At 44.0% G+C, this 140,150-nt stretch overlaps 5 protein-coding genes, 1 non-coding gene and 1 pseudogene across 14 annotated transcripts; 3 read left to right on the top strand and 4 right to left on the bottom strand.

Annotated features, from left to right (window-relative positions):
* The first annotated feature begins 3,037 nt into the window (after window positions 1-3,037).
* On the top strand, window positions 3,038-7,599 carry LOC121548887 (UI). The gene is made up of 2 exons (XM_041860525.2): window positions 3,038-3,911; window positions 4,369-7,599. Exon 2 carries the CDS (start codon window positions 4,398-4,400, stop codon window positions 4,893-4,895), a length of 498 nt encoding a protein of 165 aa, XP_041716459.1. The 5' UTR covers window positions 3,038-3,911; window positions 4,369-4,397; the 3' UTR covers window positions 4,896-7,599.
* Window positions 7,600-8,126: 527 nt separating this feature from the next.
* On the bottom strand, window positions 8,127-18,216 carry LOC121548888 (tripartite motif-containing protein 54). The gene is made up of 8 exons (XM_041860526.1): window positions 17,998-18,216; window positions 15,688-15,863; window positions 13,768-13,945; window positions 11,757-11,852; window positions 11,077-11,310; window positions 9,558-9,580; window positions 9,058-9,182; window positions 8,127-8,778 (listed from the first exon to the last, which is right to left on the bottom strand). Exons 1-8 carry the CDS (start codon window positions 18,166-18,168, stop codon window positions 8,675-8,677), a joined length of 1,107 nt encoding a protein of 368 aa, XP_041716460.1. The 5' UTR covers window positions 18,169-18,216; the 3' UTR covers window positions 8,127-8,674.
* Window positions 18,217-24,410: 6,194 nt separating this feature from the next.
* On the bottom strand, window positions 24,411-58,704 carry LOC121548886 (dnaJ homolog subfamily C member 5). Of its 5 annotated transcripts, XM_041860521.2 has the most exons (7): window positions 58,330-58,702; window positions 34,161-34,315; window positions 33,691-33,904; window positions 32,172-32,328; window positions 30,614-30,783; window positions 28,737-28,776; window positions 27,113-27,196 (listed from the first exon to the last, which is right to left on the bottom strand). In XM_041860521.2, exons 2-5 carry the CDS (start codon window positions 34,304-34,306, stop codon window positions 30,617-30,619), a joined length of 684 nt encoding a protein of 227 aa, XP_041716455.1. In that variant the 5' UTR covers window positions 34,307-34,315; window positions 58,330-58,702; the 3' UTR covers window positions 27,113-27,196; window positions 28,737-28,776; window positions 30,614-30,616. The 5 variants fall into 5 exon arrangements, with proteins under 5 accessions (XP_041716457.1, XP_041716454.1, XP_041716455.1 ...); XM_041860520.2 differs by lacking the exon at window positions 28,737-28,776 and having other exon boundaries at window positions 27,111-27,196; XM_041860524.2 differs by lacking the exon at window positions 30,614-30,783 and having other exon boundaries at window positions 58,330-58,700.
* Window positions 58,705-64,509: 5,805 nt separating this feature from the next.
* On the bottom strand, window positions 64,510-84,357 carry cad (carbamoyl-phosphate synthetase 2, aspartate transcarbamylase, and dihydroorotase). Of its 5 annotated transcripts, none has more exons than XM_041860514.2 (43): window positions 83,933-84,357; window positions 83,154-83,293; window positions 82,892-83,021; window positions 82,615-82,757; window positions 82,246-82,387; window positions 81,851-82,022; window positions 81,118-81,303; window positions 80,560-80,669; window positions 80,337-80,479; window positions 80,093-80,224; window positions 79,655-79,888; window positions 79,254-79,475; window positions 78,373-78,561; window positions 77,539-77,663; window positions 77,298-77,431; window positions 77,014-77,126; window positions 76,687-76,937; window positions 76,119-76,365; window positions 75,916-76,014; window positions 75,466-75,690; window positions 74,224-74,406; window positions 73,859-74,077; window positions 73,515-73,682; window positions 73,228-73,410; window positions 73,026-73,130; window positions 72,631-72,876; window positions 72,430-72,511; window positions 72,077-72,243; window positions 71,751-71,915; window positions 71,525-71,656; window positions 71,021-71,222; window positions 69,960-70,150; window positions 69,559-69,795; window positions 69,290-69,470; window positions 68,456-68,503; window positions 67,824-67,999; window positions 67,474-67,548; window positions 66,198-66,410; window positions 65,874-65,999; window positions 65,457-65,612; window positions 65,197-65,298; window positions 65,009-65,103; window positions 64,510-64,867 (listed from the first exon to the last, which is right to left on the bottom strand). In XM_041860514.2, the coding sequence occupies exons 1-43, from the start codon at window positions 84,012-84,014 to the stop codon at window positions 64,768-64,770; spliced, it is 6,771 nt and encodes a 2,256-aa protein (XP_041716448.2). In that variant the 5' UTR covers window positions 84,015-84,357; the 3' UTR covers window positions 64,510-64,767. The 5 variants fall into 5 exon arrangements, with proteins under 5 accessions (XP_041716448.2, XP_041716449.2, XP_041716450.2 ...); XM_041860515.2 differs by having other exon boundaries at window positions 68,456-68,500; XM_041860516.2 differs by having other exon boundaries at window positions 69,290-69,428.
* Window positions 76,447-76,576, bottom strand: LOC121549374 (annotated as a pseudogene).
* A 15,843-nt stretch (window positions 84,358-100,200) lies between the features above and the next one.
* Window positions 100,201-100,272, top strand: trnaa-ugc. Its single transcript has one exon. It is a non-coding gene; the product is annotated as a tRNA-Ala (tRNA).
* Window positions 100,273-100,476: 204 nt separating this feature from the next.
* ift172 (intraflagellar transport 172) lies at window positions 100,477-135,063 on the top strand. The gene is made up of 47 exons (XM_041860513.2): window positions 100,477-100,662; window positions 101,068-101,211; window positions 101,399-101,511; window positions 101,619-101,658; window positions 101,784-101,849; window positions 101,969-102,048; window positions 102,143-102,230; window positions 102,392-102,606; window positions 102,731-102,854; window positions 103,023-103,118; window positions 103,328-103,489; window positions 103,943-103,996; window positions 104,206-104,309; window positions 104,711-104,796; window positions 106,158-106,270; window positions 106,622-106,789; window positions 107,138-107,274; window positions 111,822-111,929; window positions 112,803-112,887; window positions 113,425-113,517; window positions 113,658-113,735; window positions 113,885-114,133; window positions 114,731-114,809; window positions 116,600-116,720; window positions 117,343-117,487; window positions 117,787-117,876; window positions 118,111-118,208; window positions 119,219-119,354; window positions 119,509-119,625; window positions 120,795-120,937; window positions 121,334-121,427; window positions 121,676-121,740; window positions 122,312-122,492; window positions 126,497-126,606; window positions 127,979-128,108; window positions 128,312-128,410; window positions 128,894-129,003; window positions 129,707-129,770; window positions 130,186-130,272; window positions 130,384-130,611; window positions 130,747-130,863; window positions 130,967-131,062; window positions 131,431-131,490; window positions 131,744-131,842; window positions 132,100-132,253; window positions 133,685-133,776; window positions 134,254-135,063. The coding sequence occupies exons 1-47, from the start codon at window positions 100,624-100,626 to the stop codon at window positions 134,341-134,343; spliced, it is 5,247 nt and encodes a 1,748-aa protein (XP_041716447.1). The 5' UTR covers window positions 100,477-100,623; the 3' UTR covers window positions 134,344-135,063.
* The last annotated feature ends 5,087 nt before the right edge of the window (window positions 135,064-140,150 follow it).

The following is a 140,150-nucleotide window of genomic DNA, read 5'->3' as shown; positions in this document are numbered from 1 at the left end:
TATATATATATATATAGAATTCTTGTAAAATTAACTCTGTCCATAAGGTGTAGATAGTAAGTATAGACCGGAAGTAGAGGCCTGGGCGTTGTTGTTCACTAATTTACTCAAAGTAGGGAAAGGATGGTGGGGTTGAAAAGTAATAAAGGGGAATATATACAGTGGGGAAAAAAGTATTTAGTCAGCCACCAATGTTGAACAAGTTCTCCCACTTAAAAAAGATGAGAGAGGCCTGTAATTTTCATCATAGGTACACGTCAACTATGACAGACAAATTGAGAAAAAAAATCCAGAAAATCCCATTGTAGGATTTTTAATGAATTTATTTGCAAATTATGGTGGAAAATAAGTATTTGGTCACCTACAAACAAGCAAGATTTCTGGTCTCACAGACCTGTAACTTCTTCTTTAAGAGGCTCCTCTGTCCTCCACTCGTTACCTGTATTAATGGCACCTGTTTGAACTTGTTATCAGTATAAAAGACACCTGTCCTACACGTCAAACAGTCACACTCCAAATTTCACAATGGCCAAGACCAAAGAGCTGTCAAAGGACACCAGAAACTAAATTGTAGACCTGCACCAGGCTGGGAAGACTGAATCTGCAATAGGTAAGCAGCTTGGTTTGAAGAAATCAACTGTGGGAGCAATTATTAGGAAATGGAAGACATACAAGACCACTGATAATCTCCCTCGATCTGGGGCTCCACGCAAGATCTCACCCCGTGGGGTCAAAATGATCACAAGAACGGTGAGCAAAAATCCCAGAACCACACGGGGGACCTAGTGAATGACCTGCAGAGAGCTGGGACCAAAGTAACAAAGCCAACCATCAGTAACACACTACGCCGCCAGGGACTCAAATCCTGCAATGCGAGACGTGTCCCCCCTGCTTAAGCCAGTACATGTCCAGGCCCGTCTGAAGTGCATTTGGATGATCCAGAAGAGGATTGGGAGAATGTCATATGGTCAGATGAAACCAAAATATAACTTTTTGGTAAAAACTCAACTCGTCATGTTTGGAGGACAAAGAATGCTGAGTTGCATCCAAAGAACACCATACCTACTGTGAAGCATAGGGTTGGAAACATCATGCTTTGGGGCTGTTTTTTCTGCAAAGGGACCAGGACGACTGATCCGTGTAAAGGAAAGAATGAATGGGGCCATGTATCGTGAGATTTTGAGTGAAACCCTCCTTCCATCAGCAAGGGCATTGAAGATGAAACGTGGCTGGGTCTTTCAGCATGACAATGATCCCAAACACACCGCCCGGCAACTAAGGAGTGGCTTCGTAAGAAGCATTTCAAGGTCCTGGAGTGGCCTAGCCAGTCTCCAGATCTCAACCCCATAGAAAATCTTTGGAGGGAGTTGAAAGTCTGTGTTGCTTAGCGACAGCCCCAAAACATCACTGCTCCAGAGGAGATCTGCATGGAGGAATGGGCCAAAATACCAGCAACGGTGTGTGAAAACCTTGTGAAGACTTACAGAAAACGTTTGACCTGTGTCATTGCCAACAAACGGTATATAACAAAGTATTGAGAAACTTTTGTTATTGACCAAATACTTATTTTCCACCATCATATGCCAATAAATTCATAAAAATCCTACAATGTGATTTTCTGGGAAAAAAATTCTCATTTTGTCTGTCATAGTTGACGCGGTACCTATGATGAAAATGACAGGCCTCTCTCATCTTTTTAAGTGGGAGAACTTGCACAATTGGTGGCTGACTAAATACTTTTTTTCCCCACTGTATATAAAATAAAAATAAACATGGGGGATTGGAAGTGATGCAGACAATTACATTGATAGAAGATACAATCTATCTGCAATATTAAGCTGATCCATTCCCCCCAAGAAAAAAATATATATATAAAAAAATAAAATAATGCAGTTGTCACACAACACAATGCCACAGATGTCTCAAGTTTTGAGGGAGTGTGCAATTGGCATGCTGACTGCAAGGATGTCCACCAGAGCTGTTGCCAAATAATTGAATGTTAATTTCTCTACCATAAGCCGCCTCCAACTTCGTTTTAGAGAATTTGGCAGTACGTCAAACCGGCCTCACAACCGCAGACCATGTGTATGGTGTTGTGTGGGCGAGCCGTTTTCTGGTGTCAACGTTGTGAACAGAGTGCCCCATGGTGGCGGTGGGGTTATGATATGGGCATGCATAAGCTACGGACAATGAACACAATTGCATTTTATCGATGGCAATTTGAATGCACAGAGATACCGTGACGGGTTCCTGAGGCCCATTGTTGTGCCATTCATCCGCCACCATCACCTCATGTTTCAGTATGATAATGCACAGCCCCATGTCACAAGGATCTGTACACAATTCCTGGATGCTGAAAATGTCCCAGTTCTTCCATGGCCTTCTTCCTCACCAGACATGTCACCCATTGAGCATGTTCGGGATGCTCTGGAACGACGTGTACGACAGCGTGTTTCCAGTTCCCGCCATTATCCAGCAACTTCGCACAGCCATTGAAGAGGAGTGGGACAACATTCCACAGGCCACAATCAACAGCCTGATCAACTCTATGCGAATCCATGAGGCAAATGGTGGTCACACCAGACACTGACTGGTTTTCTGATGCACGCCCCTACCTTGTTTTATAAGGTATCTGTGACCAACCGATGCTTATCTTTATTCCAGGTCATGTGAAATCCATAGAATAGGGCCTATTGAATTTATTTCAATTGACTGATTTCGTCTGTAACTCAGTAAAAACTTTGAAATTGTTGCATGTTGCGTTTATATTTTTGTTCAGTATACATACAATGACTTAGTCTGCTGTTAAACAATTTGTGACATTACCAGTAGTATTAAACATAAAATGTTACTATTTTGTATTAATCTTAAATTGTATACATTGTACTTTTAAAATGTACAAGGAATTGTAATATTAAAGCCATGTTTGCCATTTCTTTCATATCTAATTATTTCGTTAACTTCTGTTTAAAAGGAGACATCATGGGTGGCTTTGACCCAACTTTGCACCATTGTTGAATGTGCCACACTTCTCCAAGCGAAAAAAATGTGTTAGAAAAATAGCTGGGGGACCAAACAGACAAATCCATTAGCCTGGCTATTTCTGTAAAGATACATTTAGTTCGTTATAGAAAATATTTATCTGACAGAAATACATGGGGGTGGCACATTGGGGTGGTTTAAATTAGTTTTCAATGCATTAATAAGCCTACAGTCATAATATTAAGTGTAATCTGTACAGCTCTCGGATTGTATCAGATAAATATAACATATTCCAATATTTTGTGTAGTTTTAATTTAGAATCCACTTGCATCACGCGCATAAACCTTTTCAGTACCATGGACAAGTCCCTCTGCGCCCTCTGCACGTTTCCCGTCTGCTCTGCCTCGCTAAGATGTTAAACCATGCATAAAGGCATCACGACAACGGTTCATCATTTCTAGACTAGTTTATTCAGAGTACAGATTCATGGTACATGGAGCAGCTTTACACCTTGACGAATCACTTAGTTATAACTTCCATAATTGGTTGTTTTTAGTAAGTAAATGTGTTGGTTTTTTGCGGTGCGTTCTGTTGTTTTAGTTTCACTGGAGGCATACCAACACCGTGTGAAACTAACTGCTTTTGCCTTGCGGACTTAATTAAGGATAATGTGACAGGTTGAGGTAGGCTAACTTAAGCATAATAAGCTGTCCCTCAAAACACTAGCCTTTACATCAAACGGAGTCGCCTCATTTACAAGCAGTTTATGCACTTGCACTGACGTCAATGGAATGGTCTTGGATGTATATAACCCTTAAGAAAGAGGCGTTCTCCAATCGCCATTTATCGGGGCTTTTCGGACCGGGGTCTCAATTGACACTTTTCTAGCCGGTGTGCAACTTTTTCGGCATCAGGAGACAAAGTACCGGTAAGTGGTTTATTTAGCTTTCTTTTGTTTCACCTTTTTAGTTTGTGATGCTGAATTCAGAATATCAAGGACACACAGCAATTCGTTGGGTCATTTTTGTATCATCAAAACAATTATTTATGTTTAATTTACATATTTACAAAGCTGAAGAAGCATGTGCATGCTTGTTTCAGTAACTCAACGATGTATGTATCCATTGTGTGCCAATTAACCACGCCTATAAATAGCCTGCTCATATGCATATGTTTTTAATGTAAAGAGAAACATAATATTTTGTTACGTTTGTTGTTTATTACTGTGTACGTTAAGCTTGCCTTTAGACTAATTTTAGTAAGAATGTGATAGCCTATTTGTTTTTGCTTTGAACACAATTGTTAAATACGTGCAATTCAAAGTTTTAGTGTACTTTGAGTTCTAGTGCTTTTTCCTAATATTTGTACACATCTCTCCGTAACAGGGCACCGTTTTGTTCGTCTGTCCAGCACTATGAAGCCTGTTCCCCTGATCCTGCTCCTTGCCACTGTTCTCCTCAGCTCTCACATCCCCCACAGTGTCTGTAGACCACGGGACCTGGCAATGTTCGACGGCCATGGCTACAAGAGTCAGCTGGACGAGGTGTTGCTGAAGGCAGGCGATAACGCAGTTTCCTACCTTATAGGTGAAAAGATACTGAGGTATTTGCAAAGAAATCCCCGGTTGCAGGCAGGTCTCCATCCACAGTTTCCCTTTGAGGTGACGCCCCTGGGCTCGAGGGGTCTTGGTCACCTGGCGCGCAGTTTGCCGCCCTTGGAGGAGCAGCGCGCACTTGAGGAGGGCAACAGCCTGGAAGACCTCGTAGAGATGACCAAGAGAAACAATGACCCCCCAATCTCCATCGACCTCACTTTCCACCTTCTGAGAAATATGATCGAAATGGCGAGGATCGAGAGTCAGAAGGAGCAAGCGGAGTTAAACCGCAAGTATCTAGATGAAGTTGGAAAGTGATACAGCAAGTGTCGTCAACAAGGGAGAAAACATCAAGATAAAACAACTCACAGAAAACAACAAAGCCCCTGGCACTCTCAGACCTACGAATTAGTTTAGCTTTTTCTTTGTATTTAACCGTTGGTTTCTCTGCCATTCGTCATCATAAGACACTACCTGTGCATAAAAATAACTTCCCCCACCTGTCCAAAAAGCCTTTAAAAATCAACGGCTATAAATGATTGACTGCCAAGACCCCATCTACAAGGGAATCATAATGTGGCGCCTTGACAACTATTCCCAGAGATATGGCATAGTGTGAATACTCCGGATCTCACACCTCTGTTGTGTATTCTCACCTTTGGATGTCCGGAGCATTGTAGTTGGCCTACAACAATAATATTGCCAGAATCAAATTGGGTTACAAGTTGCCCTCATGTGGAATAAGTGCAACATGTTTTGTTAGTTGTAGCCTAAATGGTTCGTACTAGCTAAATAACAAAGACAGGTAGGCTAATCATTGTTTCCAGCAATAAATGTTATAGGCCTTTTATAACACATTGGAGGAAAATAATGCTGTGTAAATTGATATTGGCTACCAATATGTGATCTTTCAATGGTCAGTTGTGTGACTCATTTTGTTGATGACTTTAAGGGACAACGATCGTCAATATAGGTACATTGAGTCCTTTTCCTGAGATTTATTTTTGTTCAATAACTGAAAAAGATGGAATAACATTGAACACCGGCATAGATTAAAACTAATCAGGTAAAGCACTCAAGTAATATTGTCATTTCATTACTGTATTTACTGTATGCCAATTGTTTAATTTATGGTGATTATCGATTTGCCCTTGGTTTGTTAGCTCACTTGGCAGGCAGCCATCTAGCCAGCAGAAGAAGCCTTTTCACATTGTTTCAGGTATGTGGTCTGGCATTGCCCGAAGGTTTCTGTGATACAACTAATCTCCATTCTAATCTGAGACAAAGTGAACATATCCTACACTTAACACCACTTCCACTCTCTGTATTATCTTTCCATCCAAGCAAGTACACTATCCTCTATACTGTACCTAGCATGCTGACGTTAAACAAACAACTAAGAAAAAAATGTAAGGGTTCATTTTATGTTCACTGTTTTGTCAAAGCCCTAATCATGGACATATTGTATGATCACATGGTTTAGCAGTAAAGAAAAGCTTTTTTGCCCTTTATATTTTTTAATAAAAAAGTTCTGAAAAATGTCAGTTGAGTGTGTCATAGTCTCTTACAGTAGTGAATGTAATAAAGGAAACTATTCTGCTGAATAAACTACCAAAATAATTTATTCCTACATCTGTAAACAGATGCTGCTGAAGATCCTCTTCCCTATTGAAATTCAAATAAACTCCTTGCATAGTTACTTAAACTCTCGCTAAACACTCATTGCAAAACCCCTATGGCCAAATATCTAACCTCCATGGCCAAACACTCATTGCAGTTATCGCCTTTAACTCTCATTAAATTGAACTTTACAGCAGTTGCCTCTCTTCTTTTTAAAAGCATAACGTGTGGAAGCCAACATAATGGTGTGATGGTTGGTGAGAGTCTCTGCGAACTTGTGCGAGCTCATCAAAATGCCACCCAGCCTGGTGTTTCTATGACTCAGACAGTCAGTATGGTGGTGGATCTGCTGCCTTGTTCCTCTCTTTGTTAACACCATAGATACATTCAATGACTAATTCTTAACACCACCTCAAATCCCACTGGAGATCAAAGCAGCAGCTGTAGCTCAAGATCAGGGTTGGTAACACAAACATTTGCTCAAAAAAGGAGAGGGGGTATATCATAATGAGATTTTTATATATATATATATATATATATATATATACCATTTTGTAAGCTGAGGCTAAAATGTGCATATACTATACAGTCAGATCATTAAATTTTGTCATCATACACTTTCATGATTAGTCTTTAAGCTGCTTCGGTCTCTACAATATTATTCATACTTGTGGAACTTGTTAAGGTTGTTGTAAGATGAAGAGGTAGTCAACATGTCCTGTTTCACACATGTACAAGGGAATTAGATGTTTTGTTGTTGTTGCATATCCCACTCCCCCTGAGAACCTGGGAGAGTGGGTCACAGCCAGAGATCAGCCATTATTGACAGCGACGTGGAGCTATTAGGGTTATGTCTTGCTCAAGGGCAGATAGACAGATTTCACCTAGTTGGCTCAGGGATTCGAACATGCAACCTTTCGGTTAAAGCTCTAGTAGGAGTGTGAGGTGAGATAAAAACATGACACAACAATGTATTCGTCCTACTTTACAACATGCACAATTCAAACCAACAGTGGTATACATTTAATTTGATTATTCTTAGTTTATCATATTTACACACAATACACAGGTTTTTCTACATAGAGTATATCTGGTGGGTGGAAAGGGAGGCCTTCCACAGTGTGGTGTTTGATCTTTATGCTCTGTTGCAGATCTGTAATTCACACAATGTAAATCCTGTGGACAGCAAAACCAGTTGACAGCAGAATGGTAAAGGCAAACTTCAATACTCTGGATGGATGTGTGCAGGGGATTACCATAAACCCACTATAAGTAGTCCTTTCTTGACTGGAAGAACCCTGATTAAAAGAAAAGATCAGTTTGTGTCATTCTTTTGTCTTTTATATTATGTTTGTTGTGTAGAAAATATTTCACCTTTTATTTTCATTGTTTTTTTGTTTGTTTTTCCTGTAAAGCACATTACGTTGCATTCCATGTCTGAAATGTGCTGTATAAATAAAGCTTGATTTGATTAATGTACATGTCACGGATCATGGAATTGGCCATTCTGTTCTGTCTTATCCTTCTTGTAGTGTGAAGAGTTGATGTTGGAACAGCTTGTTGCCAGAAAACGACATGCGTCAACCTCTGATCCATGTCTGACGGCCTCCAGTGTTCTGTCTCCATTCATAGTCAGGAAACTCTCACTGTGGTGTTCACACACACATACACACATCTTCATCATCCCACCAGAATTCTCAATAAATTACTCCCTGTCCCGGCTCTGTTATCCCCCCTTCCTTCAATCAATCAATCAATCAGGGGTCGACAGCCCCAGTGACAAGGTCAGCTCCTTTGAGCACTCTGGGTCAGGTCCATTTATCTACAACAACCCAAAAATACCCAGCACATGCAAGGTGGGGCAATAGTTATTTATAACTATGTTATTTCTAACTATGTATTATAAGTAATGAAACAGGTTACAAAAGCATGGCTCAGATGTATGTGTGTGTGTATGTGTGTCCCTGGAGATGCAGGAAAGGTCTATTCTTCACTACCTATCAAGCTGAGGTCCCAAGGCACCAGGAGGCAGAGCTTTTGGCCTTTTTAACAGCGCTGGAATATCTGACCGTGGCCATTCATGAAATGTGTGCTTCCAGTTTATTCATCTCTGGCATGTTACAGTGACGCTGTGAGGCTGAAGGGTCTCTTTGGTTTTAAGATGGATCGTTGTACATTTGGAGGTAGCTAGGGGAATATGGAATTGATTGATCACAGAGGAAAAATAATGCATCGTCTTTCCATTTGAAATGAGTATGCTGTGAGGTAAACAAGACAAGTGATCCATATTCTGGACAAGAAACACTTGATTTCAGCCTTTAGGGCAATGTTTAAGACTGATGTCATAAGAAACTATATATAAAAGCCTTTGGGTTTGTAGCCTAAATGTTGTAAATGTGGGTACAGGAATAAAGCAGAGGAGCAGCATACTATATGCTGGTTTGTTTTTTGATATTAACCTGAGGGATCCTTTTCAACTACTGGTATCTCCCATAGTCTACGTCCACCGCTGCCAGTGATGCCAGGTCCTGACCCCCCTCATCCAGATCATAACCATCCTCTCCATCCTCTCCCTGGGAACCTGCGACCACATACAGCGCACCACATTAAGACAGACCAACAAAAACAAGGGAAATGGTCTTGAACGTGCGATTTCAGGGGTAATGTTTGGAGCTAATGATGTGTCACTGACGTCACTTACCTGAGGCTAAAGTCAAATATAGAGAAACCTTACATTTTAGTCATTTAGCAGACGCTCTTATCCAGAGCGACTTACAGTTAGTGAGTGCATACATTTTTTCATACTTAATGGCCAAACTCTCCATATATGGTCGTATTGTACAGATACCTGAGGCCCTACCTGTGTTGAAGTCAATGGTCCTTAGCATGTCTGCCACATCCTCTGTGTTGACGACAAAATGGGCCATGCTCTCATAACCCGGCTCTGGACGCTCCATGTTGGACGCCTTGGCAGTGGCAGAGATCCTGACAAGGACGCAGTGGGGAGGTCACAACTCAGAGACAAACAAATAGGTGACGACAGCAATGGATGGCAGCGTCCCCCGTCCCCCGTCCCCTGTGGCTGGTAGTGACGCAGGCTGGGTAGGTCTGCTCGATAACTCTACAGGTGGATAGCTTCATTATGATGCATTAGCTATCAGCAGGCAGCAATCACACATAACTGCAAACCACACACATCTCTCATGCAGTTACTTTCAGTTTACAGTCACTGCAATTGGTGTGTTAGTTTATTTTAGTGCTTGTGTTAGTGAATGTAATGCAATTTGTGACTTTCCAGCTAAACACCCCATAAGAAGCAGAATGGAACACTAAACAGATGAAAATAAGAATTTTACTTACTGTTTAAATATATCTTTGATGCTCTGTGGAGAAAATAAATGATCAGTAGGCTATTGCGTGTAGTTTCAATTCCTGCACTTCAATTTCTGAGGTAAATTAGTGCTATATATACTCTAGAATAAGTTTGTAGAGTTTTATATTATTTTTATTCATTTACAATTCATTTAATTTCTATAGCATCCTCTTCTCTCGATCTTCTGAATCACTCGCTCAGTTTGAGTCATTCATAAAACGTGCACCTGCCACGGTCCTGACACTGACACTCACGCTAGCGCTAACAGTTAGGGCTCTATTCAATCCGCATCGCGGAAGTTCAGATTTACAGCGTGATTGAAATTTAAAGGCAATGTTTCCGCTTTAGCGGAGACTGCATTCACAGTAAACGCTGCATATGTCGGCTCAATCGGAAATTACTTTGACATTTCTATTGTGGGATCTGTATCACTCAGGTTTACAGATTGAATAGAGCCCTAAATCGGTTGACAAAACAAAGTGCTTGTAGCATGGACAATGAAGGAGTTGAATAAAGAGACACTTAGATTGTGAGCCTTCACTCAATCTGTAGCTTTTTATAAAGCAAGGGACCTGCATGGAGGAGAGGAGTGTTGGATGAATGGCATGAATGGCACCATCTATCTCTCGCCTGGCGGGGGTTTAAACTACCTGCGGTCTGCAGCAGGGGCACGTCGTCCCACCTTGCTCTATTACATTGTATTGAAGGCCAGTAGGCCAGCAGTCAAAGAATGAGGCAGGAGTCCCCCGCAGGGGAGGTAGGTGTGTGTGTGTGTGTGTGTAGGTTTGTCACCAGTTGATCAATGCCTGACCCCTGGGGCTGGAACTCCAGAGGATGCTTCCAGTGTATTGATGGAGAGCGGTGTCAATCACCTCCACAGGGTTACAGTGTGCGTGATCAGAGAATCACAGGACCAGAGTTCCTAGGGGTGTTTTTAAAAGCAGTGTCCCCGCCGACTCCCCTGCTGGGCTTTCTACTCATCACTCCTCCCCTGCTCGATACGGCGAAGCCAGAGAGGGCGAAGCACTGCATGACACCCCATTGATCATCGATAGTGGTTTCTCTAAACCTGAGTTAAAGGATGAAAGGATCCTTTACTGCATCTTTGGGCATATCAATGACCCCGGTCCCAGCATGTACAGGATGTAGACTGTCATTTGTTCAGGTCAGGGGTGAGAGGGGGGGACTATAGTCTCTATGGTGTCTGTGACTCATCATCACTGTTATTACTTTATGCCTTATCATGTCTCATGTGGATTGGGCAGAGCTATTGATCAAACAACTGATCATATTACAGTCAACTCTGATTCTAGTGCAGTTTCCGAGGGGCTGAAACAGGCAAATTTTCTGCTCAAGAAGGTATATCTTAACATATACCGGTAATCGTGCTGGAATGACCATCATTCCATTCCATTCAAAGACATACCGGTACACACCCCAGGTCGAGTTACTGAGGCCAGACAGTGCACCCAGGTTCAGGGCTAGTGTTCCATCCATAGTGCCTACCTGTAGGAACACGGCCATCTGTGGCTCCTCCATGGACTGGATGGCTGTCCCCACCAGCTTGACGGAACCCTCCAGGTGGTCTCCGTGGCGACGCATGAGGGAGTGGACGTAACCCAGCTTGTCATCCTGCTGGTGGCTGATCATCCCCACCAACTCCTCCTTCCTCTCCTCCAGGATGGCATAGAGCCCGTCAAACTTATCACACAGACTCTGCTTCTGACGACGCCCGTTCTCCTGCACACAGACACCCATTGAACACTTTATAATAACTTTCATGAATAAGCCTTTATAAATGCTTATACATTTGTACAGCTTCTTGATATGCCACACCTGTCAGGTGGATGGATAATCTTGGCAAAGTAGAAATGCTCACTAACAGGGATGTAAGCAAATTTGTGCCAAACATTTGAGAGAAATACGATTTTTGTGCATATGGAAAATGTCTGGGATCTTTTATTTCAGCTCATGAAACATGGGACCAACACTTTACATGTAACGCTTATATTTTTGTTCAGCGTATCAATAGTTTATAAATCATGTATTACTATTTATTCATGCTAGTTATTACAATACAACATGTTCTTCACAGTGATGTGAGTAGTGTGTGTGGTGACCCCACAGTGAGTGATTGTGACTGTGAGGTGAGAAGTGTGAGTGGTTGTAGTGGGTGACATTCTCACCTGGATTGTCCTGCAGATCTCCTCCATTTTAGAGAGGAGGGCCTGGATACGGTCGTTCCCCGCCACCAAGATGGTGATGCTGTCGCTCAGCTCCGTCTATAGCCAATCACAACAGAGCATGATGAGTCAATGTCTCAAATGTACTCACTACACCAGTGGTCATCAACCCTGGTCCTGCTGGAGGACTAAAGGATAAGAAGGCTTTTGTTCCAACCCTGCACTAACACATTAGGTCAGGGTTTCCCAACCCTCTCCTCGGGCCCCCCCCAGACGTTTCACATTTTAGTTTTAACCCTAAACTGGCACACCGGATTCAATTTCTCAAAGGCTTGATGATTAGTTTACTATTTTAATGGGGGGGTTAGGGTTAGGGTGCGAGTAGAGGCTTGGGAAACCCTGCATTAGGTGGTAGTTCATACAATTGTGAAAATTGAAATATTTAAAGTGTTGTTTTTTAACAATGCATAAAACATTGAGTGAGCAATGAGTGCAAAGAAAAATGTCACCAAAGCCATCTGCTCAATAACATGTCTGTTGCTATGGTCCATTCATACTGTTTTAGCTTATGTAAGTAGATATAGTACATATGTAAACTTTCAACTGTATGTATCATGTTTGTGTGGGTGGCGTTCGTCTTTAGTATTACGCAACAGCCAGACACATTGTCCATCCTTAACAAGTGACCTTCAGTTGAGTCCCACCATATGGTGTCCTCCAGGCTGGTATAGACGGACTCTCACTTTGATATTAGTCAACGTTCACCTTAATGCTGGAGAGAAGAGCTAGTTAGCGGGCAGCCAGCAGCAAGGGAGGAGCTGAGCCTCTGACTTGAGCTCAGAGGAGAATGACTCAAGTCCCAGTGCTGTGGATGGATGAGTCACTCAGAGAGAGAGAGAGAGAGAGTGCCAGGGAGAACTATAGGAGCTAATGTTCAGGCATGCCTCTCTCTGCTTGGGCCGACAGTACACAGCATGGCCAGAGGTGGAGGAGATTTGAGAGAGAGGGGAGTGAGATGACCAGTTTGGCATGAGAGTTTATAGTGAGTGAGTTAGAGGGAGAAAGGTTGGGAGTAGAAATTAGTGGCAGCAGACCAGGGCACCGCTGTGTATGTGTGTTTGTCCACATGAAGGACAGACAGACACGAATGCTGCACACGACTCAGGGGTGTGATATACAACATTAGCTGTTGTCGTGCCACCAGGCTGACAGGGCCATTGCGCGTGTGTGTGCATGCATGTGAGGTGAGACCCGGCCCGCACAGTGTGAGAACCCCCGCAGGACAGCCACAACTCAATACATCTGTCTGCTGTCACTACACTCAGCACACACACACACACACACACACACACACACACACACACACACACACACACACACACACACACACACACACACACACACACACACACACACACACACACACACACACACACACACACACACACACACACACACACACACACACACACACACACACACACACACACACCACTTTAAATAACATTCAAATCTCTCTCTGGGGGACATGATGAATAGAGAGTGACAAAGTAAGTAAGCTGTTATATGGGATAATTCATTTTCATTGTAAGGACGATCTAACAGACAGGAAGACAGACAGCCTACATTTTAGTCATTTAGCAGACGCTCGTATCCAGAGCGACTTACAGTTAGTTAGTGAGTGCATACATTATTTTTCTATTTACTTTTATTTTTCATACTGGCCCCCCGTGGGAATCGAACCCACAACCCTGGCGTTGCAAACGCCATGCTCTACCAACTGAGCTACATCCCTGCCGGCCATTCCCTCCCCTACCCTGGACGACGCTGGGCCAATTGTGCGCCGCCCCATGGGTCTCCCGGTCGCAGCCGGCTATGACAGAGCCTGGATTCGAACCAGGATCTCTAGTGGCACAGCTAGCACTGCGATGCAGTGCCTTAGACCACTGCGCCACTCGGATATAGAGTGACATCACAATCAGACCCTTGGCCCTGAGTCAGGGTGTTTCCTTACCTTCTGTCTCTTGTAGACGTTCTGCAAGGGGGCCACCTCACAGTCCTTGTGCTGGCCAAACACTTTGCACATGGAGCAGGTGGGCGTCTCACAGCTCAGGCAGTAGATGTTGATCTTCTCCTCATCATGCTCCTGACACATCAGCTGCTGCTGCTCCAGCTTGGTGGGGTTCAGGGGCCTGCAGGGACACAGAAGTAAAGGAATTACCTGTTATAGAGACACTCAATCACACACACACACACACACATACACACACACACACACACACACACACACACACACACACAGATGCCTCTGTCTTATGAGACTCATCACTTCTGTCCATGACAGAGGAAATATCCTTATGGGAACAGCCCTTACAAGGAATTAGGGGATTTCACCAACAGTTTACCTCATATGTAATTTACAGCTATTGACCACCATTCTCCAGGGGAAAAGTCCACTCTTCGTTTCACAGTCACTGGAACAGCTGATGATGAACTAGCTTTGGTAATGTTTCATTTCTCTCCGTTGCTCTGCTGGGTTGAGATGCTATAATATAACTGCAAGCCAATTTACAAAGTCGATAAATGTAATTGAGGAATATAATTTCGAGTGTAATTAGATAGATTGTTCATATAGCTCAAATCTGTGTTACAGACCAAAAGTACTTCCCTTGATGTAATTATATTATATTTTATATTTATCGTGTCAAGTGACAAGGCATGAAAAAGCTGTAATATTGCTACAGGTTTCCAAACGATATATATATTGGAAAAGACTGCCACCCAGTGGCCTTCTATACAAAGTGAGACTGTGTACTCAGAGATGGGTCCTATTTCTGTCGTTGAACGAATATATACCACATACTACACATTCAGCGATGGAATATAAATTGTTCGTTTGTTTACAGCCAAAAATACCAAGGGCTTTTAAATAGGGCCGTAATGCGCTTTTACAACACCCAGTAGTAATAAATTACAGTACTGCTCTCTACTGGTAAACAGACATTACTGCCCGATGGTATCCTATTTCGAACAGCTCCATACACTTCCTCCAGATTCTTGACCTCACCCCCACCCCCACCGCTTGAGGTTACTGCTATAGGATCACCTATTCACCTGGAAATGTTAGGCTATTGTCTGTTTTACGGCATTGAAGTAACTTCGTGGTATATACCTTTTTTGTTTCTTTTTTTAAATATGTAACTTAATGTCTTTATTTTTTTTGATGTGTTTGAAGGCACTCGGTTTTCTGGAATAAGTTGAAAGCCAGACGGAGCCGACATCCAGCACCATACAGGTCCAAAGAGTGGTAGGATTAGGATAGAAAGTAGGATAAAAGTACTAACCCTAACCCTAGAATGGTAATACAATGCACCTACAGTAATTGCAGCACTTCCCAAATATAAAATCTATGGTACTTAACCCCCAGAATCACACGTCTGTAGCTGTGTCAATGCCACAAGAGGACATATGGTTCTCATGTTTACCACTCCATCGAGGCAGCGATAAAGTGTGCTTGTTATAACACCAACATTGAGGACTGCCAGGGACTGAGGTTTCCATATTCCTGGTATGTTAAAATGACACAGCTGATGAACACACACAGAAGCTCTAGTGACACCATTAGAATAAAAACAGATGCCTAGGTCTGTTGCATGAGCGGTGAATATTTTGGAAGCAATATTTCATGGCTGAGTTCACCTAAGGTTGTAGTAGTAGCACATGCCTTGTGCTCATGGCTACTGTTGACATGGCTATTGTTGACATGACAAGTCAACAGAGGTCAGCAGAAGTGTGAAGGCACGTTGTATGGATGATGTTGACATTTGGTGAGCATTCTGGTTCAGGTGGATACTTACAGAAAGCAGTCACGTACCCCTTACACACACAGACACAGACACACACACACACGCACACACACACACACACACCTGACCTGCTGGACTCTTCTTGTTTGTAGATGTCTATGATGTTCTCTACTAGCAGGTTCCTCTGTAGGCCATACACACCATGACGGTCCAACACCACTTCGTGACGACATGACGGGCAGCGGAACCGCCCCCCCGTGGACATAGACCTGGACCCTCGAGACTGCCACAGGGGGTTGGCAGCCTGGGTGGGGAGGGTCAGAGGGGGGTAGTGGAGTCAAAGGGTAAAGCATCACTCTAACTGGGGGTATTGAGGAGTTAAGGGAGGATATGGACAACAGCTGTTTGACACAGATACTGTATGTTGTGTACTCAAGAGGAAACCAAAACATGATTCTGCACTGAGCAGTGCTTAACACTGGGTACAAAGTGACCTACCACTGAGTTACACACCTCTTTAAGGCCTCAAAGGTGATATGATATCAAGAAGACTGACATTGCTAGACAGCTTAGCCAGGATAGACCCACAACCCATGATCATGTCAGTCAGTGTGAGGGACCTTTCACACAGAAACTAACGTTAATCTACGGAGCCACTGATCCATCCACCTGCCACTAAATATTGGTTTGTCTTGTTGCCTGGCAACAAACTTCTCAGAGCTTCTCCTTGCACACCAGCAGATATGATCCTCTACAGTCGATACTTCATGACAAAGACCTCAACCAAAAGTGATTAAGGCTGTGGACACCGTAGACATGTTTATATTGAATAAGGCTAAATAGTTCCGACTATGTGGAGTAGTTAGTAATTACTATAAATAAGTGAAATGTATCCTGTCTTGGTCTGTGATGAGTAGACCACTTTCCACCAGAGAAGGCTGGTGGAAGGAGCTATAGGAGGACAGGCTCATTGTAATGGCTGGAATGGAATCAATGGAACGGAGTCAAATATGTGGTTTCCATATGTTTGATACCATTTCATATTTCCATTCCAGCCATTACAATGACCCCGTCCCCATATAGCTCCTCCCACCAGTCTCTGTTGCTTTCCACTAAAGGCCACGACCTGAGAGGCAGAGCTTGTTGCATCCTCTCTCTCCCCCAGGACTGAGGCAGCTGTTGGAGTCTCTCATATCTGAATGGCTCCTTGAGTTCGAACAGTCAATTGAAGGGTTCAACAGGACCAAAGATATACACTGAGTGTAAAAAAACATTAGGTACACCTTCCTAATATTGAGTTGCATCCCCTTTTGCCCTCAGAAGAGCCTCAGTTAGTCGGGGCATGGACTCTACAAGGTGTTGAAAGCGTTCCACAGGGCTGCTGGCCCATGTTGACTCCAATGCTTCCCACAGTTGTGTCAAGTTGGCTGTATGTCCTTTGGGTGGTGGACCATTCTTGATCCACACGGGAAACTCTTGAGCGTGAAAAACCCAGCAGCTTTGCAGTTCTTAGTACACTCAAACTGGTGAGGGAGTGGGAATCTGAACACACTATTGCAGTAATGTCTGTTTTGTATATACACTGAGTGTACAAAACATTAGGAACACGACATAGACTGACCAGGTGAATGCTATGATCCCTTGTTGATTTCACCTGTTAAATCCACTTCAATCAGTGTAGAGGAGACAGGTTAAAGAAGGATTTTTAAGCCATGAGACAATTGAGACATGGATTGTGTATGTTTGCCATTCAGAGGGTGAATGGGCAAGACAAAATATTTAAGTGCCTTTGAACAAGGTATGGTAGTAGGTGCCAGGCGCACCGGTTTGAGTGTGTCAAGAACTGCAACGCTGCTGGGTTTTTTGCACTCAACAGTTTCCTGTGTGTATCAAGAATGGTCCACCACCCAAAGGACATCCATTGAACTTGACACAACTGTAGGAAACATTGGAGTCAACATGGGCCAACAACCCTGTGGAATGTTTTCGACATCTTGTAGAGTCCATGCCCCGACGGATCGAGGCTGTTCTGAGGGCAAAAGGGGGTGAAACTCAATATTTTTCTAATGTTTTGTACATTCAGTGTATGGTATGAGTCCCCCTTCATGGTCTTTGAGAGTAACTGATATGATTGTACAAAGAATGGCTCTCCAAGGCCCGGTTTATGCCATGATAAATAGAGATCATGTTCTGCTCTAACACTGTGATCCCCCTTAGAGCCATAACACCTCACTGTGTATTTTTTACTTTCACAAGTAACTATGGGTGTCATGGGCAGTCGAAGCTAAACAGCACTACTCATAAGACATGTACTCTGCTCAGCACCTGGAAACAGTGGAATCATGGCTCCAAAATCACAGACCACTGCTGGACCACTAATGGACTACACATGGCCTCAGAACAGGAGAGTGATGCAAAAAAACGTCCTCCCCTCTTACCTGGAAGACGTCGTTGACACACTTCCTGCAGAGGTTGTGTTGGCAGGGCAGTATAACCACAGGCTTGGTGAACATCTCCAGGCAGATGGGGCAGATGAGCTGCTTCTCCAGGTTTTCCATGGTGCTCGAATCCTCCAGCTGCACAGGTTTGTAGCCCAGCGCAAAGTTCATCCCAAACACTGGACTGTGTGAAGCTCTGAGTCTTTCTGAAGCTCTGAATCTGTGAAGCTCTCAAGAAGAAAGAACTGGGGAGCTTCCTGTGCCTCTCCTCTTTCTCTATCACTCTATCCCTCGATCTCACTGCCTGTCTCTCCAACAGCTTAGAGACCCTCCTTGACAGGGAGATATATTTAGCCGCTGTTTGTTCTCGGTTACTGTCCAACTGCATGCCACTCTGGCCCACTGGGATTCCTAACCCCAGATCCAAAACACAAACCAGGAGCGTGGTAGAAGACAGCAGGGAGAGATTCCTCTGTCCATTTTTATTTTTTGCGGTAAACTGATAGGGTAACAGACAGGAAGGCCTGTGCGGGCACACACTGGAATATTCAGTGGGGTAGGGGTGTATTGGAGGCTCCTGAGTCACTGGGCCTAAGAGAGATAGATGGCGCCGATGACATGAGGCACTAAAATATTTAACACCACGTCAGTAACACAGCATCAATCTAAAGCCTGCTGAACACAGGCCAGACTGGAGGCAGTCACTCACTGCTGTTGGCATCACAACAAACAAATGACTCCACTCCACACTACATGTTGTTGTGCTACTAGTCAATTACTCAAAACCATTACTTGAGCAATGGGCAGCAATTATATGGCGTCCTACCGGTATGTTATCAGTTGATACTTTCGGGGAATAGCAGGCTCATATAATGCTCATCTGAATATTTTCTACATCAACGTTTCAACTTTCAATGTGCCTTCTATGAAAAATACACTGAACAAAAATATAAACGCAACATGCAACAATTTCAAAGATTTTACTGAGTTACAGTTCATATAAGGAATCAGTCAATTGAAATAAATAAATTAGGCCCTAATCTATGGATTTCACATGACTGGGAATACAGATATGCATCTGTTGGTTACAGATACCTTAAAAAAAAAAAAGTAGGGGTGTGGATCAGAAAACCAGTCAGTATCTGGTGTGACCACCATTTGCCTCATGCAGCGTGACACATCTCCTTCACGTAAAGTTGATGAGGCTGTTGATTGTGGCCTGTGGAATGTTGTCCCGCTCCTCTTCAATGGCTGTGTGAAGTTGCTGGATATTGGCGGGAACTGGAACACGCTGTCGTACACGTCAATCCAGAGCATCCAAAACATGCTCAGTGGGTGACATGTCTGGTGAGTATGCAGGCCATGGAAGAACTGAGACATTTTCAGTGTACAGATCCTTGCGACATGGGGCAGTGCATTATCATGCTGAAACATGAGGTGATGGCGGCGGATGAATGGCATGACAATGGGCCTCAGGGTCTCATCACAGTATCTCTGTGCATTCAAATTGCCAACGATAAAATGCAGTTGTGTTTGTTGTGCGTAGATTATGCCTGCCCATACCATAATCCAACCGCCACCATGGGGCACTCTACTCACAATGTTGACATCAGCAAACCGCTCGCACACACTACGCCATATGCGCTGTCTGCCATCTGCCCGGTACAGTTGAAACTGGGATTCATCCATGAAGAGCACACTTCTCCAGCATGCCAGCGGCCATCGAAGGTGAGCATTTGCCCACTGAAGTCAGGTATGACTCCGAACTGCAGTCAGGTAAAGACCCTGGTGTCACGCCCTGACTCTGGGGACTCTTATTTGTTGAGTCAGGGTGTGTATTTTCTATGTGGTGTAGGTCTATGTTGTAAGTCTAGTATGTCTAGATCTATGTTGGCCGGTGTGGTTCCCAATCAGAGGCAGCTGTCGCTCGTTGTCTCTGATTGGGGCCAATACCTATTGGCACTAGTGGGTTGTGGGATCTTGTTCTGTATAAGGTTTGTTGTGTTACCTTAGGACTTTACGTGTCGTTTATTGTTTTGTTGTGTGTTTATTCGTGTAATAAACATGTTTGCATATCACGCTGCGCCTTGGTCTGACCCGTCAATCAACGAACGTGACACCTGGTGAGGACGACGAGCACGCAGATGAGCTTCCCTGAGACGGTGGACATTCCTGCAGTCAGCATTGACAATTGCACGCTCCCTCAAAACTTGAGACATCTGTGGCATTGTGTTGTGTGACAAAACTGCACATTTTAGAGTGGCCTATTATTGTCCCCAGCACAAGGTGCACCTGTGTAATGATCATGCTGTTTAATCAGCTTCTTGGATGGAATATCTTGGCGAAGGAGAAATGCTCACTAACAGGGATGTAAACACATTTGTGCAAAAAAATTGAGAAGAAAAAATATTTTTGTGCGTATGGAACATTTCTGGGATCTTTTATTTCAGCTCATGAAACATGGGACCAACACTTTAAATGTTGCGTTTATATTTTTGTTAAGCATAATTATCAGTGATAAAATATCCAAAGTATTCAAAAGATCCAAGCTGGAATGTGAGCCTATAAGAAAATGCCTCAGCTGATTAACTGACCCGGAAAGACTTTATCTGAAACACACCCTCTGACCAGTGGCCCATAACCCTCCACTTCCTGGTTACTAAACAGATGAGGTAATTGCTGAGGTAAGGCTAAGCTGCTAATAAGTTTACAGGGACTTTTATAGGACATGGAGGCTTTGTGCAGAGTAAGCCAAACACACACCCAACTGTACTTCACTCTATCTCCCTGTTGCCTATCTTTTACTGGAGTAGCCTACAAGCAGGCACCCTCTAAATATGTAGCTAGTTTCATAAATGTGGCTCGTGGCAACAATTTAGCTTGATGCTTTGTTGCCATTGTGAAATGTTGGCAGACTTGGATAACATCTTCAAATATTGTAACAGTAGAAAACGTTGCTATTCCTGATAAAGATAAGTGTGTTTAGTATTTGGTCTTATGGCAGCCAATTTTATGTTCACCAATGATTGCAGTGTTCTTTTGGTCGGAGAGAACAGAAAGAAAAGATAGCATTCTTCTGTGAACAGATATACTTTGTTTGGTTCATGGAGAGCCATTCCATATATACAGTGGGGAGAAGTATTTGATACACTGCCGATTTTGCAGGTTTTCCTACTTACAAAGCATGTAGAGGTCTGTAATTTTTATCATAGGTCCACTTCAACTGTGAGAGAAATCCAGAAAATCACATTGTATGATTTTTAAGTAATTAATTTGCATTTTATTGCATGACATAAGTATTTGATACATCAGAAAAGCAGAACTTAATATTTGGTACAGAAACCTTTGTTTGCAATTACAGAAATCATACATTTCCTGTAGGTCTTGACCAGGTTTGCACACACTGCAGTAGGGATTTTGGCCCACTCCTCCATACAGACCTTCTCCAGATCCTTCAGGTTTCGGGGCTGTCGCTGGGCAATACAGACTTTCAGCTCCCTCCAAAGATTTTCTATTGGGTTCAGGTCTGGAGACTGGCTAGGCCACTCCAGGACCTTGAGATGCTTCTTACGGAGCCACTCCTTAGTTGCCCTGGCTGTGTGTTTCGGGTCGTTGTCATGCTGGAAGACCCAGCCACGACCCATCTTCAATGCTCTTACTGAGGGAAGGAGGTTGTTGGCCAAGATCTCGCGATACATGGCCCCATCCATCCTCCCCTCAATACGGTGCAGTCGTCCTGTCCCCTTTGCAGAAAAGCATCCCCAAAGAATGATGTTTCCACCTCCATGCTTCGCGGTTGGGATGGTGTTCTTGGGGTTGTACTCATCCTTCTTCTTACTCCAAACACAGCGAGTGGAGTTTAGACCAAAAAGCTCTATTTTTGTCTCATCAGACCACATGACCTTCTCCCATTCCTCCTCTGGATCATCCAGATGGTCATTGGCAAACTTCAGACGGGCCTGGACATGCGCTGGCTTGAGCAGGGGTACCTTGCGTGCGCTGCAGGATTTTAGACTGTGGTCCCAGCTCTCTTCAGGTCATTGACCAGGTCCTTCCGTATAGTTCTGGGCTGATCCCTCACCTTCCTCATGATCATTGATGCCCCACGAGGTGAGATCTTGCATGGAGCCCCAGACCGAGGGTGATTGACCGTCATCTTGAACTTCTTCCATTTTCTAATAATTGCGCCAACAGTTGTTGCCTTCTCACCAAGCTGCTTGCCTATTGTCCTGTAGCCCATCCCAGCCTTGTGCAGGTCTACAATTTTATCCCTGATGTCCTTACACAGCTCTCAGGTCTTGGCCATTGTGGAGAGGTTGTAGTCTGTTTGATTGAGTGTGTGGACAGGTGTCTTTTATACAGGTAACGAGTTCAAACAGGTGCAGTTAATACAGGTAATGAGTGGAGAACAGGAGGGCATCTTAAAGAAAAACTAACAGGTCTGTGAGAGCCGGAATTCTTACTGGTTGGTAGGTGATCAAATACTTATGTCATGCAATAAAATGCAAATTAATTACTTAAAAATCATACGTGATTTTCTGGATTTTTGTTTTAGATTCCGTCTCTCACAGTTGAAGTGTACCTATGATAAAACATTACAGACCTCTACATGCTTTGTAAGTAGAAAAACCTGCAAAATCGGCAGTGTATCAAATACTTGTTCTCCCCACTGTATATATATATATATATATATATATATATATACAGTGCCTTCAGAAAGTATTCAGACCCCTTGACTTTTCCCACATTTTGTTACGTTACAGCCTTATTCTAAAATGGATTAAATATTACTTTTTTCTCAGCAATCTACACACACTACCCCATAATGACAGTGAAAAAAGTTTTTGAAATCTTTGCAAATGTATATAAAAAAAAAAACATAAATACCTTATTTACATAAGTATTCAGACCCTTTGCTATGAGACTCGAAACTGAGCTCAGGTGCATCCTGTTTCCATTGATCATCATTTAGATGTTTCTACAACTTGATTGGAGTCCACCTGTGGTAAATTCAATTGATTGGGCATGATTTGGAAAGGCACACACCTGTTTATATAAGGTCCCACAGTTGACAGTGCATGTCATAGCAAAAACCAAGCTATGAGGTCAAAGAAATTGTCCATAGAGATCCGAGACAGGATTATGTCGAGGCACAGATCTGGGGAAGGGTACCAAAACATGTCTGCAGCATTGAAGGTCCCCAAGAACACAATGGCCTCCATACGTTTGGAATCATCAAGACTCCTCCTAGAGCTGGCCGCCTGGCCAAACTGAGCAATCCGGGGAGAAGGGCCTTGGTCAGGGAGGTGACCAAGAACCCTATGGTCACTCCGACAGAGCTCTAGAGTTCCTCTGTGGAAATGGGAGAACCTTCCAGAAGGACAACCATCTCTGCAGCACTCCACCAATCAGGCCTTTATGGTAGAGTGGCCAGACAGAATCCACTGCTCAGTAAAAGGCACATGACAGCCCGCTTGGAGTTTGCCAAAAGGCACCTAAAGACTCTCAGACCATGAGAAACAAGATTCTCTGCTCTGATGAAACCAAGATTGAACTCTTTGGCCTGAATGCCAAGCGTCACGTCTGGAGGAAACCTGGCACCATCCCTACGGTGAAGCATTGTGGTGGCAGCACCATGCTGTGGGAATATTTTTCAACGGCAGGGACTGTGAGACTAGTCAGAATCGAGGCAAAGATGAACGGAGCAAAGTACAGAGAGATCCTTGATGAAAACCTGCTCCAGAGCGCTCAGGACCTCAGACTGGGGCGAAGGTTCACCTTTCAACAGGACAACGACCCTAAGCACACAGCCAAGACAACGCAGGAGTGGCTTCGGAACAAATCTCTGAATGTCCTTGAGTGGCCCTGCCAGAGCCCGGACTTGAACCCGATTGAACATCTCTGGAGAGACCTGAAAATAGCTGTGCAGCAACGCTCCCCATCCAACCTGACAAAGCTTGAGAGGATCTGCAGAGAATGGGAGAAACTCCCCAAATACAGGTGTGCCAAGCTTGTAGCGTCATACCCAAGAAGACTCGATGCTGTAATCGCTGCCAAAGGTGCTTCAACAAAGTACTGAGTAAAGTGTCTGAGTACTTATGTAAATGTGTTATTTCAACAATGTATAAAAACCTGTTTTTGCTTTGTCATTATGGGGTATTGTGTGTAGATTGCTGAGAAAAAAGTAATATTTAATCAATTTTAGAATAAGGCTGTAACGTAACAAAATGTGGAAAAAGTCAAGGGGTCTGAATACTTTCCGAAGGCACTGTATCACACTCCAGGAACCCCAGGTAGAGTAGCTGCTGCTTTCCCAACAGCTAATGGGGATCCTAATAAAATACCAACCATTCTCAGTGTTGAGGATTCAGAGTCCACAATAACTACACAATGACGCACACAGAAGGCATTGTACAAATCCCCCTTCTTTTAATTGTTTCGATTTCATTATATAAATACACATTTACAGATAATTTCTGTCCATGAGACATCATGGTGAACAATGAATGACAATGAAAGCATCGACAAAACTACAATCAATCATTTCCGAGTTCTCATATTCCCGTGTCCTATAAGAGAGTGATGAGATGGAGACAGCCTTGCCCCCTACACTCAGAGCAGATAGATGCACACTGCCTGTCTGTCTGCTACTGTAGCCCAGAGCCATCATGGCCTAGCCAGTTAGGACATTGCCTGCCCACCTCTGTCAACCAGTTGCCCAGCCCATTTGGAGGACCACTTTGGCTAGTCTAGGGTCCTCTCTTCCAAACTGTCAACATGTTTTTTTTTAAACAGCTCTTTCGGTTTGACATAAATACAAAATAGACAATGTACACTATTTAAATGGGGTTGATTCTTAAAACATTTTCCATTCAACAAAGATTCTCAAACAACGTTATTACAATGTTATTTGCATGTGACACACATACTGTGATTATTATTATTTACAGCAGATAAGGATCACCAGAATAAATAAAAGGTCTTTCTCCTCTCTGAGCCCTGGGGCCAGATACTGCACATTTATGTTGAAATGCATCAGATTTACTATGGTTTGTGAAAACGCATAACCAATAGACTGAAAAATCAGGAGGGTTTTGGCTATTAACTTAGTGAAATGAAGAGGTGAGAAAAGGTGCTATAAATTCCAGTAAGAAATTGAAGCTACTGGTAGATCATTTCTATGGAAACACTCATGAGAAAAAACATCCAAAGCTACAAAATATAAAATGGCTGCTTGACATCATTTGATGACATGACTTTAGTTTAGCCTAACTTTCGGGTTGTTCTTCGGCCAAGACACAAGGTGGTTAACACCATGTACTAGCCCCTCTTTAGGAAACACAGAATGCCCTTTTCAAATGACAAGGGGATGACTGACTGACCACAGCACTAGATGAACAAACCAACAACGACTTTGTACAATGCTCTACACACACACCCCCACCCACCACTGGGACGGACTGACTCGCAATAACAATGTGGCATCCATTTACTTCACTGTTTTCACTATTCTGATTACACAACATTTGAGAAACCGCTGACTCTGCACCCCCAGGGTCATAAAGAGAGCTGAACTGAAGTACAAACTGCTGGTTGGGTGATCTGTACAGATCCTAACCCCGCTGTGTGACATTGTATCAACTAATCACTGAGAGAAAGTACTGTAGAAAGGAGTGAGCAGGAGGACTAATGCCTAGTTGGAAATAGTAGTCATGTGCCTCTTTAGCCCAGAAAATACTCAACATGGCTCAGTCCACCAAAACCCCATGGAAAACACCCTGGTGTGTTATTTCTTAAAAATCTCAAATCATTGGTGATAGGTTCTCTCTGTAGGCAGTTCAGAGAACATAGTGGTCATCTAGGATGTGGCATAGCGTGCACTTAGTGGCTGGGTCAAACACAGACCCCAACAGCACATACCACCTGTTTCTCCATGTTACAACATCAGACTATGACAATGCAAAGCAAAACCACCATTTGAGATGGGAGACGTTTGATAAGTAGTTGGGTTGCAGTCAGCTAGCTGTTGCTATTTGTCAGTTCCACCGAATACAGAGAGAAGTGTGCTGACTGTTTCAGTAAGCAGTGCTGGTTGGCTGGAACCATATGTTAGCTGACAGCCCATCAGAAATGATCATTTACCCACTTCACAGGTTTCAAAAGTGCATAGTAGACCCAAATGCATACACCTCAAAGGAACAATCCTCTCAGGTTAGCTCTAGTGTCACGAGGAGAAACTGGTGGCTGCTGAACGCATGGAGTTAGCGCCATCTAGTTTGGCTTTGGTCTAACTAACATAATTGTGACATCAATTAGCAATAAAATAAAACAGTCAACACATTTTCCTGTTAAAAATGCTTAATTCTTTCACTGCACATTTTCACTGTTCTTGAATGTCTGCCCCACTCTTTGGTCTCATTCAGGTGGAGGTGGATGGGGAGAACCCTGGTTGTGTAGCATACTGTAAGTGCACCCGGCTGGAGCTGGGGGTATCGCTGACAGGGGTAAGGTGGTGGTGGTGGTGTCTGTAGTAGAGGGGTGTGGGTGTGTGGGGTATGTATGTGCCAGTGTTGTACAGTAGGGACATGCAGATCAAACATAACACATGCACATCCTCTGATCCATGCTTTAGTCTTCGGGAGGTGGAAGGTTTGAATCAGGCTATTTAAAACCCAAAACTCAGACTGAACTTGAAATTAGTCTCCAATCCCAGAGCTCTGACAGAGACGAGAATCCAAGAGGGAGACAGAGAGCGGGGGGGAGGATTGAAACAGAGGGACAAAATGAAGGAGTGATCGGAGAGAGTTTGTTCTAATCCTCAGTTTGGTGGATAGATATAGATATATATCATGTCTATCAAGTCATAAGGAGTCCTGGTCTCTTGGCAGCGTGCCACCCGTGTCCATTTGGTTGGACCTTTGCCACAGTATGGGGGGTTGACTGGCTGGCTGGTTGACTGGCACTGGTGAGTCCTGGCTCTGGTGACAGCTGGCCTGGCTGGCTGCTGGGGGCTCCAGGGTGGGGCCCTCAGGGGGCCTGGCCGTGCCCACCTGAGGGGAGGGCTCCAGCGGGTAGACAGGGCTGGGAGGGGAGGGTCACTGCTGGGGCTTGGAGGTGGGCTGGCTGGCTGCAGGCTGGGAGGTCTCTGGAACCTCGACGGTGATGGAATGCGGCTGGATCACGATAGGGGCACGCGGACCTGCAGGAAGACATGGGACTGGGTCAGATTAACTACCAAAAAATAACCCTCAATAGAGAAAAGGACAGTTGATACAGTGCCTTCAGAACGTATTCATAACCCTTGACTTACTCCACATTGTTATTTTACAGCCTGAATTCAAAATTGATTAAATTATTGTTTTTTTCTCACCCATCTACACACAAAGTGAAGACATGTTTAGACATTTTAGCAATTGTATTGAAAATGAAATACAGAAATATCTCATTTACGTAAGTATTCACACCCCTAAGTCAATACCTTGTAGAAGCACATTTGGCAGCGATTACAGCTGTGAGTCTTTCTGGGTAAGTCTTTAAGAGCTTTCCACACCTGGATTGTGCAACATTTACCCATTATTATTTTTAAAATTCTTCAAGCTCATACCCATAACATGATGGAGCCACCACTATGCTTGCAAATATGGAGAGTGGTACTCAGTAATGTGTTGTATTGGATTTGCCCCAAACATAACACCTTGTATTCAGGACAAAAAGTTAATTGCTTTGCCACATTTTTTGCAGTATTACTTTAGTGCCTTGTTGCAAACAGGATGCATGTTTTTGAATATTATTATTCCGTACAGGCTTCTTTTTCCCTCTGTCAATTAGGTTAGTATTGTGGAGTAACTACAATATAACAGTTTTAAAGTCACCATTGGCCTCATGGTGAAATCTCTGAGCGGTTTCCTTCCTCTCCAGCAACTGAGTTAGGAACAGTCATGTACAGACAGGTAACACCAATGATCACAATGACTTTCATACGTCAATGACAATGACTTTGTAAACATCAAATGACATATCAGGGTTCTGTAGATATAGGCTAATGATGACATGATGCCAATGAGGAATTAAAACAGGAATATCAGTACAGGTTGAGGTTCATGCAGACTGTATAAGCCAAAGGTCTGTGACTACAATAAAACTTCCTCACAAAGGATAAAGCCGCTAGGCTGAGGCCATGAGGGCAAAGTCTTGGCTGCCAGGTACACACAGAGTATTTACTGGCTGGATGATTGATAGGAAGCTTACAATCCTCATCTAGCTTTGCTGCATTAAATCCTGTTATCAAAAAATAAGTGACCTCTTCTGAAATACAGAGTTCCAAATCCAGCAAGTCATGTTTTATGATTTTTGTTTTGTTAATGCACCGTCTTATAAGTTATCATCTTATACCAGTTTGTCATGATTTAGGCTACTTGCTGAGTGAAAATGTTAAATAAAAAGTTCACAATTTTAGCAATAGCCTGTTGTATCTCAAATAGATACAATTCACAAGGGAATGTATTATTAGTAGGAGGCATGACCTCAAGTTGGGCCCTTGTTTAACTGTCCTCAGGTGTAACCTGTCCTGAAGTGTTGAAACTCCACGAGGGTCATGTTCAGTAGGTGGGAAAAGTTTTGAAACAAGGAAGTGCTACCTGAGTGTGTCCAGTGAGGACACATAATTTGGTTTTCTGTTGCAAAACGTTTTGCTACGGTGTGCCCTACTGAACATGACCAAGTGTGTATCAGGAACCTACCTGCCCTCCCCTGGCGAGGCTCATCCACACTGTCACTGTCCTTATAGAGGACACATCCAAAACGCAGCAGAGGGAGAGCACAGAGCACTGCTTTGAAAGCACTTCTACTATTAGTGTTAGACTACTACCCCTACTATATCAGATTACAATGTAATGCAATGATAGTAATGATTCACTACTATCCCAACATCATTATATAGCCATTGTCTCTCGAATCTTCAAGCTATCACTCTGGTATTGCTAAAGAGAGAATAATAGACTGACACGTCAACAGGCGTCATGGTGTTGAACAAACAGACCACTAACAGAGCGAGGACAGTGCTGAGGAAGTAGGTGTGAGGTGAGATGACAATGGCTGGATGTGACAGGACAGCGGTGGTCCATCTAGGGGGTATTGGTCTCAACACTGCACTGTACACACACCTGTCCCTAGTCCCTACCACAGGTGACAGTGGAACCCCACGAACAAACTCTCAAAATACATCCTAATAGTACTCTGTGGGTATCATGGAATATTCCAGACTATTCGAGTATTAGTATATTCCAGACTATCTAGGAACTCTATGCCCGGTCTTTAATGGAAACACTACTAATGCTCCTAACCTAAAGTGGTTGGCACCTGACTGACATACTAGAATGTTCTGTAATTCCCTGGGAGTTAGCCTACAGTATGTGTAGGTTAATGAAGGCATATCCTGTGAGGTTACTGTTTCAACCCTGCTTCAGAGTGACAACCCCCTCCCCCCTTCTTTTCTCACAGCTATGATTAGTCTATCACCTCCACCACTATGAAGGGAGAGCATGAATCATAGAAATAGAATGAATCAATATAGTTCTATAGTATGAATACTGTGCGAACACTGTAGTTGCTGGACCCACACTGGACTGGCTCAGCCAAGCGGTCAGCTACCTCTACGTCAGGCCCCAGTGGGATCATAGGGTTTTGTTAGCTTATGACAAAAAGGGACTGTGCTTTTAGCACATTGCTCTCTGTCCTGCACATACCCACAGGCTAGGTTTTCAACTAACCAGCCTGACATTTCATTGATGTTTCATATAAATAGACTGCTACGGTTTATTGAAGGCAGCTAATGTGTTGTGGGTTGAGTGAGTACTTGGCTGCTGTGGGGCCCTGTGTTGCCTAAGGGCTGGATTCAATCCGTATCGCGGAAGTTACGCGTTAAAATGTAAAGGTAATTTCCGACTGAGCCGACATATGTAGCGTTTAAAGTGAATGCAGTCTCCTCGCGGAAGATGTGTGTTATAGCACGATTGAAATTTAAAGGCAATGTTCCCGCAGAGACTGCATTCACGTTAAACGTCGGCTCAATCACAAATGACCTTTACATTTTAACGCGGATCCCCGATACGGACTGAATCCAGCCCTAAGTGTCCCTGTGGTCTTGCTGGTAAGGTAATGGGATACTGGGCAGAGATTAGGCTATATCTAATTACCATTTACCAGGCCTAATTAATAAAGAGATGACATCCACTTTATAACCAAGGCAGCAAATAGTTACTGCAGATATATTCATGATGGACCAAACACAATCAAAATACTTAGCAATCAATTAACTGAAATGATTGTTATGGAACGATTGCAAGAGACATTATATACAAGGCAAGCTCATGTGGCCATGCTCAAAGCATTTTGAAGTAACAGCCATGACGTCATGCAACACTGACAGGCAAACAGAATGGATGGATAGTGAGCCAGTCGAACTACCAAACAGCTGAACATGGTACAAAGGCACCATGTGTCACTACGAACAAATACAGCACGGTGAAACAGGGGTTGGTCTGGGGCGTGACGGATGGACAACACGATGCAGATGGGATAAGTACAACCAGTACATCAGGTAGACGGGGGGGCTTACGAGTCATTTAGACTCTGGCAGCGTTTCGCCTGGGTTCTCAGCAGCCACTGGACTGGTCGGGTTGTCACCCACTGGACTGGCAGGGCCTAGGTTGATGCTCTCAGCCACAGGGCTCGATACAGCGATAGGTACGGCTACAGGTATGGGTTGGACAATGATTACTGTGTCACCTGGTGGATCAAAACACACAAACGTACAGAAACACCTCTCTGTCAGAACGAGATGAACCTGTCCTGCTCATTGGGCCAGAGTATACTGATGTGTTATCCCCATTCCCATACTGCCCTGGGGCTGATAGCTTGTCATGTCCTGTTTAGCTTTCAGGTACTGTAGATGAAGCACAGTTCCTGTTTTTGTGTGAGATTATTCATGTCACCTAGGTATTCGCCTAAACATGTGAATATCTCTGAAACCAACAGCAAATCAAATTGCATCATCATTTCATAACTTCTTATACTGAAATTCCTACTGGTGTGACAGCAATTTGGGCTTAGGGTCATGACTATAGGGTCACCATGGTCGCTGATCACTCCGACCTCAGAACAAAAACAAGGCAATTCGGAGTCTAGTCCTTGGGACTGTCTGCTATTGAGTGATCTGAGCTCTCCTGCTGCCGTGTTAACAGGCAACATGAGTCGAGGAGCTGTGAGTCCTGTCCTCAGACCAACCAGTCAAGGACACGACACAGAAGTCTGAGGAAGAGAGAGCATCCTCAGATCTGACAGGACTGTATTATTAATCGCCCTCATCTTGCTTCTGTCTCAGCCCTTTTCCTGGCCTGTTCTGACCTGCACTGAGGACCACTGATAGTAGAGGATAAAACAAAGCTTCTTGTTGGGTTTGAAATGTTGTTAATGTGTACATGTTATTGCACACTACATCCATAGCTTTGACATAGAAAGATGACATGCAGAAATACCAAACAACAACATTTCATTACCGTTTTATCATTTCAACATGTAGAAAAAAGATTCAAATAAATGTCAGAGCTTGGGCTATAACTTGGATAATATCCTCCTCTGTGATATGAACCAGCAGTGTGTGTGAGCTATAAATACATGCACTTTTAGCTGTTCTGCTTCATTAAGGTAATCTATGGGCTAGCCTTCAGCCTCAACCCCTTGAGCAGGATCAGGTGCTGTAGAACGGGAGTTCTGCCTAGCAGAGCTAGACACTGGCGCTTCTCCCCTCCTCCTCTCCCTCCATTCCCCCATCCCTGTTTGGCTGCTCTGGCCCCATCTGTGCTCTGCGGTTTCCCTGCCTCTCCTCCCTCTACTCTCCGGCGCCTATGCTCTGAAAGGAAGTGACAGCGTTAAGTCAGGCTGAAAAACCGACATCTGCGAGGCGGCCTGCCGCTGAGGTATCGTGAAGAGCGCCAGGACTCAGGAAAAGGGCCAACCCAGAAGGACAGGGATGAGGGGCATACTGTATTTATCCTGCTACCCTCCTCATGACCTCTAGCCCAACTATAGTATAGAGTATATACTATGCATGTGCAGTACCACGCTCTCAGTTTTATATCCAATGCCAAACAGTCTCCTTCCCAGCTTGCTCTCACCTCCGTCCGTCTCAGCTTTGATCTGAGCCTCCAGGTCCTCTGGGTCCACGTACTGGTAGTGATCATCCTCCTCTGGCGGCTTGCACTTCCCGCAGCAGAAACAGCAGCAGCAGCAGCAACAGCAGCAGGAGAAGACGGTGCAGCACACAGCCATGGTCTGCAGCACAAGGGCATAACACAAACACACAGCATAGTCAGTCAGGACAGCCACACGCCGTCATCCTGTCCCATGAAAACCTCTACATATCTGGCCTCAGATCTACAGGGTGACCCAGTGAGAGAACCTAGTGGATGTTTTGGGTTTTTTGGAGGTAGATCAGCTTAATATTGCAGATAGATTGTAACTTCCATCAATGTAATTGTCTGCATCACTTCCAATCCCCCATGTTTTTTATATATATACTCCCCTTTATTACTTTTCAACCCCACCATCCTTTCCCTACTTGGGGTAAATTAGTGAACAACAATGCTTGGGCCTCTACTTCCAGCTTATACTTACTATCTACATTTTATGGACAGTCAATTTTTACAATAATTCTATTTTATTTGTTTTTGCTCCTGAACTTCTTCTACTCTCAACCTCTCCGATCATTTTCATGATGTCCATCCGGTTTGCTTCTATATGCCATATCTTTCTAACTGTGCTCTTTCCCAAAAGCTCCCAACATACAACCTATATACTTATTAGAACCTAGTGGATGTTAGCAGCAGAGACCTCCTGGTTCGGACAGTGGCTTTGCCCTCAGTGCTCTCTGCTTTTCAATCCTACATATCCAATGTAATACATGTGATGCTCTCAATAATCCTACTGCACTGTGCTTTCTAGGGTATATGAAAAATGTATGCACTCACTAACTAAGTCGCTCTGGATAAGAGAGTCTGCTAAATGACTAAAATGTAAATGTATAAATAAGTGGAGCGGTTTTGTTCCTCCCTGCAATTTTCCTGTGCTTTGTATTTTTCTTTGTAGATGAAAGCAGAGTGAGGTTTGTGAGACAGTCACTGGATCGTCCTCTCTGCATCTCGACCACTCTTCATACTGTACTGTACTCAGCATCAAAGGCCTCACATCTCAGTGACTGAGCACAACTACACAGAACACAGTTCTAAATAAAGACTGCTTTGCTCTGACACTTTTCAAAGCAATAACACACAGATACTTTCACTAATAGACTGTCAATGCACTCCCACCACAAGATAGAAGGGTGTCTAATGCATGGAGTAGACATAGTACTAAACAGTGAAGTCTAGCCATAGTAATGTCTAATACAATGTGATGAGTGTGTGAGTGACGTGGCTGTAAAAGCAGTCCAGTCAGTATGTCATCACAGACAGAGAGAGTAGGCTGGGAATCAGGATGGGTTAATCACCCCACTGTTGGAGGCTCCTGCAGTACTGACAACACCAAGGATAACCTGTCCACAGAGGGTCATGGTCACCTGAGTACTCATTCTATTAGCCTGTTAGACTAAAGGTGTTTTTTAAAGGGGTTATGAGGTACTCTCTCTCGCTCTCTCACCTTAAACCACCACTTGGACATGAGGAAGTAGTATTTGACGCTCTCCTCTCCAAACTGCTCGGACACGTAGAGGCCCATGGAGCCGTATTCTTCGTAGATCCTCCTCTTGCCATCATCGTTCAGGATTGAGTTGGCGTTGTTGATCTCTTTAAACGTATCCGCAGCCTCCGGGTTGTCTGGGTTCTTGTCTGGGTGGTACTTCAACGCTAGTTTCCTGTAAATGGATGTATGAATTAACAAATGGATGGATGGATGGATGAATGTATAAATTCATTAATCTCAGTCCACACCATCACATACAAATTCTGCAAAACTCTAAATAAGAGCTTATAACTCATTAAAAGTCCATACTCCTGTGTCTGATGGACCAATTCATGAATAAAGCTGATCATTAACTTTCTCCAGGAAATGGAGAAACAGGCTTACCGGTTATGTGGCTATAACAACCAGAGACAGGCTAAGTGTGTTACCTGTAGGCCCTCTTAATGTCATCAGCGGAAGCTCCTTTCTCCAGGCCTAGCACCTTGTACAGGCTTTCCCCTGTGGTGGACATCTTCCTCTGGGGGCCTGGCCGATTTGGCTCTGCTGAGCCTGGTCCTGTGCCTGCCGTGGCCATGGCTGAAGTCTGCCAAGATACACACACACAGTAACACAGGATTCTATGAGATTAAAATTCTATAAGAGGAACAGGAGCTCAAGCAGTAGAAAATTTGAGGTGCCGGTACTCAGCTCCGGCGAGCTCCTGCCCAAGTCAAGCACTGCTTCTTATCCCTTGCGCAAATAGCCTACAGCTGTGTTTGTCCCGAGCTGGAAACTGAGGGCCAATAATATTTTATACAATGTTGCAAGTTCACTAGTGCAAGCTTCAGGCTGAACCCAATTTAATAGTTGATACAATGTTTCAAGTTCATTGCAAACAGGCCATGCATAGCCAATGTGCATTTTTGGATTTTGTAATTGTTTTTATTAGGATATTTTCTATCTGCAGGCTGCAATGTTTTAATTTGTTGGCTTTATGTAGGCTATTTTTACATAGTTGGCAATGGCAATAGAAGTTACTTTTTAGGTTTGTCTCATTTTCATTTAGATTTGGATAGAATTTTGATTAACCATTGATTGAGATATGAAGACGTTATTATAAGTTAAATGAAACTGTTCCACAAAAATGTGCATATGAAAACCATGACTGGCACGCATATCAGTATAAATGGTAAGATAAATTGGCATTTCACATGAGAAAGGTTGCCGACTCCACGTGTAGCCTATTACCAGCAACTTCAGGAGAATAAGGCAAAATCTGCAAAAGCCAGCAGGAGTGGGAGGAGAATGGTTGGGTCAGGTTAAGGTTTTTTTCTTCCTCTAGATCTCTGGCTCCCTCTTGAGTCATTTGTGTCTTATTTCATCAAACACTAAGCTTAAAGCATCAGACAAGCTCAATACATATAGTTGATTTGATTAAAACACATATACAGTGCCTTCGGAAAGTCTTCAGACCACTTGTCTGCGACCGGGAGACTCATGGGCGGCGCACAATTGGCCCAGCGTCGTCCAGGGTAGGGGAGGGAATGGCCGGCAGGGATGTAGCTCAGTTGATAGAGCATGGCGTTTGCAATGCCAGGGTTGTGGGTTCGATTCCCACGGGGGGCCAGTATAAAAAAAAATATGTATTCACTAACTGTAAGTCGCTCTGGATAAGAGCGTCTGCTAAATGACGTAAATGTAAATGTAAAATGTTGTCTTTTTCCACATTTTGTTACGTTACAGCCTTATTCTAAAATTGATTAAATATTATTTATCATCAATCTACACACAATGCCCATAATGACAAAGCAAACACTTATTTTTTTGTGCTCATTTATTATAAATAAAATCTGAAATATCACATTTACATAAGTATTCAGACCCTTTACTTAGTTGAAGCACCTTTGGCAGCGATTACAGCATCGAGTCTTCATGGGTATGACGCTACAAACTTGGCACACCTGTATTTGGGGAGTTTCTCCCATTTTTCTCTGCAGATCCTCTCAAGCACTGTCAGGTTGGATGGGGAGCGTTGCTGCACAGCTATTTTCAGGTCTCTCCAGAGATGTTCGATCGGGTTCAAGTCCGGGCTCTGGCTGGGCCACTCATGGACATTCAGAGATTTGTCCCGAAGCCACTCCTGCTCCTCCTCTTGGCTGTGTGCTTAGGGTCATTGTCCTGTTGGAAGGTGAACCTTCACCCCAGTCTGAGGTCTGGAGCAGGTTTTCATCAAGGATTTCTGTACTTTTCTCCGTTCATCTTTGCCTCGATCCTGACTAGTCTCACAGTCCCTGCCGCTGAAAAACAACCCCACAGCATGGTGCTGCCACCATGCTTCACAGTAGGGATGGTGCCAGGTTTCCTCCAGACGTGACGCTTGGCATTCAGGCCAAAGAGTTCAATCATGGTTTCATCAGACCACAGAATCTTGTTTCTCATGGTCTGAGAGTCTCTAGGTGCCTTTTGGCAAACTCCAAGTGGGCTGTCATGTGCCTTTTACTGAGGAACGGCTTCCATCTGGCCACTCTACCCTAAAGGCCTGATTGGTGGAGTGCTGCAGAGATGGTTGTCCTTCTGGAAGGTTCTCCCATCTCCACAGAGGAACTCTAGAGCTCTGTCAGTGACCATCGGGTTCTTGGTCACCACCCTGACCAAGGCCCTTCTTCCCCGATTGCTCAGTTTGACCGGGCGGCCAGCTCTAGGAAGAGTCTTGGTGGTTCCAAACTTCTTCCATTTAAGAATGATGGAAGCCACTGGGTTATTGGGGAACATCAATGCTGCAGAAAGTTTTTGTACCCTTCCCCAGATCCGTGTCTCGACACAATCCTGTCTCGGAGCTCTACGGACAATTCCTTCGACCTCATATGGCTTGGTTTTTGCTCTGACATGCACTGTCAACTGTGGGACCTTATATAGACAGGTGTGTGCCTTTCCAAACCATGTCCAATCAATTGAATTTACCACAGGTGGACTCCAATCAAGTTGTAGAAACATCAAGGATGATCAATGGAAACATGATGCACCTGAGCTCAATTTCGAGTCTCATAGCAAAGGGTCTGAATACTTATGTAACTAAGGCATTTCTTATTCTTTTTTTAACCTGTTTTCACTGCCATTATGGCCTACTGTGTGTAGATTGATGAGACATTGTTTTTATTTAATCAATTTTAGAATTAGGCTGTAACATGATAAAATGTGGAAAAAGGGGTTTGAATACTTTCCGAATGCACTGTATGTAAAGGTTGGGCCTATCCAAAACCCTTACAGATCATTTACAACCACAATACACTATTGACAAGTACGCCTAGCACAGATTAATTTGGGATTAAGCTCCAAGACTGTGAGTAGTGAAGTGCAGCATGTCAAACATGAATAATGAAATACATGACAACTATGGAGCCTCAATCTAAAATCCCTGTGATTAAAACAAAGCCTAACAGAAGGCAGCAGTGAAACTCCAACACCCCACAGAACACCACATTCTGCTGAGCAGGACATTAGTCCTGCTGTGGCTCACACACAATGCTCAGCCACGCACAATGTGACTACTAGTGACTAGTAATGCCCCGGGGAGGCTTGAGATAAAGGCGATTACATTTAGCTGATCTCACAGAGGTCAACATGGGGCAATCTTAGACTGGCCCTGGCCTGGCGAGACTTCCCTGAACAGCCAGCACAGAGACAGGCAGGGAGAGGCTTAGGAGGTGGCTTGGGCTGGTGAGGAACCTTTTTCTATAGGTTGTTGTGAGGTGAAACAGTAAATGGTGGCACAAGGCTACAAGCAATAGCAGACTAGCAGTAAACTAAGCTTACCCCATTTCCCATTGTTTCCCTTAAAGCTGGTGGTGCCCTAACACTGAAAAGGAGGTCTGTTTGTAATCACCTTTGTCCTACATTGGAACTGGTCAGTCGCCAAGTCAAGGGTTTCCAACTGCTTAACAACAACCACACTTCACTTACACACTTCCAAAGCTTGGATAACCAGAGCCATTTAGCTAGCAAAGCTTGTTTTCCATGAATTACCTCTGCTATTTGGCCCATCTGTCGGCCATTCACTAAAGCTCCAGTTACAATGTTCCACTGGCTCAGGCCCAGTCTCAACTCAAATCAGTTCAAATAAAATAACTTGTGAACAGTCTGTCCATTTCTGTAGAGAAAAAGGAATTCACAATTACTGGGCTAAATGGGGTAACGCGACTGCATGAGGCATCCATCATGTCAGATAGGACTTACTGAGGCCCAGTGTTTCCCCTAGGATTTTTTTTCAGCAGCGGTAGCAGACTTAGTGGGGGGGGGCTTCCTGCAGGGGGGGGCGGATGGTGTCTTCCTGGGGCATACATTTATACATCTACAGTGGCGGTCACGATTTAAATGCATATGGGGGAAACACTGGAGGCCTAAGCTAATGGTCTCCTGTGCATTGCAGTAGGGTTGGGCGGTATCCAGACTTTCATATCGTCATACCATCCTTCTCTCATCCCGGGATTTACGGTATTACCGGCTTAGTAAACAAGGGGGCGCCAAATACAAGCCCATGGGTGTCTATTACTACAATGCTAACAAGATTAGCACAAGTAACAGCACATTTCAATGGAGGCTTCTAGCTAAATATGCTAATGAGCACAAACGAAAATAAACAAAATGCAAAGACAGGCAATCCAGCTCATAAAGTTATAGATGGGTAGGAGCTACCGAATGTCATTTTTAGCGAGTTTGGACATTTACAAGCGAATGTGAACTAGAGACATTGTGCAAATGAACAAGGCTTTGACGCATTCTTGTCTGGAGGAAGAACAGTACTGCCTCTGGAGCAGCATGCGTACACGCTGTGTCTGTGTTGAGTCTGGAGTCGCTAGGGCAACGGGCCTGCCTGGACAAGAGGGGGGAGGAACATACGGGCCGAGAACGGAGAGGAGGAAAAAAACGCAAGGAAATCCAGATAGCAGTGGCAGCTGTACAGATAACTCATCCAAAGGGCTTTGACTTCTCAAACACGGCAGAAAGGTAACACTATATGATGTCCCGTCTCCTTATTAATTCAGCCACTTAGATAACTAGCAAGTTACACATAGTTTTGATGTCTTCACTATTATTCTACAATGTATAAAATAGTAAAAATAAAGAAAAACCCTTGAATGAGTAGGTGTTCTAAAACTTTTGACCGGTAGTGAGTAAAGTGAGTAGTGAGGTAGTGAGTAAATACACACACTCACTACCGGTCAAAAGTTTTAGAACACCTACTCATTCAAGGATTTTTCTTTATTTTTACTATTTTCTACATTGTAGAATAATAGTGAAGACATCAAAACTATTAAATATGGAATCATGTAGTAACCAAAAAAAGTGATAAACAAATCAAAATATATTTTATATTTGAGATTCTTCAAAAGAAGCCACCATTTGCCTTGATGACAGCTTTGCACACTCTTGGCATTCTCTCAACCAGCTTCATGAGGTAGTCACCTGGAATGCATTTCAATTAACAGGTGTGCCTTGTTAAAAGTTAATTTGTGGAATTTCTTTCCTTCTTAATGCGTTTCAGCCAATCAGCTGTGTTGTGACAAGGTGGGGGGGGTATACAGAAGATAGCCCTATTATGGCAAGAACAGCTCAAATAAGCAAAGAGAAACAACACTCCATCATCACTTTAAGACATGAAGGTCAGTCAATACGGAAAATGTCATGAACTTTGAAAGTTTCTTCAAGCGCAGTCGCAAAAACCATCAAGTGCTATGATGAAACTGGCTCTCATGAGGACCGCCACAGGAATGGAAGACCCAGAGTTACCTCTGCTGCAAAGGATAAGTTCATTAGTTACCAGCCTCAGAAATTGCAGCCCGAATAAATGCTTCAGAGAGTTCAAGTAACAGACACATCTCAACATCAACTGTTCAGAGGAGACTGTGTGAATCAGGCCTTCATGGTCGGATTGCTGCAAAGAAACCACTACTAAAGGACACCAATAATAAGAAGACACTTGCTTGGGCCAAGAAACACAAGCAATGGACATTAGACCGGTGGAAATGTGTCATTTGGTCTGGAGTCCAAATTGGAGATTTTTGGTTCCAACCGCCGTGTCGGTGAACGGATGATCTCCGCATGTGTGGTTCCCATCGTAAAGCATGGAGGAGGAGGTGTTATGGTGTGGGGGTGCTTTGCTGGTGACACTGTCTGTCATTTATTTAGAATTCAAGGCACACTTAACCAGCATGGCTACCACAGCATTCTGCAGTGATATGTCATCCCATCTGGTTTGGGCTTAGTGGGACTATCATTTGTTTTTCAACAGGACAATGACCCAACACACCTCCAGGCTGTGTAAGGGCTATTTTACCAAGAAGGAGAGCAATGGAGTGCTGCATCAGATGACCTGGCCTCAACAATCCCCCGACCTCAACTAAATTGAGATGGTTTGGGATGAGTCGGAGCACAGAGTGAAGGAAATGCAGCCAACAAGTGGTCAGCATACGTGGGAACTCCTTCAAGACTGTTGGAAAAGCATTCCAGGTGAAGCTGGTTGAGAGAATGCTAAGACTGTGCTACGCTTTCATCAAGGCAAAGGGTGGCTATTTGAAGAATTGCAAATATAAAATATATTTGGATTTGTTTAACAGTGTTACTATTTTTTGGGGGGAAATCAAGACCTAAGAGCACTTCTAGCTGGGGAGTCGTTCTATTTCATTTCAGCAAGCCATGACACCCACCATCTCAGACTTTGTTGAAATATAATTTTTATTTATAGGATTCATATAATATCCAATAAATATAGTACCGAATATCTGATTTGGACCAAACTTTTTTCTAACAATGAGTAAGACATGAGGAATACAAAGAATTGGCAAAAGCCACCCACGGACCCACCATGCCAAGCAGTTTACGTACAGGGTATGACAGCAAACCATGTTAACCTGGCCACTGTGGTATGCAGATTGTCATATTGACGTTGTGCCATCCCAGGATATTCTGCAATACCTGCACCGAACACAAGGGGCACTGTTTTCAAACCCCACTGAGCCTCTGTAATCCGAAGGTTAGCAATGTTAACAAGTACATGTAAAATCCCATAGAGAACACTAACGAGCACATAGCAAACTTTTTCTCCACAATTTCGTGATATCCAAATTGGTAGTTACAGTCTTGTCCCATAGCTGGAACTCCCCTACGGACTCGATAGAGGCGAAGGTCAAGAGCCAAGCGTCCTCCGAAACACGACCCTGCCAAACCGCACTGCTTTTTGACACACTGCACGCTTAACCCGGAAGCCACCCGCACCAATGTGTCGGAGGAAACACCGTCCAGCTGGCGACCGAAGTCAGCTTGCAGGCGCCCAGCCCGCCACAATGAGTCGCTAGAGCGCGATGGGGACAAGGAAATCTTAGGCTACCCTGATCACATTCAACACACATTTTATTGTAGGCTAAGAATATATTGAAATGATAACAAAATACAAATCATATTTTACCCACACAACTAGCTTCATGGCAACTTGTGGAACCACTATCATAAAAAAAGTGATATTTTGAAAACAGAGCCCTTGGCAAGCCCATGCTTTTTTTATCCGCATTTCATCTCTTTCCTACCGTCACTCTGCTTTGTTAGGGAGCGGGCGTGGAGTCTTACATTGAGAGTATCTTCATCATGATACCGATAGAAAATAATAGCAATCTATATTTTCAAAAGCATTTGAGTCTTGTGATCATATTTCACAACCTCCAAGGGCTTTTGAAGTTGCCTATGCGCAAGCTCAATAATAAGCCTACACTTGATTTACATTATTGCATGCTAAATATTTCTGATCAGTGACAGATGAGCAAGCGAAGAGATGAGCTATACCACCAACTTATTTGCCGAGCCACAGAATTCATCAAATATAGTTTACAGATGGAGGTTCAGTGAAACAAAATCACATTGATTGATTAAAGACAAGTCTTTTGGTCGGGAGTAGGCCCAGGCTACTAAGCCACTGAAGAGCTAAATAATCCACTTGTTAAACTACATAACATGCTGGCAAAATGTTCTGATCAGGGCTAATAAATGAGCCAACTAGACAAGATGACCATGAGCAGCACTCACCTCAACATAGCTAACACTTCCATAGCCTCATTGTAGCCTAACCAATATCCAAACGGAGATTCAGTGAAAAGAAAAATTGGACATTGGTTGATTTATCAAGAGACGCTTGTCTCAAAGCAGCGCGAAACGGTGCTGAAATAGTTGACCACACGCGTGTAGGCTATTGCTTGAATCAAATGTATTATAACAATTGGATGACTTTTGGAGTTTCATTAAGCAACAATTTGATGCCTTAAATTGCATTAGCCTACTTTATTCCAATATTTTCATCATTAAGTGATATTTATTCCCACAGTAATTCTTTATGGATCTATCCAGTTGTGGTTAAGAAAACATGCATGTGGTGGGAATGGGTGAAGTGACATGCTTTGCAAAGTTTAGAAATATCAGGATGATAGAAGTAACGAGCGATGCCTAGCAACCATCAAGAGCTTAAGAGCGTAGTACGTGCCAATGCCACCTCAGCATTACAGCTACGTTTCATACTAAGCCGTAGGCAGAACTTACCATCAATAAATATCCCTGACGGTCACCACTGATCTTGTACCTTCTCACACTTTCTAATATGCAAAAAGCCCATAGACATCACTTATATGCATAAATAAGGGCAAAGACTGGATTAATGGGAGAAGAGTGCTTTATCTAGGCCAGTGGTCACCAACCTTTTCTGAGTCAAGATCACAGAGCCAAAATGCAAGCAGAGATCTACCGCTCAGATTTCTTTTTAAACATGGCTTAAAAAACATAAGCCTATGCAACATTAACCAATTAAAAACAGTTATGTAGCAATGAGGTTAGTGCAGTAGGCTATAGGCCCAATACATTATCACTGCATATTGGCTATGCTTGAAATACCCTGCCAATGTTGATCTTCTCAAACCATATAGAAATTATATTTCAAAATATAGGTATATGATCACACTGGTAATAGATACAAGTAATACTTTGTTGTGAGGCACGGCTGAGTGAGCATAATAATATATTTTTTAACTGGACTGATGGCATGCATATGATGGTCAGTCTGAGGGGAGTGAGGGAGCAACGGTGAGGCTGCCGCTCTCCCTCCACTGAGAAAAGGGGACACAGTCTTCCAGCTGATGGAGAAACTCAAGTCGCACTCCATTATTTCTGCCTCATGCATCAATTCATGTTGTTACTCCTATGACCAGAGAACGTGAAATATTCCTCGATATTAAAAAAAGACAAGCCGCTAATAATAACAACGCTGTCATGAGCCTCTCACTCCACCGGGTTACCACCTTAATTTTCTTCCACTCTGCTCACCACTCTCTCTACTCAGCCTAACTAGCTCCACCTGTCCCTGCTCTGCTCGGCTCTAATTACTCTGCCAGCTGCGCTGCATTACCCACTAACCTCTCCCAGTATTTATAGCCCTGTCTTTCAGCTCTCCTTGGTCAGATCGTCTGCAAAGCTCACACCCGGAACCTGTTTGCTCGCGCTTCTGGCGCACCCTGGTTTTGTGACCCCGGACCTGCCTGGTTTTTGGATACTCTTCTGCCTCAGGAGATCCAGACCTGCTTCTGCCATTACGACTCCTGACTACTCTTCAATCCCGGTAACTCTGACCAGCCTTCTGCCTTGCTACTACGTATTTTGGATTTCCCTTGAACTGTACTGCTGCCTGGTTTCATTCCGCCCCGTTGTGTCTGTGTTTCCTCCCCCCCCCAGGACTTCTGGACCACCAACCACCGGCGTCATCGGACGCATCGCTGCCACTGGGGGAGGCACAGACCCAGCACATCGGACGGGATAACCCCTGGAGCCTTCACTCACTCCCTACATCCCTTTCCCCCTTAAGTTTAAATAAACTTTCTGGTGTGACGCAATTGTGGTCCTCTTGTCGTCTGTCTGAACCGTGACAGTACGATCTGACCATCATGGACTCAGCGCACACTTCCCCCGACATGGAAACCGAAGAACCTGAGCAACCCACCGCCATGCTACGCCTGGAACACACTGAGAGAGAGCTAGGCCGCATGAGCGGCGACATCACCTCTCTGCTTCAGGTCGGCCACCAACAGCATCAGCAGTTCCAGCAGCACCAGCAGCAGTCCCAGCAGCAGCAACAACAACTCGCCATGATCATTCAACTCCTCACCAACCTGACCCCAGCCAGTCTGCCCACCAGCCCTGCCCCCGAGTTACCTGCCCCGGTCATTGCAGCCGCTGCTCCGGAACCCAAGATTGGAAACCCCGAGCGGTTCAACGGCGATTCAACCCAGGTCCGGCCATTCCTGACTAGCTGCCGACTTCCAGTTCTCCTTGCAGCCAAGGACCTTCGCCACGGAGGGGGCTAAAGTTGGGTATGCCATCACTCACCTGACGGGCCGAGCTCGACTCTGGGGAACAGCAGAGTTCGAACGTCAAACCCCCGCATGTGCAACCTTCGACCGGTTTGCCGAGGAGATGCTGAAGGTGTTTGACCTGGATTCACCAACCGCAGAGGCGTCTCGTGAACTGTTCAGTATTCGACAAGGCAGACGTACAGTCGCAGACCATTCCATCGACTTCCGAACCCTGGCTAGACGAAGTTCTTGGAACACACCATCGTTGGTGGACGCGTTCTTCCATAGTTTGGCTGACTATATCAAGGACGAGTTGGTCTCCCATGAACTGCCTTCCACTCTTGATGAAGCCATCGCACTGACTGTCAGGATCGACAGAAGGATACAGACCCGTCGTCGTGAGAGGGGGGCGCCAAGGTCCACCTACTACCGGCATTCGGAGAGATCCGACTGGGCTCCTGTCATCTACTGCCACTCACCCAGTTCAGCTTGATCAGTCTGAGCCTATGGAGATTGGGCGAGCCTCTCTCACTCCTGCAGAGCGCCAGCGACGCTTCACCTCGAACCTCTGCCTCTATTGTGGAGGTGATGGACATCGTGTGGTAACCTGCCCTTTAAAGGGCCGAAGCTCACCGGGCATAGGGGGAGTCCGGTTGAGTTCAATGACCATCCAGTCCTCCGACCGCAAACCCCCTGCTGCAAGTTCACCTCCGCCTCCCTGACTCAACTCACACCCTGGCTGCTCTGGTGGATTCTGGCGCCGAAGCCAACATAATGGACATCAAGCTGGCACGCCAACTGGGACTGGAGAACCTCCGTTTGACACCTCCTATTCCTGCCCGGGCACTGGACGGACACTTACTCGGATCGGTCACTCATGTCACGGCCCCGGTCTCGATGGGTCTGTCCGGAAACCATCAAGAAACTATCCAGTTTCACCTGCTCCCCTCTCCAGGCCAACCCCTCATCCTGGGTTACCCATGGCTCCGCCCGGCACAACCCTCAGCTCGACTGGGTGACCGGGGTGATCAGGGAGTGGGGAGAGGACTGCCACCGAACCTGCCTGCTTGCCGCCGCACTGCCCCCTCGGCCAGTACCTACTAACTCCGCTCCTGACCCCTCCAAGGACCCTGTGTCGATTCTGCCAAGTCCCTGCATCGTTGCAGCTCTGACCTGGGCTGTTGAGGAACAGGTGCTGGAGGCTCTCCGTAACCAGCCAGGTCCCAGCACTTGCCCAGCTGACCGCCTTTTTGTCCCCGAAGACCTGAGGTCCCAGGTCGTTCAGTGGGGACATGACTCCCGCCTAGCTTGTCACCCTGGCTCCACCCGCACTTACAACCTGCTCGCCCAGAGGTTCTGGTGGCCCTCTCTGAGGAAGGATGTACGGGAATTCGTCCAAGCCTGCCCCATCTGCAACCAACACAAGTCGTCCTGCCAGCCCCCCAGCCGGATTGCTGCAGCCCCTGCCTGTGCCCAGGAGTCCGCTGGTCCCTGCTGCGCCTTGTCCTCCTCCTCCACGGCTCGCCGATGGTGGTCTGGTTTACACCGTCCGCCGCCTGCTTCGGTCCAGACGGAGGGGTAGGGGTCTCCAGTACCTCATTGACTGGGAGGGCTATGGACCTGAGGAAAGGACCTGGGTGCCAGCTAGTCGGATTGTGGATAGGACTCTCATCACCGCTTTCCACCAACGGCATCCTGATCAACCTGCAATCCGTAGGGGCCGCCCCAGAGGGGTCTCTAACCGTCCTGCCCGCTCGGCTTCCTGTCCTGTGCCTGATCCGGTCTCGGGACCTGTCCCATCTCCCGACCACGGCCCTCCGGCTTCCTCCGAGGATGAGGACGTTCACTCGGACCGTTCGGAGGAGTTCTAGCCCTCCTCCGGCTCCCCTCCTCCCGCCCGGCGTGGTGTTGCTCTTGGGACTTCTGGGGCCGTCCCTTGGGGGGTTCTGTCATGAGCCTCTCACTCCACCGGGTTACCACCTTAATTTTCTTCCACTCTGCTCACCACTCTCTCTACTCAGCCTAACTAGCTCCACCTGTCCCTGCTCTGCTCGGCTCTAATTACTCTGCCAGCTGCGCTGCATTACCCACTAACCTCTCCCAGTATTTATAGCCCTGTCTTTCAGCTCTCCTTGGTCAGATCGTCTGCAAAGCTCACACCCGGAACCTGTTTGCTCGCGCTTCTGGCGCACCCTGGTTTTGTGACCCCCGGACCTGCCTGGTTTTTGGATACTCTTCTGCCTCAGGAGATCCAGACCTGCTTCTGCCATTACGACTCCTGACTACTCTTCAATCCCGGTAACTCTGACCAGCCTTCTGCCTTGCTACTACGTATTTTGGATTTCCCTTGAACTGTACTGCTGCCTGGTTTCATTCCGCCCCGTTGTGTCTGTGTTTCCTCCCCCCCCCAGGACTTCTGGACCACCAACCACCGGCGTCATCGGACGCATCGCTGCCACTGGGGGGAGGCACAGACCCAGCACATCGGACGGGATAACCCCTGGAGCCTTCACTCACTCCCTACATCCCTTTCCCCTTAAGTTTAAATAAACTTTCTGGTGTGACGCAATTGTGGTCCTCTTGTCGTCTGTCTGAACCGTGACAAACGCAAGCTTATCAGAACACTGCTACACTCATTCATTGCAACTGCAGCGCTGGTTGTAGCGGAGTGGAAGTAGGGAGAAAGCGCATTTTATGTCTTATAAAAGTGTTGAACAAAGTGTTGACCCTGAGTAACAACTTAAACATGAACTGCTGTTTTTACGAGTAAGTTCTTTGCTGTATTCGTTGAGTCTCTCTCGTCATGGTTTTAAACGTTCTGAAATCTCACAGTATCAACTTTGCTGTGCATTTGAGGTTTCTTTTTACAGCCTATGGTTCGAGGAAACTGTGCAGACACAGTGATCTGAGCTGTCTGATTGGCCAGCGGTAGGCCAGCACAGGGGCACTTGATTTGCTCTCTGGGCCTGCCGGGTAGGTGGAGTTCTACCTCCAGACACATAAAATGGGAACAATTGTGTTTATTGACCATAGCTTATACCAGCCCATACCATAACCCCACCGCCACAATGGGGCACTCTGTTCACAACGTTGGCATCAGCAAACCGCTCACCCACACAACGCCATACACGTGGTCTGCGGTTGTGAGTCCAGTTGGACGTACTGCCAAATTCTCTAGAACGACGTTGGAGGCGGCTTATGGTAGAGAAATGAACATTCAATTATCTGGCAACAGCTCAGGTGGACATTCCTGCAGTCAGCATGCCAATTGCACGCTCCCTCAAAACTTGAGGCATCTGTGGCATTGTGTTGTGTGACAAAACTGCACATTTTAGAGTGGCCTATTATTGTCCCCAGCACAAGTTGCACCTGTGTAATGATCATGCTGTTTAAATCAACTTCTTGGATGGACTATCTTGGCGAAGGAGAAATGCTCACTAACAGGGATGTAAACACATTTGTACACAACATTAGAGAGAAATACGTTTTTGTGCGTATGGAATATTTCTGGGATCTTTTATTTCAGCTCATGAAACATGGGACCAACACCTTCATGTTAAAATTTGTTTTCAGTGTATAAACAGTCTGTCAGAGATGGAAAGATCAACCAGATTTGCAGCACAGACTGACACTTAGCACCATGTGACAGCCAAAAAAGCCTATTGTCAGTACTGGGCTAAATTAAGTATTTTGTATTTTTGTATTTGTCTTTGCAATCCTCTTGTTTCTCACAGAAATGCTATTTTTGGCTACCTTTTTCAAGTGATTTGAGAGACGGATGTTGCCTCAAAGGACTTTCATCAACATCTCAGGGATGAAAGCTACTTCAGGAGAAGAAAACATCCAGTCTACTTCAGTACCTTGTCAAAAGAAAATGATCATATCTGCTTTTATTTGCTACCATAAACTTTACCATCAGCAACCTCTGATTAAAGGTTGAGATATAAAACAAAATACAAGTTGAGGCCTATAACATTGCTACAATGTTAAGCATGCTTCAGTGTGGCGTAAGGACAACTCAATGACCAAGAAGACAAGTAGGCCTAGCTAAACTCAGCAAAAAAAGAAACATCCAGGGTCCCTGCTCATCTGCGTGAACGTGCCTTAGGCATGCTAAAAAGGAGGCATGAGGACTACAGATGTGGCCAGGGAAATAAATTGCAATGTCCGTAATGTCAAATCAAATCAAATTTTATTGGTCACATGCGCCGAATACAACAGGTGCAGACATTACAGTGAAATGCTTACTTACAGCCCTTAACCAACAGTGCATTTATTTTAAACAAAAAAAGTAAGAATAAAACAACAACAAAAAAAAGTGTTGAGAAAAAAAGAGCAGAAGTAAAATAAAGTGACAGTAGGGAGGCTATATATACAGGGGGGTACCGTTGCAGAGTCAATGTGCGGGGGCACCGGCTAGTTGAGGTAGTTGAGGTAATATGTACATGTGGGTAGAGTTAAAGTGACTATGCATAAATACTTAACAGAGTAGCAGCAGCGTAAAAAGGATGGGGTGGGGGGGCAGTGCAAATAGTCCGGGTAGCCATGATTAGCTGTTCATGAGTCTTATGGCTTGGGGGTAGAAGCTGTTGAGAAGTCTTTTGGACCTAGACTTGGCACTCCGGTACCGCTTGCCGTGCGGTAGCAGAGAGAACAGTCTATGACTAGGGGTGGCTGGAGTCTTTGACAATTTTGAGGGCCTTCCTCTGACACCGCCTGGTATAGAGGTCCTGGATGGCAGGAAGCTTTGCCCCAGTGATGTACTGGGCCGTACGCACTACCCTCTGTAGTGCCTTGCGGTCGGAGGCCAAGCAGTTGCCATACCAGGCGGTGATGCAACCAGTCAGGATGCTCTCGATGGTGCAGCTGTAGAATTTTTTGAGGATCTGAGGACCCATGCCAAATCTTTTTAGTCTCCTGAGGGGGAATAGGCTTTGTCGTGCCCTCTTCACGACTGTCTTGGTGTGTTTGGACCATGATAGTTCGTTGGTGATGTGGACACCAAGGAACTTGAAGCTCTCAACCTGTTCCACTACAGCCCCGTCGATGAGAATGGGGGCGTGCTCAGTCCTCTTTTTTTTCCTGTAGTCCACAATCATCTCCTTTGTCTTGGTCACGTTGAGGGAGAGGTTGTTGTCCTGGCACCACACGGCCAGATCTCTGACCTCCTCCCTATAGGCTGTCTCATCATTGTCGGTGATCAGGCCTACCACTGTTGTGTCGTCGGCAAACTTAATGATGGTGTTGGAGTCGTGGAGATGTGAGACGCATAAGACAGCGCTACAGGGAGACAGGACGGACAGCTGATCAACAACACTTGCACAGGATCGGTACATCCGAACATCACACCTGCGGGACAGGTACAGGATGGCAACAACAACTGCCCGAATTACACCAGGAACGCACAATCCCTCCATCAGTGCTCAGACTGTCCGCAATAAGCTGAGAGAGGCTGGACTAAGGGCTTGTAGGCTTGTTGTAAGGCAGGTCCTCACCAGACATCACCGGCAACAACGTCGCCTATGGGCACAAACCCACCATCGCTGGACCAGACAGGACTGGCAAAAAGTGCTCTTCACTGACGAGTTGCAGTTTTGTTTCACCAGGGGTGATGGTCGGATTCGCGTTTATCGTCGAAGGAATGAGCGTTACACTGAGGCCTGTACTCTGGAGTGGGATCGATTTGGAGGTGGAGGGTCCGTCATGGTCTGGGGCGGTGTGTCACAGCATCATCAGACTGAGCTTGTTGTCATTGCAGACAATCTCAATGCTATGCATTACAGGGAAGACATCCTCCTCCCTCATGTGGTACCCTTCCTGCAGGCTCATTCTGACATGACCCTCCAGCATGACAATGCCACCAGCCATACTGCTCGTTCTGTGCGTGAATTCCTGCAAGACAGGAATGTCAGTGTTCTGCCATGGCCAGCGAAGAGCCCGGATTTCAATCCCATTGAGCACGTCTGGGACCTGTTGGATCGGAGGGTGAGGGCTAGGGCCATTCCCCCCAGAAATGTCCAGGAACTTGCAGGTGCCTTGGTGGAAGAGTGGGGTAACATCTCACAGCAAGAACCAGCAAATCTGGTGCAGTCCATGAGGAGGAGACACACTGCAGTACTTAATGCAGCTGGTGACCACACCAGATACTGACTGTTACTTTTGATTTTGACCCCCCCTTTGTTCAGGGACACATTATTCAATTTCTGTTAGTCACATGTCTGTGGAACTTGTTCAGTTTATGTCTCAGTTGTTGAATCTTGTTATGTTTTATTGTTAAGTTTAGTAGGACAGACAGTAATGAGAAATATTAACAATCAATGACTAACCTGTAAAATAACACACCATGATTTTGCTATGACACCTCACCTTTGACCTCAACCTTTGCAGCCACTACAGCTGGGCAAATAGGGTTATTGATGTCATGAGGGTAAAATATCTACATTAACCATCAACACCAACCTATACCAACATAGTGCATTCGGAAAGTATTCAGACCCCTTGGCTTTTTCCACATTTTGTTACGTTAGCCTTATTCTAAAATGGATTCAATTGTTTGTTTTTTTCTCAATCAATCTACACACAATAACCCATAATGACGAAGCAAAAACAGTTTTTTTGAAATGTTAGCAAATGTATTAAAAATTACAGCCTCGAGTCTTCTTGGGTATGATGCTACAAGCTTGGCACACCTGTTTTTGGGGAGTTTCTCCCATTTTTCTCTGCAGATCCGCTCAAGCTCAGCAGGTTGGATGGGGAGCGTCGCTGCACAGCTATTTTCAGGTCTCTCCAGAGATTTTCGTTCGGGTTCAAGTCCGGGCTCTGGCTGGGCAACTCAAGGACATGAGACTTGTCCCGAAGCCACTCCTGCGTTATCTTGCCTGTGTGCTTAAAGTCGTTGTCCTGTTGGAAGGTGAACCTTCGCCCCAGTATTTGTAGTTATTATGGATCCACATTAGCTGCTGCCAAGGCATCAGCTACTCTTCCTGGGGTCCGGCAAAATTAAGGCAGTTATAACACTAAGAACATTACAATACATTCATAACAGATTTCACAACACACTAAAAGTATGTGCCCTCAGGCCCCTACTCCACTACCACATATCTACAACACAAAATCCATGTGTGTGTATAGTGCGTATGTTATCGTGTGTGTATGCATGTGTCTGTGTTTGTGTTGCTTCACAGTCCCCGTTGTTCCATAAGGTGCATTTTTATATTTTTATTTTATTTATTTTTATCTGATTCTACTGCTTGCATCAGTTACTTGATGTGGAATAGAGTTCCATGTAGTCATGGCGCTATGTAGTACTGTGCGACTCCCATAGTCTGTTCTAGACTTGGGGACTGTGAAGAGAGCTCTGGTGGCATGTCTTGTGGGGTATGCATGGGTGTCTGAGCTGTGTGCTACTTGTTTAAACAGACCGCTCGGTGCTTTCAACATGTCAATACCGCTCACAAATACAAGTAGTGATGAAGTCAGTCTCTCCTCCACATTGAGCCAGGAGAGATTGACATGCATATTATTAATGTTAGCTCTCTGTGTACATCCAAGGGCCAGCCGTGCTGCCCAGTTCTGAGACAATTGCAATTTTCCTAAGTCCCTTTTTGTGGCACCTGACCACACGATTGAACAGTAGTCAAGGTGCGACAAAACTAGAGCCTGTAGGACCTGCCTTGATAGTGCTGTTAAGAAGGCAGAGTAGCGCTTTATTATGGACAGACTTCTCCCCATCTAAGCTGCTGTTGTATTAATATGTTTTGACCATGACAGTTTACAATGCAGGGTTACACCAGGCAGTTTAATCACCTCAACTTGCTCAATTTCCACATTATTTATTACAATATTTAGTTGAGGGTTTAGTAAATTATTTGTCCCAAATACAATGCTTTTAGTTTTTGAAACATTTAGGACTTATTCCTTGCCACCCATTCTGAAACTAACTGCAGCTCTTTGTTAAGTGTTGCTGTCATTTCAGTCGCTGTAGTAGCTGACGTGTATAGTGTTGAGTCATCCGCATACATAGACACACTGGCTTTACTCAAAGCCAGTGGCATGTCGTTAGTAAAGATTGAAAAAAGTAAGGGGCCTAGACAGCTGCCCTGGGGAATTCCTGATTCTACCTGGATTATGTTGGAGAGGCTTCCATTAAAGGACACCCTCTGAGTTCTGTTAGACAGGTAACTCTTTATCCACAATGTTGCAGGGGGTGTAAAGCCATAACACATACATTTTTCCAGCAGCAGATCATGATCGATAATGTAAAAAGCCACACTGAAGTCTAAGAAAACAGCCCCCAATCTTTTTATCATCAATTTCTCTCAGCAAATCATCAGTCATTTGTGTAAGTGCTGTGCTTGTTGAATGTCCTTCCCTATAAGTGTGCTGAAATTCTGTTGTCAATTTGTTTCCTGTAAAATAGTATTGTATCTGGTCAAACACCATTTTTCCCAAAACGTTACTAAGGGTTGGTAACAGGCTGATTGGTTGGCTATTTGAGCCGGTAAAGGGGGCTTTACTATTCTTAGGAAACTGAATGACTTTTGCTTCCCTCCAGGCCTGAGGGCACACACTTTCTAGTAGGCTTAAATTGAAGATATGGAAAATAGAAGTGGCAATATCGTCCAATATTATCCTCAGTAATTTTCCATCCAAGTTGTCAGACCCCGGTGACTTGTCATTGTTGATAGACAATTTTTTCACCTCTTCCACACTCACTTTACAGAATTCAAAATTACAATGCTTGTCTTTCATAATTTGGTTAGATATACTTGGATATGTAGTGTCAGCGTTTGTTGCTGGCATGTCATGCCTAAATTTGCTAATCTTGCCAATGAAAAAATGATTAAAGTAGTTGGCAATATCAGTCGGTTTTGTGATGAATGAGCCATCATTCAATGAATGATGGAGTGGAGTTTGCCTTTTTCCCCGACATTTCATTGAAGATGCTCCAAAGCTTTTTACTATCATTCTTTATGTCATTTATCTTTGTTTCAGTGTAGTTTCTTCTTTTTATTCAGTTTAGTCACATGATTTCTCAATTTGCAGTACATTTGACAATCGATTGTGCAGACAGACTTATTTGCCATTCCTTTTGCCTCATCCCTTTCAATCATACAATTTTTCAATTCCTCATCAATCCACAGGGATTTAACAGTTTTCTTGAATGGCGCATGCTTAGTAGTAACGAGGATAAGCAATTTCATAAATGTGTCAAGTGCAGCGTCTGTTTGCTCCTCATTACACACCACGGACCAACAAATATTATTTACGTCAACAACATAGGAATCACTACAAAGCTTATTGTACGACCTCCTATACACTATATTAGGCCCAGCCTTTTGAACTTTGGTTTTCCTAGACATGGCTACTATATTGTGATCACTACATCCGATGGATCTGGATATTGCTTTCAAGCACATTTCTGCAGCATTAGTAAAGATGGAATCAATACATGTTGATTATTTAATTCCTGGGCTGTTTGTAACTACCCCGGTAGGTTGACTGATAACCTGAACCAGGTTGCAGGCACTGGTTACAGTTTGAAGCTTTTTCTTGAGTTGGCAGCTTGATGAAAGCCAGTCAATATTTAAAATCACCCAGAAAATATACCGCTCTGTTGATATCACATACATTATCAAGCATTTCACACGTTATCCAGATACTGACTGTTAGCACTTGGTGGTCTATAGCAGCTTCCCACAACAATGGGCTTTAGGTGAGGCAAATGAACCTGTAGCCATATTACTTCAACAGTATTTAACATAAGATCCTCTCTAAGCTTTACAGGAATGTGGTTCTGAATATAAACAGCAACACTTCCACCACTGGCATGTCTGTCTTTTCTGTAAATGTTATAACCTTGTATTGCTACCACTGTATCATCAACGGTATTATCTAAGTGACTTTCAGAGATATTCATACATTGACTGTCATCGCTTACTAGCAAGTTATTAATTTCATGAACCTTGTTTCTTAAGCTACATTCTGTGGTCCTGAGCACTCTGGAGCAGGTTTTCATCAAGGATCTCTCTGTACTTTGCTCCAATCATCTTTCCCTCGATTCTGACTAGTCTCCCAGTCCCTGCCGCTGAAAAACATCCCCACAGCATGATGCTGCCACCATGCTTCACCGTAGGGATGGTGCCAGGTTTCCTCCAGAAGTGACGCTTGGCATTCAGGCCAAAGAGTTCAATCTGGGTTTCATCAGACCAGAGAATCTTGTTTCTCATGGTCAGAGTCCTTTAGCAAACTCCAAGCGGGCTGTCATGTGGCTTTTACTGAGGAGTGGCTTGTCTGGCCACTCTACCCTAAAGGCCTGATTGGTGGAGTGCTGCAGAGATGGTTGTTCTTCTGGAAGGTTCTCCCATCTCCACAGAGGAACTCTGGAGCTCTGTCAGAGTGACCATCGGGTTCTTGGTCACCTTCCTGACCAAGGCCCTTCTCCCCCAATTGCTCAGTTTGGCCGGGCGGCCAGCTCTAGGAAGAGTCTTGGTGGTTCCAAACTTCATCCATTTAAGAATGATGGAGGCCACTGTGTTCTTGGCGACTTTCAATGCTGCAGACATTTTTTGGTACTCTTCCCCAGATCTGTGCCTCGACACAATCCTGTCTCAGAGCTCTACGGATAATTCCTTCGACCTCATGGCTTGGTTTTTACTCTGACATGCACTGTCAACTGTGGGACCTTATATAGACAGGTGTGTGCCTTTCCAAATCATGTCCAATCAATCGAATTTACCACAGGTGGACTCCAATCAAGTCGTATAAACATCTCAAGGATGATCAATGGAAACAGGATGCACCTGAGCGCAATTTCGAGTCTCATAGCAAAGGATCTGAATACTTATGTAAAATTCTAAAAACATGTTTTCGCTTTGTCATTATGGGGTATTGTGTGTAGATTGATGAGCATTTTGTATTTATTTAATCCATTTTAGAATAAGGCTGTAAAGTAAAATGTGGAAATACTTTCTGAATGCACTGTAGAATATCATTGTCACTACCATATGTTACTACAGACCCAAATCTTTGTCACTACTAGATAGATCTGCTGACAAATGGGCAAAAAAAGAAAAAACTGTTTGAGCTATATTTTCTGTGACAGAAGATTGAGGAAACGGACAGCAGCTACGCGTTGCTAGGCCACACATGGTGGTGAGGGCTGCCTGCAAGGGTGTGAGCATCAAAATAAAAAGAGACAAAGCAACAGTATGCAATAGCTAGCTCACAAGACATAAACCCATAGCTGTAACATTACGTTACTAGCTACAGATAAGAGATTGAGATAGAAGAATACATGCAATCTTAATTGTTTCTTGCAGTTAGTCAAGAGCATAGTGGTGAGGAGGAGGAGCTCCGCGGACCCTTAAGGCAACAGCATGCATTCAGTTCGGCTGGCACCTAGCCGAACGAGGGTGCTCGCATACTCCCTTATAAACCTTCGCTTATAAAATGAGAAAAAAGCGGCAATTGTACTGTTTGTCCATTTAGAGATGACGTAGCCAGTATACACTTCCTCAAAATATTCAGAATTAAGAGATAATTCAAGAAATCTTTCATTAATATCGACATTTAACTTTTATGTTTAGTGCAGTATTTTTCAATGAATTTCTTTTCATGAAAACGAGTCGTCTCTCATTGAATGACAACAAAGACTTTATTGAAGAATCCCTACTGTTGACCAAACACCGACAAACATTTACATTACATTTACGTCATTTAGCAGACGCTCTTATCCAGAGCGACTTACAAATAGGTGCATTCACAAAGAGGCATAGACTTCGGCTCTGAACTTCTGCTTACCTCCAGAAAAAATTACTTGTGCCCGAACAGCCGAAAAAACCCTCACCGAAGTCCAAAACAAATAAAAACGTCACAAAATGTCGTCATAATATATACACGAACTCTACCAAACTGTTTTGGCCGGGAAGCATGCGGACGCCTTTAGTGTCCGGAAGTAATTTAGCCATTAATTGTAGTCATTGCGATCTGTAGTTACTATTTTCTCTAGTTTTCTCGTGTCAATTAACTTGTGACATTCCTGGATTACTCATTATATTAATAAAGTCTGATTTAATCAACAAATAAAATCACTACATATCCCACTGAGCCAAGCAAGGACAGGCAGCCCGTTTTCACAGTTCCAAGTCCAGTCAGAAACATCCATCTAACCCTACGCCAATGACTCCGGTGGATCTCAAAAGTTAACTTGGATCCACGTTAAGTATCAATGATATCCTTCGCCACCGTCGTCTTACGACGGATATCTCGAACCAGTCATGATTATTCAACAAAACAATACATAATTTTCACGTTTTTTCCCAGCAAATATTCTTATTGATTGTATAACTAGCAAAAGAGTTTTGAAGTTGAGGGTGCAGTATTTAGTTTAACAATAAGGACGAAAACTAGCATAGTTCAGCTAGCCAGCTAGTTTAGCCAGAGAAAACGAGCTCAGGCCTAGTGCGCATGGGCTAATTCTGGAGACAGGTTGTCGTTTTTATGCCCTGACATTAGGAGATGGCGGTGAAAAGTTTGATTAAACAATTCAGAGACAAACAAATAAATCTGATAACTTATATTTAAGGAGAGCAAATCGATATACAATCCCGAAATGATCTGTAACTGTCAATAGTAAAACAACATTTAAATGCTGTTTGAGTGAACCCTGAATACAGAAATGAATGGTGAATTCGCTTCTGGACACGGTAGACTCCTCTTCATCACCACTCTATAGTGGTTTGTACAGTTTGCTGGGTGTCTTGTAACAACGGTCAACACTAGCTTCTATACCCAAAGTCATAAACTCTGCCCATTTCTACAATTTAAACCTAATCATAACCAAACTGCTAACCTTATGCCTAACTAACCTTAAAGCGGAAATCCTTAATTAAAACAAAGTGTTCTCATGGCCACAGTTTCAGTGAAAAACCTCATCGGTAAAAAACTAGGTCCCCTGTGCCTCATATGGTAGAGCATGGCACTTGCAACGCCAGGGTTGTGGTTTCGATTCCCACGGGGAACCAGTATGGGGGGGGAAATATTAAAATGTATGCAATCTGTAGTATGAAAATGTATGCACTCTGTAAGTCGCTCTGGATAACAGCGTCTGCTAAATATGTCAAATGGATGGAGAAATGCAACTACTATCAAATTCATAGACTGAGCTATGGATGCAAGGACTGACCATCCATGATATCAAAATTATAGTTTTAAACATTTAGGCTATACAGTGTTTGTTTACATTTACTTTGTTTACAAACATTGGAGTAAAACAAACTTATATTTTGGGTTCTGATTGTGTACGACAGTTAAACTAAGCTAATGAGGCAATTATACGTTATATTCTTCAGTGATCAATGGGTACATATATCATACATTTATAGGTCCAAAAATTGATGTAGCAACTAAGGATTGCCCGTATAAATTATGACCAACAAGCTAATTTTTTTGCCAATTTAGATTTTGTGGCTGTGGAATCTGACTGTGGATATAGACGCTAGTCAGTGGAAACGTGTAACCACTGCTGTGTCCTTGCACAACCATAATCCCTGCTACTTCACATGGAGAATAACAAACCATTTTTACATCCTGTCTTTTCCCCCATTTATTGTTAGAGAATTATCTAAAGCTATTACTGCAGATGTAGTAAACTATCTAACGTTATCTAGCTAGCTAAGCTAACTAGTAACAACATTCCATGTTCTTCGCACATAGATAACGTTAGTCTGTCAATCAATGTTGTCAATAACGTTTGGGGAGCGGCAATGTTACAGTTAACTGGCTATTAGCTAGCTAACTAATATGAACAGATTCATGATTAACGTGATCTACTATGTTGGTTAGTAATGAGAAACAAGTGTCTGGACATCAACTAATACTTCAAAATGTGTTTCAACTGCAAAAGCAGACGGGCTGCTTCGCTGTAACTTAACTAACGTTTGCTAGTTCGCTCGCTACGATGATACTGGCTGTCACAATTAGCTAGCGAACGTTCAAACGTTCAAATAAATTATATTCAACGAATCCAATACTATTCAACCCCATGCCAGAATATGTTGCTTGGCTTTCCACCATGTCCATGGTCTTCTTGGTGTCGAGTCTGGACTGTCACTCACTAAACTACCACCCAGAGACTGTATAAGCTAGTGGCTAGTTTGCTAGTTAGCCAAAACCGGCTAGCGTTGCTCGAAATCATCTCCCGTGGCTCAGGTCAGTGTGACTTTACGACGTATCTTACCTTGTGCAAATTGGAAGAGGTATATTTCGCTGTAGCTGGATCATAGAGGCATCCACTTTGTATTTCAAGAATGCCAGACAATGGCTCAGAATATTTCTGCCCCTCCTAAAAATGCTAGGCGCTATAGACTATGGTTTCAGTACGGTTAGCCATACAGACAAGTGAGGTCTGATTGGTTGATTCCCTCAGAAGCAAGGAACAGCGTCGTCATATCCTTACAAAAATTATGATGCTTGTGAAATTAATGTTTCAATTCAAAGAAACGGCATCTTGGTTTTTCTAACGACTGTAAATCTGTCTTCTATGAAAACTATAAAATTGTTGTAACATACTATGATTGATTGAGCCAGGCTTGTCAAATAGTCTTATGTTGGACCACCACTACTTCACTATAGTCACAGAACAATGAGCCAGATGTTTTACCGGATGTATAAATCTGAAGCATCCGGTTGGTGTTTCTACTCACCACCAAATATGGTGATGAGAGAAAGCCCGGTGGCCGGCAGTAGGAAAAGATGGAGCGAGACGGCTTTTGGTCGACATTCTGCAAATTCTCATCGATTAAACATTCTCTCAATACAGTTCTGTTCCCAAAACTAGAATCTGTTACGAACAGAGTGGACAACATTTTGTAGACTTTACTGTTTGAGAAGTTTCTAAAAATTGCCAGGGCAAATTGAGTTATTGCACAAACCAATTAAATGGGCTTTATTGTCATGGGAAACATGTGATTACACTGCCAACACAAGTGAAATAGATAATAAACAAAAGTGAAAAACAAAAAGAAATTAACAGTAAACATTACACTCAAAAGTTTCAAAGGAATAGAGACATTTAACATTTTAGTCATTTAGCAGACGCTCTTATCCCGAGCGACTTACAGTTAGTGAGTGCATACATTTTCCATCCTATCATGATTTTTGAATGAATACCTAATCTCTGTACCCCACACATACAGTTATCTGTAAGGTCCCTCCAGTCGAGCAGTGAATTTCAAACAGATTCAACCTCAAAGACCAGGGAGGTTTTCCAATGCCTCGCAAAGAAGGGCACCTATTGGTAAATGGGTCAAAATAAAAAAAGCTGAAATTGAATATCCCTTTGTGCTTGGTGAAGTTAGTGATTTAACCATGAGGCCAATGTTGACTTTAAAACAGTTACAGAGTTTAATAGCTGTGATAGGAGAAAACTGAGGATGTATCAACAACATTGTATTACTCCACAATACTAACCTAATTGACAGAGTGAAAAGAAGGAAGCATGTACAAAATACAAATATTCCAAAACATGCATCCTGTTTGCAACAAGGCACTAAAGTAATACTGCAAAAAATCTGGCAAAGCAATTAACTTTTCGTCCTGAATACAAAGTATTATGTTTGGGGCAACATGTCATTTGGCTATGTACAGTGTTGTAACAATGTGCAAATAGTTAAAGTACAAAGGGGAAAATAAAAAACAAATATGGGTTGAATTTACAATGGTGTTTGTTCTTCACTGGTTGCCCTTTTCTTGTGGCAACAGGTCACACATCTTGCTGCTGTGATGGCACACTGGTATTTCACCTAATAGATATGGGAGTTTATAAAAATTGGATTTGTTTTCAAAGTCTTTGTGGGTCTGTGTAATCTGAAGGATAAATGTGTCACTAATATGGTCATACATTTGGCAGGAGGTTAGGAAGTGCAGCTCAGTTTCCACCTCAATTTGTGGGCAGTGTGCACATATACTGTCTTCTCTTGAGAGCCAGGTCTGCATACGGCGACCTCTCTTAATAGCAAGGCTATGCTCAGAGTCTGTACATAGTCAAAGCTTTCCTTAATTTTGGGTCAGTCACAGTGGTCAGGTATTCTGCCACTGTGTACTCTCTGTTTAGGGCCAAATAGCATTCCAGTTTGCACTGTTTTTTGGTTAATTCTTTCCAATGTGTCAAGTAATTATCTTTTTGTTTTCTCAAGATTTGGTTGGGTGTAATTGTGTTGCTGTCCTGGGGCTCTTTGGGGTCTGTTTTTGTTTGTGAACAGAGCCCCAGGACCAGCTTGCTTAGGGGACTATTCTCTAGATTAATCTCTCTGTAAATGATGGCTTTGTTATGGAAGGTTTGGGAATCGCTTCCTTTTAGGGAGTTGTAGAATTTAACTGCTCTTTTCTGGGTATTAGCAGGTATCGTCCCAATTCTGCTCTGCATGCATTATTTGGTGTTTTACGTTGTACACAGATGATGTTTTTGCAGAATTCTGCATGTAGTCTCAATTTGCTGTTTGTCCCATTTTGTCCCTCACAACCATTATGGGCAATGGGTTCTATAACTGATTCAAGATTTGTTCCTTTTGATGGTGTAGAAAGCCCTTCTTGCCTTTCAGATCATTCACAGCTTTGTGGAAGTTACCTGTGGTGCTGATGTTTAGGCCGATGGAGGTATAGTGTGTTGTGTGCTCTAGAGCAACAGAGTTTAGATGGAGTTTATATTTGTGGTCCTGGCAACTGGACCTTTTTTGGTAAGATTTACTGTCAGGGCCGAGGTCTGACAGAATCTGTGCATACGTTCTAAGTGCTGCTGTAGGCTCTCCTTGGTTGGGGACCGAAGCACCAGATCATCCGCAAACAGTAGACATTTGACTTCAGATTCTAGTAGGGTGATGCCGGGTCCTGCAGACTGTTCTAGTGCCCTCGCCAATTCGTTGATATATATGTTGAAGAGAGTGGGGCTCAAGCTGGATCCCTGTCTCACCCCACGGCCCTGTGGAAAGAAATGTGTGCGTTTCTTGCCAATTTTAACCGCATACTTGTTTGTGTACATGGATTTTAGAATGTTGTATGTTTTTCCCCCAACACTGCTTTCCATCAGCTTGTATAGCAGACCCTCAAATCAACAAAGCATGAGAATACTTTGCCTTTGTTTTGTTAGTCAATTAGGGTGTGAAGGGTGAATACATGGTCTGTCATAAGGTAATTTGTTAAAAAGCCAATTTGACATTTGCTCAGTACATTGTTTTCACTGAGGAAATGTAACAGTCTACTCAATGATAATGCAGCAGATTTTCCCAAGGTTGCTGTTGACTCATATTCCACAGTAGTTATTGGGGTAAAATTTGTCTCCACTTTTGTGGATTGGGTTTATCAGTCCTTGGTTCCAAATATTGGGGAAGATGCCAAAGCTGAGGATGATGTTTAAGAGTTTAAGTATAGGCAATTGGAATTTGTGGTCTGTATATTTTATACATTTCATTTAGGATACCATCAACACCACAGACCTTTTTGGGTTGAAGGGTTTGTATTTAACAGAAATATGCAACTACATGCAAGAACACGTCAATAGGATCTCGTTAGCTCGTGCTTGGTTCTGCCCACTGATTCATTTAATTTGCTCCCATTGGAAACAACAAGCTGTGGTCTATCTTGGGTTAGTTATAAAAATCTTCGGTACAGTGCTGCGCTGCCATCTAGTGTTTGAAGACAACTTGGGTGTATTCATTAGTTGGATTCCCTTTAAAAATATTTTGTCTGAAACCATTCACTCTAGGAACCTACATTTACATTTTAGTCATTTAGCAGACACTCTCATCCAGAGCAATTAGGGTTAAGTGCCTTGCTCAGGGGCCAGATAGATTTCAAACCTAGTCAGCTCGGGGGATTCGAACCAGCGACCTTTCAGTTACTGGCCCAACGCTCTTAACCGCTACCTGACTGAATTTGTCCAATAGAAACTAGTTTGTTGCTAAACGTTTTCCATTGCAAAACTTAGATTGTTTAAAATGTAGTCATATGTACAGGGTTGCATATGGAATTACACAAGCTCCAACACTGCAGGACAAGGTGAAATAAAACAATACAATAAAAATAATATATGCATACTAAAACTGTAGTAATGACAAATGTCCATTGGGGTGGGGGCAGGCAAAAAAGTTAGTTGGGGGGAAGGTAATGTCCACAGGGGGAGTAGCAGGAGGAAGAAGGGGACAAGATAGCTGACTAGTGGTGGCTATTCCACAGCCTGATGGGCTGGGGTATAAGTTATTGGTCAGTATTGCAGTTTTTGCCATGATGCTCCTTCCTATACTGCATGCGTCTGAGTGATGAAAACGGGGAAAACAGGCCATTGCTCAGGTGGCTGGGGTCCCTGATGATCTTCTTGGCCTTCCTGCCACATCTGGTGTTGTAGGTGTCCTGGAGGGCAGGCAGTGTGCACCCAATGGTGCATTCGGCTGAGCGCACCACCCTCTGTAGCACCTTGTGGTCCGTGGCGGTTGAGTTGCCGTACCAGGATGTGATGCAGGCCGACAGTTTACTCTCAATGGTGGTCCTGTAGAACACTGAGGGCCCTCTGGGGCAGGCCACATTTCTTCAGCATCCTGAGGTTGAAGAGTCGCTGACATGCCCTCCTCACCATGGTGTCCGTGCAGTTTGACTATTTCAGCGTCTAGGAGATGTGCACGCCAAGGAACTTTACGTTTTTGACGGTCTCCACGGCAGCCCCGTTGAGGATGGGGGCGTACCCAGCTTGGTCCCTCCTTTGTTTTGCTGACATTGAGGGAGAGGTTGTTTACCTGGCACCACGCCGTCAGTGCCTACCTCCTCCCTGTTGGTAATCAGGCCTACTACTGTCGGTCGTCAGCAGACTTGGAGTTGGAACTGTGTGAGGCCATGCAGTCGTGGGAGTACAGGAGGGGACTGATGACGCACCCTTGTGGGGCCCCACACGTTGAGAATCAGTGTCGAGGAGGTAACGTTGCCTACCTTCACCACCTGGGGGCGGCCCGTCAGGAAGTCCAGGTTCCAATTGCACAGGCAGGAGTTCAGTCCCAGCGCCGTGAGCTTTGTGGTGAGCGTAGAGGGCACTATGGTATTGACGGCCGAGCTGTAGTCAATGAACAGCATCCTCACATATCCATTCCTTTTGTCCAGGTGGGTGAGGGCAGTGTGCAGTGCAATGGTGATTGTGTCGTCTGTGGATCTGTCAGGGCGGTAGGCAAATTGGAGAGGGTTGAGTTTGTCGGAGAGCGAGGTGATGTGGTCTTTAACTAGCCTCTTGAAGCACTTCATGATGACTGAGGTGAGAGCTACGGGACAGTAGTCTTTCAGTTGTTACTTTCCCTTTCTTGGGCATGGGGATGATAGTGGACACCTTGAAGCAGGTGGCGACAGCGGCCTGAGCTAGAGAGATTGAAGATGTCCAAAACACAACAGCCAGCCCAGCCGGTCTGCACATACTCTGAGGGCGCTGCTAGGGATTCCGTCTGGGCCAGCAGCCTTGCGAGGGTTAACCCGTTTGAATGACTTCCATACGTCCTTGGTGGAGACTGTAAGTAAGTAGCCCTCATTGTCCTCAGGGGCTCTCCTCGGCAGCTCAGTCGTCGTTGTGCTCAAAGCGTGAGAAAAAGGTGTTTAGCTCATCCGGTAGGGGGGCTTTGATGTCCGCGACGTGGCTGGCTTTCTTTTTGTAATCCGTGATCGTTAGGAGTCCCTGCCACATTCGCCTCGTGTCCGACCCACTGAATTGCTCCTCTACTTTGTCCCTGTACTTTCATTTCGCCATCTTGATCGATCTCCGTAGGTTTAGCAACAGACTAAACATTTTGCAATGGAATCTGACTAATGAATACACCCCTGGGTAGAACCATTCACATAATTGTCTGTAGTTAATGGAATAAACCACATCTACAAAACCATTCTGAGAAAGTGTTTACATTTTATTTATAAAAAACACCTAAGAGTCCAACAATCAGCTTAACAATTCTTTATCGCATAAAAAGGATTTTCTGCAAGGGTTCCACCTTTGATGAGCAGCATGTATCCATTTTCCCCATACAATAAACACCACAGATGACTCCAGTCAGTGATACAAAAATAAAGTACTCTATGAACTACATATCGCTATCTGTTCTATGATGCAATGCTACATAAAAAAAACACGTCTCTACCAAAAATGTTACTGTGTGTGATGAAACAAGAAACAATACATGTAACAGTGACAACAGTAATTGTTAACTGATAATACTAATTCATTCCGTTTACATATCTTGCATTACTCATCTCATATTTATATACTGTATCTTAGTCCATGCCGCTCTGTCATTGCATGTCCATACATGTATACATTCTTAATTCCATTCCTTAAATTAGATGTGTGTATTGGGTATGTTGTGAAATTGTTAGATATTACTGCACTGTCGGAGCTAGAAGCACAAGCATTTCGCTACACCCGCAATAACATCTGCTAAACACGTGTATGTGACAAATACAATTTGATTTGAGATGTGGTGAAATACCAGGGTTGAAGAGGAGTACACACTAAACATGTGACTGTATATAGACTTTTGGAGCAGTTTCATCATTGTGAGCACCCGTAGCGCCCCCTCACTCTTACTGAGACCTTAATACATTTGGTCCCTTTTGGTCTCGCAGTCTCGACAGTGGAGTGTGTCCAACTATCTACTGATCATCTGCCCATCACTGTGGCCAGGAGGGCCATGCGGATGTACATGCCGTTCTCAGCCTGCCGGAAGTACGCAGCACGAGGATCAGTGTCCACCTCCGCACTGCAAGAGACGACGTCAACATGAAACCAAGTCATCCCGCTTAAGTCATTAGCTAGAATTTTCCACACGACTGCTAACATTATTGAATCAAATGAAGTATAATGAAAAGAGATGCATTCTAATCGAGGGGAACATCCATACCTGATCTCATTGACTCTCGGTAGAGGATGCATCACCACCATCTTCCTCTTAGCTCCAGTCATGATGTGTGGGGTGAGGATAAACTGACCGAAGCACTGTAGGAAAAAACACAAGTCCTTTAGCACTGATCAAACACTAAGGCCAGTCTCACATCAGGTTAGTGAATCCCCATTCCATCCCATCCTTACTGCTTTGTACTCTTCCTCGGAGGCAAACCTCTCCTTCTGGATCCTGGTCATGTAGAGGACGTCAGTGTCAGGCAGGGCCTCCTCGATGCTCTCAAACTCTTCCTGCAGTCACAAGGACATACAGTAGTTTAGTGCTTTATACATACAGTAGTTTAGTGCATACCATGTGTAAAGGACACCTACATACCAGCAGCAGTGCCATTGAGATTTAGATACAGAGCCATCAGCTTTACCACAAACAGCCTATGTGATCCACCCACCTGCTTGATGCCTTTGGAGGCCACAAAGTCAATGATCTCGGAGGGCATGTGGAGGTTCTTTGGGGCGACGTAGCGCAGAGTGATCCTGTACTGGGTGAGCAGCCTGGCCAGGGAATGCACTGTGCGGCCATGCTTCAGGTCCCCTACCATGGTGATCTACAGACGTCGAGAGAGACAAAAGTCAGGACACCTGGATGAAGACTGGAGGGCCATTGGGCATTGGCTATGTTAACTTAAAAGGCAGGTTGCCATCACAACGTACACAGTCTGGTTCCAGATCTTACAGCTTTCTGTTTGCATTACTGTAAGAAAAACTTTACGCCGCCGTTTACACTTCTAAATTAGTATTAGCACTAGTACTGTTGCAAAGACATGACCACCATCCCTAAAGGGGAGATGGGTGCGCTGAGGTCTCACCGTCATGCCGTTGACCGTGCCCAGCTCCTCTCTGATGGTGAACACATCCAGCAGGGCCTGAGTAGGGTGTTCCCCGACCCCATCCCCAGCGTTGATCACTGGCTTCCGGCAGTGCCTCGCTGCAGACTACAGGTGGAAATAAATGTGTCAGATACAGCTGAGCAAGTACATCTTCTCACTCAATAACTGATAACAAGGGTTGCGGTCAGTGTTAAGGTGGTACCACTTCTTTTTCAAAGTGTTTTCTCAGAATATCTTGCCTCAATGAACATGACCTTAAGTTGTCAATGTAGTTGTAACACGTTGTATCGACACCCTGCTCACCTCTACGGCCCCTGGCATGGGGTGTCGCAGCACCAGGACGTCAGCGTAGCAGCTCATGGTCTGGACCGAGTCGGCCAGAGACTCCCCCTTCTGCGACGAGGAGGTTGCCTCACAGAAATGGACCACGGAGCCGCCCAAACGCTGCATGGCGGCCGCAAATGAACTGCTGGTGCGCGTGCTGACCTCGTAGAACATGGACGCCATCACCTTACCCTGAGAGAGCAACACACAGGGGTCTAAGACAAATAATACAGACTAGTGTACAACATATCTATCTCTCTGAGCACAGCATTCATTGGGGCATTTCTACACTGAACTAAACGCAACATGTAAAGTGTTGGTCCCATGTTTCATGAGCTGAAATAATAAAGGCCAGACATTTTCCAGACACACAAAAAGCTTATTTCTCTCAAAGTTGACACATTTATTTACATCCCTGTTAGTGAGCATTTCTCCTTTGCCAAGATAATCCATCCACCTGACAGGTGTGGCATATCAAGAAGCTGATTAAACAGCATGATCATTACACAGGTGCACCTTGTGCTGGGGACAATAAAAATCCACTTTAATGCTTTAGTGCTGAGGAGTATTTCTGTCTGTAATATAGCCCTTTTGTGGGGAAAAGCTCATTCTGATTGGCTGGGCCTGGCTCCCCAGTGGGTGGGCCTATGCCTTCCCAGGCCCACACCTCTGCCAAGTCATGTGAAATCCATAGATTAGGGCCTAATTTATTTAAATTTACTGATTTCCTTATATGAACTGTAACTCAGTAAAATCGTAGAAATTTTAGCATTTATATTTTTACAACAGATTTACTGATCGAGTGGCACACCTTGAGAAATTCAGATAACTCGTTTTATGAGATCTTTAGGCATAGATGCAAACAGGTGGCAGGTGTTGCTTGTATTCTATTCTGGATCAGGTGATGTCATCAACTCCGATGTGAGTAGTCATTTCCGGTAGTTGTTTTGATATTTTATACAGCACACCTGCTCCTGTACGTTTATGCTGAAGGACGATGGGGCTCATCTCACTCCAGAAATAGGAGAAGAGTTAAGAACCAGGAAGAACCATGCTGCCTCCTGAGGTCCTGCAGATTACTCAAACCCTGGATGACTCAACACTGGGCTAAATGGAATGGCCTGACCGGCTACTCTGAAACGAGCTTCTCTACTGCAATTTATACAGTGACAAATCACAGATTGCAGTAATTCCCAGACACTGTTGTTCTTTAGATTAATCTGAGTTTTAAACAAAAAGGAAAGAGAACTCTTACCTTCAGGATATCCAGGCTTCTCTCTTTCTGAACCATCAGGCGAAGAGTATGGGCCACGTTAAACATGTGAGAGATCTGAAATAAAGAGTTAGAAGATATAAAAATAAATATAATTTAAAAGTAATTTAGAAAAAAATGTCCCTGGCTGTGTGTTTAGAGCAGTGTTTCCCAACCCTGGTCCTCCAGCACCCCCAACAGCACACAGTTTCGTTGTAGCACTTGACAAACACACCTCATTCAACTCATTGAGGGCTTGATGATTAGTTGACAAGTTGAATCAGTTTACAGTAAAAATGTGTACTGTTGGGAGTACTCGAGGACCAGGGTTGGGAAACACTGGTGTAGAGTACCTGTTCCTTGCTGAACTGCCTGACAGAGAGGACGTGTTGTCCCACTAGGGGGTGCAGCAGGGGGGAGGTCTGGAGGTGGGCCAGGGTCTGCCCTGCCACTACCTCAGCCCGGGGGGACAGGATCCTGGCCAGGGGAGGGGGATGGCTGTAGCTGTCCCCAGCTGCAGGGGCCATCTCTGGAGACAGAAACACCAAACGCTTCAAATACCAAAGGAGAAATCTAACATATGTGTTAATATTAATTCGTTTAGCAAAGTCTCTTAAAATGATTGCAGTCTTTTCTATTTCCTGAGGATGAAACACGACAAACACCTGAAATTACACTATATTTCAAATAAAGTTTGTCGCTTTTTCTTTCAAAGCGATCCAAGTGTTAGGAAAGCAGTCGGTTCAGAGCAAAGCGACATGGATAGTGCAGCAACTAATGAGAAGGAATGCAACCTTTTCTAGTATCTCTACAACAAGTATTCCATGAAATACAGGTGTTCAAAGCAACTACCAGCGACTACCAGTATAACTCCATTGAAAGGTTTTGCCAGAATATTACGCCAAACAGCCTGAACGATAGCAGAGTTAGGAAATATGTTAGTATTAGGCGTAACAGCTGAGCTGAGCTACATCAAGCTTCAAACCTTCTCTTAAACCTTCTTCTAATGCTCTCTCCCTTGAATCTTCAGCTGCTTAGAATATCATGACAAAAAGTTAGAACACAAGTGTTAGAGATTATTTAAAAAACGATGGTATTTAGACAATATTATAGCCAGTATACTGACATATTCAACGCTAATATAACTGGGTTATAAATACATTTGAAATTGATATGGCATTGAGCGTCATTTCATCCATCGTTTCTTACAAAGACCGTGAATCTTAATAAATGTGAGAGTCAAACATTAAACAACTTCCATCAGTAATTTCACACTGAAATGATTTGATAGGGGCTGTGATCGAACGGTCTTAGTAATGGGTGAAGAGCATAGCAAATGGCCAACCAAAATAAAAGGCTTTTAATTCCTTCATTCCCATCTCAACAATACACTTGTATGGATCGATAAAGTACAGCCCCAGGTCTTAAGCATCAGAACTATAGGTGGAGCACTAGATTTAGACATCTCATTTAATCAGCAAATGTACTCCTTCTCTTAGGAGCCAATCAATCTGTCATGATGACCATGCAGCCTACAGTAGAGACAGTGGAATCTCTCGTTATACGATTTTCGCTTTCTCAGCAAACGCTTAATATACGGTGTGCTGAAATCACATGATCAGTGGGTTCATAGATATAGGCTAAAAGTTTACCAATGACATCCAAGCGCCATTTTGTGTACATTCCAAAAAAAAAGAAGGAAAAAAAACCTGTAGATGGACAGTGAATATCCTATTTATTGAAACTGACATTCACACAGCACTTTGCCACAACAAGCAAGAGCTCAGTTAGGAAAGACAAAACATTGAGGCTGTAGTACCTGGGGGTATGCCTGGGTCGGAGGACCTATGAACGCGGGGCGGGAGCATGTAGCGGCCATCCCCAGTGGAACGGCGAGGGCTCGGGGCGCATGTACGGATGCCCTCACACGGAGGGGTCAGCCGGGGGTGCTCTGGGGTCTGCCACACAACAGCCTTAGTTAGCGCCACGGCCAATGCTTGCTAGTATGGTACATAAGCACATATTACTGTCGGTTAAATAGTAGCACACGAATGTGAATGTGCGGAACTGAAATGGGTGGGACTGTACCTTTGGGACTTCTTTCACTGGCTCAGGGGGCTGGAGGATGGGGATGGGTGCAGGCCAAGTCTTCACATCCTCCCCATAGCCAGGAGGGACCAGCACCTGTCCGTCGATGTAGGCCACCTCTCCTCTGAGCACCACTCTGCGGACCTTGCCTTTCACCTTCATGCCTTCAAAGGGCGTCCACTTGGACTTGGTGAACTGCATGTGTTTGGGGATGACCCACTCCTGCTCCATGTCCACCTGGTGGGAGACAGCAGGTCAAGAATGTTGTTGAAAAGCCAAAACATTGAGTCTCTTTTCAATCCCACTTTGTATTTCAACATGGTAACCCAAGTATATAAATCCTTCCCATGTTGCCCATTTTACATGGTTAAAAACTCTCATTGGCTTGTGTCTATAGCTACCTCTACATAGGTGTTGTCCTGTGCGGGCAGGGAGAAAATTTTGCGGGGGTTGTCATACAGGCGCTTGATGATATCGTCGATGGTGAGGCGCCCATCGCTGACTGCGGTGAGGAGAAGGGGCAGCATGGTCTCCAGGCCGGGGTAACCTGGGGGGGGCTTCTCTGAATTCTTCTCCTCCACTGAATGGGGGGCTGTTAGTTAGCCAAAACACACAAATATTATCAGTATGGCAACACTCAATAAACAGCCATTATTATGAGCCATCCTCCCCTCAGCAGCCTTCTGTGGTAGGTACATAAGCAGCTTGCCGAGACTAACTAGTGTTTTGCAGAGAGCTAAAGAGCTACACAAACTAATAGTATAATACCGAAAACATGTGTATTTATATAAAGAAGCAAAGTGGAAAGCAGCATTGTTCTTGTTTAGATAAAATCTTTTGACTGCATGAATTGACCTAGCTAGAACAGCCTGCAGATTAGAGTGAATCTAATTGTAGGCACTAACTCCGCCATGGTTCATTGAACAAAGCCTATGGAAAAAAGTATGGAGTTTTTATAGGGATTTTGGATAAACGTCAAGAATAAGGTCTGTGGTAAACACAGGCTTAGGAGATCTTATACGTTTTGATCTATGGAGATAACACATAAAGGCTTCATAATTCATAAAAGTCATGTTAACGGTCTAATATTATCTCATAGAACAAAACGTACACGATCTCCTAAGCCTGTGTTAACCTCAGACCTTATTTTCAGCATTTATTCCAAAACCCTATTCTCTCCCCATTCATTTTGCCCCTAGCAATGGCTGAACGAACCAGAGGTAAGTTATTTAAGTTTAGGACAACAAGCTGGCGAGCTCTATAGCACGAAGGAACTGTGCTGCCTGCTTGAGTAACAGGGGGCGGGGCTTTGTGTTTGTAGATAGAAGGCGCAGGGCGGCAGATACGACAAATGAAGTAAACTATAAAAACGTGTGTTAAAAAAATATTGCATGGATCTTGCAATATGGATATTGCAAGTCAGTTTAGCTGAAAATGTGATTGATGGTGCAGCCCTGCTTACCGTGGTCAGTTGCGAAGCAGTCAATGATGTCCAGTTGTTCCCAGAGGGCCTCCATGTCCTCCCGGGTGCCCAGCATGGGGCGTACCTGTGCCCGGCCTTCCCCAATGTCCGCCACGTTCTCCTCACACAGGAAGAGGTGGTGGGGCGCCACCTCACATGTCACCTGGATGCCATTCTGCTTGGCCGCGCGGATGACCATGATCTGGGGGAAGGGTGGAATAGATGCCAAACATTACTCACCAAATGTATTGTATGTGTTCTGATGTTGTTTGTCTTAAAATGAATCATTTCAATGGCTCAAAGCTAATTTGTTAGATTTTGTGTGTTCTTGCAGTTGATCTTAATGAAAGCAATCGGTGAGGACTCCTTCCAAAAAAAAGACAACTACAAGGTTTCTGTATGCCTCGGATGACACCTAATTTCACTCTGGAGACAACGAACGGGCAACACATAAAGGCAAAGCAGTGCTATGTCTGTATGTGATGTTCCAGGCGGCCATCTTACCTCCTCCTTCTTGGCCACATGGCAGATATGAACAGCTCTCTGGAACAGCTGGGCAACCATCAAGATGGCTGCCACAGTCTGCTTCTCTGCGTGAGCCACGATTGGCAGGTGCTTGGGCCACTTCTCAAAGTGCTAGTTCACACAAAGAGAAAGGGCAATTGGTCAGATCAACAAATCAATGTGAAAGATATATTTCAACGACCTCATTCAGTCAGTTGATACCTACCTCCATCCACATTGAGACGTTGTCCATCTTCAGAGTGGAGTAGGTGTCGTTCAGATACATCTTCAGCCCTGCGGCGGAGTTAGCGATGGAGGGCAAGATGGTGGAGTTGTCTGAAGCCGCCCCGACGTAAAGAGCATAGTCACAGCGACACCCTGCCTTGGCAAGCTGAGACGACAGGGACAAAACATTAAGATCAACAGTGCATGAGTAAACCTTCAGGTACTGATTAAGCCCATTTTATAAAACAGGCATTATTTAATGTTTGGAACAGACTAATTCAAATATCCAGTGGTAATTGTCTTAATGACTATGTATTCTCTCATTACCTTCTGGAACATGGCGAAGGAGCTGGGGTCGATTATGGCAGGTGCCGTGTTGGGCATGGCACACACCATGGTGACGCCCCCTGCCAGGGCAGCCGCTGTGCCCGAGGAGAAGTCCTCCTTGTGGGTGGCACCCGGCTCCCGCAGGTGGACGTGTACATCTATCAGACCTGTCACGGGGGGGGACAGGGAGAGGGGACTCGATGAGTACTATTCAGAAACACTGCAGTTCCACAGGTTGACAGAAGGAGCTATCATCTATTGTCCAAATACAGGAAGATAGCAGGGGGCTTGTATTTGAAGTTAACAGCCTTTACTTTTGAACACAGCCCAAGCCGATGGTGCTTACTGCTTACCAGGCAGGCGAATCAACTTCTGTGACGTCATACAGTCCACGTGAGTCTTGACAGGCGGGAAGCAGCCAACCAGACGCAGCGCCTACAATTATAGGAGCATACACTTCAATCAGGATAGTCAGCAATCAATGTAGAACCAACATAGCTAGGTCAAACATCAGCAGTGGCTAACATCCCATCATAGCCCCCTAACTAACCTACCTGGACAAACAGCTTGGTGCACTTTATGTCAATGATGAGGGGCACGGAGTAGTCGATGGCCATGCGGCGGGTGCGGTAACCCTTGGTGACGAAGGAGGAAAGGCGTCGGCCTCCGGAGTTCCTCATAGAGAGGTTGATAACCATGTCAAAGTGGTGGTCCTCCAGGTATTCCAAAATGTTCCTCTGCTTGTCCTTGTTGGGGCAGTCGCTCTCCTCCTCCCCAAATGGCCAGTCCACCGCCATCACCTGAAAGAGACCGAACATAACAGGGTGGGTTCCATTTTCAATTCAGTCAAATTAAGGAAGTAAATTGAAAATAACATTGTGAATTGAAAATTGCTCATTCTGGAAACTATTCTGTTGAGAAGAGCCCACTCAGACTAGATGTGATGTACCTTGACTCCATGCTCAGTGTAGAAGTCAGCGGTCCCCAGGCTGGCATACAGATCATAGCCCAGACTCTCCAGAGCCTGAACAGTAGGCAGCAGCTCACTCTTGTTCTGCAAAGATACAATGAACATTTATGTACCGCTGGCCTCTCAAAATGAATTACCATGAAAATGTTTAGCTCATTGTATTATAGTCAGGTTAGTGTACCTTGTAACTGCCAATTGAGAGCAGAATGTTCTTCTTGGGGATCTTGAAGCCTGTGCTGAGCATGGCCTTCAGATAGGCCTCATATCTGTTCTCTCCAAAGCAGGCCACCTCCCCAGTACTGGTCATCTCTACCCCCAGCACCACGTCAGCCCCGGCCAGACGAGAGAACGAAAACTGGGGGACCTGAGAGACATGCATTCAAACAAATGGAAGTTGGTATATGATCGGTGAAACAATAATTAAACTGGAGTATTTTACAGTTGTTGTGAACTCGTCAGTTGGGTTACCTTGACGCCCACGATGCCCACTCCTTTCATCAGGCCCACGGGCTCCATCTTATCTCCCATGATGACGCGCGTTGCCAGGGCGACCAGATCCACTCCCAGAGTTTTTGAGACGAACGGGAAGGAGCGGGAGACTCGGACGTTGCACTCGATCACCTTCAGCTGGTCATCCTGTCCAGGAAACACACTCGTTGCAATTAAAGGCAACAGAACAGCCATTGGAAATCCCGCAGGGAACAGAAACACACTTGATTTTATGGTTGTGGGTGATTATCTGTTTGGCATGTTATTGGTTGTCAATCTCTGATTTGAAACCCCCCCCCAAAAAAATGTCCTTTAGACTTTACCTTAGCGATGAGTTGCAGGTTGAAGGGCCCGGTGACCTGCAGTTCCTGTCCAATGGCATGGACAATCATCTTAATACGCTCCATGGTCTTCTGGTTGATGTCCTGGGGGGGTGTGACCAGGGTGGCGTCCCCAGAGTGCACCCCGGCGTTCTCCACATGTTCCGACACGGCGATGGCCATCACCACGCCGTCGCACGCCACCGCGTCCACATCTATCTCCTGGAACAAAGAGAGACGCCAGTCAGGTCCAGACTAGAGTTGACTAAAGGAGCCATCATGGATATTTAAAAGGGATAGTCCACTTTTTTGCAAATTGAAAATAAAGACTTTGAAATCTATGTAGTAAAGAATTTCCCCAGTCGTACCTTGGCCTCCTGGATGAACTTGGAGATGACCACGGGGTATTCCTTGGACACGGCCACAGCGCTGCTAAGGTACTTCTCCAGGTCGCTGTCTGTGTACGCCACGTTCATGGCCGCTCCACTCAGCACGTAGGAGGGACGCACCAGGCAGGGGTAGCCCACAGTCTCACAGAACTTCATGGCTGACTGGGGAGGAGGATACAATATAACATACAGTGCCTTCAGAAAGTATTCATACCCCTTGACTTTTCCCACATTTTGTTGTGTTACAGCCTGAAGTTAAAATGTATTAAATTTAGCTTTTGTGTCACTGACCTACACACGAAAGTGGAATTGTGTTTAGACATTTTTACAAATTAACTTAAAAATGAAAATCTGAAACGTCTCGAGTCAAATCAGTACTCAACACCTTTGTTATGGCAAGCCTAAATAAATACAGTAGAAAATAAAATGTGCTTAACAAGTCACATAATATGTTGCATGGACTCGGAAAAAATATTCCAAAACATGCACCCTGCTTGCAATAAGGCACTAAAGTAAAACTGCAAAAATTATGACAAGAAAAAAAATACTATATTCTGAAAACAAAGCATTATGTTTGGGGCAAATCCAACAACATATTACAGAGTACCACTCATCATATTTTCAAGCATGGTTGTGGCTGCATCATGTTATGGGTATGCTTGTCATCGGCAAGGACTAGGGAGTTTGTAGAAAAAAATAAAACACAGAATAGAGCCAAGACTTGAAAATGGCTCTCTAGCAATTACCAACAACCAACTTGACAGAGCATGAAGAATTTAAAAAATAATAATGTGCAAATATTGTACAATCCAGGTGTGCAAAGCTCTTAAGAGACTTACCCAGAAAGAGAGAGCTGTAATCGCTGCCAAATGTGATTCTAACATGTATCGACTCAGGGGTGTGAATATTTATGTAAATGATTTTTCTGTATTTCATTTTCAATACACTTGCAAACATTTATAAAAACATGTTTTTACTTTGTCGTTATGGGGTATTGTGTGTAGATGGGCAAGGAGAAAAAACAGTTATTTAATTAATTTTTAATTGAGGCTGTAACACAACAAAATGTGGAATAAGTCAAGGGGTATGAATACTTTCTGAAGGCACTGTAAATTTCACAATTTCTTTCCAATTTGAGATTGACTCATCTGCAACCAAGACCTATAACCTCTATTACTGGTTTGAAATTAATATGGATTAGAACCCCTGTTCTGTGCTGACCTCAATCTCAGTGAGTTCCTTCCACAGGGGCTGGCTGATGCCGATGGTGTCCAGCATGCGGGAGAACTTGAACCTGTTCTCAGCAGAATCGATGAACTCCGGGGAGGTGCCCAATATACGACACTGCTGCCTGTGGAGGGACATGGCGATGTTGTTGGGCAGCTGGCCCCCCATGGACAGGATCACTCCCTCTGGGTTCTCCATCTCATAGATGTCCATCACAACCTGGAGGAAGGGAGGCGACAATGGAGCTTTATGGTCATGGCAACATACCATGCATTAAACAGAGTTTGATGGCGAGGGGGTGAGGCCCTTTGCTCATGTGATAAAAGCATTAGATCAAGTAAGTTAGGACCTTTGAATGTTGATTATTGTATGATAAAAACTACAAAATAATTTTTTGGAAAGAAAATGTGTTGGGACTATGCCATCAGAGTCGAGCATTCTTACCTCAAAGGAGATCTCATCGAAGTAGAGCCGGTCGCACATGTCATAGTCTGTGCTGACAGTCTCTGGGTTATAGTTCACCATGATAGTTTTATAGCCCATCTAAAAAAGGGGAAACACAGCAAATCATGACAATATCAGCTTTTGTTCTTCAACATTCTTCTAATAAATGAGAGCTATTCTGCGCAAAGTAGAAATTGTCTTACCTTCCTGAGTTCCATGATGCAGCCCACAGCGCACCAGTCAAACTCCACACTGCTGCCGATGCGGTAAACCCCGGAGCCGATTACTATGACATGGGGATCTCCAAAGCCCAGGTCGCTCTCCGTACCATTATAGGTCAGGTACAGGTAGTTGGTGTGGGCAGGCCACTCCGCCGCCACCGTGTCGATCTGCTTCACCACTGGCAGGATGCTCCAATCACGACGCAGCTTCCTCACCGCCAGCTCCGTGCTGGAGTGAGACATAGGTTCAAAGGTCAGAGCTCAGACAAGTTCATAAAAATAAACTGACATTTCAAACCAAGTCAGTTTTTTTATCCCAGACAAATGCCTCAAAGTCTTTAACGAAAGGACACACTGCTCTGCGGAACTGAACCCTGAGACACAAAACATAACAGACAGACTGCGTCCCATTCCGACTCGTCATCGCATCGTCACTGAAGAATCTCTAATTTATTCTGTATGTTTTTCATGTACCAGCCTCAACTTTTAATGATGTTTTGAAACACGTGAACAACAGGCTACCATTCTCAGGAGTATCACAGTCCTGTACCTCTGCACAGCCAGGGCGATCTGTTTGTCTGAGAAGCCCAGCTGCTTGGCTTTCCTCATCACCCCCAGAGGCATGGTGCTCTCGTCCTGGTTGTACGACTCCAGCACCTTCTCATGGTCCGCGATGTTCTTCATCTTGTGAAGGAACCAGCGGTCGATCTTGGTCAGGTCGTAAAGGCGGTCCACTGTATAACCTGCCCTGAGAGCAGCCGCCAGAACAAAGATACGCTTGTCTGTCGGGGTCTGCAGCTCCTGTAAGACCACAGGACAGAGTCATGTCAGAACAGCCAAGAGGAAAAAGACAGGTAAAAAAGGTGCGTGAGCATACCTCGTCAGACACTGGTTTGATGGTGTGGTCAAAGCCCACACAGTTCTCATCCACCATCCGCAGAGCCTTCTGGAAGGCCTCCTCAAAGCTGCGGCCGATGGCCATCACTTCTCCTACAAAGGTCACAGACAAAAACTGTGTTAACCAACTATCAACCAACTCCTATTGTGTGAACTTGCAATGCAACCGAGTGGTAGAATCATCTGCCCCTACAGATAGAAGGCAGATAAGGCACTCTGCTGCTCCCAAATGAGATCATTAATAAAAAGTGCTTGTCCTCTTACCCACGCTCTTCATGGAGCTGCCTATCTTGGTGCTGACTCGCAGGAACTTGCTGAGATCCCAGCGAGGGACCTTCACCACACAGTAGTCAAGACTGGGCTCAAAGTTAGCCGTGGTCTGGTTGGTCACAGAGTTCCTGGATAATAACAGAAACATTACCTGTTAGAATCATGGTATTAGTAGATCAATGCCAAAATTAAATTCTTAACCTGACTTCAGGCCACAAAACGTGAATTAACTCACTTGAGGACAGGTAGCGGGATGCCCAGACACAGCTTGGCGGCCACGTAGGCCAGGGGATATCCTGTAGCTTTACTGGCCAGAGCTGAGCTCCGAGATAGACGGGCATTCACCTCAATGATGTAGTACTGCAGCCCAGAAACACCCATTTAGATTGCTATACAGTATAAACATTTAAAAAATATCAGAACATGGTTGGCGTTTCCCCCAATACTTTTTCAGCAGTCTCAAAGTTGGGGGGGGCATGTCTCCCAAGTGGCGCAGCGGTGCTAGAGGCGTCACTACAGACACGGGTTCGATCCCGGGCTGTATCACAACTGGCCGTGATAGGGAGTCCCATAGGGCGGCGCACAATTGGCCCAGCGTCGTCCGGGTTAGGGGAGGGTTCGGCCGGGAGGGCTTTACAAGTAGGCCGTTATTGTAAATAAGAATTTGTTCTTAACTGACATGCCTCGTTAAATAAAAAATGGCGGTTTTAGAGGCCCTCCTCTTGGCTGCAGAGACAAAATGTTGGTGGTAAAGCTAATTTCCTGAAATTGTACCCATTTTGCCATGCTTATGCTGTGTTCTTATGCCATCGGAGTAACTCAATTATAACTAAAATCAAATGAGGGCCCCATGCCATTTTAGATTCTCCCTGACTGTCTAGCTTTTATTTAGGTGATTGTTAGTTCTCAAAGATGATCTTAATTAAAAATATATTGCTCCATTATCTTTTCTACATACCATCCCTAAATATACATTTTCTTTGCAGTGGTGGACACAATTTAGGGGTAACACTGATGTTTCGGAGGGTAAACACTAGTATAAACTATAAATGTCAGTACGGGCCATTACCTGTTCAGACTCAGGGTTGAGGGCGTACTGGATGTTACACTCTCCAACGATGCCTAGGTGTCTGATGACCTTTATGGCGGTGTTCCTCAACATGTTGTACTCATAGTCGTTGAGCGTCTGACTGGGCGCCACCACGATGGACTCCCCGGTGTGGATACCCAGAGGGTCAATGTTCTCCATGTTACATACCTACAGGATAGAAAAACTCAACACTTTAATAACATTCCATCTTGCTTGATAAAGGAATCTTCACGCTTAAACAAATAATGACGTATAAACGTATATAACAGTCAAATGCATAATAACATAAAACGTACATAGTAACAAATATACAGGTAGCTGCCAAAATAACAGAAACACTTGAGTAAATGAGGGACACAAAGTATATTAAAAGCTGGTGCTTCCACACAGGTGTGATTCATGAGTTAATTAAGCAATTAACATCCCATCATGCTTAGGGTCACGTATAAAAATGCTGGGCAGGCCATTTTTTGGCCTACCATGGCTATGCCCCGATAGGATGACAATGCCCCCATCCACAGGGCACGAGTGGTCACTGGATGGTTTGATGAGCGTGAAAACGATGTAAACCATATGCCATGGCCGTCTCAGTCACCAGATCTCAACCCAATTGAACACTTATGAGAGATTCTGGATTGGCGCCTGAGACAGCGGTTTACACATCCATCAACAAAACACCAAATGATGGAATTTCTTGTGGGAGAATGGTGTCGCATCCCTCCAATAGAGTTCCAGAATCTACGCAAAGGCGTATTGAAGTTGTTCTGGCTATTAAGACACTTTATGTTGGCGTTTCCTTTATTTTGGCAGTTACCTGTACATAGTAACAAATACATGCACAGTGACGTCCCTCTACTTACGGTGATACAGTTGTCGTAGGCGTCTCTGACCACCTCATACTCAATCTCTTTCCAGCCCTTCAGGGACTTGTCCACTAGGACCTGGGAAGTGTGGGCGAAGGCAGATGTCACCAGAGAGGTCAACTCCTCCCTGTTGTTGGCAAAGCCAGAGCCCAATCCGCCAAGGGCAAAGGCCGAGCGCACCATGACTGGGTAGCCAATACGCTCTGCAGCCGCCACCGCCTAGAACACACAGAAAAGAAGAGACCACATAAAAATACACCACAAAAAGCAAAAGCCCACAGTCAAACAGATTAACAGGATGATTCCAATCAACACATAAAGTGACAATCAGTATGGGTCAATGTGTGTGTGAGAAGGAGAGTGTGTGTGTGATATTTGTCCCAAGCCATTCTCCTTACCTGCTCCACAGACAGAGCGGCCTCGCTGGGCGCTACGTGTTCATTGATCTCCTCCATCTTCTCCACAAAGATCTTCCTGTCCTCAGTCATCTCGATGGAGGCCACTGGCGTCCCCAGCACACGCACAGCATACTTCTCCAGGACCCCCCTCTTGGTCAGCTGCACCCCGCAGTTTAGAGCAGTCTGCCCCCCGAAGGTCAGGAGGACCCCGTCTGGACGCTCATTCTTTATCACCTGGACAGGGGAAATAGGGCAGAGGGTCAGTTCTCACTCATTGAATGAATATCAACCGTAGGTCAACCCTACTGATCTTTTATCAGTTCTGAGTACCTGAGAGATGTAATACACATGCTTTGCTTGTTGAGCACTGATCAGAAATGAGTGACTGGAGGATGGCGCAGGTAGCAGTGGCCATTCCATTAGCATCTCCTTCCTTACCTGAGTGACGTACTCTGGGGTGAGAGGCAGGAAGTAAACCTTGTCAGCCAGACCCTTGGAGGTTTGAACCGTGGCGATGTTGGGGTTGATGAGCACTGTCTGAATGTTCTCCTCCTTCAATGCTTTTATGGCCTGGGGGGAGGGTTGGACATAGAAGAGTGTCTGATTAGTTCAAATACACTTCAATTATACTGCTCATGACACCTGCTGTTGAGTCTTCATTGGGGTTGGCAGTGTGTCTCACCTGAGAGCCAGAGTAATCAAACTCCCCAGCCTGTCCGATGGAGAGGCCTCCAGAACCCAGGATTAGGACTTTGCGTGGCCGAACAAATTCCTCCGGATTGGTAGACCCAGGATAGGTCAGGTGCTCTGTCAGTCTCTGCTTCACTACAGGAAGGGAGAGGTGTTACTTTAACCTACAGGTAGTATAGAGTCCTAAGAACAGTTGAGATGAACGCATGTCTAACCTGGTTTGCCACTCTTGCCCTCCTTGTGGTCTCTGACCGTGTCCAGAAACACATCAAACAGACTGACCAGGTCAGTGGGGCCTGCCATGTGCTCTGGGTGGAACTGGACACTGGAATGACATGGGTAAAACAATATCTGGTTTTCAACTTTCTGTATCTTGGGAGGGTCAGCTGATGAAACCAACACTGTAAAAGTGTGAAAACATTTGATCAGTGTTATTCCCTGACAGTTGCTGGTTGAAAATACAATATACACAGGGCCTTCTAATCAACAGGTCTGCACGGGCAGGAGTTTCGATTTTCCATGGTGACGTCGCCATGCGGTAAATTAGTTAATGGACCAATAACAGTTTTCCCCTCCTCACTCAGACCACTCCCAGACAGTCCTAGCAAAATTCTTGCTTGAGAATTAGTTTGTCTCAAAAGCTATTTTTTCCCCCATTTTAATGTACTTAAAGTATTACCTAGAAATTATTTGATATAAAAACAGCTGCATTGGGCCTTTAAACAAGTTGAAAGGCTGGAAGCAGTACATGAGTTCCCATTGGTAGATGGTACCTGAATAGGTGTTTGGTGTTGTGCACGATGCCCTCACTGGTCTGGTCATTGGCGTTGGTGAAGAGCACATCCCAGCCCTGTGGCAGGGTCAGGGGATCCACAGCAAAACCATGGTTCTGAGATGTGATGAAACAGCGATCTGTGCCCTTGTGGATACAGGGCTGGTTATGGCCACGGTTCCCATACCTGAAACAGACAAGTGTTTTTAGTCTAAATCTATTTTTTAATGGCCGTGACTGGTTAAGCTCTATTCCAGATGCGGATTCATAGTGCTCCTGCAGAATCCTTACTTGACACCTGCACAGTGCTATAAACCATGTAAATTGTTCAGCTTTCCACCGACTGACTGCATGGCATTCCAGACAGACAAAAGGAAGCTGGCATCTCATCTGGCCTTGGGACTAACGGAACGCTAACAAAGTAACAATCCCAGGAGTCTTACCAAAACAAACCAGGCCTTTCCAGCACCTCAGCAATGCACTACGCTGTGTCCAAACTGCTGCGCTAAGCAGAAAAGCTCATTTCACACCAGAATGCTCCCAGATAAATAAAGAGGGGCCCTGGGAAGCACTGACATCTGAGGGGGCCAAACAAAAGCAAAAACAGCCAGCACCACTGGTTTTGTCCTCTTTGAAACCAAACAAAGACAGTAAGCAGAACTTAAGACCTGAGGAGGCAGAAAGAGACGGACACGAGTCACAACAACCATTTAGTGCCCTGTCCCTGTACTAACTTCATTTTGTAGGTTTTTGCTCCGATGACGAGGGAGAGAAGCTGGTGGCCCAGGCAGATACCAAACACAGGCTTGGGATTGTCCACACACACCACCTTCCTTACATTGTCTATGGTCTCCTTACAGAACTGGGGGTCCCCAGGGCCGTTGCTGATGAACAGCCCATCAAACTCTGAAAAGGACCACAACTTTGTCAGCATAGCTAAAATAAATATTATAATACAAACTATTTCACTTACAATAGAACTTCATGATATCATGGCTGAAACTAACTTTGCAGGTCAGATGCTCCAAGGTAAATATTAAGGCAGGGGAGAGAAGAGGCAAAACAAGGGATCAGGGAGTAATCTCTGAATCTTAAATGAAACCCAGCGCAGTAACCAGCTGTGACTAACCTGTGCTGTCCAGTGGGTGATCCCAGGGCACCACGGTGACACAGGCCCCTCTCTGACACAGGCAGCGGATCTGGTTGTACTTAATGCCACAGTCTACAGCTGTGATTCTGACAGCACCACTGGGGTTGAACACCCGGGGCTCCTGTTCAACACAGACAGAAAAGGCACTTAAGTCCTGAGAAAAAGATAGCGTCTGCCTATCCACTGTGGTGAGAAAACATTTGGCTTGTCACGGACTTGCAATGGGTTAAGCTACAGATAAGTGTTATGTAATCCACAAAAAACTATTGGCATTTCATTGAGGAAGTTTCAGGATCGTAACACTAGAAAAGTGTGACAGGATCAAGCTTAAACATAGCAACACCGTACCTTCACGGACACCTCCTTGACCAGGTTCCTCTGGTCAGGGTTGTCAAATGGAACGTTGGCCTCAGGCGTTCCATCCACAACCAGCTTCCCCAGCATTGTTCCCTTCTCACGGATCTTCTTGGTCAGACAACGGGTGTCAACTCCTAAAGTATCACAGCAAGCACATTAACTACAACCTCTATTGTAGAGGCTATACTGTAGACAGCACATATCAAAACACATATTCAGACAACATTTGATACAGTACTAGGATGTTTAGAATGATAACTCTACTGACCCTCTAGGCCGGGGATGCCCTGCTCTTTCAGCCACTGGTGCAGAGACATGGCTGAGCTCCAGTGGCTGGGGTTCTGGGAGATCTCTCCTACGATGAGGGCTGCAGCGTGGATCTTAGAAGACTCAAACCACTGAGGAACAAAATAATAGAACATTACATTCAAACAGGTGCTTGGGGTCAATGAGGGCAAGATACTTTTCTCAACCCACTATTTCTGTTGGGACGCTCCTGTGAAACGCTGAATCTAGCCAACTCCCCCCACCTTGCTGAGTCCAAAGTCGCCCTCCTCATCCTGGGGTATACCATAGTTGCCCTGCAGAGGGTAGGTGAGGGTGAGGATCTGACACGTGTAGGACGGGTCAGTCAGGGCCTCTGGGTAGCCAACCATGCCTGTCTGGAACACTGGAAAAAAATAATCAGGTCAACTTTTCATAGTAAAGTGCAAATTAGTGAAAAGTGCTTCAAATCAGGCTTGGCACATTTTTGAATAAGGTGATGCAACTGGAACTTTGGAAATGTGCACTGTGCTCCATTTATTATTACATATGGATTGAAAGAAATAGACCTTACAATCTAAATTAATGCTAGCTACATCTCAATTACAATGTATGGGACACGGTACAGCAAGGACAATATAGGTGAAACATGTTCATATGTTGTTCAAACTCGGAGTTGCGTTAATCCACTGACCGAAATAGGGTTCTGATTAGGTGGAATACAGCTACGACCAGTAGTGACTTTTCGTAGCAGGTTAAGGTTAGCTAAAAGGCTCTCCTAACCTGCTACGAAAAGTCACTTCCGGTCGTAGCCGTACTGCATCTATTCACCCCCGAAATAAGCCTAAATGAAGGGGTCAGAGGTTATGGGTCATATGCAGAGACCGGCAAGGGTGTTAGGAGAATAGAGATGCGTTTAGCTATACAATTTGACTTTGTGGGTAACATATAGGTAGTTACCTATCAGAATACCTGTATAAATGATGACATAACTCCATTGAAACTACCTCACTAATTAGATTTCTCCTCATAAAATACGACTTACCAACTTCACCAGACACTGACGCATTTGCCCCGAAAAGGCGGCCCTTGAACGTGGTCCCATCTTCTAAAACCAGGGTTGCCATTTTTTTATAAAAATTGTCAGTACTGTAATTGTACAGAATCAACGCAGTCTTAGATTCGATTATGGGAAGCAATAATCAGCTTTTTGGTCTGATCGATGCTTCAGTTCCGCAATGCTTGCCCACGTGAAACACACGCTGGCCAGATGCTAACGAAGATGCACGAGCAAAAATCTTGTTTGAAAAATGGCTGTAAGTTAAAAGGAAGACAGATGATTGTGTTGGTTATATGCAAACAAAATAAAGCGTCAAAAACGATATAAAGAAATGCTGTCTGTCGAAGGCTGAACGCTAGGTCCACACTGCTCAGCACGCCGCCTTAGCAGTGTGGAACTTTTCAGCGACCTCGCCGTGTTTACATAGAGCCCCACAGTGGGTGCGTCATAATACCCATAAACTCTAGCGGTCAACACGGAAATAGTTCCAATCGTTTTTTCACCATACATTTTTCCTATAGGGGATTTTCGAACCAGGGAGAGAAAGGGAAGACACTTGTATAAGATCCAGGAAAAGGTGGGTGCAGGGAGGTCCTCAGGCCGAGAGAGAAGGGAGGAAAGTGTAGTCACAAGGCTGAGACTGGGACACACAAGGCTCAATAATACATTGAAATTGGTGGGGAAACATCCAACTGGGAGGTGTGATCATTGTCAGGAGATGGAGACAGTGGAACAGATGGAGACAGTGGAACATATTCTATTTCAGTGCCAGAAATATGTGAGGGAAAGGGAGCGATTGTTATTACATTTGAGGAGTAACAGGGTTTAAGAGCCAGGATTAAGTGAACTGCTGGAAAATCTTCAGGGGATGTAGTAAATATTGGTTTCCTTAGGGAGATGAGATTATTGGGTAGGATTTAGACCTTCACTGTTTTTGGTCCACACTCCAGTCCAGTTGGTGGCGGTAATGCACCTTGAAGTTGGTTGCCAACCGCCATATAAAATCCACAGAAGAAGAAGAAGAAGGATTTTAGAACCAATTCAAAGAAGGGGCTTGTTCGACGTTGCAGCTAGGCAGCCGTGCAGGCTCCTCAGGGTAGGACGGCTCATAATAATGGCTGGAACGGAGACCATGTGTTTGATGTATTTGATACCATTCCACGGATTCCGCTCCAGTCATTACCACGAACCTGTTCTCCCCAATAAAGGTGCCAACAACTTCTTGTGCAGTGCAGCCGACTGCCAACCGACTGATCTACACATCACCTTGCATCATAAATAACGACTCATTATTTGTACTTGATCAGTCAGTCGTTCACAATTTATCCCTGATACATCACGATTTTGATGCTCTTGAACACAGCCATTGTCTGTTTCATGTAGGCTTTCCCTGGCGTTTTGATAACCGTGTAAATCTCGCTTGAACAATGTTACTTTTAGCAATATATTCGACTCCATTTACTCTCAGATTAGAAAATGTTAAATAGCATCAAAGTAGACATCATAAAGTAGACATCATACAAGAATACAAATCCCTTCAAGCTCCGGCATGTCATCACTAGCTGACACCTTTGCTGTCAGCTAGCTAGCTACCTTAATCATAAAACTAAAGATATTGAACATTTTAATTTACTGTTCCATATTTAACTAATATTTGTTGTCTTATTTATGCATTTGGTCTTGTGTCTTGAATACTATCCTAGTAGCAGTCAGATATTTACAATGTGCCATGAAAACTAAGCTATTCTTTTGCAAAGAAGCTAGCTAGCTACATATTAGCAACATACCATTATTTGACCAGATCCTCTTCTCCTTCAGCTGGTGGAGGTCTATCTTTAATCCCTTATAATCCCTATAACTACAGTGGCTTGCGAAAATATTCACCCACCCTTGGCATTTTTCCTATTTTGTTGCTTTACAACCTGGAATTAAAAATGGATTTTTGGGGGGTTTGTATCATTTGATTTACACAACATGCCTACCACTTTGAAGATGCATTGTGAAACAAACAAGAAAAAAGACAAAAAAACTGAAAACTTGAGCGTGCATAACTATTCACCCCCCCTCCCAAAGGCAATACTTTGTAGAGCCACCTTTTGCAGCAATTACAGCTGCAAGTCTCTTGGGGTATGTCTCTATAAACTTGGCACATCTAGCCACTGGGATTTTTGCCCATTCTTCAAGGCAAAACTGCTCTAGCTCCTTCAAGTTGGATGGGTTCCGCTGGTGTACAGCAATCTTTAAGTCATACCACAGATTCTCAATTGGATTGAGGTCTGGGCTTTGACTAGGCCATTTTTTTTTAGGGGGTAGATCAGCTTTAATATTGCATATAGATTGTAACTTTCATCAATGTAATTGTCTGCATCACTTCCAATTGATGTTTATTTTCTCTCGCATACATATATATACAGTGGGGAGAACAAGTATTTGATACACTGCCGATTTTCCAGGTTTTCCTACTTACAAAGCATGTAGAGTTCTGTAATTTTTATCATAGGTACACTTCAACTGTGAGAGACGAAATCTAAAACAAAAATCCAGAAAATCCCCCAAGACCCCAAGAACACCATCCCCAACGTCAAACATGGAGGTGGAAACATTATGCTAAGGGGGTGTTTTTCTGCTAAGGGGACAGGACAACTTCACCGCATCAAAGGGACGATGGAAGGGGCCATGTACCGTCAAATCTTGGGTGAGAACCCCCTTCCCTCAGCTAGGGCATTGAAAATGGGTCATGGATGGGTATTCCAGCATGACAATGACCCAAAACACACGGCCAAGGCAACAAAGGAGTGGCTCAAGAAGAAGAACATTAAGGTCCTGGAGTGGCCTAGCCAGTCTCCAGACCTTAATCCCATAGAAAATCTGTGGAGGGAGCTGAAGGTTCGAGTTGCCAAACATCAGCCTCGAAACCTTAATGACTTGGAGAAGATCTGCAAAGAGGAGTGGGACAAAATCCCTCCTGAGATGTCTGCAAACCTGGTGGCCAACTACACGAAACGTCTGACCTCTGTGATTGCCAATAAGGGCTTTGCCACGAAGTACTAAGTCATGTTTTGTAGAGGTGTCAAATCAACACTGCAGAGCTCTCCCTGTCCTCTGCGTGCCCTGATTGTATTACTGTTGATGATATCTGGAAATCTGCGTGTACACACTGGCCCATCTACTGTTGCTAGCCCCAATTCTGACTTGTGCTCTGATATCTATTTCACTGAATTCTGCACGTTAACACTAGAAGCTTATTACCTAAAATTGATCAATTGAAAGTGTGGGTTCACAGCTCCAATTCGGATGTGTTGGTCATTACTGAGACGTGGTTAAGAAAGAGTGTTTTGAACACTGATGTTAGCCTTTCTGGTTATAACCTTTTTTGTCAAGACAGATCTTCCAAAGGTGGTGGAGTGGCAATCTTTACCAAGGAACCCCTTCAGTGCTCGGTTGTCTCCACCAAGTCTGTCCCCAAACAATTTGATTTGCTGGTTTTAAGCATAAATCTTTAAAATAGCTCTTTGTTGACTGTTGCTGGGTGTTATCGTCCACCATCAGCACCGGGCCTGTACCCTACCTGCCCTAAACTCTCTCCTGGCCCCTTACACTAAGTCTGAATTTGTCTTGCTAGGTGACCTAAACTGGGACATGCTTAAACCACCCGACCAAATCCTAAAGCAATGGGACTCCCTAAATCTTTCTCAGATTATTACCAATCCCACAAGGTATGACTCCAAACACCCAGAAGAGGCTACTCTTCTTGATGTTATCCTCACAAATAATCCTGATAGGTATCAGTCTGGTGTTTTCTGTAATGACCTTAGTGATCACTGTTTTACAGCCTGGGTTTGTAATGGCTGCTCAGTGAAACGACCTGTCCTAATTTACATTTGTCATATACGCTTGCTAAAAAACTGTAATGAATAAGCCTTCCTTCATGACCTGGCCTCTGTAAATTGGTATAGAATCAGCTTGATCCCCTCTGTTGAGGACACTTGGACCTTCTTTTTTGATATTTTCAGTGGTATTGTTAACAAACACGCCCCCATAAAGAAAATGAGAATTGAAAGCAGGTTCAGCCCTTGGTTCGACCGTGATCTAGCAGAGTTACTCCACCTCAAGAATTCCATTTGGCAAAAGGCTCGGAACACGCATACTCAGGCTGACTGGCTCTCGTTCAGGCAAATGAGAAATAAGTGCACTCAGGCTATCTGGAAGGTCAAAGTTAGTTACTTTAAGGAGCAGTTCGCTCTCTGTGAGTCTAACCCCAAGAAGTTCTGGAAAACGGTTAAAGACCTGGAGAATAAACCCTCCTCCTCACAGCTGCCCATGTCCCTTAATGCTGATGATGTGGTTGTTACAAGGAGCACATGGCTGAGCTCTTTAATCACCACTTCATTAAGTCAGGATTCCTATTTGACTCAGCCATGCCTCATTGCCCGTCCAACATTTCCTCATCTCCCACCCCTTCTAAAGCGACTAGCACCGATGCTCCTCCCTCTTTTTCCCCTGCCCCGCTACAAAATGTCTCCCTGCAGGCAGTCACTGAGTCTGAGGTGCTAAAGGAGCTCCTTAAACTTGACTCAAAAAAACATCTGGGTCAGATGGTTTAGATCCTTTCTTCTTTATGGTTGCAGCCTCTATTATCGTCTAGCCTGTCTCTGACCTTTTTAACCTGTCTCTCCTCTCTTGGGAGGTTCCCATTGCTTGGAAGGCAGCCACAGTGCGTCCTTTATTTAAAGGGGGAGATCAAGCTGATCCTAACTGTTATAGGCCAATTTCAATTTTGCCCTGTTTATCAAAAGTGTTGGAAAAACTTGTCAATAATCAACTGACTGGCTTTCTTGATGTCTATAGTATTCTCTCTGGTATGCAATCTGGTTTCCGCTCAGGTTATGGATGTGTCACTGCAACCTTAAAGGTCCTAAATTATGTCACCATTGCCCTCGATTCTAAGCAATGTTGTGCTGCTATTTTTATTGACTTGGCCAAAGCTTTTGATATGGTAGACCATTCCATTCTTGTGGGCCGGCTAAGGAGTATTGATGTCTCTGAGGGGTCTTTGGCCTGGTTTGCTAACTACCTCTCTCAAAGAGTGTAGTGTATAAAGTCAGAACATCTGCTGTCTCAGCCACTGCCTGTCACCAAGGGAGTACCCCAAGGCTCGATCCTAGGCCCCACACTCTTCTCAATTTACATCAACAACATAGCTCTGGCAGTAGGAAGCTCGCTCATCCATTTATATGCAGATGATACAGTCTTATACTCAGCTGGCCCCTCCCCGGATTTTGTGTTAAACGTTCTACAACAAAGCTTTTTTAGTGTCCAACAAGCTTTCTCTGCCCTTAACCTTGTTCTGAACACCTCCGAAACAAAGGTAATGTGGTTTGGTAAGAAGAATGCCCCTCTCCCCACCAGTGTGATTACTACCTCTGAGGGTTTAGAGCTTGAGGTAGTCACCTCATATAAGTACGTGGGAGTATGGCTAGACGGTACACTGTCCTTCTCTCAGCACATATCAAAGCTGCAGGCTAAGGTTAAATCTAGACTTGGTTTCCTCTATCCGTAATCGCTCCTCTTTCACCCCAGCTGCCAAACTAACCCTGATTCAGATGACCATCCTACTCATGCTAGATTACAGAGATGTAATTTATAGATCGGCAGGTAAGCGTGCTCTTGAGCGGCTAGAGGTTCTTTACCATTCGGCCATCATATTTGCCACCAATGCTCCTTATAGGACACATCGCTGCACTCTATACTCCTCTGTAAACTGGTCATCTCTGTATACCCGTCGCAAGACCCACTGGTTGATGCTTATTTATAAAACCCTCTTAGGCCTCACTCCCCCCTATCTGAGATACAGTTGAAGTCGGAAGTTTACATACACTTTGGTTGGAATCATTAAAACTCGTTTACCAGTTTCATTTAAGGACCAAAAGATTGACAGCCGTCCCATATAGATTGCAAAATAGTTGGGAAGAGATTTTTGACGTACCGACGTATTCTTGCTACCAATAGAATGTTATTTGTATGGGGGATACAATCTTCCCAGCTTGGCAGATTTGGCTGTGAAGAGACAGAATCATTAGATCATTTGTTTTGGTACTGTCCATTTGTAGCTTGTTTCTGGACACAGGTCCAGGAATGGCTGAAGGATTGCAATATTTGCATGGAGCTGACCCTGCAGATAGCACTACTGGGTGATCTGAAAAGTCATAGTCAATCGATCAATAATATTATAATACTTTTAGCAAAGATGTTTATTTTCAATTCACAAACTGTAGAAACTATGAGAATAGAAAGGTTCAGAACTATTGTAAAACATCACAGTACAGTTGAAAAATATATGGCAAATAGAAATCCAATATGGATGGTGTTAAGAGATAGATGGGAGGTGTTGAATGGAGCTGAAGGATGGGACTAATAACAACAACTAATAACAACAAGTTAACTAGTGTAAGACATGCTGTGTCCATAATAAGTATATAGGTTATATATTGTGAGCTTTTGTGAAAGAGCACAGTTAGAAAGATATGGCATATAGAAGCATACCAGATGGACATCATGAAAATGATCGGAGGAAGTTCAGGAGTAAAAACAAACATATAATTATTGACTGTGTCCATCAAATTTATATAGTATGTATAAGCATGAAGTAGAGGCCTAAGCATTGTTGTTCACTAGTTTACTCCAATTAGGGAGGGGATGGTGGGGTTGGAAAGTAATAAAGGGAAATATATATATTTTTAAAGGATATGTATGTATATATGTGAGAAAAAAAAGAAAAAAACATATGGGGGATTGGAAGAGAAGTTACAATATATCTACAATATTAAAGCTGATCTACCCCCTAAAAAACAAAACAATAGTATGCAAGTATAAACTCCATGGGACCACGCAGCCGTCATACCGCTCAGGAAGGAGACGCATTCTGTCTCCTAGAGATGAACGTACTTTGGTGCAAAAAGTGCAAATCAATCCCAGTACAACAGCAAAGGACCTTGTGAAGATGCTGGAGGAGACAAGTACAAAAGTATCTATATCCACAGTAAAACAAGTCCTATATCGACATAACCTGAAAGGCCGCTCAGCAAGGAAGAAGCCACTGCTCCAAAACCGCCATAAAAAAGCCAGACTACGGTTTGCAACTGTACATGGGGACAAAGATCGTACTTTTTGGAGAAATGTCCTCTGGTCTGATGAAACAAAAATAGAACTGTTTGGCCAAAATGACCATCGTTATGTTTGGAGGAAAAAGGGGGTTGCTTGCAAGCTGAAGAACACCATCCCAACCGTGAAGCACGGGGGTAGCAGCATCATGCTGTGGGGGTGCTTTGCTGCAGGAGGGACTTGTGCACTTCACAAAAAAGATGGCATCATGAGGAAGGAAAATTATGTGGATATCTTGAAGCAACATCTCAAGACATCAGTCAGGAAGTTAAAGCTGGGTCACAAATGGGTCTTCCAAATGGACAATGACCCCAAATCAAATCAAATCAAATTTTATTGGTCACATGCGCCGAATACAACAGGTGCAGACATTACAGTGAAATGCTTACTTACAGCCCTTAACCAACAGTGCATTTATTGAAAATGGAAAAACATGCAAGCATGCTTCCAAAGTTGTGGCAAAATGGCTTAAGGACAATAAAGTCAAGGTATTGGAGTGGCCATCACAAAGCCCTGACCTCAAACCTATAGAACATTTGTGGGCAGAACTGAAAAAGCGTGTGCGAGCAAGGAGGCCTACAAACCTGATTCAGTTACACCAGCTCTGTCAGGAGGAATGGGCTAAAATTCACCCAACTTATTGTGGGAAGCTTGTGGAAGGCTACCCGAAATGTTAAGTTAAACAATTTAAAGGCAATGCTACCAAATACTAATTGAGTGTATGTAAACTTATGACCCACTGGGAATGTGATGAAATAAATAAAAGCTGAAATAAATCCTTCTCTCTACTATTATTCTGACATTTCAGATTCTTAGAATGAAGTGGTGATCCTAACTGACCTAAGACAAGGAATCTTTACTAGGATTAAATGTCAGGAATTGTGAAAAACTGAGTTTAAATGTATTTGGCTAAGGTGTATGTAAACTTCCGACTTCAACTGTACCTACTGCAGCCCTCTTCCTCAACATACAACACCCGTTCTGCCAGTCACATTCTGTTAAAGGTCCCCAAAGCACACACATCCCTGGGTCGCTCCTTTTTTCAGTTAACTGCAGCTAGCGACTCGAACAAACTGCAAAAAACACTCAAACTGGACAGTTTTATCTCCATCTCTTCATTCCAAGACTCAATCATGGACACTCTTACTGACAGTGGCTGCTTCACGTGATGTATTTTTGTCTCTACCTTCTTGCCTTTGTGCTGTTGTCTGTGCCCAATAATGTTTGTACCATGTTTTGTGCTGCTACCATGTTGTGCTGCTGCCATGTTGTGTTGTCATGTGTTGCTGCCATGCTATGTTGTTGTCTTAGGTCTCTCTTTATGTAGTGTTGGGGTGTCTCTCGTCTTGATGTGTGTTTTGTCCTATATTTTTATCTTTAATCCCAGCCCCCGTTCCCCGCAGGAGACCTTTTGCCTTTTGATAGGCTGTCATTGTAAATAAGAATTTGTTCTTAACTGACTTGCCTAGTTAAATAGAGGTTCAATTAAATAAAATACATTAAAAAAACCTGGCATAAGCACCAGTTACATGGCTTTTAATCTTCAGCCCATTACGTTTTTCCATTTTCAAATTCTTCCCTTGCTGAGCCTGGCTAGCACACAATATTAACAATCTACCATTTCCAATGAACCAAGCTAATTTCACTTCTCCTAACTCTTTATCTACGGAATTAGTTAGTCGGATAGGGTGTAAGTGAGGCCCTGTGGTCTCATCAAACACTATCACCACCTTCCACTCCAACACATCACTACTCTTGCTTTCTACCTTGGCCCTCTTTATGCTTTCTTTACTAGACGATCCACTGCTTTCTGTATCATGATCTCTCTTCTTCATATGTCTTTCCACTGCTGACCATTCCAGCCCTTGACCCTCATCCTCCCGTTCCATACCATCAGAACTGACACCTGACCATATTGTTCGCATTCCAGCACAGCTGTTGCTTCACCAACTTTTTCTCAATTTCATCCATTTCATCCATTTCATCCGCACTAGTCGCCGCCATTTCCCATTAACCTCTTACCACATTTCTGCAATAGCGAAACAAGATTCAACGATATCAAACAACTCTCACTTGTGGTCAAACAATCGGTCTCATTAGTTTCTAGTCACCTCCGTACACAGTTCAACCGAGAACATGTCTCTCCTCGCTGAAGTCCTTCTTCTTCTTCTTCTTCTTCTGTGGATTTTATATGGCGGTTGGCAACCAACTTTAAGGTGCATTTGTATTTGTATTTGTATTTATTATGGATCCTCAAGGCAGCGGCTACTCTTCCTGGGGTCCAGCAAAATTAAGGCAGTTTAAAGAACATTTAAAGAACATTACAATACATTCATAACAGATTTCACAACCTATTAAGTGTGTGCCCTCAGGCCTCTACTCTACAACCACATATCTATAACACAAAATCCATGTGTACATGTGTGTATAGTGCGTATGTTATCATGTGTTTGCATGTGTCTATGTTTGTGTTGCTTTACAGTCCCTGCTGTTCCGTAAGGTGTATTTTTATCTGTTTTTTAAATCTAATTTTACTGATGGCATGAGTTACTTGATGTGGAATAGATATGTAGTCATGGCTCTATGTAGTACTGGGCGCCTCCATAGTCTGTTCTTGACTTGGGGACTGTGAAGAGACCTCTGGTGGCATGTCTTGTCGGGTATGCATGGGTGTCCGAGCTGTGTGCCAGTAGTTCAAACAGACAGCTCGGTTCATTCAACATGTCAATACCTCTCACAAATACAAGTAGTGATGAAGTCAGTCTCTCCTCCACTTTGAGCCAGGAGAGATTGACATGCATATTATTAATGTTAGCTCTCTGTGTACATCCAAGGGCCAGCCGTGCTGCCCTGTTCTGAGCCAATTGCAATTTTCCTAAGTCCCTCTTTGTGGCACCTGACCACACGAATGAACTAGGGCCTGTAGGACCTGCCTTGTTGATAGTGCTGTTAGGAATGCAGAGCAGCGCTTTATTATAGACAGACTTCTCCCCATCCTAGCTACTGTTGTATCAATATGTTTTGACCATGACAGTTTACAATCCAGGGTTACTCCAAGCAATTTAGTCTCCTCAACTTGCTCAATATCCACATTATTCATTACAAGATTTAGTTGAGGTTTAGGGTTTAGTAAATGATTTGTCCCAAATACAATGCTTTTAGTTTTTTAAATATTTAGGACGAACTTATTCTTTGCCACCCATTCTGAAACTAACTGCAGGTCTTTGTTAAGTGTTGCTGTCATTTCAGTCGCTGTGGTAGCTGACGTGTATAGTGTTGAGTCATCCGCATACATAGACACACTGGCTTTACTCAAAGCCAGTGGCATGTCGTTAGTAAAGATTGAAAAAAAGTAAGGGGCCTAGACAGCTGCCCTGGGGAATTCCTTATTCTACCTGGATTATGTTGGAGAGGCTTCCATTAAAGAACACCCTGTGTGTTCTGTTAGACAGGTAACTCTTTATCCACAATATAGCAGGGGGTGTAAAGCCATAACACATACATTTTTCCAGCAACAGACTATGATTGTTCATGTCAAAAGCCGCACTGAAGTCTAACAAAACAGCCCCCACAATCTTTTTATCATCAATTTCTCTCAGCCAATCATCAGTCATTTGTGTAAGTGCTGTGCTTGTTGAATGTCCTTCCCTATAAGCGTGCTGAAAGTCTGTTGTCAATGTGTTTACTGTGAAATAGCATTTTATCTGGTCAAACACAATTTTTTCCAAAAGTTTACTAAGGGTTGGTAACAGGCTGATTGGTTGGCTATTTGTGCCAGGGGGCTTTACTATTCTTAGGTAGGGGAATAACTTTTGATTCCCTCCAGGCCTGAGGTCACAAACTTTTTAGTAGGCTTAAATTGAATATATGGCAATTAGGAGTGGCAATATCGTCCGCTATTATCCTCAGTAATTTTCCATCCAAGTTGTCAGACCCCGGTGGCTTGTCATTGTTGATTGACAATAATTTTTTCACCTCTTCCACACTTTACTTTACGGAATTCAAAATTACAATGCTTGTCTTTCATAATTTGGTCAGATATACTTGGATGTGTAGTGTCAGCGTTTGATGCCTAAGTTTGCTAATCTTGCCAATTAAAAAATCATTAAAGTAGATGTCAATATCAGTGGGTTTTGTGATGAATGAGCCATCTGATTCAATGAATGACGGAGCGGAGTTAGCCTTTTTGCCCAAAATTTCATTTAAGGTTCTTCAAAGCTTTTTACTATTATTCTTTATGTCATTTAGCTTTGTTTCATAGTGTAGTTTCTTCTTTTTATTCAGTTTAGTCACATGATTTCTTAATTTGCAGTATGTTTGCCAATCGGTTGTACAGCCAGACCTATTTGCCAGCTCTTTTGCCTCATCCCTCTCAACCATACAACTTTTAAATTCCTCATCAATCCACTGGGATTTAACATTTTTTACAGTAATTTTCTTAATGGGTGCATGCGTATTAGTAACTGGGATAAGCAATTTCATAAATGTGTCAAGTGCAGCGTCTGGTTGCTTGTCATTACACACCACAGACCAACAAATATTCTTCAACATAGGAATCACTACAGAACTTCTTGTATGACCTCTTATACACTATATTAGGCCCAGCCTTTGGAACTTTGTTTTTCCTAGATATGGCTACTATATTGTGATCACTACATCCAATGGATTTGGATACTGCTTTCAAACAAATTTATGCAGCATTAGTAAAGATAGTTGATGATTTCATTCCTGTTATCAAGACTAAGGATAAGACCCAGATGCAGACAGTTTGAAATAGCAAAAGTTTATTTACAAAAACAGGGGGCAGGCAAACGACAGGTCAAGGGCCGGCAGAGGTCAGTAATCCAGAGCAGAGTCCGAAAGGTACAGAAACGGCAGGCAGGCTCAGGGTCAGGACAGGCAGAATGGTCAAAACTGGAAAACAGGGGGTAGAGCAAAACATGAGTACGGGAAAAACGCTAGTAGGCTTGACGAGACAAGATGAACTGGCAACAGACAAACAGAGAACACAGGTATAAATACACAGGGGATAATGGGGAAGATGGGCAACACCTGGAGGGGGGTGGAGACAAGCACAAAGACAGGTGAAACAGATCAGGGTGTGATAGTATCCCCCCTCTAGGGATGCCACCTGGCGTCCTACCTGGGTGCATACCTGGTTGACCGGGGTGCCGGCGATGGAACTCAGCGATGAGGGCTGGGTCCAGGATGTTCCTAGTGGGGACCCAGCACATCTCCTCCGGGCCATAACCCTCCGAGTCAACCAGGTACTGGAATCCCCTGCCCCGCGGCCGAACATTCAGGAGGCGCCTCACCATGTATGCCGGTTGGCCGTCGATGAGACGGGGGGAGTTGGGTGGGTACGGGGCAACAGAAGACGAACAGCAGAGGGGTTAAGAATCTTGGAAATGGGGAAAGGGCCGATAAAACGGAGGAAAGTTTGTGGAACACTACCCGGAGGGTCAGATCCCGAGTGGACAGCCATACCCTCTGCCTGAGACGATAATGGGGAGCCGGAGTCTGGTCATACCCATCCCTAGTGTCTGCATTATTGTTAGCCACTTGGCCTTGAATTGTACCAAGTACAAAGACATACTTTGCTTTGTGTTTTTTCATGTGTTTTTTGTGTGTTTTTTGTTAACCTTTTACTGCATTGGGCTAAATCAGCGTCACACAGAGTGTTTCTTGGTAGTCTTAAACAAATCTACTTTGAAACAAAAGTATACACCTCACACACATGGTTATGGGCTTAGCAAAAACAAGACACCTGTACCATGTCAGATATAGAGTTAAAATGTATTCAATGTTGAGTTTGCATCCCAATATTACACTTTATATACATTGTAGTATCCTAAACAGTTTATGATTTTGCTGACGTTTGCAAATGGTGTGTTAGAGGAAACTTGGCTCGGCTTGCGGAAACATCTGGAAAGCATTACTACATAGGTTTCTTGGAATAGAGGAAAGGCTGCTATATAGAGGCCAGGGATTGGTTTATTAAAATCACGCCATATTATGTTACATAGGATATAAATACCAGGTTCTGAACAAAGGGAAGGGGAGAGACAACATATTGGATCAACAGATTGGCCGTTTCTCTCCAGACATAACTGCAGATATCTGTAAATTAATACTGTGAACTTTGATACAAATAAAATCTTTATAATCAAAGTACAGTGTAAGCGGACTTCTTATCATCACAGCATAGATCAGCATCGTTGTCTTGGACACCACAACATCACAGAAGACTGAAATATAACAAAACTGTTTGACATAGAAACACCGGATTTTCGGGGCCTTTTTTAAAAGAATGTTTATTAATTATAAAATTTTGAAAAATATTAATAACATTCCACCCATGAGGCCACTAGGTCATTTGACTGCTACATGTCTGCTCAGCCCACATGCTCTATATACAGTGGGGAGAACAAGTATTTGATACACTGCCGATTTTGCAGGTTTTCCTACTTACAAAGCATGTAGAGGTCTGTAATTTTGATCATAGGTACACTTCAACTGTGAGAGACGGAATCTAAAACAAAAATCCAGAAAATCACATTGTATGATTTTTAAGAAATTAATTTGGATTTTATTGCATGACTTAAGTATTTGATACATCAGAAAAGAAGAACTTAATATTTGGTACAGAAACCTTTGTTTGCAATTACAGAGATCATATGTTTCCTGTAGGTCTTGACCAGGTTTGCACACACTGCAGCAGGGATTTTGGCCCACTCCTCCATACAGACCTTCTCCAGATCCTTCAGGTATCGGGGCTGTCGCTGGGTAACACAGACTTTCAACTCCCTCCAAAGATTTTCTATTGGGTTCAGGTCTGGAGACTGGCTAGGCCACTCCAGGACCTTGAGATGCTTCTTACGGAGCCACTCCTTAGTTGCCCTGGCTGTGTGTTTCGGGTCGTTGTCATGCTGGAAAACCCAGCCACGACCCATCTTCAATGCTCTTACTGAGGGAAGGAGGTTGTTGGCCAAGATCTCGCGATACATGGCCCTGTCCATCCTCCCCTCAATATGGTGCAGTCGTCCTGTCCCCTTTGCAGAAAAGCATCCCCAAATAATGATGTTTCCACCTCCATGCTTCACGGTTGGGATGGTGTTCTTGGGGTTGTACTCATCCTTCTTCTTCCTCCAAACACGGCGAGTGGAGTTTAGACCAAAAGCTCTATTTTTGTCTCATCAGACCACATGACCTTCTCCCATTCCTCCTCTGGATCATCCAGATGGTCATTGGCAAACTTCAGACGGGCCTGGACATGCGCTGGCTTGAGCAGGGGGACCTTGCGTGCGCTGCAGGATTTTAATCCATGACGGCGTCGTGTGTTACTAATGGTTTTCTTAGTTCTGGGCTGATCCCTCACCTTCCTCATGACCATTGATGCCCCACGAGGTGAGATCTTGCATGGAGCCCCAGACCGAGGGTGATTGACCGTCATCTTGAACTTCTTCAATTTTCTAATAATTGCACCAACAGTTGTTGCCTTCTCACCAAGCTGCTTGCCTATAGTCCTGTAGCCCATCCCAGCCTTGTGCAGGTCTACAATTGTATCCCTGATGTCCTAAACAGCTCTCTGGTCTTGGCCATTGTGGAGAGGTTGGAGTCTGTTTGATTGAGTGTGTGGACAGGTGTCTTTTATACAGGTAACGAGTTCAAACAGGTGCAGTTAATACAGGTAATGAGTGGAGAACAGGAGGGCTTCTTAAAGAAAAACTAACAGGTCTGTGAGAGCCGGAATTCTTACTCGTTGGTAGGTGATCAAATACTTACGTCATGCAATAAAATGCAAATTAATTACTTTAAAATCATACAATGTGATTTTCTGTATTTTTGTTTTAGATTCCGTCTCTCACAGTTGAAGTGTACCTATGATACAAATTACAGACCTCTACATGCTTTGTAAGTAGGAAAACAAAAATGTGTATCATACATACTTGTTCTCCCCACTGTATGTAATGTATACAATCATGTATTTATACTTTGATACTCCCATTCTATGGAATGCCCACCGCCCTCATATGTTATGTCTGCTAAAAAAGTTGTACTTGGTTCTTCAATGATAGACGGAACAGATAAGGTTACCTTTGATTCTATACAAGTAAAGACCAATAAAATCCAACTTATCAAATGGAATATGCATGGGCTCCATGATAGGGAAAAAAAGCATATGGTTCTCGAACACCAAAAGAGATACCATGCTACCATGATTACGGATAATCCTGAATGAATCAGGAATAATGATGAGTGAAAAAGTTACAGATGCACAAATATCATACCCCCCCCATATTTATTTTTTATTTTTTTACAAATATTCATACTAACCTCCCCTGTTATTGTAATGGTGAGAGGTTCATAGCATGTATTGGGTGTATGATATTTGTGCATCTGTAACTTTCTCACTCATTATTATTCACGATTCATTCAGGACTATTCATAATCATGGTAGCATCCACATTAATGTAGAAGTGTTTAAGAACATATTATTTTCTTATTTACAATACTCCAAAATTACACAATACCTTACCATTCATTTCTATTGGGCACAAAATTATCTGAAACGCAATCAAAACAAACACAACCAAAACAAACAGAACATCACATCCCTCTCTCTGATTGTCCCTCCCCTGTACATCTTTCCTTTGATAATGTAAAACGCTGAGTGTGTTTTATTTTTGTCCACCGATATCTGCTGTGTCACATTGGTGTTTGACCTGTCACCTAGTCTGTGGACATTTGTTATGGATATAATTTTAGATAGTGTACGTTGTTTACGTGTGTGTGTGTGTGTGTGTGTGTGCGCGCGCTACCAACTATAACCCACTATATTAACTCCATACAAACCACCCCAAAATACCAGGTCAACCTTACGAAGCAATTTTTTTAACCCCCATTATAACTTATTTCACAAACATAAATACTTCAAGACATGCAAGAAGACACATTTTCTTCATGAAATGTCACTTTAGCAATTACATTTCATATCTTTAAAAAATGACACAATTTTCAATCATGTAATAGCTCACTTTTTCAACAATCTTTAATACGTGGTAGCTATACGTGTCGGACAATTCAAGAAAGGGGATGTAGCTCAGTGGTAGAGCGCATGCTTTGCATGTATGAGGCCCCGGGTTCAATCCCCGGCATCTCCAATGGAAATTACTTTTTGCAATTCCATAACACGGGTCTATTGTTTTTCATTTGATGTGTTTTAATATAAAGTTAGCTTTGCTAGCTGTTATTATATTTACAAATATTTTATAGTCAAATGTAAAAATAAATAAAGAATATCCAAGCTCTGGATATTTTCGTGCGTGCTGCCCACATACGTGCCAGACAACGGTAACCAGGGAGAACGGATGTTTAGAAAAATGTCTGCCTTCATTATCAACAGACCCAATTCTAACGTTAGCTAACGTAAACAGCAATAACTTCGGGATTCTATTATATTTTATAAAGACTACACATTACATTAATTACACAGATTATTCCAGATTTCAACCATGCAACTAAAACATCTGAAGACGCTTTTAACGCCCCAAGTAAGCTCGGCCGCGTTAATACGACTACAGTAGCTAGTAACGTTAACCACCACAGCTAACGTTAGCTAGCTAGCTTATGTTAGCTAATTTAGCTAACGTTAGCTAGCAAACTATAAGCCTTTGATTACTAACGTTAGCTTGCTGCTAGCTAGCCCTAGTATCTAGCAAGCCTCAGTATGTGTCCTTAGCTAACTAACTTTTTACTAACGTTAGCTAACTTATGTCATTTTCTTCAACTGATGGTCCTAGGGACCTAGCCAGGGTCAGGGTGTGTAAACTTTTTGGTGTGGGTCCAGAGACAGGATTGAAGAAGGACACTGCCAGGTTCACTGGAGGCTACAGCTAGCTACCCGTGTGAAGTAACTATATTGACGTTGTATCCAATTTGTTGTCCCTTTACCACAGGAGGGAGCTGCAAAAGTGACTTGTATGACATGGGCACCGAATAATGGCAAATTTGCTGTATGCACTGTGGACAGAGTGGTCTTACTGTACGATGAGCAAGGAGAGAAAAGGGATAAGTTCTCTACTAAGCCTGCAGACTCTAAGGTAAGTAGGCATCTCAGTTGTCAAGTTTGACTATAATGTAATCCTCTCATCAATTATGTACACAGCACATTTTGTCTGACCAGTTTGATACAGGAAGCTTTTCCCGGAAACACTCACACACAGCTTGCAACTGAATCTGGATTTTCGATAGAGCAATAATGTTCTTGTGATATTTATCTTCTTGCAGTATGGAAAGAAGAGCTATGTTGTCAAGGCCATGGCATTTTCTCCTGACTCAACAAAAATTGCCATTGCCCAAACTGATAACATAATCTATGTCTACAAAATCGGAGAGGAATGGTAAGAATGCTTCAGGTATTTGTATTTAGGCTGGATTTGGATTCACAGATTACCCTCTCTACCATCTCTTTGTCTCAAGTGTGATGTTTCTACTTTATTTCTCACAGGGGTGAGAAAAAGGTCATCTGCAACAAATTTGTACAGACAGTAAGTAATCACACATTTCTGTGATGCAGTATAACTATGTTCAAGCTCTCTTTTGAGTTATTTACCAAAATATAAACAACAGTCAATTTAAAAGTCAATTTAAAACCAATCTCGTTGTGTTTCAGAGTGCTTTAACTTGTTTGCTATGGCCAGCAGAACACGCTATAGTTTTTGGATTAGCAGAGGGAAAGGTAAGTCATTTACACAATCAATGTTTTTTTTTACTGCCAGTATTTTCAATAACAGGAAGTACTATGAATTTTCAGAACATTGTGTTGGATCTTGATATGTTTTGTTTGCTTCCTCCCAGGTTCGCCTTGCCAACACAAAAACAAACAAGTCATCTACGGTCTACGGAACAGATTCCTACGTTGTCTCATTGACATCAAAGTATGTGCCTTTCTTTTACTTTATTTCAAACCTCTCATTCAAAGTTATAGCCTGATGTTGTAGCTCTCATGCTGAACAACTCTTTGTGTGCCAGTGTTTCTGGGAAGGGCATCCTCTCAGGCCATGCAGACGGGACTGTTGTAAGATATTTCTTTGATGATGAAGGCTCAGGAGAATCTCAGGTACTGTACCCAATACTGACATTAAATCATTTCAATGTGTCCCTGGGAATTTTCTCATAATACTCCTTGGGTCAAACCTTTTGCTCTCACATTTCGCTGATAAAAAAATCTTATCAGGTAGATGTGCATTGATGCATGTTGTCTCTCCAATCTTTTTGCAGGGAAAATTGTTGACCCACCCTTGCCCACCATATGCCCTGGCATGGGGCACCAATAGTGTCATAGTGGCTGGATGTGACAAGAAGATAGTGGCCTATGGCAGGGAGGGTCACATCCAGCAGACCTTTGACTACAGCCGAGACCGCTCGGAGAAAGAGTTCACTGTGGCCGCCACCAGTCCCAGTGGACAGTCTGTGGTCATCGGCAGCTATGACCGGTCAGTCTTCATTTTGATACATCAGTATACAAGTAATAAGCATGATATTACAACCTTATCTTACATTGCTTGGAAGCAGTAAGTTGTGAGTGATAAGCTGTTTTGTTCAATTATGTCATTTCAGATTGAGAGTCTTCAACTGGGGTCCTCGGAAAGGTGCATGGGACGAAGCATCCCCTAAAGAGATTCCAAACCTGTACACCATCACTGCCTTGGCCTGGAAGAAGGATGGCTCACGCCTCTGTGCAGTGAGTAACCATACATGAACGAACACACCTGTCCGCAACAGTAATGAAATACCTGATTTAGCTCCCAGTACTGTAGAAAGTAGACTACAAGTTGCCTTTCACAGCTTTTTGCAATTTTAACTTTTATGACAGCTTCATAAACATGTTCTGGTCGATCCCTGTGTTCAGGGTACACTGTGTGGGGGAGTGGAACAGTTTGACTGCTGCCTACGGAGGAGCATCTACAAGAACAAATTTGAGATGACCTATGTGGGACTGAGTCAGGTACGTTGTGGTATTCACCACCTTCAGTTCAGAACGAAAGGGGGACACTGAAGTTAATCTGACAGGTCCTTGAGTTGTGGCTCAGAGAGATGGTTGTATTGAGCTGCACTTATCATCACACCACCTTCTCAACAGCTATTTTCAGCTATGTCACTTATTTCCTTGCGGGTTGGAGGCTCTGGCTAACTAACTGAACAATGTTTCTCCAGGTGATTGTAAAGAACCTGTCCACAGGGATGCGGGTGGTGCTGAAGTCCCACTATGGCTATGAGATAGACGAGGTGAAGATCATGGGGAAAGACCGCTATCTGGTGGCCCACACTTCTGATACCCTGCTACTGGGAGACCTGGCCTCCAACAAGCTCAGTGAGGTATGATGGTCTGGCCATTCACTAATCCTTTACTCTGCTAATTATAGTCATTATTTCTCTACCTGCCTCTGCTCATGTGTGTGGTATACATACAATAATTTGAAGTGAGCAGTTGAAAGAATCAAGACACCGTCCCCTCCTCTGTGCGAATATTCTTGCATATTGTCTGTAGCACAGTCAGAAACAAATTGCTCTATTAGAAGTTCCAAGGACCTGTTTTAAAAGTTCAAGGGCTGTCACGGTTCAGAGTGCTAATCCCTGTTTAATTGAGAGTTTTCAAAGAGCCTTCCTTCACTGGAGCAGGAGTGCTGCTGTTGAAAATGACAGACGTACGCGATAATAGCCCTGGCCCTGACAGCAGTATATGTGTGTGTAATGTAGTGGAAAGCAAGGAGCGACTCCCACCGCGCTTGCCCCGGGTAAACAAAGACCCCTCTGCTGTTCTTTTTTCAGGTTGCATGGCAAGGCTCCGGGGGGAATGAAAAATTCTTCTTTGAAAATGAAACGGTATGATTCCATTCTTTCCCTGTTTAGCTTTGTCTGCAGTTTTAATGTGCTTTAGTGAGGAGTTTTCTGGTTCTGCTATCCCAACATATGAATAATAAAATACACGTCATGTCCCTGTTAACTGCCTGTCATTGCTTCTTGAATGTACGAGTTCAGCATTTTCTGCTAATGGTAGGGAGTCAGCTGCTGACTGTGATGTGTTGTGTCAGGTGTGTATGATTTTCAACGCTGGGGAGCTGACGCTGGTGGAGTACGGCAGCAACGACATCCTGGGATCAGTGAGAACTGAGTTCATGAACCCACATCTCATCAGGTTGGCTTTCACCCATTCTCCTTGTAATGCGTATATTTATAGCATATTATATTATAGAAAGCAGTTGCATTTTCTAATCACTTACTAGCACCGTCATTGAGACATTTTTGCCTGTCTTCTACTCTTATGTGAAGAATGGTCACTAGGTGGTAGTGTTGAGCTTTGTTTGTACATGACAGTCGGGCATACTTTGAATGCATGAGAAGGGAAAGTGTTTTGTATACAGCTGTCAAGACAGTTTTCAGTGGACAAAGTTAGTCATTACAAATCCATCCTAATGTATTCAGGCTGTCAAGATTGTCAGATTGGAGATATTTCTGTGCTAATGGTTGGATGTTCAGTATTAACATTCCCCCTCTGCTTACCTATCTGTCTACCCCACACTGTGTCTGCATGTCTAGTGTTCGTCTCAATGAGAGGAAACAGAGGGGGGTTGAAGGCAACAAAAAGTTAGCTTACCTGATTGACATCAAGACCATTGCCATTGGTAAGTGTGTGTGTGTAAGGTCATACCATGAATACGTATGATGCAGAGTGTATGCTCCCTGAGATGGTGAACCGTGGACATGAAGACATGATTTCTGTGCTGCAGAAAGGTTGTCTTCTGGTCAAGGTCAAGCCAAGGTTATGACTGTGGTGTTTGTTGACTACAGCTTTTATTCTCAGGCCTTTAGTTTTTCCAGAAAGGTAAAATCGTTTTACTATCTAGTGAAGTGATTTGCATCCAAAGTGCCCGTGTGAAGTAATTGCTAAATCTTTGAACTAAAAGTGTCTGCCACCTTCACTCCCAGGCCAAGTTCCAGCCCGCCCATCCACTCTTATTTGCAGATAATGAGCGTCTAACACACAAAGACGCTGACCTGCTCTTTTTGTGATGGATGATGCCCATTCATTTAAAGGCAGGCAGGTGCTGCTCCAAGCGACTTGGTCCCCACGTTGCTTTAGGTATTGATTAGGTAAACAACTGTTTGATTGTAGCTGGCCCACACCGTCCCTCTCTTCCCCCACTCCTCCCCTCTCTCCCTTGGGGCAGCCTGAGACGCTAGCGCCTGTGAGGGCCGGTAAAGAGAGATGCTGAGACAAACAGGCGTATGCCGCTTCCAGAGAAAGACGCCTTTCAATTAGGCGCTGACCCCATGGCGGGCGCGGAGGTGGGCGGCGGTGTAGAGTCTAAAGTACGTCCCAAGCCCCCGCCACAGTGCAGCGCTGAGCTGAGCGCCATCTGCCCAAACCCTGTCCACTTCCTTTGCTAATTAAGTCCAGGCATGTCCTTCTGTCGGCTGCCGAACATTTGTTAATTTTTTTCAGGTGGTGAAAATGAGAAACAACCTCCATCCAATTTATTTCTCCCGTTTGAATGACAGGAGCAGTTTCTTTTTCTCTTTTTTTTGCTCCCCCCTCCCTTCCTCGTTCCTTCCCTCCCTCACTCTGAAGGTGTAAATTGGAAAAGGCTTTTTTTTCATCTCAGAGGCTTGATTACAGAATGAAAGGAGAAGCAATGCCAGGCCTCTCTGTCATATGATTCATTAGAGATTCATAGATGTGTTTGTTAGAGTGGATGTATGCTACTGCGAAAATTGATATATTCATATTGCATCATGGCTTTGTTCTGTAGGCCCCTCAGTTACAACATACTGTATATTAATTTGATCTCTTGTCTCTAGCAGATGAATAGAGATATAATGTGGCTTTAAACATGATACACCACCTTCCTTCTTAGTACAAAAACTCTGGAGTTGAGAATGTTTTCTTTCTCTGTCTCGCTGCCGCCCGTCATTGATTGATACTATGGCCTACAGGCACAGCTCAGGTAATAATCTCCCCTCTCTCTCTCCCTCCCACTCACAGTGGATCTGGCCGGCGGTTACAACCTGGGAACTATCAACCATGACTCTAAGATTGACTGGCTGGAGCTCAATGAGACGGGGCGCAAGCTACTCTTCAGGGACAAGAAACTGCGGGTGAGGCAGCAGCAGCAGCTCAAAGTAACGGGCTGCCTAGAGCTATGCCTGTTTGATGTGCTCGCCCTGGGCAAAGGATGCCAAGCATTTTAATTGGGAATCCCTTTGGGAGCTTTTGACTGAAAAGTGACTCATTGTACTCATATGTTTCGCTATGGTTTAGAATTTGTTGTCGAGGACCCAGTAGAGGTGAAATTGTAGTTTTGAAAGGTGCATTACTGCTCGGATTTGAGTTTATTTGAGTAACAGACCTGCTTCATGTGATTCCTTGCATCACTGCCTAATCCTCTGCACTCTTTAATTCTTCTCCCTCTCTCTCTCTCTCTCTCTCTCTCTCTCTCTCTCTCTCAGCTCCACCTGTATGACATAGAGAGCAGTGTTAAGACCACGGTGTTGAGTTTCTGCTCCTACGTGCAGTGGGTTCCTGGCAGTGACGTGGTGGTGAGCCAGAACAGAGGCAACCTGTGTGTGTGGTACAACATCGACAGCCCAGAGAGAGCCACCATGTTCCCCCTCAAGGTGAGGGCAGGGGCAGGGGGGGAGAGATGGTCCGGCCAGCTCATATGCTACTGGCAGGGCTAACGTTAGTCACCGCGTGGCTGAGCTACTGAGTTGACTACTTTCTGTTTATAGACCAGACCTTGAAGATTAATACCCAATGTGACCAACTGCTCTTCTTTTTCCCCTCACCAGCCATTAAGAAACATTCATTTAGTAATGTCTGTGTTCTTATTGTCCTCCTCTGTCTTGATGAGCCTTTGATTAAGTCTCTGAGTGCAGTGAAAGGCACACAGTGCAATTATCTCCTAGTAGGCAGAACTATAAGTGCTGAGAATAGGGCTAATTTAGTGTATCTGTTTTCCACAGGGGGATATAGTGGATCTGGAGAGGTCCAATGGTAAGACAGAGGTGATCGTGACTGAGGGGGTCAACACTGTGTCCTACACCTTGGATGAGGGCCTTATCGAGTTTGGAACAGCTATTGACGATGGCGACTATTATAGGTTAGTATCTACCTTGAAAGAATGCAGTGGGTTTTTTGGAATGCACAAACGTGGCAGCTGAATTGGTTTTGATAAAATCCCTCATTGTACAACATACATGCAAGGGTGGAATTCATGTGGGTTTAGAATGCATCTATTTTTGTATGCATTCCACACTCAATGCTGTGTTTCCTATTTGAAGTGTATATAGTCTATTTTGACAACCACCACTTTTTGTCTTCAAAAAGGGGCTTAGGAGATGGGCGTGGCAATGGGTGCGGTCGGCCCCTCTCTGAGCTGCTGAATTTTCCTGAAAATGTACAGGCCCGCATCTAGGCGGTGTAGAGAAATGTGTGCATTTTTAAGCCCATTTCATACAATTCTACAAATTTTTCCATGGAGCTGAGAGAAATGCTTGCAGTTTTAAAGCTAATTTCCTGAAATTCTACACATTTTTCCATGGAGGCGAGAGAAAATGTTTCAGTTTTAAAGCAATTTTTCTGCGATTCTACATATTCTGCCGTAGAGCTGAGAGAAAATGGTGCTATTCTATGCATTTTGCCATGGCTAATGCTGTGTTATTTTACTCAGACATAGTCACAAAATGAATACTGCTATATTCATTGTTTTGGGAATTTTAAATTCTCCCCGACTCTCTAGCTTTTATTTTGGTGATTGTTAGTTCTCAAAGATTATATTATTTTTAAAAAGATATAGGTCCATTATCTTTTCCACATACTTTGTATCAAATCAAATCACATTTTATTTGTCACATACACGTGTTTAGCAGATGTTATAGCGGGTGTAGCGAAATGCTTGTGCTTCTAGCTCCGACAGTGCAGTAATATCTTACAAGTAATATTTAACAATTTCACAACATATACCTAATACACACAAAACTAGTATGGAATGGAATTTAAGAAAATATACATATATGGACAAGCAATGACAATGACAGAGTGGCATGGATTAAGATACAGTAGAATATTATAGAATTGAATGCAGTATATACAGTGAGGGAAAAAAGTATTTGATCCCCTGCTGATTTTGTACTTTTGTCCACTGATAAAGAAATGATCAGTCTATAATTTTAATGGTAGGTTTATTTGAACAGTGAGAGACAGAATAACAACAAAAAAATCCAGAAAAACGCATGTCAAAAATGTTATAAATTTATTTGCATTTTAATGAGGAAATAAGTATTTGACCCCTTTGCAAAACATGACTTAGTCCTTGGTGGCAAAACCCTTGTTGGCAATCACAGAGGTCAGACGTTTCTTGTAGTTGGCCACCAGGTTTGCACACATCTCAGGAGGGATTTTGTCCCACTCCTCTTTGCAGATCTTCTCCAAGTCATTAAGGTTTCGAGGCTGACGTTTGGCAACTCGTACCTTCAGCTCCCTCCACAGATGTTCTATGGGATTAAGGTCTGGAGACTGGCTAGGCCACTCCAGGACCTTAATGTTCTTCTTCTTGAGCCACTCCTTTGTTGCCTTGGCCGTGTGTTTTGGGTCATTGTCATGCTGGAATACCCATCCACGACCCATTTTCAATGCCCTGGCTGAGGGAAGGAGGTTCTCACCCAAGATTTGACGGTACATGGCCCCGTCCATCGTCCCTTTGACGCAGTGAAGTTGTCCTGTCCCCTTAGCAGAAAAACACCCCCAAAGCATAATGTTTCCACCTCCATGTTTGACGGTGGGGATGGTGTTCTTGGGGTCATAGGCAGCATTCCTCCTCCTCCAAACACGGCGAGTTGAGTTGATGCCAAAGAGCTCCATTTTGGTCTCATCTGACCACAACACTTTCACCCAGTTCTCCTCTGAATCATTCAGATGTTAATTGGCAAACTTCAGACGGGCATGTATATGTGCTTTCTTGAGCAGGGGGACCTTGCGGGCGCTGCAGGATTTCAGTCCTTCACGGTGTAGTGTGTTACCAATTGTTTTCTTGGTGACTATGGTCCCAGCTGCCTTGAGATCATTGACAATATCCTCCCGTGTAGTTCTGGGCTGATTCCTCACCGTTCTCATGATCATTGCAACTCCACGAGGTGAGATCTTGCATGGAGCCCCAGGCCGAGGGAGATTGACAGTTCTTTTGTGTTTCTTCCATTTGTGAATAATCGCACCAACTGTTGTCACCTTCTCACCAAGCTGCTTGGCGATGGTCTTGTAGCCCATTCCAGCCTTGAGTAGGTCTACAATCTTGTCCCTGACATCCTTGGAGAGCTCTTTGGTCTTGGCCATGGTGGAGAGTTTGGAATCTGATTGATTGATTGATTGCTTCTGTGGACAGGTGTCTTTTATACAGGTAACAAACTGAGATTAGGAGCACTCCCTTTAAGAGTGTGCTCCTAATCTCAGCTCGTTACCTGTATAAAAGACACCTGGGAGCCAGAAATCTTTCTGATTGAGAAGGGGTCAAATACTTATTTCCCTCATTAAAATGCAAATCAATTTATAACATTTTTGACATGCATTTTTCTGGATTTTGTTGTTGTTATTCTGTCTCTCACTGTTCAAATAAACCTACCGTTAAAATTATAGACTGATAATTTCTTTGTCGGTGGGCAAACGTACAAAATCAGCAGAGGATCAAATACTTTTTTCCCTCACTGTACATATGACATGAGTAGTGCAAGATATGTAAACATTATTAAAGTGACTGTAAACATTATTAAAGTGACTAGTGTTACATTTCTTAAAGTGGCCAGTGATTTCAATAGGCAGGAGCAGCCTCTAATGTGCTAGTGATGGCTATTTAACAGTCTGATGTCCTTGAGATAGAAGCTGTTTTTAATTCTCTCGGTCCCAGCTTTGATGCACCTGTACTGACCTCGCCTTCTGGATGATAGCGGGGTGAATAGGCAGTGGCTCGGGTGGTTGATGTCCTTGATGATCTTTTTGGCCTTCCTGTGACATCGGGTGCTGTAGGTGTCTTGGAAGGCGGGTAGTTTGCCCCCGATAATGCGTTCGGCAGACCGCACCACCCTCTGGAGAGCCCTGCGGTTGCGGGCGGTGCAGTTGCCTTACCAGGTGGTGATACAGCCCGACAGGATGCTTTCAATTGTGCATCTGTAAAAGTTTGTGAGGGTTTTAGATGCCAAGCCGAATTTCTTCAGCCTCCTGAGGAATCATGTAGTAACCAAAAAAGTGTTAAACAAATCAAAATATATTTTATAGTTGAGATTCTTCAAATAGCCACCCTTTGCCTTTATGACAGCTTTGCACATGCTTGGCATTCTCTCAACCAGCTTCACCTGGAATGCTTTTCCAACAGTCTTGAAGGAGTACCCACATATGCTGAGCACTTGTTGGCTGCTTTTCCTTCACTCTGCCGTCCGACTCATCCCAAGCCATCTCAATTGGGTTGAGGTCGGGGGATTGTGGAAGCCAGGTCATCTGATGCAGCACTCCATCACTCTCCTTCTTGGTAAAATAGCCCTTACACCGCCAGGAGGTGTGTTGGGTCATTGTCCTGTTGAAAAACAAATGATAGTCCCACTAATCCCAAACCAGATGGGATGGCGTATCGCTGCAGAATGATGTGGTAGCCATGCTGGTTAAGTGTGCCTTGAATTCTAAATAAATCACAGTCAGTGTCACCAGCAAAGCACCCCCACACCATAACACCTCCTCCTCCATGCTTTACGGTGGGAAATACACATGAAGAGATTAATTAATTGAAATGCATTCCAGGTGACTACCTCATGAAGCTGGTTGAGAGAATGCCAAGACCTGTCTCCTGAGTGGCGCAGTGGTCTAAGGCACTGCTTCGCAGTGCTAACTGTGCCACTAGAGATCCTGGTTCGAATCCAGGCTCTGTCGCAGCCAGCCGCGACCGGGAGACTCATGGGCGGCGCACAATTGGCCCAGCGTCGTCCAGGGTAGGGGAGGGAATGGCCGGCAGGGATGTAGCTCAGTTGATAGAGCATGGCGTTTGCAACGCCAGGGTTGTGGGTTCGATTCCCACGGGGGGCCAGTATTAAAAAAAAAAAATGTATTCACTAACTGTAAGTCGCTCTGGATAAGGGCGTCTGCTAAATGACTAAAATGTAAAATGTAAATGTAATGTGTGCAAAGCTGTCAACAAGGCAAAGGGTGGCTATTTGAATCTCAAACATAAAATATATTTTGATTTGTTTAACACTTTTTTGGTTACTACATGATTCCATATGTGTTATTTCATAGTTCTGATGTCTTCACAATTATTCTACAATGTAAAAATAAAGAAAAACCCTTGAATGAGTAGGTGTGTCCAAACCATTGACTGGTAGTGTACATATTTAGTCGTTTAAGTTTACACTGAAAGAGTTTTTCCATCCCAAAAATTAATTTGTACACTGTTTGGACTTCCCTGTCCAAGAATTTCAATGGCAGAAACATCCCTGTGGTCAAACTGTCACCCTATAGCTGCAAAAAAGAGGGTTGTTATTCTGTTGAATCTGTTTTTTCTAGTTACACTTTGTTGCTCTCTCCTGCGGTGAGTTGTCCCTGTGGATGGTCGTGCTGTGTGACTCACGTGTCTCTCTCTGTGTTTGTATGTATGTGTGTGTGTTCCCTCAGAGCCACAGCGTTCCTGGAGACTCTGGAGATGTCCTCGGAGACGGAGGCCATGTGGAAAACTCTGAGCAAACTGTCCCTGGAAGCCCGCCAGCTCCACATCGCAGAGAGGTCAGCACAGCGGGGGGCCACACGAACGCACAGACGCATACTGCGTCACTCATGCCACAACATACACATACACAACACACACACACTCCACTCATGTCATCCCAAGGGGGCGCAGCACATCCTAAATAACAGCACCACTAGACTTATCTTCTAATACAGTCCTCTCTATTTCTCTCTCTCTCTCTCTCTCTCTCCATTTTAACTTGTGAAAAGTGACTCGCCTCCCGTGAAGATGTTTAGCCTGGAGCAGCCCCCTCCCCTCAGTGTTTTTCTGAGCTATGCGTGCGTGACTGGGGGGCAGGAATAGTACAATGCTAAGCAGTTTACCCAGAACTGAGAGTACTCTGTGTCATGTAGAACGATGTGTCCCTGACTAGAAAAGGCTCTCTCTCTCTCAGTAGGACTCACTTAACTTGCCCTGGTGGTGCTTACTTAAGCTTTTGTCAATTTTTTCTTTCACTTTTTTGGGGGGTGAAAGTTAGATTTGACTGTAGCATGGCATCAATAATGCAGCGGCCGTTCCTTATGTATGGGGTTTGATTTCCATAAATCATGCAGGAAAAATACGTTTTGTCCTGAGAGGAGAATGTAAATGAAGGAAAGTGGGTAGCTAAAAAGAGATGCTCCTCTTTTGATTGTGAACCCAGGTTATTAGCGTGATGCAATTTCCCTGAAAGAGCTGGTAATACAGGCGGCCCAAGTTAGAAGCCATTGAAATGTTCTTGTGTTAACCCTGGCACTGGCGCATGACTAAAGGCTGTTGATAGAACGCCTTTGGTATTTGTTTTAGAGGTTATGGCAGAGTTTTTATCTGTAAACATTTGTTTTTGCTGCACCCTCAGTGTCCCTTAAGTTATTTTGTGTTTCTTTTAGGTGCTTTGCTGCCTTGGGGGATGTCTCCAAAGCTCGCTTTCTGAACGAGACTAACAAGATCGCCGACAAAGTCTCAAAGGAATACGTATGTACCGTAGTGTGTGTTGGTCTCTCATGCATCGCCAGTCCCCACCTCCCTTCATAACTGGTCATAGATATACTGAGTAGTGTTGGAGGCTCTAGTTTGGGTCCACTTCCATAGTCATCCAGGTCCTGAGTTGGAGGCAATCCAATCCAGGTGTTCCATCTGGGGCCACGAGGCTCAGCCCTGGATGTCTGTTGGGGCCCCTGTGTGGGTCTCTCTGCCCCCTGGAGCATGGGCACACTGGCACCCCTGCCAGCACAGCTGCTCCCTGACTGGCCAGGCCAGTCAATCCATCCATCACATCACTCTGCTTCACTGGGCTATTAAACCCCATTAATGCTAATCACACACACACACACGCCCACATGCCCACACACGCACCTCCAGCACCTATTTACCATTGTTGAATGAAGGGGCCAGCTAGTTAATGCAGGTCGGTCTGCCCCAGTCTGCTAGAAAGGACACGTCATTCCCTTTAGCCTTTCAGATACATTTTGAAGTTGGTCTTATGTGACACTTGCCTTGTCTAACCTCCAGGGTGGTGATGGTACAGAGTTCTACCAAGTCAAAGCACGCCTCGCCATGCTGGCCAAGAACTACAAACTGGCTGAGATATACTATATGGAGCAGGTAGGAGGGTGTAACTTGAATGGTGGAATATCTGTCTAACACTATACAACTCAGTGAAGCGTTTGGTCTGTATTAAAGGCATGAAGAGCCTCCCAGTCTCACAGGGATGTGTGTCGATGTGTTGTGTGACTGCTCTGTAGAATGCCATTGATGAGGTGATGGAGATGTATCAGGAGCTTCACATGTGGGACGACTGCATCGCTGTGGCTGAGTCCAAGGTAAACTAACACAGAGAGACTGTAGTACACACACATTACATTATATGACATTATGTTATTTTATCAGCTATCTGCAAAAAAACGAATACCACACAGATTTTCCCATGAAACTGTGAAACATAGGCCTTATTGAATGAGTTTCTTCCCAGGGCCACCCAGAGCTGGACAACCTGCGTCGCAGCTACTACCAGTGGCTGATGGAGACCAACCAGGATGAAAAGGCTGGCGAGGTCAAGGAGGGGGAGGAGGACTTCATGGGCGCCATCAACCTCTTCCTCAAGGCGGGCCTACCGGCCAAGGCTGCCCGATTGGCTATGAGCCGCGAGGAGCTAGTCTCCAACTGTGATGTCATCAACAGGATCGCGGCCGCCCTCATCAAGGGAGAGTTCTATGAGAGGGTGGGTGTCATGACAGCTGTCACACAGTGAACTCGACGGCTGTCATTAAGATTACACTAGGCTTCTTCAAGACAAGTATCGCTTATCTTCCAGCTACAGAGTAAAAGTCTTAATGGAATGAGATGAAAGGTTGCTTAGATCCCCTCTCATGTGCTCCTAATGGAGAGGTTCTGAGTGACTCGGCCTGATTGTCTCGCAATGTGATTTGTGTGTGATAGAGAAGTTGGTTTGTCTTAGGTAAGGCAGGGGAAGTTGGTGCAGAGAGAGACAGGTGTGCAGTGTTCTAGCTCAGTGTCTCTGTGTACAGCGTGACCCTTTGTTTCCTCTCTGTGTCTCTGTGGTCTTACTCAGAGCCATGGATGACTCCTCTCCTCGGAACCAATGTCAGGGAAAGTGTATGTCTGTGTCTTAATAAAGGATGTGTCTGGGAGGGATGTTAGTCAGCCATCTGTTTTTCTCTCTCTGAATGTCTCTCTCTCTTTCTTTCTCTTTCTCTCTCTGCTCTTGAACCATCTGGTTATGGACCAGAGGTGCTGTAAGTAACTAAATGAGAGGGAGGGAGTTGAGCTAAGTAACTTTCCTCTCTCCCATTATCAGGCAGGAGATCTGTTTGAGAAGATCAGGAACAACCAGAGGGCTCTGGACTGCTACCGCAAGGGCAGCGCCTTCAGGAAAGGTAGGCCTGACACAGCACTGTGTGTGAATATAAGAATGAATATCACCTACAGTGAGGGAAAAAAGTATTTGATCCCCTGCTGATTTTGTACGTTTGCCCACTGACAAAGAAATGATCAGTCTATAATTGTAATGGTAGGTTTATTTGAACAGTGAGAGACAGAATAACAACAACAAAAATCCAGAAAAACGCATGACAAAAATGTTATAAATTGATTTGCATTTTAATGAGGGAAATAAGTATTTGACCCCCTCTCAATCAGAAAGATTTCTGGCTCCCAGGTGTCTTTTATACAGGTAACGAGCTGAGATTAGGAGCACACTCTTAAAGGGAGTGCTCCTAATCTCAGCTTGTTACCTGTATAAAAGACACCTGTTCACAGAAGCAATCAATCAATCAGATTCCAAACTCTCCACCATGGCCAAGACCAAAGAGCTCTCCAAGGATGTCAGGGACAAGATTGTAGACCTACACAAGGCTGGATGGGCTACAAGACCATCGCCAAGCAGCTTGGTGAGAAGGTGACAACAGTTGGTGCGATTATTCGCAAATGGAAGAAACACAAAATAACTGTCAATCTCCCTCGGCCTGGGGCTCCATGCAAGATCTCACCTCGTGGAGTTGCAATGAACATGAGAACGGTGAGGAATCAGTCCAGAACTACACGGGAGGATCTTGTCAATGATCTCAAGACAGCTGGGACCATAGTCACCAAGAAAACAATTGGTAACACACTACGCCGTGAAGGACTGAAATCCTGCAGCGCCCGCAAGGTCCCCCTGCTCAAGAAAGCACATATACAGGCCCGTCTGAAGTTTGCCAATGAACATCTGAATTATTCAGAGGAGAACTGGGTGAAAGTGTTGTGGTCAGATGAGACCAAAATCGATCTCTTTGGCATCAACTCAACTCGCCGTGTTTGGATGAGGAGGAATGCTGCCTATGACCCCAAGAACACCATCACCACCATCAAACATGGAGGTGGAAACATTATGCTTTGGGGGTGTTTTTCTGCTAAGGGGACAGGACAACTTCACCGCATTAAAGGGATGATGGACGGGGCCATGTACCGTCAAATCTTGGGTGAGAACCTCCTTCCCTCAGCCAGGGCTTTGAAAATGGGTCGTGGATGGGTATTCCAGCATGACAATGACCCAAAACACACGGCCAAGGCAACAAAGGAGTGGCTCAAGAAGAAACACATTAAGGTCCTGGAGTGGCCTAGCCAGTCTCCAGACCTTAATCCCATAGACAATCTGTGGAGGGAGCTGAAGGTTCGAGTTGCCAAACGTCAGGCTCGAAACCTTAATGACTTGGAGAAGATCTGCAAAGAGGAGTGGGACAAAATCCCTCCTGAGATGTGTGCAAACCTGGTGGCCAACTACAAGAAACGTCTGACCTCTGTGATTGCCAACAAGGGTTTTGCCACCAAGTACTAAGTCATGTTTTGGAGAGGGGTCAAATACTTATTTCCCTCATTAAAATGCAAATCAATTTATAACATTTATATGCGTTTTTCTGGATATTTGTGTTGTTATTATGTCTCTCACTGTTCAAATAAACCTACCATTAAAATTATATAGACTGATCATGTCTTTGTCAGCGGGCAAACGTACACAATCAGCAGGGGATCAAATACTTTTTCCCCATTCATACAGTATGTATTAGTTATTTAATTAATAGCCCAATCATTATGTTGTTTATGGTCACTGGGTTAGACATTGGTTTGGAGAATGAATTGTAAACTGTATTGATGTGAATGTAACTGTGACATCTTTCCCTGAGCGTAGCTGTGGAGCTGGCTCGTGTTGCCTTCCCGGCTGACGTGGTGAAACTGGAGGAGGCCTGGGGAGACTACCTGGTCCAGCAGAAACAAATGGACGCCGCCATCAACCACTATATAGAGGCTGGGTGAGTCAGCTCTGCTGTCTGCCCATCACTCACTACAAGGAGGGAGAGGGAGGGAGGGAGGAGGGAGGAAAAGTGGTGTAGAGGAGGGAGTGATAGAGATCGAGAGACGGAAAGAGATGAAAGGAGTGGGAGACAGGAGGAGGTGGTGTGAGGGGTTTGTTTATAGTGAAGTGAATGATTAATTTCCTGTGTAATCAAATTGAGGTATTGTTCATTAGGCAGCACCAGGGCTCCAGTCCCCAGGGCAGGCTCCTTTAGATAGCACACTGGATGCTCATTGGAAGGCTGGCCCTCTGGTAATACTGTGGTGGTCTGACTGACTGGCATAATGGGACTCGCTAAAGCTCCATCCCCTACTAATCACTTACTGCTGGGAATCAACACATAGGAATCAACTGAAGAAATTACCAATAAAAGTGGTTTGACAGGATTCTAACAGAGTCTTAATTGCCATTCTAGTCTTAATTGCTCCCTGGCTGGGCTGGGCATAGCCTATTAGTTGTTCCAAGTGGATTAATAAAGTTGCTTTGTATTGTATTCTTTGATTAGTTATATTTCCTTCGATGGTGCAAACGCCTCATCTCCCCCTCTCCTCTCCCCCTCTGTTGTCTCTCTATCGTAGCTGTTCCTCGAAGGCCATCGAGGCTGCCATAGGGGCTCGCCAGTGGAAGAAGGCGGTCCATATCCTGGAGTTACAGGAAGACCGGTCAGGAGGGAAGTACTACCTGAAGATAGCCCAGTACTACGCTTCTATCCAGGAGTACGAGGTAAGGGGAAAGAGGGAGAGAGAGGGAGGGAGGGACGGACGGAGAGAGACGCAGCCCTATTCCGACTGTTCTGATGAGTCAGGGGCCTAGCAACCTGGCAGCTAGCGATGCCTGCTTATTCCAGACCAGACTCCATGCTGCCTCTGTGCTGCGTGAGCATGTTTGAAGAATTTAATTAAAGTATTGATGCATTACTTACTTTGAGAGCTGGAATCCACAGAAATTCATGTACAGTATGTCTCTCTCTCTCTTTCTATCTCACTCTCTCTCTCACTCTCTCTCTCTCTGTGCGAACCCAGGTTGCAGAGCCCCTGTTTGTGAAGGGAGACCACATCAAAGATGCCATCGATATGTACACGGTGGCTGGGAGGTGGGAACAGGCTCATAAGGTATGCAACCTCCTCAATGTCCCATCTCATCATCTGGCTCGCCCAGCTTAAAATGGCAGGCAGTTGATTGAAATGGGATATACTGCTGTGCTTTCTATGTTTAGTTGTAACAGGCCTGTGTGTTCTTTTCAAGTGGGATGTTATGCACAGTGAATTGGAATGAGAATCAAAGTGAGTTAAAGTGACGCTTGGTACAGTGTCCATGCACACTCACACACACACTTTGTGTCCTAGCTGGCAGCGAAATGTATGACCCCAGAGGACGTGTCAACTCTGTACATCAGCCGAGCCCAGGAACTGGAGGGAGAGGGGAAATATAAGGAGGCAGAAAGGTAATATCTCCCTCTCTCTTTCTTTCTACCTCATCTCTCTTCCTCTCCACTCTTCTTCTTTTCCTCTCTCTCCATACTTTATCATTCCTTACCCTCCTCTGTTTTCAACCCGTATCGACCACAACCCTGCTGCCAAATTAATTATGGATTTTGTCACGGGCAAAGTTTGCCGACATTGGGTTACAGGGCCCTGCTGTAACAGTCACTTTATCCAGAACATTGTCTGTTGCAGTTCAGGTCAAGGTTCTACTGCAACAAATTGACAAACAAAAGTGTTCAATTGCTGTGCATTGATAGCAAATTGGACTTTAATAAGGTGCCCTGGCTGTGTTGTGTCTGAAACATAATCATTACACCTAACTGAACAACCCCCAGTCTAGCTCTCTGCCTCTAAAGGAGCCTGTGCCTTTCCATATTAGACAGAGTAGTCTCCCTCACACGCTGCCAGCCTGCCACAAAGACAATATGTCACCACGTGCCCCCAACTCTGTGTAATCCCAATACTTGCCTCTCTTATTGATCCTCTGTAGCTCAGCTGGTAGAGCACGGCGCTTGTAACGCCAAGGTAGTGGGTTCGATCCCCGGGACTACCCATACACAAAAAAATGTATGCACGCATGACTGTAAGTCGCTTTGGATAAAAGCGTCTGCTAAATGGCATATTATTATTATATTATATATCTCTACTGTGACAAATGTGGAGCAAAATTCATCATCAGCAAAGGGCAACTTAATTTTGTGATAAGAAATTATATTTTCTGCTCATGCTTAATTTGCGGTTTATGTAATCAGAGATGAAGAATTACTCAATCTTAGTGCATAGCAATGCAATCATCTCTGTGTGTGTTTGTATGTGTTTGTGTGTGTGTGTGTCTGTGTCTGTGTGTGTGTCTGTGTCTGTGTCTGTGTCTGTGTCTGTGTCTGTGTGTGTGTGTGTGTGTGTGTGTGTGTGTGTGTGTGTGTGTGTGTGTGTGTGTGTGTGTGTGTGTGTGTGACGGGAATATTCGCAGGCTGTTTGCGACAGTGGATGAGCCAGACCTGGCCATCACCATGTATAAGAAGAACAAGATGTTTGACGACGTGATTCGACTGGTGGCCAAACATCACCCAGACCTGCTGGCTGAGACTCACCTGCACTTGGCCAAGGTCGGAGATAGGGGGCGCTGTCTAAAGAAAAAATACAATTATCATATGGGTATCATTTTGAAAGAATCTTATGAGAGGGGCTCAAGGTGATTTAGATTAGCCAGGATAATCAGTTTGTCAGGTTACTGAGTCTGAGTTCTCTAATATCTTCCAGGAGTTGGAGACAGAGTCCAGGTTTTCGGAGGCGGAGTACCACTATATGGAAGGCCAGGAGTGGAAGGGTGCAGTCAACATGTACCGTGTCAACGACATGTGGGAGGAGGCCTACAGGGTATGTGTCCACGTTAGAGCCTGACCGATATGTTTTTTTTTGTGAAACGATATATCGGTCAGGCTCTAGTCCACATCACAAGTTGACTTTCGTCTCTCACTGAGAGTCCATGAGAGAGTGAGTGTCTGTGAACAGCAGGACAGTGTGACAGTGTGATTATGACACCCCTGGCGTTGCATGTTATGCTGTATCAAGGACAGTGGTCTGTGCTAACACAGCAGCACAGGATGGATGTGTTACACTGCAAGACCTCTCACTGCTTACAGGCCTCCTAACACTCTCTCTAAAAACATCACCACCTGGCTGCAACTATGCTACTGCTCCCTCCTTTCTGGCCCTCCACTGGACCATAGCAGTATACACACTGAGTGTACAAAACATTAGGAACTCCTTCCTAATATTGAGTTGCACCCCTTTTGCCCTCAGAACAGCCTCAATTCGGCAGGCCATGGACTCTACAAGGTGTCGAAAGCGTTCCACAGGGATGCTGGCCCGTGTTGATTCCAATGCTTCAAACAGTTGTGTCAAGTTGACTGGATGTCCTTTGGGTGGTGGACCATTCTTGATACACACGGGACACTGTTGAACTTGAAAAACCCAGCAGCATTGCAGTTCTTGACACACTCAAACCGGTTTGCCTGGCACCTACTACCATACCCTGTTCAAAGGCACTTAAATATTTTGTCTTGCCTATTCACCTTCTGAATGGCACACATACACAATCCATGTCTCAATTGTCTCAAGGCTTAAACATCCTTATTTAACCTGTCTCCTCCCTTTCATCTACACTGATTTGAAGTGGATTTAACAGGTGACATCAATAAGGGATCAAAGCTTTCACCTGGATTCACCTGGTCAGTCTATGTCATGGAAAGAACAAGTGTTCCTAATGTTTTGTACACTCAGTGTAAACGCACACCCTTTTTATTTAACACTCAGTTGTACATTCATTTATTATGAGTTTCACTACAAATGCCATTTATATTGCTCTCTCTACAGCTATCTCCTCTCTCACAGTTTCTCTCTCTTGCACTCTTTCTCTCCCCTATATGGCTCTCTCCCTGCTCTCAGCATGTGCAGTGAGAGACACGTGAGGCGGTTGATGGTGGGAGCTTCTGGCATATGAATCAGTTGTTCCTAATCCTCTTCCCCTCATGTGTGTGTGGCAGGTGGCGAAGAGCCATGGGGGAGCCAGTGCCCATAAGCAGGTGGCCTACCTGTGGGCCAAGAGTCTGGGAGGGGAGGCTGCCGTCAAACTGCTCAACAAGTTTGGTCTGCTGGAGACCGCCATCGACTTTGCAGCAGACAACTGGTGAGCAGATCAATGCACTGGACTGCACTTTACTGTACTGTGTTGCCTGGAACCCCATGCTCTTCAATATTGCTTTCATGTTTACGAGGTGATGAGGAATCTCCCTGTAGTCAAATGTCTATCACTGGGAGGTACTTGAAGTATCTGATGTATTTGTTCTGTGATTGACTCAGTACAAAGCAATAGCCTAAAAAGTTCAGCAATACAGAATTTGAAAATGTCATTATTTTAGCTTTTATTGTGGTGTATTACTCATGGTCTGAAGCATTCAATACTAGGCATAAGCTGTTAAGACCTTCCCCATTCGTTCCTAGGAGTCAGTATTGATGAAGCTGCTGTACCTCTGTGACCTTAACGAGGAGACTGGTTTTGACCCTTCTCTTGTCCTCCTCTCAGCTCCTTTGACTTTGCCTTAGAGCTGGCTCGTCTCTCCACCAAGAACAAGATCCCTGAGATCCACCTGAAAAATGCCATGATGCTGGAGGATGAGGTAATACACACACACACACTCACACACACACACCACTTCCAACTCCTCCTCCCAATCACACACTCATTGTCATTCAAGGTTACTCTGCAGCTTGCACCGTCTCAAAGATTCAAACATATTTACTCCGTTGCCTGCCCAAATTTAGGTCTGAGCGCAGTGTTTCTCCCTTCTCCAGCCATTAAATGTCACGCGTGCATTATTAATCCCTCCACCACCGAGCACTGAGCCGTGATGTTTCATTTTTCAAGGGCAAGTTCGCCGAAGCCGAGACGGAGTTCATCAAAGCGGGGAAGCCAAAAGAGGCAGTGCTGATGTAAGTATATCACTAGTTTTTCTCTTGCTAGCTAGCGAGTGGTGTTGGCATGTGTCCCCAACAGAAATCAGAGCTTCAAGCCTTCCTGAGTCGACTTCAAAAGGAGCGCTGGTGCCAGCACAGCTCTTGCCTCTTCCCCTTCAGAACTTCCCCTCACTTCTCTGTACATTGGTTATAGACCACCTATTAAGTGAGTGTGAGATGATGTGGGGGTGTTTGGTTGGAGGGGAGCTCAACTCTCACACAGGTAGCAGATGAACTGGAGCCCTGTCACTGAGACTGTTTGATCTCTGCTTCCTGTAGAGGAGTGGAGTGTATAGGATGGGAGAGAACTGTACTCTATACTGTAGACAGACCTACAGTATAACAGGGCTGCTGGAAGATCACAACATTACTGTTTTTAGTGGTATATCGTCTAGCTAATATAAACTAGAGTTAGAGCCCTTTAATCTGTTAATAACAAGTATTTCAGAGAGTGTTTGCTGTCTGCAATCTGATAAACAAAAACGTTGAACTTGAACCTGTAACAACATGAGGGAGGTTCAATTACAGCCTGGTGTGTCCCTTACAGGTATGTCCATAACCAGGACTGGGTTGGAGCCCAGAGGGTGGCGGAGGCCAATGACCCAGACAGTGTATCAGATGTGCTGGTGGGCCAGGCCAAGTTCTGCTTCGAACAGAAGGACTTCCAGAAGGCTGAGGCCTTCCTCCTCAGGGCTCAGAGGCCAGAGCTGGCCATCAAGTACTACAAAGTAAGAGACTGGGTGTTTCTCAATATGCATGCTACCGTGCTCCGATCACGCAAATTGGAACACGGAACGGTCGGAGTATGAGTCCAGATCAAAGTATGTGAAACAGAGCACGGGCGGCAGTTTTCAGATGTGTACTTCGTTTTGACACACTTCAAAGCATCGGTGCAAGCTTCAACTGAAAATATTGTAATATGTAAAATGATGCAACCACGTAAAAACCGACGCAAAGTTTTTGAAAACAATAGTGGCTGGTTTTGAGCTGAACCGAGCGAAAATGAACTCTGACTTCTGAATGAAAAGTTGCCTACTCACATCTCATATGTTGCCTGACTACAATATTTGAGCTTGATACCTTAATAAATACAGTGGGGGGGAAAAGTATTTAGTCAGCCACCAGTTGTGCAAGTTCTCCCACTTAAAAAGATGAGAGAGGCCTGTAATTTTCATCATAGGTACACGTCAACTATGACAGACAAATTGAGAAAAGAAAATCCAGAAAATCACATTGTAGGATTTTTAATGAATTTATTTGCAAATTATGGTGGAAAATAAGTATTTGGTCACCTACAAACAAGCAAGATTTCTGGCTCTCACAGACCTGTAACTTCTTCTTTAAGAGGCTCCTCTGTCCTCCACTCGTTACCTGTATTAATGGCACCTGTTTGAACTTGTTATCAGTATAAAAGACACCTGTCCACAACCTCAAACAGTCACACTCCAAACTCCACTATGGCCAAGACCAAAGAGCTGTCAAAGGACACCAGAAACAAAATTGTAGACCTGCACCAGGCTGGGAAGACTGAATCTGCAATAGGTAAGCAGCTTAGTTTGAAGAAATCAACTGTGGGAGCAATTATTAGGAAATGGAGACATACAAGACCACTGATAATCTCCCTCGATCTGGGGCTCCACGCAAGATCTCACCCCGTGGGGTCAAAATGATCACAAGAACGGTGAGCAAAAATCCCAGAACCACACGGGGGGACCTAGTGAATGACCTGCAGAGAGCTGGGACCAAAGTAACAAAGCCTACCATCAGTAACACACTACGCCGCCAGGGACTCAAATCCTGCAGTGCAAGACGTGTCCCCCTGCTTAAGCCAGTACATGTCCAGGCCCGTCTGAAGTTCGCTAGAGTGCATTTGGATGATCAAGAAGAGGATTGGGAGAATGTCAGATGAAACCAAAATATAACTTTTTGGTAAAAACTCAACTCATCGTGTTTGGAGGACAAAGAATGCTGAGTTGCATCCAAAGAACACCATACCTACTGTGAAGCATGGGGGTGGAAACATCATGCTTTGGGGCAGTTTTTCTGCAAAGGGAACAGGACGACTGATCCGTGTAAAGGAAAGAATGAATGGGGCCATGTATCGTGAGATTTTTAGTGAAAACCTCCTTCCATCAGCAAGGGCATTGACGATGAAACGTGGCTGGGTCTTTCAGCATGACAATGATCCCAAACACACCGCCCGGGCAACGAAGGAGTGGCTTCTTCGTAAGAAGCATTTCAAGGTCCTGGAGTGGCCTAGCCAGTCTCCAGATCTCAACCCCATAGAAAATCTTTGGAGGGAGTTGAAAGTCCGTGTTACCCAGCGACAACCCCAAAACATCACTGCTCTAGAGGAGATCTGCATGGAGGAATGGGCCAAAATACCAGCAACAGTGTGTGAAAACCTTGTGAAGACTTACAGAAAACGTTTGACCTGTGTCATTGCCAACAAAGAGTATATAACAAAGTATTGAGAAACTTTTGTTATTGACCAAATACTTATTTTCCACCATAATTTGCAAATAAATTCATTAAAAATCCTACAATGTGATTTTCTGGATTTTTTTTCCTCATTTTGTCTGTCATAGTTGACGTGTACCTATGATGAAAATTACAGGCCTCTCTTATCTTTTTAAGTGGGAGAACTTGCACAATTGGTGGCTGACTAAATACTTTTTCCCCCCACTGTATATGCTGTGTTCATTTTGGCATGTTTAACTAAATACAATGTCCACTGTAGTGTGCGTAGACTGCAGTCTTACTGACGAAGAATTGGTAGCTAGCTAGCTAACGTTACCCACAAATAATTTGTAGCTAACGTTGGCCATCAACTTTAATAACAACATTCGTTTTAGCTAATTTTTTACATATGAAAGTAGCAGGCTAGCTAGATTAATACGATTCACATGTAGCGAGCTGATAATTATGAAGTTACAAGCTTGTGATTGCTTTATGTAGTTATCTTGTTTCGTCTGTATTGGTCAAAGGTAATGCAGTAGCATGGGAGTGCGCAGTGCTTCTCAAATGTACATTTTTATGTGTTCTCCACACTCTCGTCCTCACAAGAACGTACTCGAGATCTTCCTTTGAGAATGAACTTGGAGCATTAGAGTTTGGAGCACGGTAGTATGCATATTGAGAAACACCCACTCTCTTTATGTTTGAACTGGGCAGAACTGACACTTCAGACTTGTAATTGTTAGTCAGGAGCTGACTGGGTTGGTTTTCAAGAGGACTTTGGAGATGTTTATTAATTAAACAATTCCATATATACTAAGCTATATGGAATTGTTTTAAGATCATACGAAGGATCATTTAGCTATTGGATTTGGATTATTATTTTTTTTGCTATCAAATGAAAAATAATTTTTGGCCTTACTGCTATATACCCATACAAATGCATTGAATAACAGATACACTACATGGGACTACAGATACACTACAGATAGTCCCCCCAAAAAGTTTGTTCTGAAGTGTTTATTCTGAAGTGTCTGTCCTATAGCTGAGAGATATAAGAAAGATCAGGAAACATAAGTATATATATTTTTGTACATGTATTTAACCCCTTATTTTTGGCGCTAAACAGTCTCCATATAGACTTCCATACATTTTCTAAAACTGGTCCTGGGGGACCTTCAGACACCTGTGGACGTCCTAGAGCAAAACAACTGACATGTACAGTACCTTCGGAAAAAGTTTGGAACCACCAAGACTCTTCCTAGAGCTGGCCGCCCGGCCAAACTGAGCAATCGGGGGAGAAGGGCCTTGGTCAGGGAGGTGACCAAGAACTGATGGTCACTCTGACAGAGCTCTAGAGTTCCTCTGTGGAAATGGGAGAACCTTCCAGAAGGACAACCATCTCTGCAGCACTCCACCAATCAGGCCTTTATGGTAGAGTGGCCAGACGAAAGCCACTCCTCAGTAAAAGTCACATGACAGCCCGCTTGGAGTTTGCCAAAAGGCACCTAGAGACTCTCAAACCATGAGAAACAAGATTCTCTGATCTGATGAAACCAAGATTGAACTTTTTGGCCTGAATGCCAAACGTCACATGTGGAGGAAACCTGGCACCATCCCTACGGTGAAGCATGGTGGTGGCAGCATCAGGCTGTGGGGATGTTTTTCAGCAACAGGGACTGGTAGACTATTCAGGATTGAGGCAAAGATGAACGGAGCAATGTACAGAGAGATCCTTGCACTCAGGACCTCAGACTGGGGCGAAGGTTCACCTTCCAACAGGACAACAACCCTAAGCACACAGCCAAGACAACACAGAAGTGGCTTCAGGACAAGTCTCTGAATGTCCTTGAGTGGTCCCGCCAGAGCCCGGACTTGAACCTGATCGAACATTCCTGGAGAGACCTGAAAATAGCTGTGCAGCAACGCTCCCCATCCAACCTGACAGAGCTTGAGACGATCTGCAGAGAAGAATGATATCTCTAGCTTAAACTGACAGATTCTTATGGGGATTTTTGTATTATGATAATTAGATTTCCACGGGGGCGCTGACATCGACTCTAGTTTTTTTTTTTTATCAGAGGGTTCATATTCTAGTCAATTCACTATTCTCTGTGTTCTGGGAGTAGCTTTACAGAGAACACTACAGGTTAAACAGAATACTGCGCTCAGCAATGTTTTCATTCCATAATTCACGCTGGTTGTTTGGCTGAATGTGCTTCACAGAAATTGGTGCTCCCGGGTACTGAGTGTTGTTGTTTTGTTGTTGTCTCAGGACACGGAGATGTGGAGTGATGCCATGCGGATCTGTAAAGAGTACCTCCCCAACAAGCTGAGCATCCTCCAAGAGGAGTACGAGAAGGAGGCTACCAAGAAGGGCTCCCGGTGAGCAAAACACACTCACACACACTCCAATAACGTCTGTGTTTTTATAGCACATTTTCCTGGTTATTATAACATTTTAATAACTCTGTTTGTGGTCTTGGAGAGGCAGAGAAAATGTGTCTCAATGTTACATGTTAAACGAGAAGGAGAAGAAAGAAACGTCTATGTACATACTGTTGTTTTGTGGTCTGTTATTAATCTATATGCGCATTGGGTCCATGCGTTATTAAAACATGGCAGCTTTTTATCCAAAATGTAATCCATAATGAGCAGCTAATTAAAGTGCAGACACGCAGCGCCTCCATCCGTCTCCAACCATCATTTCCCTGCTTTTAATGACTTGTGGGAAAACATCAAAGACTCGTCAAACGGAAAGTAGGACATTTATTTTGCACAGTCTTCAGTTCAGGCCCCAATTGAGAGTAATTTGGCCCTCTTGTACTGTCAGTCATGCTCAATTGAGAGCCAGAACTCTCTAACATATGTTGCCTTTCACTTTGACTCTTGTCTCTATCTTTAACATCACAAGGGTTGGGTTTGTAGCTCAGTGGAGGAGAGGGAGAGATCTAAGATTTTAATGGGAGAAGTCTGTGTGCAGTGCACTGTGTAGAGCAGGGGTGTCAAACAGACGAGGGGGTCCAATTGGGGGGTGAAAACGAACTCAATATACTTTAAAATGACTAAAACCAAACCGAAACTGTTTAGAAATGATAAATAATAATAATATATAATAATATGCCATTTAGCAGACGCTTTTATCCAAAGCGACTTACAGTCGTGCGTGCATAAATTTTTTTTGTGTATGGGTGGTCCCGGGGATCGAACCCACTACCTTGGCGTTACAAGCGCCGTGCTCTACCAGCTGAGCTACAGAGGACCACAATGATAATGGACCTACATTCATACAGTTTCTTGACTGTGTCTAGCTCACTAAATAATCACTGAAATGAAAGCTAGAATGAAAGCTAGACAGTCGGGGAGCATATTATTATTTTTATTTTTTTAAAGAACATGGATAGAGGACAATTTTTTGCACATTTTTACAGTGAGAAAACATAACACATTTTCAGTGCGGCCATCCGGACCCCGTTGAAGACCGAATGTGGACCCCGGGGCAAAATGTATTGTATTTGCCTTCGCAGTAGTGTCTTAGAATACTTCCTTGACTTTAACGCCGACAGACATGTACAGTATTTTTTCTGTTCTTAGAATGGGCTTCCAAGTCTTTCGTTCTAGTTCTGTTATTCCCTACACATCCATCTGGTCCCTCGATTACTTACTAATGCAGCTCAGTTATAGCTAATTCATAGGTCCAAGGAGGACATGTAAATGTTTTACTGACGGTGTGTGTGTGTTCTGTGTGTGTGTGCAGAGGGGTGGAAGGCATGGTGGAGCAGGCCAAGGAATGGGAGCAGTCTGGGGAGTACGCCCGGGCCGTGGAGTGTTACCTCAAGGTCAAGGACTCCGCCAACGGCCCCCTTATGGAGAAGTGCTGGATGAAGGTACATAAAAAGAACTCCAGGACTGGCAATGAATGTCACTATAACATAACCCACACATGCTGTCCTTACAAACCGACTGGTGTATGACACAAGCCTCTATCTGTGGCCCTGGATGTACAGTCGTGCCATGTAATATTTACTGTGTGTTTCTGTGACCCTGAGTGTAGTGCCTCAATGTTTTCTGTGTGTGTGACCTCCCCCAGGCTGCTGAGTTGGCCATCAAGTTCTTGACCCAGGAGAGGGCTGTGGCTGTGATCCACTCTGTGGGCCCTCGCCTCACCCAGCTCAGGAAGTACAGCGCTGTGAGTCACCACACACTTCCTGCTTGATCCCTCAATACTAACAGGCTCTTGATATTGATCATTTAGTGTTATTTTGTAAATGCATGGTTTTAGGCTGCTGTATGTCAACTGGTATGTGAAATTCTAGTGTAAAAAAATACAAAAGTTCCATGCTTTTTAGAAAGTATATTATTATTGAGTGTAGCAGACAGGTATCCAACCAAGGATTTCATAGACAGGACCGTTATGTGCCTGTTCATAGGTACTCTTGAACAAAAAATAATGTTTAAAAAATGTATTGGACAAAACTACATTCAGCAACAGCTTTTATTAATCTAAAGGTGTGTGTGGAGGCCATTCTGCCAACGGAAGCGATGGTTTTAGTGCGAGTGTGATAATAGAAAAAGTACTTACTTCCCAAAACAAAGGCGCCCATGTTTTATGCCTAATCTCTGGCGTCCTTCAAGAAATCTTTTGAGATTCCAAATGTTTTATTTTCCTCAGGCGGCTGAGCTGTACCTCAACCTGGACCTCGTTAAGGAAGCCATAGATGCATTCATTGAGGGAGAAGAATGGAACAAAGCCAAGAGAGTGGCCAAGGAGCTGGATCCAAGGTGAGCCTGTCGGTCGGGCCCACCACTACAGCTCTGCCTGGTCACCCCTAACAACAAGCCTAGCGGGCTAGAATACCTCTTCTGTCATTAGGCTACAGAGAGAGAAAACACACAGAGGCCTCACAGGCACCAGTCAGCTGTTGCTGCCTCTTAAAACAACACAAGGCCTAGGACAGAGGTAGCTCCAGTCCTCTAGTTAATGAATGGGATGAGATTCCTGTTTCATCTATTCTGTATGTTACATTATAGTCATTTAGGATCTTATCCAGAGTGAATGACAGTAGCTAACTTTACAGTGGTTGTTTATTTATTTCTTGTACATTTTGTAAAGGTCAATTTGATTAGACAATGTGTTTAGTACAGTACATCTGTGTTGTGATTTGTCTATCTGGGGACTATTACCTGGCTGCATTGCTTTCATGTACTCCAACTCCTGAACAGTCATTATCCTACATAATAGAGGATAATGGATTATATTTTACTTTCCTTCTACATTGTGCGTCTATCTGAACAGCTCCATCTGTTGGAGGCTTGAAACACTTAAAACATTCAACTCTGGCTGAAAATGGTAGTTCTTATCATATACTGTAGCTGTTTTATTTGATTCTTGATTGTTTGCCGTTTTCAAGCACTTTGAGATAATTTTGGTAATGAAAAGCACTATAGAAGGTGAATAAATTGTTATTATAATATATTCATGTAGGTTTGAAGATTATGTGGACCAGCGATACAAAGAACACTTGAAAAACCAAGGCAAAGCAGATTCAGTAAGTAGCTACAATTTAACGTTCATATGTATCGCAAATAATAAGCCAATTTCTAAATTGTGCAAGTACAGTATAATTTACAATAACAAAATGGATCCACAGTCCTTGTTCTATTTGTTATGCCAAATCAGTGTGGCTCAGTAGCACTGACATCTCTAGTTGAATAATGAAGTCTACCTGGTGAAAAGTGAATGGCATATTTCGAAGTTGTCCTGCATAATGCACCAAAGACTTCATAATGTGGGTGTTTGTAACCATCAGTCTAGTTTTGAGACATGTTTCAAAGTTTCAGAAAGCAAACTATTACAAGGCTTCTTACCATTACCTTATAAAACGACTAAATGTCATTTTGTAGTCGTTTTTATAGATAAGTGTACACTCTTAACCACTAAATGCTGATCTTCTCTGGTTCTAGCTGGTAGGAGTGGATGTCATGGCAGCTCTGGACATGTATGCTGAGAGAGGCCAATGGGAGAAGTGCATAGAGACTGCTTCCAAACAGGTACTGAGTCTACCATCAACACTCCTTCTTTAGTTTCATTGTCTTTCATCCTTTTCTCTGTATTTTCTCAGTTTTATTCTGTTATTGTTTTTATATTTTTTATATTTGTAGAATTACAAGATCCTCCACAAGTATGTGGCCCTGTACGCCACCCACCTGATCAAAGAGGGCGATGCAGAAAAGGCCCTGAACCTGTACGCCCAGCACGGAGCCCCAGCCAACCCCCAGAACTTCAACATCTACAAGAGGATGTTCCTGGATCTGCTGAGCCTGCTGGGTAGAGACAGCGCTGAGTCCTTCCGCATGTGGGCTGACCTGAGAGACGTCATGCTTCTGCTGGTGAGTACAGGACCAGAGAGAGACAGGGGACTATAGTGACAGTATCAGGTCACAGTGTATAATGACTATATATGGTATATAGTGTGTAAGTATAAGGGTCTGTTTTTCATGGTCTCGTTGTCTGTCTGTTTGCAGTGTGAGAACCTGACCAAGTCTTCAGAGGCCAACTCTCCTGCCCACGAAGAGTTTGAGCAGATGCTGCTGATCTCTCACTACTACGCCACGCGATCCGCTGCCAATGGGGTTGACCTGGTATATACTGTACTCACCCTTTATTTTACCCAGCCAGTTTTTGTATAGTAATAGCTGCGGTACACACTCACGTCCTCCATCTCTTTCCTCTCCATCCCTCCAGGTCAGCGTGGCTGCCAAGCTGTCCATATCCCTGCTGCGCCACACGGAGCTCATCCCAGCTGACAAGGCCTTCTACGAGGCAGGCATGGCTGCCAGGGTAAGATAACTGTTCGTATGAGCTTCAGCCAATCACGGGAGGCAGAGAGGGGCTTGGGGGGTTGGTGTTGCTAGCCCCCTGGGAAATATTCTGATCAATGTCCACTGAGTCTGTCTGTGCTCCAGGTAGGCCCGTTGGAGGTGTTATGAATACGTTTGTGCCCAAACAGCATTGTGAAGTAGCCTATCGCCCCACGTTCACAATGAAATGATTTTGGAAAATGAAAAAAAATGAAATTATTTTGGAAAATGGAAAATCTCCCCACTCGTTGAATAACTGTTTTTCTTTCATATGTTTTTTTCAACTTCAGTATTGGCATTTAGTTGTGAATGTCAGGCTGATGATGATAAATGTGATTATCTCCACAGGCTTTGGGCTGGGAGAACATGGCCTTTATTTTCCTCAACCGCTTCCTGGATCTGTCTGATGTGAGTCTCCACTCAGCTTTACCTGAGGCGGTTTCACCTCAGCTTTACCTAAAGCTGCAGACTTTTTCACTGAGCATAAAATCTTCACAAGTAGCTTATATGATCGATAGCAATATACATTTTATCATAACAACAGTGATATGAGTAACTATCCCACATCACATTTTGTCTGTATCCGTTGTGTTTTAATTAGATTGTTTGAAGAAGAGGTAGTGAGTGAATGTTGTCTTGATGCCTGTTGTGGTGTTTCCAGGGGATAGAGGAAGGGAACTTAGATACTCTGGACCACTCTGATTTCCAAGACACTGACATCCCCTTCGAGGTTCCTTTCCCTGCTAAGCTACACGTCACTGTAAGGCACAAGTAGATTTTTTGCTGTGTCATTATAATGTCTTATAACATGACAGGTCTGAAATGTTGTGGTGATGTGACTGCTCTGTGCCAGTGTTAGTTTGATAGCTCTATATCATTGTGCGGTTATATTGTTGGCTTTGCTATGTTACTATATAAGGACTGTGTGTAATGTTGCTGTACTGTGACTGCCTGTGACATTAGGCTGCAATGGTATTATGGTATGAGGCTGTTGTTGATCTTGTTGTCGTGTCCAAGGATGCCCAGCGAGAGGAGATCCGTGACTGGGTGTTGACGGTGTCCATGGACCAGCGGGTGGAGCAGGTGCTGCCCAAAGACGAGAGGGACACCTACGAAGCCTCTTTACTGGCAGCCAATACGGGCATCCGCTCCCTGCCCTGCGTCATCACAGGTAGGTGGGAGAACCCCCCCTACAGAGCACCTTACCCTCTCCCTTCTCTGTTGCATTACCCTGGTGTCTGGGACTGTACCATATCTACTCTAGGGGCGTGAAAAGTATTGGTGGGTATGAGGGGGCTATTACTGGAGAGTATTTTACCTTAGATAATTATTTTATAATTTCCATGTTATTACTGTTATTTGCATGCATTCACAAGGTTTCATATGAACCCCAACATATTTTGTTCTTCAACCTAACTAGTTGATGACAGGTGAGAGTGTGTATACTGTACTGGTATGCAGAGCAGAGGTGCTGTCCAGGGTGCTGACTCCTGCTTGCTCAGAAGAGGCCTGCACCAAACCTAAATGACAGAGTGAAAAGAAGGAAGCCTGTACAGACTAAAATATAGCAAAACATGCATCCTGTTTGCAATAAGGCACTAAAGTAAAACTGCAAATAATGTGGCTAAGAAATTAACTTTTTGTCCTGAATACAACTCGTTATGTTTGGGGCAAATCCGGCACAACACATCACTGAGTACCACTCTTCATATTTTCAAGCATGGTGGTGGCTGCATCATGTCATGGGTATGCTTGTCATCGGCAAGGACTAGGGAGTTTTTTAGGATAAAAAGAAACGGAATAGAGCTAAACACAGGCAGAATTCTAAAGGAAAACCTGGTTCAGTCTGCATTCCAACAAACACTGAGAGACAAATTCTCCTTTCAGCAGGACAATAACCTAAAACACAAGGCCAAATATACACTGGAGTTGCTTACCAAGATGACATGGAATGTTCCTAAAGTGGCCTAGTTACAGTTTTGACTTAAATCGGCTTAAATCTATGGCAAGACTTGAAAATAGCAATGATCAACAACCAATTTGACAGAGCTTGAATAATTTGTTTAATAATAATGTGCAAATATTGTACAATCCAGGTGTGCAAAGCTCTTAGAGACTTACCTAGAAAGACTCACAAGTGTAATCGCTGCCAAAGGTGATTCTAACATGTATTGACTCAGGGGTGTGTGAATACTTATGTAAATGAGATATTTCTGTATTTCATTTTCAATACATTTGCAAAAACATGTTTTCACTTTGTCATAGGGGTATTGTGTGTAGATGGGTGTAAAAAAAATATTTCATCAATTTTGAATTCAGGCTGTAACATAACAAAATGTGTAATAAGGCAAGGGGGTATTAATACTTCCTGAAGGCACCGTAACTGACAAGATACAGTGGTGTATAACCTCTAGTATACAGTACAGAGATGCAGTGCTATCCAGAGATACAGGGACTGACTGGTCTCCCACAACACCCAGATGAGTGTGTTGTGTTCAGGGAGGCAGTTAGCAGACCCACGTACGATGGCAGATCTGTTAATTGGTTGACTAGTAATATGAATGCAATCATAATGAAAGCTCTCTCTCTCTATGCAACCCAGGCTATCCGGTCCTGCGGAATAAGATTGAGTTCAAAGGACCTGGCAAGGCAGCAAACAAGGATGACTGGAATAAATTCATAATGGCCACAAAAGTAAGAAGGGGGTTTGTTATGTTAGCTCTGTAGTCTACATCACTGTGCTTGTTACCTCCTCTGCTGATTTAGCTGCTAGTCCATCAGTCCTTAACTGCATGAAACACTGGGTTTGATTTATTATGAATCCACACTTTTGATCACAGGCACTCACGCAGGTTTAGAATGTACACAGTGTAAAGTTGAGTCTTGGGGGCCAGAGAAGGGCCCATTTCATTTCAGTGTGTTTCATCATCATCCTTCCTGTGTGTGATTTGGATTGCAGAGGTGTGATTTAGTTAAATGAACTAATGTCCACAAACAGAGATTTGAAGACCCACTTTTTACATGTATGCCTGCTTGCATGCACACACAGGCACAAATACGCACTCGCACACACACACACACACACACACACATACACATTCTTCCGTGTGGTTCCCTGTATGTGTGTGATCTGATATGTGATTAGCTGGTCTGTGTGTGTCCTCCTCCCAGACCACTCACAGCCCGGAGTGCCAGGATGTGCTGAAGTTTGTGAGTCAGTGGTGTGGAGGTCTCCCCGCCTCCGGCTTCTCCTTCCACTGACAGGAACAGGCTGCTGAAAACTTCATCTCCGCCCAGTGTACCACACACCAGCATACCCAACACTACAGTAACTTACCATCTGCTCAGAGCCACCGCCGCCTTCTCTGAATTATTTAATCCATCCTCGCTCCTCTCCTTCTCCATCTCTGGTTTGGTTTTAGTGTTAAACAGTTCACATCATTCTATAACAATAGACTTATATGAGAGGACCTGCTGTGTTACTGCTTCATTCACTTCATTCTGACATCAGCACAGTCCTTACTGGCCTCCTATTGGTCACTTAGCCCCTGGTGTCAGGATCCTGTGTCACCATGGGGATGTCTGTATCATTCAGCAGAAAATTCCTCCTCTCTTTGTGTCTCTGTTTTACCTCTGTGATGTGTGTATCTGTGTTTGAGTTTGTGTTCATTCCCATTTTCTCCTATGTTCCTGGTACTGTAGAAGGAATGGCGTAGGCACCAGCCAACGTGTGTGTTTATATTTAGTTGAGAGACTTTAAAGATGCCTTTACACTTAAGGTGATGTATCTTCGTAATCAGAAGTGCTGTTATCTGTAATAAGTGTTCTTTGTTCTAAAAGTAAAGTTTCTGAATGATATGAGAATTTAACATAATGCACTTTAGAATTCCGTATTGGCTTTATGTATTGTTGGTTTATATGCGGTTTTGAATGTATTTCATATGTTGGAAATATAGTTAAATAAAAAATATTCGGAATTAATTTCTTCTAATACTCAGGTCTTGGTTATTAGACCGATAATATAAGTAAATGCAAGTCCACCTAGAAAATGAGTGTACCATTAGGCCTCATTGTTTTTGCTAATTGAGTTGTTCGACCAAACTGACATTTTGTTTATGACCACAAGGTAGACCACACAGCTCAGTGCATTTGTTATCTATTATAGCCATTAGTAGACTACCTGCTATTAAATTGGGTTGTAGGTCTATTCAAATGTCATGAATCATTGCATCCTTTTAGCAGTGTCCCTAACATACCCACTAGAAATGCCCACCCAAATAAGGATCATTGACTTCTTCCCAACATAATATAAATACAATTTATTACAATTTTTATTTTAAGTGTGTGTGTGTGTGTGTGTGTGTGTGTGTGTGTGTGTGTGTGTGTGTGTGTGTGAAAATTATAAATTCACAGAACGGAGGTCAGCACAGCCGCTGTGTGATGGACAGGTCTTGCATTGAGTGTATGTATCTCCTCAGAAAGGTAGCACCGAGATATGGTCTTTGTCAAAATCTTGCAGGGAACCCACCCTATTTTTGTCTTCATACGTGACAAAAAAAAATGGCTGCCCACCATTCTATCATCCATACAAATTCTTCCAGAAAACCTCTGGTATGGTATAATGTACACTCCCAAATTATCTGATTTCTAATTAGATTAGCCAATACAAAAAAACTATAACCCGCGCATATAAAGGTTTAGTTAAATACAGGCCTATCCTACCTCAATGCGGTGCGTAAAACCACGCACAGTGTACTTTTACGCATCATAAAATGTGTATTGTTTGCGCCTTTCTCATAGTGCCTCCTCAGTTAAGCTACTTCCAAAGATTAAAAAGAACACTTAGTTCACCAAATTTTGCGGTCAGTGTCCGCTCAAAGTTTGAGGCCTATAAATTCAGAAAAGCGTTGAAGAAACTGAGGCATATTCAAGTATTCCAATTTCATATTGGCTGCATGAGTATGGACTGAACTGTCTCAGATATTGCCTGCACTTTTAGAATTATACATAACTTTCCTTTTGTCACAATATGTTTGAATTGAAAGTCAACACAGCGTCTTGTGTCATATCCCAAAAACACATCCACATGTTTTTAAGTAGCCTATGCCTAATTTAAATCAGTGCATTGAAATAACTTTTTTGCCCAAAATGAAATGGGCCTAATGTGATGCATACAGGCATGTCAGGCCTGTGTAAAATGTTACTATCCAATTGGGATAGGGAAATGTTACATAATTTGATACAATATTTTCTTAATGTGTTTAAATATGATAGAATGGCAGCCTAGGCCTAGTCTGCACGTCATTGTTTTTTCTTTCGATAAGAATGTAAAATATCACATCTGAAATCCTGTGTTATAATAACCATAAATGTTTATTGCAAAGAAACAGAATAAACTAGCCTAAAAACAACTTTAAATGTAGGTGTCAGAATGGACACTCTTCAACCGTCTTCATGATATGTCTCCAAAATGATTGTACGGTCTTCATTTGTCTGGAACGCCTTTTAATTTGAGCAATTAAATCATTAGAGATATGTTAAATTTGTATAGCCTGCATAAATAATATTTTTTAAACCAAACGTGCTCATTGCTTTGGAATGCTTATTTGTACTATGAGTTATTATCTCAAACTACAATAAGCAGAACTTTTCACCGTTAGGTATTGTACTTGTAATCACTCTTTGTGGATTTATAAATGCAAAGGCATAGAGGTAAAACATAAACGAAACAAAGTTTAAAAAACATTCATTTTTCCTGTTACTCGAGTTGTTTTCAGAGGGCATATCACCCATAATCAGGCTGACGTTCACACCATATTGCATGGACATTCTTGTGAGGAAAAGTGGCAAATTTACAAATGTAGGTTATGCTCCTTCGTTCGATTTGCCTGCAAAAAGATACCAGTCTTCAACATTTAATTTCTCTTAAATACAGAATCTGTCGAAAGGAAAAATACTGTAAATGACTGATTTATTAATTTAACACAAGCTATGTCACTATTTCTGTTTGTGATAATGCACTTTACCAACAGAAACATTTCAGGAATGTTATCAGAAATATAGAAAATGAGTTTCATTATGCACATTTTAACTATCAGCATTCTGCATTGCAGTTTGACAAACCATTTTATAGTTTCACATTTGTGGATTGTCTGAACATAGTGCACCCCCAAAAAAGCTAAACTGATGCGTAATTTATGTGGTTTAAAAAAATATATTCTTAACATTATTTTGTGCATTGTGAGATTTTATTGCCAACAGATTGGTATACAACAATAATCATAATAGCAGAACATTGCAAAATGTGCATGCATGCAAAACGTAATCCACATAATCCACAACCCTTTTGTGAATCCCTGCTGATATGAGAGAATGTAATCACTGCGTTTTGCATGGCTGAAAAGGTCCATCGTATCACATAACTGCACAAATCCTCTTACTCTGACCTGAAACATGTATAACAATAGCCTACTGTATTCCATTTGACATGCACTGCTAGGCCGCACTACTATTTCCTCCACACGAATTATGTCACTGATGTCCTGATTTCTACTGTGAATTTGCTTTTACGCATCTCAGGTTGACCATACATCACGAAAAACGTTGTGCGCGTTCATGTGTTTGCCTCTTTCTTTCCATTATAGGAAGTTATGCAATCCATTTCAGAGTCCTTCACTTAACATTGTCATGTTAATTTGCATTTTATTACCATCCAGAGTCACTTCTATAGCTTCTAAGTGTCCCAGTTAGGAAACCATAAAGTTCTAAATTTTCCTACTCCACCCTTATCCGCAAGACGCAGCGTGCTCACTTCTATGGATGAGATTTCACCTCGACTTTACAGCAGTTAACAAACAGTGCAGGCTATAGCAGAGAATTGAATGGCGCGCTCCAATCGCTTCCTGCAAAATGGCTAACACAACGCACAGGACAGAACCTTCAAGAAATACCTTTCACCTTTGGAAGTACGAGGCTTGTCTGACGACCCATTATAACGGCAAACATTAACGCACACTCAACGCACATCTCGATGATATTTGCCCTCTCTCTTGGCATTCACCGCGTGCCTTAATTGTATGGACATTTAAATCAAGGTCCGCTGTGAACACGAGGAGAGACCGGGCCCCTTTAGTCTTTCTCTGTGTCACTGTAACAGGATAGCTAGTGTACAATGACAACTGCCTGACGAGTTGCAGTGCGCGTGAGGAGGGCAACCTTGAAAGCAGCGATCTTGCACCAAAATGTACGACTACGTATTTCACCAGCTGGCGAAACGTCTTATCTAATAAAGTAATGCTCGTGCATTGTCATTCACCGTGGCATTACTGTCACCCCTTGCCGTGGTAAAGATGCGGGTGGACATTACAAATAATAAGACCAAACTCTACTGATAAGAAAAAAACGCACACAAATAACTGTTATGTCATATTACATTAGCCTGCCTATCTTGGCAGTGGTAACCTCCCGAGTGCATGAGATGTAAGCCTATATTATTATGTATCTTGAATATAGATAGCCCGATCCCTGATGCAACGAACGCCAGGCCCGAGTGACAGCAGCGAAAAGACAGCGCTTGCTGCATTGGGTCCTGTTGCTCAACTCCCACAAAAAAATAGAAGAGGGCCCATCTGGCTTCTCATCAGCTTTGTCAAGTCTTGCATACGTTAAAATACTAATGACCTAGATAGCTCATGCAAAATGCAGCAGAGGTAAGAAAGAGGGGAGGGGGAGGGGGGGGTTAGGAGGCACAACGAGAGTCATCCCCGCTTTTTGTGGGGTCGGGCGGGGTGGGTTAGGAGGTGGAGGGACTGAACGCACCTGCATCATAAGGGGGTTAGCTCAATATTGGAGAAATACAGTGGGCGATACAATGTGGTAAAGCTGACACACACACACATTGGTTTGGGGGATAAACAGAAGCCATATTGACAGAATCAAGAATACATTGTCACATAACGGATAGAGAAGGTGCTAAATGTAAAGAATATAGGCTAGGCTATATAATAACAATCCCATATTTAGTAGGCCTAATAGCACTTTATTTAGGCTACAAAAATAACAAAATACATGCATATTTAGCCTACCTAGGCTTAAGGTCTATGCGAATTTAAATTAGTTGCACCCCCCTTTAGAAAAACAGAATAGTGTGTCAAAACGCAGAGGAAAACATATATTTTGACATTTGCAACAATTCAGCGGAACAACTTACAGAAATGCCTTGCCGAGATGCCTTTACAATCAACTCTCATTTCCCCCAAAACAACATCGAAACAGTCCGTACATCCGGTTGGGTACCAAGGATGATCTCCTCCGCTGATGATGCTGAACAAAAATGTCCTGTGACATCGATTCTGCTGTATTGTCTGCGCTGCCAAGGTGGAAATTGGTGCCATGATGAAAACACCCATATATTCCACTGATAGTGCTCTAAACGACCCGCCGGACCTGTTCAAATGATGGGGAAAATGCTAAAAGGATAGGTTACATCTAAGCGGCACACTGAGAGGAGAGAGCTTTGGTGCAGTCTGGAGGCAGAGCCAGCCGAGACTGTCATGCAAAAGCGTCTGATGCAAAGAGCCATCTGACAGAGAGGAGGAGAGCAACCCAGTTTATCATCGCCGTGCACAGTTTAAAGCGCGGCCCCCCTGCTCCTCTCCCTTGTGCTGTTCATCCACTTCTCTTATGAGAATTATTCAGAGGGGAAGAGGTAGCATCTGCCGGTTTACTAAACAAATCGGAGGGGTTTCGAAATGGGACGCTCCAACCCCCCTTTTCCCTCACTCTTGTAATTGACATTACCGAGATTACCAGATGATCTATACACCTTGCAATAAGCATAAAGACAATAGACATGTTGTTGGGCAGAAAAATACACACGATTGCCTTAATCATTACATTTTGCATTTACATCATTTTTTCTGCTGAAAATATATTTACCATCGACGTGTGAAAACAAATGTGAATATCTGATGCGTTTTTATAGGTTACATTTTCAATTAGCACGATAGTCTACCGTACGAAATATATGTAAGCCATACCATAATATATAGGGGCCTAATAGTATATCC

This window comes from Coregonus clupeaformis, chromosome 33 (assembly GCF_020615455.1).
Source record: "Coregonus clupeaformis isolate EN_2021a chromosome 33, ASM2061545v1, whole genome shotgun sequence".
In the NCBI taxonomy this organism is placed as follows: Eukaryota; Metazoa; Chordata; class Actinopteri; order Salmoniformes; family Salmonidae; genus Coregonus; species Coregonus clupeaformis.
The sequence above is the reverse complement of the archived record's forward strand: the minus strand, read 5'-3'. Positions and strand labels throughout refer to the sequence as shown.

Excerpts from the sequence above, each read along its gene's own strand:
- LOC121548887 (XM_041860525.2), top strand. The coding sequence starts at position 4,398 with ATGAAGCCTGTTCCCCTGATCCTGCTCCTTGCCACTGTTCTCCTCAGC.
- LOC121548888 (XM_041860526.1), bottom strand. The coding sequence starts at position 18,168 with ATGAACTTTGCGCTGGGCTACAAACCTGTGCAGCTGGAGGATTCGAGC. Across the intron at positions 15,864-17,997 it reads GTGTCAACGACGTCTTCCAG|GCTGCCAACCCCCTGTGGCA; the intron begins GTAAGAGGGGAG and ends CTCCCCACCCAG. Across the intron at positions 9,183-9,557 it reads ATCAAAGATATATTTAAACA|GATCTCTGCCACTGCCAAGG; the intron begins GTAAGTAAAATT and ends CGTCCTTGTCAG.
- LOC121548886 (XM_041860522.2), bottom strand. The coding sequence starts at position 34,306 with ATGGCCACGGCAGGCACAGGACCAGGCTCAGCAGAGCCAAATCGGCCA. Across the intron at positions 33,905-34,160 it reads GACATTAAGAGGGCCTACAG|GAAACTAGCGTTGAAGTACC; the intron begins GTAACACACTTA and ends ATCCATTTACAG. Across the intron at positions 31,907-32,171 it reads CAAAGCTGAGACGGACGGAG|AGCATAGGCGCCGGAGAGTA; the intron begins GTGAGAGCAAGC and ends ACTTCCTTTCAG.
- cad (XM_041860514.2), bottom strand. The coding sequence starts at position 84,014 with ATGGCAACCCTGGTTTTAGAAGATGGGACCACGTTCAAGGGCCGCCTT. Across the intron at positions 81,304-81,850 it reads GCAAAAACCTACAAAATGAA|GTATGGGAACCGTGGCCATA; the intron begins GTTAGTACAGGG and ends TGTCTGTTTCAG. Across the intron at positions 80,670-81,117 it reads AACACCAAACACCTATTCAG|TGTCCAGTTCCACCCAGAGC; the intron begins GTACCATCTACC and ends ATGTCATTCCAG.
- ift172 (XM_041860513.2), top strand. The coding sequence starts at position 100,624 with ATGCAACTAAAACATCTGAAGACGCTTTTAACGCCCCAA. Across the intron at positions 113,736-113,884 it reads TCGCTGTGGCTGAGTCCAAG|GGCCACCCAGAGCTGGACAA; the intron begins GTAAACTAACAC and ends GTTTCTTCCCAG. Across the intron at positions 126,607-127,978 it reads GCTACCAAGAAGGGCTCCCG|AGGGGTGGAAGGCATGGTGG; the intron begins GTGAGCAAAACA and ends GTGTGTGTGCAG.